The sequence below is a fragment of the Ambystoma mexicanum genome, chromosome 5q (assembly GCF_040938575.1).
Source record: "Ambystoma mexicanum isolate Mex_15411 chromosome 5q, UKY_AmexF1_1, whole genome shotgun sequence".
NCBI lineage: Eukaryota > Metazoa > Chordata > Amphibia > Caudata > Ambystomatidae > Ambystoma > Ambystoma mexicanum.
The window spans coordinates 1,246,366,840-1,246,511,018 of NC_090933.1; positions in this window are offsets into that span (position 1 = coordinate 1,246,366,840).

Below are 144,179 nucleotides of genomic sequence, written 5' to 3' on the forward strand. Positions count from 1 at the left end.
TTACCTAGGAGCTCCGGCATACCAACTCAACAAACTCCAAAGAGCCCAAAACGCTGCCGCAAAACTGCTTCTCGCACTGTGTCAAAGAGACCGCATCTCACCTGCTCTCCAAACCCTCCACTGGCTCCCAGTCAGACAAAGGGCCACCTTCAAGACCATATGCATCACTCACCGAGCAGTGCACAAGACCGGCCCAATGTACCTACAAGAAAAGATAAAACCCTGCCTCTCATCTCGCACTCTAAGAATCGGAGGATATGCCTTCCCAACCTTGGCCCCAACTCTGTGGAACTCACTGCCCCCACATATTTAACACACCCAAGACTATATGAACTTCCACACAGCTCTAAAAATGTGTCTCTTTCCGTAATGCCCACCACGACCATCTGAGGTGACTGAGTCCTTGCAACCCGATGACAAATGCTCAATGAGATCCCGAGCAATGACGCCTCTGAATACACGAATTAATTCACTATTAAGCAAACACACGCTTCAAATTTGGAATAGCGAACTACTTAGATCACAACTCTAGCCAAACACTTGCCTCCCATATCACTATACTTACTCTCTACTCTACACCAACACACAATTAGAGTGCAGCTACACCCCTCGATCAATTTTGGCCTAGCTGCTCACATACGAACATTACTCTGCAAACACCTCATCATTCTAATAAAACGCAACTACATCCCATGACAAACCGGCCTAGCTGCACACATAAGCACCCTACACAGGCCTAACACAGCCAGAACCCAGTCTTGGTGTCCACCTTCCCGTCTGCACACATTCAACTGATATCAATACCACTGCACCTAATGCTAGGACGCATCTACCATCAGGCATATGCATCAGCTGCACACATAACTGGTGCACCCAAGCACCCTATGACACCTTACTCTCTCAACTGACCTGGACTACGGTCCCCAAGGGCTTTCAACCTACCAGCGCTTTGAGGCTATACCATTGAAATATAGACCGCTATATAAATGCCAAATAACGTAACATAACATAGATGGTATCTCCAGCCATGAGCTGCAGGGGTGGTAAGCTTACATCGTTGTGCGCCATACCATCCGCTGAATCGTCTCTTTTTAGTGTATCTGTCAGGAGACAACTTTTAGGCATCTGGTTAATTGATGCAAATACCCTATAAACTCCTCCGCCAAAATACTCGCAGACCTGTGAGCATCAGATGTACTACCTGTAGGTGAAAGTGGCGTGTGCATTCTCCTCCCCATTACAATTTCAGGAGGCAAGAGGTGATGATCTTTGCAGGTTTGCATTCTTAAACTGTATAAAGCCAGAGGCAGTGGACCCAGTTAATGTTCAGATGTGTGTCCACAGGTTCAACAATCTCATTGGCTTGAGGATAAATGGAGCACATCTTATGCTGAATGCCTAACAATGCAGCTATCTCTTTAAATAGCTTATAGAAGAAGTGGGTGCTGTTATTAGATTTAAATACTTCGCACACTCCCCAGCAGGGAAACACTTCTTGAACTAGAAATGTAGCTGCTGATTTAGCATCCGGATGTGCACATGGCCCTGCCTCAACGCACCGGTAGAACGGGCACACAATGACAATAAGATATTGGTAGGTGTTGCATCTTTCCCCAATATCAGTTAAAGTTAAATGGAGCTCACGGAACCGTTCACTGGGGTGGGGTAATATGCCACGCAGTGTCCTCAACGTTTGCTCCATATTATACAAATGACATGTAGTACAGTTAGCTACAAAAACATTCAACAATTCCTGCCGGCTCAGGACAAACTAGCCCCCCTGAATGTCTGTGGAGACATGCTGCTTAGACACATGAACCAAGTGATGCAGCTGCTCAAAAGCAACCATTACCAACTCTTGGGGCATCACTACTTTACCTGTGAGGACCTGTGTCCAGATAAGATCGGTGGGCGATTGCATGCAGCCTCTTTTTTTGCCTCTTTTCTCTTCCTGGCGTGCCTGTCCCTGCAGTTCAATAATTTTTGTGACTGGTAAAGCGGTATATGAAACCTCTAATTGCACTTGCAAACTTGCTACTTCTGGATTTGCTGCAATGTCTGGCACCGAGCGATACACTGCTGCTTCGGCTGCCTAATCTGCAGCCTAGCTGTCGAGGGAAATGGGTCTGTGTTTTTAGTATGGGTGGCGCAGTTAATGACTGCAACAAGTGTGGGCAGCAAGAGGGCATAAATCAATCTGTCTAGTAATTCTGCATGTTGCACCCTCGCCTCGTCCATCGGGATAATCCGGAATGCACAGTGATAGTGACACCCACTGAATCAGAGTATATTGTCACCCGGCACCCTTGAGATACTTCCAGTGCTTCAATTAGGGCAAGGCGCTATGCAACTTGGGAAGAGAAATGTATAGGCAATATTTTCTGAACCAATAAATCGTTCTCTCCATCCACTAGACGACCACTGCCACGCCCGTGTGTCTTTTGCCCGTCTCCTGCTCTATGGTCGCTGATCCATCCACAAAGAATTCTTCCCCCTCCTCAAGAGCACAGTACTCGCCTTAGGTATATCATCCTCAGGGCCCTCATAGATAACACAGTCATGCACTTCGCCTCCCTCCTTAATCAGTTCAGTGAGAAAAGAAGCTGGATTGACAGTTCCATACCTAACAATGTGAATGCATGGGCTTGATAAAATCACTTTGTATGCTGAAGCTCTTTGTGTAGTCAGTCTGGATCTGGACCTCTCAAGAATTTTGAACATTGCCTGTTCCACATATACAGTTACTGAGCATCCCATAGAAATTGTGGCAGAATTTTCAATGGCAAAGGCTGCTGCCACCAAAGCTTGCTCACATGGGAACTGACCTTGCATCACTGAGTCTAACATCCCACTATAATAAGTCAGGGGCTTGTGACCCATAGTACTTTTCTGTGTCAATACTACTATCATAATGTGTCTGTTTCAATAGGAAAACAAATAAAATCCATGTGTGTTGTGAGGGGTTGCTAAAATGGGGGCATTACTAATAACATCTTTAAACTCTTGACCATCTCTTCTGTCCATGAAATGTGGCTTTTCACCTTTTGGGCCTCCTTCAGTCCTTGTAATAATGACCTAGTGTATGTGGTGTAGTCAAAGATTCATGCCCTACAGTAATTGCACAGCCCCAGGAACTTCTGCATGTCTTTAACTGTTAGTGGCTGTGGGATGCTGCGCACTACAGCTGCACACTCAGGTGTTACTCTCTTACCATCAACAGAAAAAAGTTGTCCTAAGTATAATACTTCCTGTTGATAGTATTGCATTTTGGCCCTGTCAACCTTGTACCCTTTGCTAATATTTTCAACAGTGTGATGGGGTCCTCTCTGCACTGCTGTTTGCTTGCACTGCATTCCAACAAATCATCAACATACTGGATTATGATACTGGGCATGTCTCTGTTCACTAAGTCAATGTGGAGTACTCTTTTAAAAATACTGGGGGACTCACAGTACCCCTGTGGGAGATGAGTTTGCTGGAATCTCAAGCTACGACAGGTGAACGCAGTAAGGTGTTGGGAATAGGGATGCAATGGGATGGAGAAAAATGCATTCTTTAAAACAATGCCAGTGAAATAAGTCACTGTTGTAGGTATTTTACAAAGGATAGTTGCTGAGTTCGGCACGACTGGTAATTCATCTTGAACCACACTGTTTAAGGAGTGCAAATCCTGAATCATTCTCCAACTAGAACCCTTTGATTTTTAACAGGTTATATAGCCGTTATACATGGAGATTCTGAGTGCACTATAATGCTCTATTGTAATAATACTGTGATTGTGTCATATATTCCCTTGTCTCCCTTCTTGAGCAATGGGTACTGCTTTACTCTTGGTAATATTGCTCCTGGTTTCAGTGTAATGTGTCCTGCCACCACACTTTTTAACAGTCCTATGTCATGGGGATTACTTGTCCATAAACCGTCTGGCACTTGGGTTAAGTCGACCTGTGCACATGATGGCATAATTCCAGCTACCTTCATGGGACATGGAACATTGTGATATTGAATCATTATTTCATAGGGGACACATATTTCTGATAATACTTCCCCGTCAGTGTCAATGTCCTCAAACAGGTGCTCGTCTGATACCCCCCAAATGGTTTGGATCAGCCAATGAACGAGGCTGTGCGCCACTCTCCTCCCTCCGCATCGGTCCCTATCAACACAATGTTGTCTCCTGTGGCCACCAGCCCTTCCAGATCTAATGTAAGTATAGTTCCTGCTTCATGGTCTTGTGGCATAGCTGGACAAAATAATAATTCAGATGGTACCCTCCACGGTCTACTGGTCCTAACTGGAACTGTGTTAAGCAAGACTATAGCCCAGCATGGGAACGTGTCTTGGTGTACAGGTACACCGCGGGTCCCTTCCTCACTTCCTAATGCATGTACAATAACCATGACCCTCACACAACATATTCTTGGGGTCGAACACACTACACTTTCCTCTGTGAATGAGATTGTAAATTGAGTTTGCTTAGCACATCTTTCCCTACACAAATTCACTAGGGATGCAGCAACAAAACAACAGAGCTCATACATCTCGGTTACCTACTTTTATGGGTAATTCATCTGTGAATGGAACTGATTTTATTTCCCAGAGCACCCTTGCGTGTCCATTACTTCACCTGATATGGGGAAATGCCCCTCCCTGACACATGACTTTGTGGCTCCGATGTACACCATGAAAACAAATTATCTGTTTCCTATCTCCATGTCCACCAGTGGATCCTCTTCTGTGTTGGCAGTGACTGACATGGGCATGCTAAATCTCTCTGTGGGATGTCTCAATCTGGGTAGGTATTTATGCCTAGAAATGTTTCCACCCACCACACTGGCCCCTTGGTAGTGAGTGACTGTGCCGTGGGGTACCGTATTGGTATTTTTCACAGGAGGGACCTGCAGCAGTGGCTGATGTAGGATATAAACTGGCATGCTGTTGTGCACTGGTATCAGCATTTTTGGATAGTGGGGCAGGGCATTAGGTGGGGGTGTTGGCCGAACACCATATGGAACATTCGGAGGCACGCTGGCATAGGACTGTGGATAGTGGGCGGTCCTCCTTGTGTATATGGGGGCATGCGTGGGTCACATGCAGCTGCTTGCCTGCTTCTACATTCCTGTGAGAAATAGCCCATCCTCCGGCATGTCTAACCCTGCCCTGCACTCCCAAACCATGGGACTATTCCTGTAAATCCTCATCTGTCCTCTCTGAATCCTACAAACCCTCCCTTCCTCTGGGATACCCCCCTTGGGGCCATCCTTGGTACTGTCCCTGATACATAACATTCCAGCCTTACCCTCCTCCCCAAATGGGGGTTGCTCCCACCTCTCCCGGAATCACCCTCTGCTCCATCTGTCCTCCTTGTTGCACAGTTACTACCGCTCCTTCCACCTACACCCACACCCGGGCCCTGCAGTCATTAAAATGGGCCTGTCATGACTGTCGTCCCCTGTCTGTACTCAGGGATAACCTGCCTTGACCCACATGTCATTTGCCTGGTCTCCTAATACTGTGGCGAACAAACTTTTCACATCACCCACAGCCAGTGTAATGCCAGCGGTCTGTTTTTCAAAAGCATATATCCATTTACCTGCACCTGCATTAAGGGATAGTAGCGTCTTAATCAATTTGTTGTTGTCCATGTGTGGCCAGGGGACATATTGTGCCCTCCCAGGACCTTTGTGCAATAACAGGAACTTAGCCCAAACCGGCCTCCCCGTCGCCTTCTTCCCCCATGTTTCCCTTCCACTTCTGCCATGCGCGCATGGCACAATTTCAATCTGGGTCCCCACAAATTCTCTACCCGCTGCAATATAATGAGCAGGGCTCATCCTCCCCCTGCTCCGACTCTGCGTCCCACTCTTCCTCTTCCGCAACTGCGGCAAGGTCAGCATCAGAGCCTTCCTCTTTGCTGCCCTTCAGAATACTGTCCTTTACCTTCTGTTTCCATGTGTACATCTCTAATCGTAGTACTATCAATTCTAAGGAAACTGTCCCCTTCTCGCCATTCATCCGTCCCAACAGGCGCTCTCTGCCCATCTCCTAACCTCGCTAACTCTTTTTCCGTCTTCCTTAAAGCCGTCTCTAAATCCTTCTGTGGCCTCCACTCTAGTTCCTTGTGCATTGTGGCTCAAGCAGCTGCAGATGCTTTAGGGTTTGGGATATTCTCGTACTGTGCGGGTGCTGAAGGAAGAGAGTCAGAGTCGAGCAGTAGTACGTATGATAATACACATGGGATAACATCCTACTGGGGGAGGAAGCACTGTGTGTACTGTGCTGTGAGGGACGAGCAACCCCTGGATGCTTGGGCAATACGAGTGGACATGGGCATCTCTACTTTCATGAGGCCTGGGGTTGCATCCTCCAAATCTTCCACCATCCTCCACAATTCTAGAACCCCCTTCCTGTTCTTCAATTTCTTTCGCTTGTACTTGACCGCCAAAAATGTGTACATATGGCCTAAAACCTCATTATTTGTTCCCTGCTCTGGCCATGGCTTATACATGCCTCCTCACACCCTGGCCACCCATTCCTTATGACATTTTATCATGTTCTCCCGATACAAAGGGAGAGCCGTACCCATATACTCCACTAGAGTCGACGGCTCGATTTTAGATGCCCCTACTCGCTCGCAATGTCTTTCATCAATCCAGGCCCGATCTAGCGGTGCCTTAACGCCCCTTCCAATGCCATGCACCTTCACTTTCTCATGGGCTAATAGATTTTCAGTATTCTGAATCGCTTGGCCGTGCATGGAAGCTACACATGCATCCCAGCAGTGTTAAAGAGGAGCCAATCCTTGAAGAGGAAGGCCTTGAGATGTAGACGTGATGGGGCAAGTCTGATGTTGACGGGGAGGAGGTTCCAGTGTCTTGGAGCGTAGAGAAATGATTGTGGTAGTGCTGTTTAGTTGTAGCTCTACTCACCCATCCTAGCTCCTTTGCTACCTCTGCACCCTTCATTGTAACCCCCGGTGTCACCGCTAAATTGAACTCTGTTGATTCCCAGCTAGGTCAACGCTTCATAAGTCTCAAGCATACGTACACGCCAGTACTTGATGAGCGTAGGCTGGCAATACAGCATAGTGCAGGTGAGCGCAGGCTGCCAGTACAGTACATCTCAGACACATTGCTAGCTGATTACCGAAGGTCAATCCACATGGGCAGGCGAATGCACAGGCCACCAGCACCCACTTCATATTGGAAGACATTTCCTTTTTTCACTGTGAGCTTGTACTCGGGAAGTATACTGGCAGCCTATAGTTGTGCGGAGGAGGGGGGGCAGTTGTGATGCTGTGCTTGGGCAGCACTGACAGCATGTTGTCTCCTGTGCTGGGTTCCTGCTAGGCAGCACGGCTGGATTTGGTTTTGTTCCGGAAGGGGGTGTGTTGTTACTTGGATGTATTCTGTGCTCAGAGTGCTGTGTCACATCCCTGGAGAGTTCCCTCTTCTAGCTGGTCTTTCAGGTCCCTCAGTGCCCTTCACCTGTGGCTGGCCTAGGGGCTGTATAAGCCCATCACTGCTTACGGTCCACCATCATGCTTGGCTGTGCCCCTGTTTGCCAGTGTGGAAAGCCTCATCTCCATTCACCAGGCTATGGGCCTGATTGCAAGTGTGGCTGTATTGCCACCAAACTGTATTACAATTACTACACAAGGTCAGCCTGCAGCAACCTGAATGGTACGCCTGATTTTGAGCCATGCGGACCCTTCAGCTATGACCCATTTTGCAGACTCATTGGACTCCATGGGCAAGTGCCACATTAACACATCTTCACAACCATGAATGCTTTTGTGTGGAGGTGGTATGGGGTGCAGGAGCCTAGTTATAGGTCTTTTGCCAGCCTGGCTTTGGCTTGGATCTTAGAGCAAAGCCAGGCCCCCATGCAGAGTTCTCTGACATTCACACCTCTCATTGATTGAAAAGTAAACATCAGATGAAAGCAGATGTAGGCTGTGTTAGGGTTCCCAAGGGACCAAGCGTCATGTCCCGGCAGTGGCACCCCAGCTGCACTAGGCACAGCCCGGCTCCCCCTTCAGGGTGCCTCTGATGGGTCCTTCTCCCTTCGCCTTTCTTTTTTTTCCCTCTCTCGGACCGCACCGGCAGTAGTGTGCAGGGCCGGAGCCCCTCGTTGCCAGATGTTAGGTGGCCGGGGTCTCCGGCGCCCACCGTGTGAGGATGCCCCATCGTGCGGGGCGGGCTGGTAGGCCCATTGGCATCACGTAGCGCGAGGGTTGAACAGACCACGCAGACACAGGTCTCCGCTCCAACTGGCGAGCGGAAGCCCGCTTGACACCTTTATTAGTGTGGGTCACATGTACAGGCATGTGGCCTCAGACATGTGACTCAGCATGATCCCTATGGCTTGTTGCTGACGTTACAACAGGCAGCTGCTGAACTGTAAATTGTGGAACTAGGAAATCCAGCTTTACATCCCACTTCCCCATTCCGCCAAATGTTATTAGCCTGGTCAAATCAGTTCACTACATTTGGAATGTGGGGTGCTCGCTAGGGCACCCTGTCCTCAGATCAATCAAGGAAAGAAATGTCAATCATGTCTACTCAAGGCTTTACAGGTATATAAATATATATATTTGATAATATGTGTGGGTTGGTATTGAGTTTATGTGCTCTGGCTATTTATATTTTGTGTCACACTGTTGCCGAAAGTGTGCATGTAGGTGTAATGCCAAAATCCCCAAATGCCAAAAATGTGTGCTCCTGGGCAAATCTCCTTATTCATTTAAAATGCTGGTTTGGGTCCGCTGACCATTGGCTTGGGCCGCTGTTGCACATAGGCTGTGGCCATTGAACGACTGTCCAATACATTGTACTTGCACTCCAAGCCAAAAGCTGACATTCCTTGCCTGGTCACCAGGCACTTGAATCCTATTTGATCAGTGGAAGTTAACCAAGACTACATCTCCCAGAAGGCATTCAAATATGATATCACATTTTAACACTGAAAAATTGGTGTCCTCGGGGAAAGGAGATATTCAGTCCTCAACATGCAGGCAATTCTTTGGCGACAGGTGGGTCACCGCGTCTAGCAGGCAGTACAAGAAAAATGCAGACATCTTATTTTCCTTCTGAGAAAAAAGTGCATCGCCCGCGCATTTGCAGCTCAGCAGAAAAAGGCGGTAGATAAAGGAGAAAGTGAGCTGAGAAGCAAGAAAAAAAACACACAACAACTCGGGGGGAGCATTGAATGAGATCTGAGCAGACGTCCTAGCCATGGGGCCTGCCACAGGCCAGGGTGAAAGCAAGGAGGGCCTCGGCCACCGTCAGCCAAAAGTAGCGCTTCCGGCTGGAACGTCGCCTCGCGTCTTGTACGTCAAGGCGGCGTCGTGCCCGACTGGGCGCCTAATGGGGTGGGTGTAGCCGGCCAGGGCTGCCCAGTTAAACGACTGCTGTCTCCGGCGGCCACAACAAGCGGCACGAGCCTGGCACACGGAGCTCAGCCTCTGGGGGCCAGGGAGAGGGGAAGCACGCAGCTTCCTGGGAGGCAAGTCGTTTCAGCGCAAATTGTGCTGAGCGCGGGGTTATGTCGCTCTAGGGGGGATCTTACTGGGAGAACTGTCAGGAAAGATAGCAAGCACATCTTGTTCACTCTGCAACCAGCCGGCATTCAGTCAGAGAGAAGGACGGAGCAGGGGAGCAATGGCTAGACAGCCTTTCTCGGTGCAAGCCATGGGACGCAAAGTGGCCCCATAGCACACATTTTCAGCAAGCCCAACTATTTCCCTATTGGGACCTTTTCGAAATACCACACAAAAGAGGCCCAGGGTGCAGAGGCCTACCGGGAAATCTCCACAGTACCCTATAGGCCAGTCCACTCCTGCCTAGGGTGCAAAGGCCTACCAGCAAATCTACAGAGTTCCCTATAGGCCAGTCGACCCCTGCCCAGGGTGCAGAGGCCTACCAGGAAATCTCCAGAGTTCTATATAGGCCAGTTCTCCCCTGCCCAGGGTCCAGAGGCCTACCGGGAAATCTCCACAGTACCCTATAGGCCAGTCCACCCCTGCCCAGGGTGCAGAGGCCTACCAGGAAATCTCCAGAGTTCTATATAGGCCAGTTCTCCCCTGCCCAGGGTCCAGAGGCCTACCGGGAAATCTCCACAGTACCCTATAGGCCAGTCCACCCCTGCCCAGGCTGCAGAGGCCTACCAGGAAATCTCCAGAGTTCTATATAGGCCAGTTCTCCCCTGCCCAGGGTCCAGAGGCCTACCGGGAAATCTCCACAGTACCCTATAGGCCAGTCCACCCCTGCCCAGGGTGCAGAGGCCTACCAGGAAATCTCCAGAGTTCTATATAGGCCAGTTCTCCCCTGCCCAGGGTCCAGAGGCCTACCGGGAAATCTACAGAGTTCCCTATAGGCCAGTCCACCCCTGCCCAGGCTGCAGAGGCCTACCAGGAAATCTCCAGAGTTCTATATAGGCCAGTTCTCCCCTGCCCAGGGTCCAGAGGCCTACCGGGAAATCTCCACAGTACCCTATAGGCCAGTCCACCCCTGCCCAGGGTGCAGAGGCCTACCGGGAAATCTCCAGAGTTCTATATAGGCCAGCCCTCCCCTGCACAGGGTGCAGAGGCCTACCGGGAAATCTCCAGAGTTCCCCATAGGTCAGTCCACCACTGCCCAGGGTACAGAGGGCTACTGGGAAATCTCCAGAGTTCCCTATAGGCCAGTCCACCCCGCCCGATGTAGGTGTGGCATAACATTGTGGACACCCAGCAAAGCCAATCTCTGTAAAGCAATAGTGCGTCTCACTGTCCAGCGAGTCCCAACAACCACCCCAGCTGCAACTGGAAGGGTTTCCACCACGTCTCACAGGAGCTGACAAGTGCCCCATCCTCCTCTTTACTTGCAAAATAAGATTCATCAATATACCCTTTCCCCCTCTTTGTAATCAAAACATTCATGTTTACTTGTGGTTCCCAAATCTAAGTTTAAATACAGGTGAGGTCGGAGATTCCCCATTGCTGCTCCCCGACTCTGGAATTACCTTCCTTTCCCTGTTAGGCAAAGGGTCGTTTTTTATGGAATTGGGAATAGCCCTGTAGATGTGGCTGTTCTCTTAAACATCACACGTAATGGGCCTGATTCACAGAAGAGTTTTATAATGGCGCAGTCCCATTGGAGAACGCTCTGCGAATCAGGCCCAGTGTGTTTTCTAGAACCGGTTGTGTGTTGCGTCCTGACACAGTCTAGCCTGTAATTGGCGCATTACAAATTTAATGCAAAAATCAAACATTCAAATGTCACGTGTGCACCTTGAGCCAGCCCTGATTTTGCTTTGCATGCCGGTACCACTATAAATATGGACTTACATGTCCCAGCATGCAAAGTGAAGAGTCGGGTCCTGCTCAATGTATCACGCTTGACCCCTTTTCAGCCGTGGTACTTTCCCAGTGAGTCAACATGTACACAGAAGAAAAAGACGCCGACAGCAGGGGGGACACCATCAGAGCTAGTTATTCAATTCTCCAGTTTCTGAAACCAAGAAACTGGAGCTCCAATGACCGCTGTGCTAATCTGAGTGATCTTGGACAAATCCAGATGTTCAAACAGACCCCCCTGCAGTAAGAGTGGGAATATGTCTGTAATGACATGTACACAAATAGAGCATTGCCATTTTAGAGATATGGTAAGAATTGGACTTCTACATTAAGGACTCCCTCCGAGACAAGTGCAATGATTCCTAAATAGCTAATGACTGTCAACCATATTTGATAACCTTCTCCTCACCTTTACTGATAGTCATAGGCAGAATAAGAAGCGCGCGCGCGCACTCAGCACGGGCGCCAACATCCACAGGAGTGGATACAAGAGGCCAACGTGGTAAATAACTATTGTGTACAGCGTGTGGCACACCAGGCAGCTGCACACACATCGCAGCAGCAGTTTAAATGGCAACAATATTTGTGTTGAAGAGTGAGCACAGGCGCCTTTTTCATTGGACCCCAGAGGTACCTTAATATCGTGGGAATTCAGAGTTGGATGAACCGCACACACTTTTTTAAAGCACAAGGGTTAGGTTTTAGCTATGCTCGTGACCGTTTCAGACTAACAAGGACGTCTATAAACAATTGGGTGAAAAGCTGAGTCTATTTTGACTTCAGGAAATGAAGGGCCAGCTTCCAGAGCTAGTAACCTGAAGGTGCCTTTGCAGTTTGATTCATAAAGGAAGCAACATTTTGTATTTATTTTAATTGCATTCAAATTGAAACAATGTTTTTAGCAATACAACAAGTTCCAATGTCAATACATCTAAAAGGATACACATACAAAAGATTCTTCCCTGGAAGGTTTAGGGCACGGCATCTTCCATGAATGACTTACAATATTTCGGATAAGAATTTAGTTACTACAATTCCAGAAGGTCTGACTCTCTTTTCTGTAGGCCTATTTTTAATTTACACATTTCCTGGTATAGGGCATCTTTTTCCTGATACAGGGTGCCAACCTGTTCACTCAGTTCATCTCTTTGTTGTTTTATAGCGTCTTGAGGTGGGAGGGGGAAGGTAGCAGGCATAGCAGAGCTGCTAGGAATCTTAAACCCTAGTGGGTCTTTCTCTAGTCCCCCAGCAGGCACACGTGGGAGCAGGACCCACTACCCACATGGGAAAGATGGTGGGCATGTGGGGAGAAAAGCAGGAGCAATCTGTGGCAGGTGGCAAGAATCAGATCTAGGCAATCATCCCCCAGACCCAGGACCAGTGACCCCACTGAAAAGCTAGCTCCCAGAATTCCTACCCAGACAAGGCAAGTGTCCCAGTAATGCCCTTGCTCAGAACAGTGTAGTGCATCATTTATTTCGCCTTTACCTTAGAAGAGAGCCATAGCTCAAAAGAAATGGTGCAATGAGTAAGAAGCTCAAATAAGACTCACATCTGTGGTGTGCACTATAAATATATAATACATGTTATAATATATATAGCAAATGCAGTATTCTAATAAACCATTTACTGTTATTGATGTCATCATGCATGAAACAAACATTGCAGTCTCTTCAACATGTGTGAGGTAGGCTTTTTGTGTAGCGCACACTTAGCCGAATCACTTCTAGGTGACTTCACTTTTGGCAGCCCAGGATCACAGAGTTTGGTCATGTGGGGAATATTGGCTGTGACACAGTTTGATATTTTGCATTTGTCAGACTACATATTCTCAGGTTGCATCTTTAGTTGTGCACCAACATACATTGTTGTCTGTATAGTAGCTTGGCAATGGTTAAACTAGTACTTTGAGAATTGGTGCTAACCTCTGCATTGGGACCTCAATATTAAGCTGCAACCTTTGACTGAAACAGTAGTGACATCACAGGAAGTGGTGAACTGCTCCTATAAAGTAGGGGTTAATGGGGAAGGGTGGCAAATTTAGTGCTTGTCTCTCGCATTGGGCAAGCCTGCACTTTGCACGTTCAAATCTCACAGCAAGACCCACTTACCCGTTCATCCTTCTGGGGTCAATGAATTGAGTACCGTTGTTATTGCGGTGCTTGGGAGCTGGAGGAATCCGGCATGAAGTGAAAATGGAGACACAAAACTTTCAAGCTATCCAATGTGAGGGGAGAGCTATTTCCCAAGTTCTGGCTTTTAGCTCACACCATTCTGTATTCGTGTACACCAGTTGTACTTTTTTTGACCGCTAAAAACAAAGACCTAAATGTACCAGAATGCACAGAGCTAACCATACATCCTCTAACACATATCCACAGCGCCTCTCTTCCTCTACGACTCAACTTCTCTACTCTTTCTTACCGCATCAACTGTGCATTGCACTTTGCTATCACTGAAACCCGAATTTCATCATCTGACACTGACACTCTGGTGGCCCTACACAACTCCAAACTATCCTTCATTCGCTCTACTCGACCGGCTGGCAGAGGTGGAGGCAGCAAACACCTACTCTCTTCTCGGCTTAATGCCTCACACATCTCCAATACCACGTCAATGTAGAGGAGCAGCTGTATACCTCTGCAGGAGACCCCGCCCCCTCCATCCCCTATATTGGAGACACGAGACTGTGTTGTGTTTGACAGCAGCCATTGTGCCAATCCCGCAGCGAGTGTTTGGAAGAAGATACCCATTATCAGAACCATATTGAATGTACCCCCGAAGTGAAGATAACCTACGGGAGGAACTCCCTGAAGGAATATGAAAAAGGAGCAAAAAAAGGCCAGTGACATCATAAGAAGGTGTGCGAGACGTCTCAAGACACTCGCTGAAGAATAATGTATGGATCCTAGAAGGCCAATTGTGAAGCAAGGATCAAGGGAACTCACAAATATAAAAAAAGATTACTTGCGCATGAAGTGCAGCATAAAACAACCGTTAAATAAATGTACAGACTCTGAAACACAAGGTTGATTAAGTCATCATAGAAGCTGGCTATACATAGTGAATAGAACACAGGTGAAGCCGCCATTGCACAAAACCTGGACATTGGTACCATGAATTAAGTGAGTTCGAACCCATGAAACGGGAATCGAAAAGCTGTTTCACTGCAAGAATAATAGGCTCATGGAGCTGCGTGGCAAGGCTGCCTGGCCTGGAGTCAAGATTCTAGAAATCGAGGTCAGCTATCTACTCTGAAGAAGAACGAGTATACATAGGATGAACCTTCTCACGTTAAGGTGCAAGAAAGAACACAAAGGATGCCATGCTTTAATTCATTTAGAGCATTTAAAAGATGCAAAATGGACCAAATCGTGGTCTCCTGTCACGTGAGTTAAGGATGGAAATAGCCGTTGAACTTGGAGTTCCAGACACGATAGCGAGTGCCTGTACTCCTGAGTATCTCAAAGACAAGGATACTCTGTAAGGCCAAATACAAAGACAATTTCATGGCAGAAGGCATGGGCGATGGGAGATGCTGGGCTAATTGAGTGGTGAGGGTAGTTTCATGCCCTATCTCGTTGCACCTGGGTCTAGGCTTACGTGCTGCTAAATGAACCGAATGTTCTAGCCATGGCACAAGCGTGCCAACCAATTGCATTAGTCCATATAACAAAGGACTTTATAGTTTGAAGACCAATGAGAAACTGTGTATCTAATGTTTCTGAAATGACATGTTATTTAGAAGGTAGAGGTAGGTATAAATTGTTCACCTGATAACAAACAACAAATAACAATCCTAGCTCCTATAGAAAAGTATACTTAGATGCCTCCCTTAACCAATCCCGACCCTCGTTAGGTTTTCTCACTATTGCCATGTAGTATGATGTCACTCGGAGGTATTTTTCATATAAAAACCATATTTTGTGTAAAGATCATTGAGAGACTGAGCGTACCTCTGTTGATGTTCGTTGTAACCTCCCGGTTTTAGATAATTGTTAATAAAACAGTACTTTGCCATCTTCTTGAGTTGGTTCCGTTATTTGGACTCAGAATTATTCTGGTGCGATCCCATCCATTCCATATGCACATTCCTAAAGGTCCTTATGCTCATCCTCTCCTACCGCTTTTGACTTCACCATCTCCACTGTTGCTCCACCTCATTTGGCTCACATTATCTCCATCTATCCTCCTCCTGGTCCCATGGACCAATCTTTGATGATCTTGGGCAACTCCTTGCTTCTCTTTGTACTAACCATTACTTCATTCTCTTAGGTGACTTGAACCTTCCCTCTCCAACCACTTCTCAGAAATCTGAACTTCAGTCTGTTCTTAGTGACCACACTCTGCACTCTATCCATAACCTAGCTAGCAGAAAGGGGGTAGCTTTTTGGATCTCGTAGTCTTTGCCACCTCTCTATCAGCCACTGTCACACCATCCATATCTGATCACTTAATTGTTTCCACCACCATCTCCTTTCCACCCTCTGACCTTTCCTCACTACTTGCTTCATTTATTACTAAAAGGCAATTTAAACCTTCTGCCATTCCCCACTTTCTCTCTGACCTACAATTCGCACTCTCCTCCTTCACGCCCGATGCCTCTTCCACCAACACTGCCTTCTCAATCTTCTAATCCCTACTATATGATTATCTTTCCTCTCACTTCCCACTTCTTACTTTCACCGCTAAATCGCGAGGCGTACCCACTCGCATGAGGACGTGCAACTCTACCTCTCTCCCTCAACTCTCTCAAGTCCACTCTTGATAGAGCGAAAAGGGAGTTCTACCTAACATCATTGACTCTCACACCAACCATCCTTATCAGCTACAGGGCACCATAAACCCACTCCTCACTCCTCGTAAGCCTCTGACTATTAACTCCACTCTCACAGCTAATGACCTAGCTCAATACTTCGCTGCAAACATATCCAAAATTAGACACTCTCTCCTGACCTTCCTGACACTCCCTCCTCCTACATTTTACACTCTACCCATTCTACCATCATACTCTGCCTTTCTCCAACTTTAGTCACACTAATACTGAAGAAGTCCTATCTTTACTGATGAAGGCTAATCCCTTTTGTGCCCCATCAGACCCTCTTGCGCCTCATCTAGTGAAGCCTATTGCCCTTTTGTGGCCTCTTATTACACTGAACTCTTCAACCTATCCTTAGTCCCTGCTTGCGTTCCCTCTATTTTCAAAACAACCACGGTCATCCCTCTCCTAAAAAAGAAAGGGGCTGACCGAATATACCACCAATGTTTTCCCTATGTCTCTCCTTCCACACTACTCTAAAGTACTCAAAAGGGTTGTGTTCAACCATCTTACCAATTTCTTAGACATCAACAACCTTCAAAACCCCCTAAATTAGGTTTCTGCTCCTTTTATTCCAGAGAAACTGCTCTCATGAATGTGTCCAACTTCATCGCCTCTGCTAAGCACTCCAACCTATCTTCGATCCTAATTCTCTTTGGCTTGTCTGCTGCCTTTGACACTGTTGATCACTGTGATATCCTTAATGCTCTCTTTCTTCTTGGGATTCACAATCAAGTCCTTGCCTGGCTTGAATCAAACCTTGCACTCTGCCAATTCTCTGTGTCCTGGAGCAACAACACCTCTCGACTGACGCCTCTAATTGTTGGTGTTCCACAAGGCCCTGTCTTGGCTCCGTTCCTCTTTACACTCTACACCTCTGCTCTTTGGGCACTTATCTCCTTCTTTGGGTTCTCGTACCAACTTTTCGCGGACGAGATCCACTTCTTCTCTTTTCCTGAACTCTCCTCTGATCTCTATATCAACATTTCCAACTGTCTCTCTGCTATTATATATTGGATGGCTTTGCACTCTCTAATGTTAAACTCTCCCAAAACAGATGTGCTCTTATTCCCAGCCACATGCTCTCTCTCATCTCTGCCTCTGCCTGTCCAGCTCCCACCTGACACTCTGCCTTTTCTTTTCTTCGTATAGAAACCTTAGCATCATCTATCACTCTTCTCACATCTTCTCTACCTTTGTCTCCAAACTGGAACAGCAGCTCACCTCAACCTCCTAAATATTGGAAACATCAGGCACCTCCTTCCGTTCAACGCCGCCAAGTATCACTTAACCACTCTTGTCTTCTCTAAACTGGACTACTGTGTCAACATCCTCTTTGGTCTCCCCAACTATGCTTTGTGTCCGCTTGACAAGATCATTAACTTTGCTACCAGAGCTCTCTTTGAACTCCCTCACTTCACACCTACTTCCTCGTACCTTCACCAGGCTGGATGGCTGAGGATGCAAAATTGGGCCACGTTTAAATCTTTTCTCCTGATTCACAAATCTATCCTTGGTAAGGCACCACCGTATCATCCTCTATCCAACTCTACAAGCCTTTTCGTAATCTTCACTCTGCCTCCGCGACTACCCTGTGGCTCCTCGCCCTTCCTTGTGCTTCCTCTTACTTCCGATCTTTCTCTCTTCTTGGTTCACGTGCATGGAATTCTCGTCCCCCTGACATCTGAAAAACAGTCCACACAGATTTGTTCAAAACCAAACTAAAAACCTACCTCCTCGCCTGTGAGTTACCCCCTAAACCTCCCTCTCATCTGCCTGCTACCTAACATTTTTCCCTTACCTCTAACCAGCCTCTGTCCCTCACTTCCTTGGCCATTACTCTAGCACTTCATCCATCATGGTTGTATCCCGAACACAGCTGGTCGTACCACCAAGCTGCACTTAAAAATGTCCAATGTTGCTTGTCCTCAATCTATGTATGTCCACTTATGTACTGTCCCCGGTGACTGTTCCATTTACTCCCCTCCACAACCTGGTCAGAATATCCCTCAACCTCACCCCATTGTAAGAAGCTCACTGCTTCCCGTCAAATCTGATTTCTTATCTATTGTACATTCTTTTTGTGATCAAAAGAGCATTGTTCGTCCCTGTAAATAAATAAATAAATAAATAAATAAATACGCACTGTGATGGCAGAATGAACGCCAGATCTGGCTGAGCACTTCACACTAGACATGACCCAACTCGGGATATCTGTCATGTCTCTGGGCTTTACATGTGCTGCACCTGCTCTTAGGCATCGCTTGAACACAATCATATTATTATCCATACCCAATGCGTCACGTGATGACAAGTTGTATTTCGACCAAAAACGAAACATATTAGTGGTTGGTTGTAGGTTTAAGGAAAGGGTTGTTTTATCTTGTCCCAAGCCTATGTTTTTAAAGGGGGCGTACATGTGTGCTAGCAAGGGGAACGCACAGGTGAAGGGGGCTTTGAGAAAATAATATTGGGTTCAGAAGGTGGCAATTTCTCACTATGGTATAAATGGACCTGCCTCCCACTCCCAACAACTTGAAAACACTGCCAAGAACATGGTAATGGGTTGCCGTCACTTGCCAGAATGGGCTCAGCCCCCTGTGGAAATTAACTTGGGATGGAAGCTTAAAACCGTAACTCCCACATAGTTGATGCCACTGAATTCAATGTACATGTGTACAGCGTTTATATGCCACGCCCATGCCATTCCATGGAATAGGCGCCCACTGAGCATTAGATGTAGGCATGGGCCGCTGGGCTTCCTGCAGATGGCACAGGACTGCTCTGGGATACATGATGGACATCACGCAGAAACTGGGTAGGACTATGGATACGGTATGAGTCCGTGCCACAATGCCTTTCTTGGTGGGCGCCTTCCCAGGCACCCAGGACTTGAACTCAAAGTTCACCAGGCTTGCCTTGGTTCTCGCTAAATGGGTGGTCGCAATGTTGTGTATGGTTAGGGGGAGGGGCCAACATGATCTGGTTGTTTGTGCGATTGTTGTTTATGACCATGAAGTTGAAACTGACTACTGTGCATTATGTGTTGCTAAGAATGAACCCAGGGGCATCAAGGCTGATTTTGGGACATATCTCTCTCCCTGAAGTTTGAGTAGATCTCTTTCTTATCCTCTCTCTCACCCACTTTGACCCTTTTTCTATACATTTCGGGTATTGTAATTTTTCCACTGTGAAGAAACGAATAAAGTTATTCAAAGATAAATTATTTGGAATGTTCTTGGTATAAGAAATCCCTCAGTACAAGTTTGGCAGTGTGGTAAAAAGTGTCAGGAATGGAATCCTGTCACTTTTACCGCACTGACAGATAACTAGATTGACGGTAATTTGGAGGGAAATGATTTACCCCGCAAGGAATAACTGATGTGGTAAATGCTCCAAAACCCCATCAAAGTTCTATTGGACTCCATGAATGGGGATTAACACCGCTTTACCACCACTCGTAATCGGGGGATTTACCACCAGGCCAAGTGGTGGTAATGGTAAACGAGGATGACAGTATGTCTGCCGGAAGTAGCACCCTACTTGTAATGAGCTCCCTTGTTTGCTGAAAGAGTGCCGGCATCTTGATGTGCAGCCCAATCCAACAGCACACATGGGGGATTTCTCTAGTGCCACGGACAGCGGTATAGCTGTTCGAAACAGCCACAGTGGAAGAGGCGCATTTCACCTCTGAAACTACCATTTTTAATTTTGCAACACGACCTGTGCTCATCCCGAACTTCGTGTGGGACCTTCAGGCTTTCTGATTAGCCGAAATGTTCATATGCGATGGCCACCTCCCACTTCTCTGACTGGGTAGATTCTGCCCAATCAGAGAAGTGGAATGGTCTTCAAGGAAGCAGGTGACAGCTTCTCTGGCCATCCAGGCACATCCCTAGCTTCCACTGTATACGCCCATCAACAGACACAATTACACAGACAGCACGAAGAGTGAAAAACACCTGAATTCCCCCTACAGGTGATAGGGGATAGTCCTGACCACTGGCCTACTGACCACAATACTCACTTAACAGATGTGTAGTGACCACGGTACGGCTATGAGACTGGTCAAGCTCACCATTCTATAAAATGTGTAAACTGCACAAATCAGCACTAATACATATTTATATTAACGCAAAGGTGACCCTTTTAAATATATCTCATACAGCTAGAACTTTAAATTCTCTATTGAGTCCCTAAATGTCCCTTTTTGTAAATTCCTGAAGCGCTCGTCATGTCTGCCAGGTTCCCCTATTGTATTGTGTGCCCCTCCTCCATGAAGATAGCCAAAGTGCTTCACCTTGGGGGTTGAGGAGGGATGGAAAGTGAATCCATTGGCTAAGCTCGTCCTTTCTGCCAGGTCGACCTATGTTATTAAGTGTCTGTCCCTCCTCCATGAAGATAGCCAAAGTGCTTCACCTTGCGGGTTGAGGAGGGATGGAAAGTGAATCCAGTGGCTCAGCTCGTCATTTCTGCCATGTCGACCTACGTTATTAAGTGTCTGTCCCTCCTCCATGAAGATAGCCAAAGTGCTTCACCTTGCGGGTTGAGGAGGGATGGAAAGTGAATCCAGTGGCTCAGGTCGTCATTTCTGCCAGGTCGACCTATGTTATTAAGTGTCTGTCCCTCCTCCATGAAGATAGCCAAAGTGCTTCACCTTGCGGGTTCAGGAGGGATGGAAAGTGAATCCAGTGGCTCAGCTCGTCATTTCTGCCAGGTCGACCTATGTTATTAAGTGTCTGTCCCTCCTCCATGAAGATAGCCAAAGTGCTTCACCTTGTAGGTTGAGGAGGGATGGAAAGTGAATCCAGTGGCTGAGCTCGTCCTTTCTGCCAGGTCGACCTATGTTATTAAGTGTCTGCCTCTCCTCTATGAAGATAGCCAAAGTGCTTCACCTTGGGGGTTGAGGAGGGATGGAAAGTGAATCCAGTGGAGTGCTTCACCTTGGGGGTTGAGGAGGGATGGAAGATGAATCCAGTGGAGTGCTTCACATTGGGGGTTGAGGAGGGATGGAAGTTGAATCCAGTGCAGTGCTTCACCTTGGGGGTTGAGGAGGGATGGAAGATGAATCCAGTGGCTGAGCGGCTAATCGGAGACCTCGATCAGACCCACTCGGGGGGAGGTGGTGGTGTGTGTCGTGGTGGCTCTGCAGAAAGTGGAGATGTTTCGCTCAGAGAACACAAATGCCCAGCCTACAGTCTGCAGAAGCCAATACACACCAGACTGCACTGGAGAAACCTAGCAATTAGGATATCACGCTCGGAAATCGGCACGTCTGGCCTAAATCCAGTTAGGGGACAATCCTACAGGAGCATCTTTTTAGGAGGCTACCCCTCAACCCTTTTCCTGCAGTCAGGGGAAGTGTGAATGCAGACCTACTGGAAGTTGTTGTCCAATCTTCCTGAGCTCATTAATAAATCCAAAGGATAAGTCTGTTGCGATGTCCACCTTACCGGCAAAATTGGCTTGTAATTGCTGGACAACACAATGCTGTTTTGTAGAGTTCAAAGCACTGTCCTCAATGTTTCCCACTGCGGAGATACCAGCCATGGGTTGCTCTCCAGCCCTGTCTCGCAGTCATTCCATGCTTAGAACCCGCCATTCTTCCCCAATCAATCCCTGAACGATCTGCCTGGCCACCAGTGTCTTTTTTCACCGGGTGATCCGGTCCCTCCCTGACTGGGTGTCTGGATTTGCACCATTGAATTCCCTCTGGATCTTGTGCTTTTTCTGAAATGACAATTTTATTGACCTGGAGTCATTACGAGTTGGGCGGTATCCCGGAGGTAAATCCACCAGAATACTGCCCAATGCAGTTACCGTTACCACTACTTGATCCGGCGGTATTAATGCCAGATTACAAGTGCCAGTGGCGGAGTCATCAGATTTACCTCCAGATCGGAGCTGGAGGTGAATCCTCCAACTTTCCCCCAAACTTGTAATTGGGCGGTGCAGTAATGCAGCGGTAACGGTATTACTGCCAAATTTTTACCACACTGCTGAACTTGTGATGAGGCCTGACGGTCTTTGCCTTTTTTCAAGATCATGCAAGGGCTCGGTTTTCCATTTTTTATACGCACTCTCACTGCGCATTGGGTGGTTTTGTGTCCTTATTTAAGTAAGGCACCTGTTACATTGAACAGATAAAGCACTTCTCTTGGCCACTGAAATTGATACGGGCGGCAGTCAGAGAACTATTAACCAGAAACAGCACAGATTGCTCTGTGGAAAACAGAGTTCTTAGAGGGCACAGATTTTAAATATCTCATGCACACTTTCGGAATCACCTGCAGATTTTCACAAAAGTTGGGACATTTCCGGCCAATTTCTCTCTGTTCTGCCTGGAATTTTAATCTCGCGCTGCCATCCCAGCGATCGGGAGGGCCCGCAGAATCATAAGGATAGGACGAATGAGTGGAACTGGTGAGGCTGGGCAGCAGCCGCATCTATTGACATGCACTGGCAGCTAGGAGTGGGCGAAACTGCCGCAGGCGAAGCAAAATCTGCGAAATTCTCCAGCAATTGCACTTCATCAGCACAGGTGATTTGTTTGCGCAATTTGCCACATTTTAGCACATTTCGTTTTTTGGCCAATATTTTGGCTAATTAGTGGCGCAAAATATTTCGCACCTCCCTAAAAGGTTGACATTTTGTGCACAAATCTGAAATTTCAACCAAAAAATTAAAAATGTGGGTGTGAAAATGCCCAAAATTGACAATTTTGCTCTACAGGTGAACTTGGCAAATCGGGCAGATTTTGCCCACAATTCGCCGGATTTCCTTGTAGTGACTTTTTGCCATTTCGCCCATCCTTATAAGCAACAGACCTCTGATTTCCGAATATTCAGCAAGGTTCACGATAAATACATGTTGTGAAGGCATTGTGATCGAGACTGTTTTATTATTTTTAGCAATAAACTGGGATAAAATAAGGAACATTGTCAGTCGTTTCCGCAGATCTTTTGGTTTCCGCTGCTGAACGAACCCATTTTTTCCATAGACATTTGGAAAGTATTTCTGCAGGTTCTCACATAATGCTCAGGAATGTGTCGACCAGATAAAGGGTTAAATTCTGATTGTGTTTTTGTTTCATTGTGGGAGAGGGCCGGGAGTGGGATCTACACCCCAACAACCCCTTGCAATGTCATATGGGGAGTGATTTTGCTTCTGCCATCACCAGTCACCTCTACCTGCACATAAGCGAGTTGATAAGCAAGTTGAACTTTATTTGCGTTAGCGTCCACCCGTCTGAGGGTATTATCGCCGGATCATGCGTTGGCCACTAAACGTTGCTCCCCATTCCCCGTTGTGACCATTGGACCCAATGGGGAATTGTCGCAATTACTGCACGGTATTACTGCCTGCGGTAATTGCACAAAAAGTTAGCATTTACTCAGCGTGTTTACCAGCAGCTCCTGAGCTCGAGGAGTCAGTGGTTCATATCTCAGCACGTCCACTCAGCCCATCATCCTTCTGTGGTCGAGAAAAGGAGTACCATTCAGTTAGGTAAAAACAAAGGTGTGCCATGGTGATGAGCATGTGCAAATAAACGTGTAATGTAGTTTAACCTCACCTGCTGCCACTCCCACCCCCTGCACCACCACACACCATAGCCCTCAACAACACAATCGGGTAATTGCACCAACCACACCTGCCGACATAGAACATCCACTCCTCGTCTTCACCAACAAAGTGAGAAGAGTGAGGGGACAGATAGCCGATTAATGTAACCATTTAAGCATAATGAATGATTGTGCACTTACATTAAAAATATAAATTCTTGTGGCACTTCCATGAAGCTCCATGTGCCCCAGTACCTGCTCCTACACAAATTCACTAAATTCCCACCTTCCCTGACAAACACCCTCAAAAAGTACTATATGCCATCAATCACTACAGAAATCCACCAAATTCCCACCACCACTGCAAACATCCTCAGAAAATACCACATGCCCTCGGTGCATACACACATTCCCCCCCACTGCCAAACAGCCCCAAAAAGTACTAAATTATCACATGTTCAGCACTTTACACTCCTCCCTTGCACCTTGCACTTTCCCCCTTCTCTCTCCCTTGCGCGCTCTCAATGTCACTGGACCTAGTAAGATCGCTGTTTTGTCCTCCTTTGTTCCCCTCCATTGCCTCATCGCGCTCTGAAACACTTTTGTATGAGCGCGATATTAATAAAATATCATATGATATCATATATCATATCAATCCTTACAAAAATTCACAATATTTCCACTACCACAGCCACACATACTCAGAAAATAACATATGCTCCCAACACCTACACACATTCACAATCTTCCCATGCCCACTGACAAACATCCTCAAAAGGTGCCATATGCCCTCAATCCTGTACACATTTACAATATTCCCACTCCCTGACAAACATCCTCAGAAAATACCACATGCCCCAAACAAATTCAGTTTTCCCAACCCCACTGACAAACATCCTCAAAAATGACCATACGTCCTCAATCTCTACACAAATTTACAATATTCCCATCACCATAGCCAAACATACCGAGTAAATATCATATGCCCTCAATCCCTACACAAATTCACAGTATTCCCACCCCACTGCCAAACATCCTCAAAAATTACCATATGCCTTCAATCCCTACACAAATTCACAGTATTCCCACACCACTGCCAAACATCCTCAAAAATTACCATATGCCCTCAATCCCTACACAAATTCACAATATTCCCACCACCATAGCCAAACATCCTCAGAATATATCATATGCCCTCAATCCCTACACAAAGTGACAATATTCCCATCACCATAGCCAAGCATCCTCAGAAAATATCATATGCCCTCAATCCCTACACAAATTGACAATATTCCCATCACCATAGCCAAGCATCCTCAGAAAATATCATATGCCCTCAATCCCTACACAAATTGACAATATTCCCATCACCATAGCCAAACATCCTGAGAAAATATCATATGCCCTCAATCCCTACACAAATTCACAGTATTCCCACCCCACTGCCAAACATCCTCAAAAATTACCATATGCCCTCAATCCTATACACATTCACAATATTTTTACCCCCGCTGCCAAACATCCTCAGAAAATACCATATGCCTCAAACCTTAAACAAATTCTAGGTATTCCCAACCCCACTGCCAAACATCATCTACAATTACTGCATGCCCTCAATCGCTAGACAAATTAACAATATTCCCACCACCACAGCCAAGCATCCTCAGAAAATATGATATGCCCCTAATCCCTACACAAATTCAAAATATTCCCACCCTCAATTTCCAAACATCCTCAAAAGTACCTTATTTCCTCATCCCCAGCTACAAAGATGCCCAAGCTTCCCCCATTCACAGAGCCACACAAAGCCCCAAATGCTGCCACCCGCACGCCCGTAAAGCGCAACTCAAAACTCCTTACTCTGCTAAATGTTATGTTTGAATTATTTCTAAAGCGCACATTCACCAATCAGCATCTTGGCGCTAAAAGAACCCCAACAGGCCTGGCAGAAAAAAACGGACTTACCTAAAACAGATATGTTTTTAAAGAGCGTCTAAAAAGAAAATGATCTTCAGTGGCCCGAAGTGGATGCACCAGTTGATTCCACAACCTAGCTGCGGCTCGGCTGCCTACCGGGGAAAACTAAAACGTGGAATCTGAATAAGACGTGGCTCCTGTGAACGAAGAGCTTGAGAAGGCATATAGCGGGGAAGCTCAATTGCAAATATCCAGCACCCTCGCTCTAGAAGGCATTTATTTCATTTATTTAATTATTCATTAATAACGTGCTTAATACCAGCGATGTGGTTTATAAGCGCTGGATCTGGATTCGAACCTGTGTGGCAATGCGTTGTCTTGTTTCCAAGACAAACTGGTTGCCCATGAGCGGTCTTTCCTGAAGCGATTTAAACTGAATTCACTTAGAAACCGGGTGCCAATCAGGAGACAGTAGAATTGGAGAGACATGATATGATATGGTAGGTTATTTATAACGCGCCTAATACCCAGAGGCTTCTAAGCGCGGACCCGGGGATCGAACCTGTATTGCTCTGTGTCGTCTTGCTTGCAAGATGAGCACGTTGCCCCTAAGGTATCCTCCCAAGACATGAACTCCATATGGCGATGGAGTGGCCACCCTCGTAGCCAAGTTCTGCAAAACAAGAAGACACTTAATAAGATAAGCCGGCAATACGATGTGCCAAAAAGAGAGAATTACTATAGTCCAAGGAACCGAGAACCAGCGCAGAACTATGAGCACAAATGAAGCCCACTCCTTCCAACAAACTATTAAGCGTGAATCACGCCTTTTACTCATCTTTGTAGCACCCTTCCCTGTATTTGGCCATCGTGTGGGGGCTGTCAATGGATACTGTGTGCCTGAATAGGGGCCAAAGCTTGCAGGTGTCATTGGCGGACCATCGCCATTGGTTTTTCAGAACTTGATCCTCACATGATTTGGAGATGACAACGAAAGGTGGGGACATAGGCCTCGTCCTTGACGTGAATGGCACTGACAGTGAAGCTCATGAGACTGAAAAGCCCACTGTCCTGCTATGATGTGATTATGACCGCCACACACTTGAATGCTCCACTGGCTGTGCTGCTGGGAAGGTTGGACAGGATCTGGCATTCTACAGACTATCTGCATCCAGCTGGCCCGCCACAGCATCAGAATCAGCTCAGGTTCACCCAGAATGCCGGCCACAAATTCAGAGATGGACTGAGGTAGCCATCCTGCTGTGATGTCAGCCTTTAGGTGGGCAAAGGGGGCATCCGCCTCCAGCATCGGCTGGGCATATCCTGCATGAGCCACAAGGCCCTACTCATGTGCCCCTCTCTTCCTGCCTGGCGTATCTCAGCATGTGGCCATTGCAGATCAGCAGGCAAAGATGGTGCTACCTCAGTCCATCTCTACTTGTGTGGACGGCCACTCTGGGGAGCGTAGCCAGTGGAGCATTCAAGTGTGTGGTGGGCAGAATCAGTGGCAGGCTGTTACAGTGGTGCATGCTGGGCTAGTGCAGCAGCAGGAGCCTTCAGTAACAGCCAGGTTGCCTGCCACAGTCAAGGTTGGTGCAAGCAAGAGCTGTGTGGCAGCCACTGTGGTAGTCATGGTTGCATTGCTGCATGCAAAAGGGGGGAATACTGTGTCTCACCATCAGTTGCCTTACCCCCATTCCCCAAAGACCCCTCACCCAGGTGATTCTCCTGCATTGGACCACCCCCAGGGTCTGGATCCAAAGGCGATGACGTGCCCTGGCCACCTGAGAGAGAGATCCCCTGGGACTAGTAGGTGAGACACCCTTTGGTTTCTCACATACCCTTCCCATATGCGATGTAGCCGCACCTGTTTCGCAGGGAAACCTGGAAAGGAAATCTACGTTCTCTTGTTCTTTTCAGTGTTCCACAGCGGAACAGTAGGGTTGCAGGTCTAAGAACCATTGCATGACTCGAGGGTTAGAGTTCATTATTTGACTTATCCATACCAAAGGTGAGTGGTCAGTGATGAGTATGAATCTTCTCCCTAGAAGGTAGTATCTAAGATGGACAATTGCCCATTTGATGGCAAGGGCTTCCAGTTCCAACACAGAGTAATTATTTTCTCGGGGGAAGAGTTTATGACTAATGAATAGGATGTGGTGTTCGAATCTATTGTGTATTTGCGATAATACTGCTCCTAACCCTGTGAGAGAGGCATTGGTCTGAAATACGAATTCCTTTGAGAAGTCTACTACTTTAATAGTGGATTTTGGCTTAAGGTTTGTTTCAGGTTATTGTAACAAGCATCGTCCTAATCAGTCGAACACATTTTCTGGGGTTCCATATTTCTTAGTTTGTCAGTCTGGCTGTTCTATCTGAAAAATGTGTGATAAACCTACGATAATATCCAATCAAACTTAGGAATGCCCTGAGATATCACTCGGTCTTGGGTGTGGGAGCATCTAGGACGGCTTTCACTTTTTCTTGCTGGGGCTGGACACTGCCATAACCTACAAAGAAGCCTAAGTATTTCACTGCTGACTGAGCCAGCTTACATTTTGTTGAGTTGGCAGTTAAGCCGGCCTCTCAGAGGGTTCTCATGGTGTGCAGTGAAAAGGTCGAAATGCCAAAAATGTCCCAAAAAAAAGCCATTTTTTTTTTCAGAATGTTCTATTTTTTTATTTACATGTTTTTTTTTGGGTTCCGCAAGTAAACAAAAGAGCTAAAACAAAAAAGAAATTACAAAAAAGGGGGTGGGGGGAACCCCCCAGTTTGAACAAAAAAGAAACAAAAATAGACATTAGAAATCTTTTTTTTCGACTTTTTTTTTCCAACATTATGACTTTTGACACAATGTAATTCGCAAATATCACTATAAACCGGTTCTCATAATAGTAGAAGGATGGAAAAGATGGTCTTCCCAATTTTTACTATAAATGCCTATAATAAGGCTGTAATATTCTGTCTATGAGTCATTGGAAAGTTGCTGGGGCCCAATTCAATCCAAATGGGAGGACCTTGAATTGGAATAGTCCTATTGGCACTGAGAAAGCTGTTTTTCCTTATCAGGTCCATGCACAGGGACCTGCTAATATCCTTTGGTTAAATCTAGGGTTGACAAGAATGTGGCATTTTCGAGTTTATCTAATGATACGTGGCATAGGATAGGCATCAAAGGCGGAGATGGCGTTGACCTGCCTAAAGTCTATGCAAAACCTCCAAGAGTGATCAGAATAATTCACCAACACAATAGGGGAGGACCATGGACTGGAAGAGAGCTTGATGATATTTGCCTTTAACATGTTTTTAACCTCCTCAATCACTACCTGCCTTCATGCTTCTGAGAGTCTGTATGGCTTCAAATGGACCACTTTCCATTTTGGAGTACCTATATAGTGGTAAGTACAACGTACGCTCCCTGGTTTCTCACAAAATTCATCAGTGTATACAGGAATAAAGTCGTTCAAATCCTTTTGCATATCTTTAGATAGTTCTTGGGGTATAAGTTCAGAGTTGTCTATCTCCTCGGTACCAAACAAGACAATATAAAGGAGGTAGTAGCAGAAGATTTTCTTTCCACTCTTTCAGGAGAGCTACGTAGTAGAGGTGGGTCTTTTTCTTCTATCAGGCTGGGCTACTTTATAGGTACAGGTTACTGTTTGCTCTAGTACCTCATACACGCTCTAGTACCTCATACACGCTGTATCCGTCCGTATTGCATACTCAACCTGCCTCACTATGTCTCACCCATTGCTATCCCGCCACTACACCTTTGCATAGACATCCCTCATCCATCCTTACATCATTTAGCAATCCTACGGGCACATCATGCATTTGCCAATGACCTACACTATCCTATTGAGGACCACCCTACACCTAATCAGCATTCCAAACCTTACTATGACAAACACTCTGCCATCAGCAATTCCTGCGACCCTCTACAACAAACCTCTGAGTCAGACTAATGTGATTACTAAACCATGAAGTCTCCTCCAGAGAAACCTTAAACTCTGTGCCAGACTCCCCAAAATCTTCAAACCCTTAGCTAAAACCTCTCCCATCCCCATAAACAACACTACTGGAACCTTGAGTGGCCCTCAGCCCATTTCTATAACGCCCACTCACAATGCCATCAACACCGAGCATCCTCTCCAGCTTAACAGCCGGATCACCCGAGACCTCAACATCCATCCAAAATACCTCCATAACACCCAGACACCGCCTTTGGAATCCACTCAGACCAGCATAAAAGTAGCACTAATAAATGCCCGCTCCATGGTGGCCAATGCCACAGAAATAGCAGACTTACTCCAGACAGAAATAATTGACTTCCTCGCCATCACCGAATCCTGGCTTCACGCAGCAGCAGGCCCAGCAATCATGCTAGCCACTTCAGAGGACTACATTCTCCTTGGACTAGATCACACTAAATCCCGAGGCGCAGGCCTTGATATACTTGCCAAATCTAGTCTAGCTCACCAGACTCACTAGAGACTCACCACACCACAAAATGTAGACTCCTGTGAATCCCTCACTGCCAAGTTGACTATCTCCGACACGCAGACCCTGTCCATCCACCTCATATACAGATCTCCTGGCCCCTTAGGCTCCTTCGAAGAAGACCTTATTAATATCGTATCTGACAACCTCAAGAACTCCTCACAATGCCTTCTTTTAGGAGATCTCAACTTAGGCTACAGTGACTCATTAGATCACAATGCCACGCCTATTAACGACTCCCTCAAGGAATTAGGGTTCACCCAAAAAGTGACAGGCGCAACCCACACTAAAGGCAGGACCCTCGATTGGATAGCAGAGTACAACTGCCAGACATCCATTATCTCCATAACACCACAGCCCTGGTCAGACCACCATTTGATCTCCTTCTCTGCAGAGGCTACACCTCCCCTAGCTGCTAATAATATAGCTTCTGTCATTCATACCAGAAATAAAAGAAGTATCACAGCTGAAAAACTCACTCCCCTGATTCTTCCCACTCTGAACTTGCTTCCTGACCACACAGATCCCTTTACCCTGGTAGATGAGTACAATAAAATAATGTTATCTTCCTCAGATGCCATTGCACCACTTAAAATCAGAAAGAGTAAACCTAAAAAGCATGTGAACACTTGGTTAACTCCCCTCCCCACTTGAAAGCAATTAGACTAGGGAAACGCAAAAGTGAGGACATCTGGAGACTAGATCCCTCTGACACTAACAAAAACAACCTTAGTAAAATAGCCACCCTCTACAAAAAAGAAATTATCCTCGCCAAACAATCATCATATAATCTGCGCATTACTCAAGCCAATTCAAGCACCAAAGAATTGTTCACTATCCTTAAAGAGATAGAAACGCCCATACAAGCCCCGGACACCTGTCTCAAGGACAAAAGATGGTGCACTAGAATTCAGAGTGCCCTATCCAATAAGGTAGCGACCCTCCAAGCTAAGATCAAAAACAAAAAAGAAACTCTCCTCCTTGCCCCTAAGCCTATTAAAACTTCAAAGCCTCTGCCCCAGCCTACTCCACTACCTAATCTACCTATGCCGTGCTTCAATAATGTTTCTATCCTAGAAGTAGAAAATGTTATCCTTACCCTCAAACCTTCCAATTGCCACGGTGACCCCTGCCCAGCCCAAATCATAAAAGATGCTGCACGTGACCTTTCCCCATTCATCTCCAAACTCATAAATGCCTCTTTCTCCACCAGCACCATACCCAACATCTGGAAACAATCCTGGGTCCTCCCACTACTTAAAAAACAAACACTTGACCCGTCCATTCCCGCAAACTACCGCCCGATCACCATAGTCCTGTTCCTGCTTAAAATTCTTGATAAAATGGCATACATCCAAATCCAACAATATCTGGAATCCAGCCACCTCTTAGGAGTACGTCAGTCAGGCTTCAGACCACAACACGGAACTGAAACCGCACTCATCGACCTTAAGGCACAAATAGATGCACTGAGAGATAACGGTAAAGCAACATTACTGCTGCTTCTTGATCTCTCTGTGGCGTTCGACCTAGTTGACCATAAGATCCTATGCAACTACTTAGACTCTGCCGCCCCACTTCTCACAAGAAGCGATAGGATAGATCCAATCATTCCTCGACAATAGAACAATGCGCGTCTTCTCACCCTCAGCAGCCGCTGACCCCATTCCCATCACTTGTGGTGTGCCCCAGGGCTCCTGTGTGTCACCTCCTCTGTACAACATCTTCACAAAGCCCCTTTTTGATGATCTAGATGGTCTGGGTATCACCTACACAGATTATGCTGATGATACACAGATCCTCATCCCGTTGACGGGCGATTACAACAAGGATTTGAGTTTTGTGAATAGAGTGTACCTCATCATCCAGGCATGGATGGCCTCTCACGGTCTATGCCTGAATGATGACAAAACGGAACTCCTCATCCTCGGCACCCCTGCGAACCTTAACAAACTATGACACAACTACTCTAATTTCAAAATAGATGGTAACAACATCACAGTAGCCAAGAAGGTCAAAACTTTAGGATTCTACCTTGACTCCATGTTAACTTTCAATAAACAAGTCAATTCCATGGCCTCATCTACTGCTCACACTGTAAGTTAATCAGAGCAGCCAAGCCCTTACTATACCCTAATAATTGTATCACCCTAGCAAGAGCCCTTGTCTTGACTTGTCCAAAGTGGATTATTGTAATGCCCTATACGTAGGGAGTAACAAATACATTACCAATAAGATTCAGATTTTACAAAACAATGCCTTGAGAGCAGCCCTAAGTATTCCCAAGAAATCCCATATCTCTGACCTCAGAAGATCTAACAACTGGCTATCCACGAAAGACAAAATCCTCCTCAAAACAGTTTCTCTGACACACAAATGTCTCCACTATGCTGCCCCACAATACCTCATAACCAGATTTACGAGACAACCCTCCAACCATCCCACGAGATCTGCCAACGCAAACCTTCTAATGGTGCCCAGGTTTAAACGTACGAAGACTGATGGAAGCAGCTTCCCGGTCAAAGCTGCCCAATACTGGAACTCCCTCCCACCGTGCCTGAGGGAAGACTTACCCTACCCACGCTTTAGGTCCAGCCCCATCCACTGGATTAAGGAAAACAACCTCTGACCTCCATACACACATTGCATCTCCTGAACCGCCTGTACATACTGTAAATATTGTCTTCGATGCCCACTGCAGCATGTATCTTGTCTGTCTCATGCTTGTATTCTGTACACATTATCTATAACTCTTTGTATATTATGTATGATCTTGTACAGCATTGTAACCTAAGCTGAACAACCCTCTTGATGCTTATTGCGCCCTGATACCCTCGGGTCTGGTGCGCATTACAAATATTAAACTAAACTAAACTAGACGTAGCTAGAAGGACTTACCCTTTCTGTCTTACTGAAAATTACCTCAGATTTACCCTCTTGTCATAGGTACATATTTGCTAGGCTTGAGATTTCTCCATACGAGTGTGGACTAGACTCTGGACGAGTTTCATGTTCTCTTGCAATCGGCTAGCTGTCTGTTAGAGGGGCATTTATTGGAGCCTCTTCTCTTTCTTCCCAGGTCTCCCGGAGCATGTCTAAGACATCTCTTGGTTCTCTAACATAGAGTAACTTGAAAGGGGAGAAACCGGTGGATGCCCGAGTTGTCTTTCTCACTGCAAACAAGGTCCACAGGATCGTATGATCCCATTCCTTCCCATCCTCGTCTACTAACTTTCTCAGAATCATTTTGAGGGTCTTATTAAATCTCTCTACCAATCCGTCCATTTGGGGTGGTAAGCAGAGTTTCTTAAGGCGGTAATGTGTAGTAACTCCTTAACTTCGCCCATGAGCTTACTCATGAAATTGGATCCCTGATCTGTTAGAATTTCCTTGGGGAAACAACCTAGAAACAAATGGCAACAGGTGTTTTAAAATTTGCTGGGTTGTGTTGTTCCGCATAGGAAAGTCTTCTGTGTACTGGGTAGCGTAATCAACAATGAAGAGAACATATTTATTTCCCAGTTTAGAAGTTTCCAATGGTCCAATAATATCCATCCCGATTCTAGAGAAAGGGACTTCTATTATCGGTAATGGGTTTAGAGGAGCAGGTAGGGGAATATGTGAGCTGGTTATTTGTCATATCTCACATGTCTGAACGAAGTTCTTTATGTCAGCATGGATACCCGGCCAATAGAATTTCCCACTGATTTGAGCTTGGGTTTTAGATTGCCCCAAGTGTCCCCCTGTCAAGTGAGAGTGTGCATTCTCTAGCACTTTCTTGCAATGAGTTTTAGGTATTACTCATTGAGTTTTACTTAGGCCTTCCCTGGAGGTTTCCCTTCTATATAGTAAATCCTGTTTCAAGAAGAAAAAGGAGCTTCCCTTTTCTTGTCCTTCTCCCTCAGGAATCACTTCTAAGAAAGCCTCTACAAGTACAGGATCATTTTGCTGGGCGAAGGCTAGGTCGGGAAGGTAGGTTCCTCTTCCCTTTTTGCTTTGGTGGTACGTATCTCATCGGCCTCTCCAAAGCCTAAGTTACCTCTCTCAGTTTCCTCTGGTTCAATTTCTTCCTCAAAATGGGAAAATAGAGATTTCTCAAGAATTCCCTGTGTAATTTTATCCCCAGGACATATTTCAAACGGGGTCTCGCCATGGTTCTGTAAGAGAACTTTTATGTCTCCCAGAAAGTCTGGATCTATAACGCCTGCTAGGACGTCTAGACCAAATTTCCAGGTTAGGCCAGATTTTGGGGCCAATCTTAGATAACAACCTGCAGGGGAAATTAGAACTAAGTCAGTGGGAATCATCCCTTTTTTCCCAGGAGGGATTGTGGCTTCTCTGCTGCTACAAGTATCAAGCCTATGGGTTCTTTTGTGGCGGTAGAGGGGTCTGAAGCTCTCGACTAAGTTTCTGGAATTTTAGGGTCCCCCAATTTGTCTCCATTGAGTCGTACCCCATTTCTGACACCATATGTAAGGGAGGCATAGTATCACAAGTATGACACGACACAAGAGTTACAAGTTTCAAAACTTTTATTATCTTTTTGGGGTTTGGAGAAACTCCTACTCGGCCCTATAGCTAAGATGGGAGTTGTCTCTACCATCAAATAATAGCGAACATACAGTCCTAGTCAGTCTGTGTCAAATGAAAATGGCCTATACTAACAAAACCTAATGCCTTCCCTATCTCTCATACAAAAAGTATGTAAAGGGGAATGTATATGCAAAGGAAAGTCAGTGTTATAACATAAAGAATCAATGTGGCTGAGTCAGCTTTCCTTCCCACGTTGGACAGCACAGAGTAAGGCAGAAACAGGATGGAACACTCTGGCTCAGGTTCTCAAAACAAAGGCAGTTCAAAGCGTGGATCGAGGCCTGCTTGGCCTTCCACGTTGAAGTGGGAAAATGGAAAAACAGGCTCCCATCTTCCCCCTCTCGCGCCTGGCCTAAAGGTTCACGGCCCAAGCACCCGCCACGAGAAGAGTTTGCCCATCTACCAGACGACCAGATACCCTGGTACAGGAACATAAGGATGTGTCCATCTGCCTGCCCAGCAGCCCGCTCTGCCCATGCCGATGCATGCGGCATGGATCAACTGGACTAAAACTATACGTCGTTAGAGATGCCATGACGACCTAGCCAACGGATAGCACACCTGTGCCAACATACACACTGGACACTCCCCCACCAATCTACACGAAGAATATACTCAGTACTATGACGTAGGCGACAGACATACTCACGGACGTGCATCTTTATTATTTTCCACATAGGCTCTCAAAATGCAGAAACGCAAGACGCACTATGAACTCATCTAAAGAGCTTGCTTAAGCTTCCTCTAAACCTAGGTGCTATAATGAGAATTATAACGAAGACACGATACTGGTCATAAAACAGTATGAGACCATAACCTAAAGCGCCTGTGCACCAAACGGTTCCACCTATACACCAGGCCTAAGTAGGCCGCAAGCAAGAGCTCCCGTGGACGTTAACAGAGCAAGAGTCGGGTTGCTGATCCTGCAGGATGAGCCTGGCGAAAGCAGACAGCCAAGGTCGTAATGTTGCAAACCCACATTCCAAAAGCAGACCATCAAGGGCACGATGTTGCAACCTCGCACGCCGTGCACCCACATCAAAGTCGCACCTGCAATTAAACCAGGCACACAGTGGAAAAACAATATTAATTGTGCAGAATTCTGCCTCAAACACGGTCCCACCTCACGTGACCAAGCCGAACCTGACGAGATGCCAAGCCCAGGAGGAAGGAGGCGTCTGGATCCCTCGTTACAAGACACAGGCAGATACACTTGAAAGGATCAATGGACATCTGCGACAGTGGGAGTAGTCGGCCGTCCAGCTCATGAATAAGTCTTCACATTGTCTGCATGTACCCATAGTGAAACATTGTTGCAAATTGCAGGTACACCGAGAGCTGGGAACAGCGATGGTCCCAGGCTGGGAAGCTCACAGGCGCACCAATCAGAACATGGGGCTCTTATCACTGACGCCAGTAACATTAACCAATCATTAGGAGTCTTCATGTAACAATTCTCATGTATCTAATTGTAGGGACAACCCAGATATATCACCTGACTAACCCTCGTCCACTCACATTATTCTCTATACGTATGCTATACTAACCCTACCACTCGAGCAACCAATTAAGAGTGGCGACAGGTTTTTTTGTTAACTTTCTAAAGTGACGCAGGTAGCGCGTCATATTACAGTAAAAAGGGCCTGCGAGCCACACGATTGTGTGTGTGTCAGGTCAGACGCGTATGATCCTTGACCCATCCCTGCCGTTTGTGTTTAATAAACAGCAGAGTCACCTTGCTTCTTGTGCGTGTCTCATACTCTATCTCTTTTGGGATATACGGGAGGAGTTGGGGCCTCCCTGCCCTGAGGTCTGCGGACGGCCCGGCCGACCCCGGCAGAATTTCCCCCCGACAAGTTGGAGGCACTGCTGAGATCTGTTTAAGATCGGCACTTTTATTTTTTTTTACTTTACTTTTTCCAAGCACTCCAGTTGCGAGGAGGCCCGGCGGCGCGGCCCCCTCTGCCGTCGCCCCCTTCTGAGGACTACAGGACCGTCGCGGAACTGCGAGAAGACCGGACAGCGCAATCCGGATATTGGCCCTCGGGAGCCGGTTGAGAAGTATCCCGCCCGCGGTTGGCGAGTGTCCAGACGTGGTCCAGACGAGGGGAGGTGGCGAGCCGCTTGGAGGGGTGCACGCAGTCGAGCGGCCCCGCATCAAGAGAACTTGGTGAGCATGCCACGCACAACAAACAATGTGAAATTGTGAGGGAGGGGGGAGGAATTAAATACGGGAGGCGGGAGGTGTTGCACAAGTGAACGGCGAAGGTTTGAGAATTTAGTGTTAGAAATAGAATGAATGGTAATTGAACAAGCGCGAGAGCAGTTGGCTACGTAACGCGAGAGAAGGGGGCGGAGCACGAAAACATCACGTGCGGCCGCTCGTAGAAACTGATTGGTCTAGGTCGCGACTACATGTAAGAGTGTGTGTGTGTGTGGTTTCCTACGATTTGGCATTTATTGATCAATGAGTAGATGAGGATCCCTATTGTTCGAGCAAGACACTCGATAGGTAGATGACGTTTCCCTGTAGGCGGTAGCTAGTTAGTTGCCCAATACGGAAGATAATTGGCTGGTTAAGCCCTCCTGTCGAGGGGCGTATCACACGCGAGGCGACGCAGCGTGCGCAGTCCGATTATATTGTTGATTTGATTACCTTGTTCTAGGAGTGACAGGAAGACAGCTGTGGGGTTAACGGGGGTAGATTGCAGGTGTATTTTGGATTTAAAGAATATACGAAGAACTTACCAGTAGCTCTACGAGATCGGTGACGTCACCAGTCGGGTTTTCATAGGATATCGCAAGCGCGAGGCATCTTCGTTTTTGAGAGTGGTGGGGAAGAGAACTGTGGTAAGGGAGTGGAAACGGAGATAAACGGTAAACGAGTTGATCGAGGAAAGGCGAAACGGGGAACGTGGCTGCGCACGGAGAACGCCGGCCACGGCAAGTGTAGAAGGGGGAGGAGCGCGTGAAAACAGGACGACTGTATAAGAACGTAATAAGGGGTACGCAGCCGCAGGGGGCTACGTACGCCTCGGCCGCAGGGGGCTGTAAGGGTGTTGTATAAAGGAAGAAAGGCAGAGGAAAATCTACAAATGTAACATACTATATTTTATAATTTTCCTTAAACGGACTATCGTAAGTCCCCAAACTTACGGGGCAGGTAACGATATAAGGCTGCATATTGTAAACTAATAGTGGGATAAACTGATACCAGATTAGGGAAGGGTAGCAAGTGGAGCGCTACTATGTCATATGGAACAGGATCGGGCGGGTGGGGGAACACCCTCACCATGCCACTACAATACATATGCACAACACTGCCACCCCATAGGGAGAAACTGATTAAGTATAGCATAGAATGGACCCAGGGGCCGGATAACAAAATGTTAACACCGTGGCCGCCTAACGGTAGCTTCGATCCATATGCCCAACATTCGCTATTAAATCATCTGCACAATACATATAAAGGGAAGAAGTTGGCACACCACGTGGAGGTGTTTAACTTATGGAGGATGTTCCAGGGGTCCCGACCAGGACCAAATGGAATATTCACTATGGGGAAAATACCAGAAGAAGCAGAGATTAAGGAGGAAGGAGAGGATGGGAAACAGGGGTATGAGGACCCAAAGAACACGGGAAACAGAGGTGAGGGAGGAGAAAAGAATAATAAGGCAGATGAAATAAAAAAGGAACCAAGCAATGACATACCCATAGCAACGGGAGAAAAAACAGAGGGAGGGGGGTTGTACCCTTTAAGAGAATTGGGAGAAATAGAAAGAGGACAGTTAAGGGTGGCTGAGGGATACTCGAACCCGGCATACAGCCCTCCACCATATGTGGCTCATAGGAAAATGGCAGCAGGGGAGGGGAGGACTGGAGAAGACCAGACTGTGGACATAGGAAATGATGAATGGGTAGCTGCACAGACATTAATAAAATTACGAGGTTCATTGACAGGAGAAGAGAAGGAGGTAGTAAAGAAAACAGACGAGGATAATGCCAGGGAGAGTGAATTGAGGGGGGGAAGAGCTGTTAAGACAAAAAGAAGAGATTTTGGAGGAACGATTAGCAAAATTAAGGGATGAACAGAATGAATTGATCAAGCAGCTTGAGAGGGAGGAGAGAGAGAGAGCGAGGAAAAGGAAAGAAGGTAAGAATGAATTGGAAAAAATAAGGGAACGAACTGAGGAACAAAGGAGAGAAGCTGACAGGGTAAAAGCAGCAGCAGGAATTGTATCAAGAGAAGTACTGCGGGAAAAGAAAAGGGAAGAAGAAGAAAAAGAAAAGGAAATGGCAATATGGAGGAGGAGGTTACTATCAGAATCAACTAAGAAATACGAAGAAGGGAGGGTGATGGAGAGTATAGTAGAAAAAGAAAGGGCGAAATGGGAAAGGAAGAAAGAGGATGAAAGAATATTAGAACAATTGAGAAGTGAAGTGATGGAGAAATTGAAAAGGAAAAGGGAGGAAAATAGTAAGGAGATAGAGGAAAGGTATGAAGGAGAAAGAGGAGATAGGGGAAGGGAGAGTGGAATATGGGGGGGATGTATATGATGACACAGAAGTAGCAACAACATCAGCACAAAGGGGAGAACTGGACCTAATAGATTTACAATCAGTAACGATCAAGGGGAAAAAGACCGAGTGGGGGGTGCCGTTTATGACTAGCTTTTGTAGTGAGGAAGAGGGAGTGGAAAATGAAGGAAGAAACAGTGAAAGGGAAAGCTTAGATAAACTATACATCACCCGGACCAACATAGACTCACCATGGATCAGTAGGAGAAAGGGTGAGATGGAGAGAAGTGAGGAGGGAAAGAAAGGAATAGAGGAAAGACAGACACATGAGGACGCAACATCCGCATCCCCCTCATCCCCATAACGCCCTCCCCTATCGCACCCTACATGCTCAACCACCTCACGTTCATTACGCAAAATAAAACTAGCGCCCTTCACCGACGAACGGACACCCTATACATGGCGGCTTAGAGACCTCCCTAGTCGCAGGCAGGAAAGAGGTATAGACATGCCCACATTAAATACAGAGAAAGATGGAAGAAGGGGAAAAGATGGAGAAGAAAGAGGTATGAGCAGGGGAAATACAAACGAAAGTGAAAATGTGGAAGAAAGGGAAGAGGAGGAAGGGTGTGAGGACTCAATATTATGGAATACAAAGGGTGAAACAAGACATAATTTAATGCCACTTTTGGAGAGAGGTGGGGTTAGACCACAGTATGTTCCTTGGAAGCATACCGATAAAGAAAATATAAAATGTAGGCTCCCATCATTAAGTGGAGGTGCGGGTAAATGGATATATGAAATGGAAAAACACACTGCAGGACAGAAGCTGGCAGTAGGAGATGTAAAGGGCCTTTTAATATCAATATTAGGGGATAGAGCGGATGACATCTGGAAGAGAGCGGGATTTCATGGGGTAACAATAAAAATACATCGCACGATGGGGCACCGTTCGCAAACTGCAGACATGCACTATGGCAGGCCCTGAGGGTACAGTACCCAGACACATCAGATATAGGAGCAATTACATCCCGCAAGATGCGTGAGAACGAAGATCCTGTTGATTATATCCAGGAAATCCAAGAGAAGTGGCGCATGGAAACTAGAGAACAATGGGATAAAACACCAGCAATATTTCACCATATACTGGTACAAGGGCTCCCAGAAGGAGTTCAGAAACAACTAAAGAAAGTAGTGGGAATGGAAGCAAAACCATGGCCCGAAATACAACTGACTATAGTGCATCATTGTAGGACATGGCAAGGAAAAATGAAACAAAAGGAAGAGGACAGGAAAACGGAAGAGGCTAAATTAGTACAGAAAAAGCTTACTAAATACACAATGGAAGGGGCACTAATAACTACACCTACAACAATGACCCAAAGCCCCACACAAGTAGTGGCTGCACAAGATTCCTCCCAAATACCACCTTCACAGACTACAACACAACAGGTGCCGCCACTCCAACCATACACGCCAAACATGGGAGGAGGATACCCAATGCAAGGAGCTGGATATTATAATTATAACAGGGGGAGAGGAGGAATTATGAGAGGGAGAGGGTACGGGTATGGTACCCAACCACAGGTGTGAGGATTTAGAAATTCCTACCCCACAGGGCAACCAGTATACCAGGACAACACAGGGAGTTTTCCATGGCAGAATAGGGAACCACCGGTGTGTTGGAGCTGTGGACTATTGGGGCACATGTCACGCACGTGTAGAGTTAGACAAGGAACACCATCATGGAGTGATCAGGGACAACCACGGCCCGCACAGGTACAGCAGAGCATACCACAACAGCAAATGTTACCACAAGGAAATGAACAACAACAACAATTAACACAACAACAGCCCCAAACACTGCCACAACAACAGGTAGCGATGACACAACAACCACAAATACAACAAACACAACTGGGTAGGGTGACGGTTTTGGGACACAACCCTTATACCGGAAATGGCCAGTCGTTGTACCCCCAATAGGACAGCCCACAGACGGCCTTGGTGTGTCCCATCCTGTCAGTAACACCTAATAGTGCGGAGGAACCACGCATAGAGGTAACGATAGGTGACAAAAAATTATCATTCCTTGTTGACACCGGGGCGACCCGGTCTTGCATAAGGGAAGGTAAATTTAAGATGTCAGGCGAGACCATGAACACCCAAGGATTCTCCGGGGCTAGAGGGTTGGTTCCCTTTACTGATAACATTCCCTTATCTATTGGAGATTACGATCTGTCAGTTCCACTTTTATATTATAGTGCCTCACCAGTAAATATACTGGGGAGAGATATAATGAACAGGTTGAATATGACGATCTCCTTTACTGAGGACGGCATAATTTGCTCTACTCCAGGGATTAACATGCTCACAGCACGACAAATTATACAGGCATACTGTGGACAGACAGCGATTAGGGCGGAGCCAGTAGATGGTGAACTCTTCCAGTATGGAACGGACATGGCAATTGCATGGATGCCAGGGATAGAAGGGAAAATATGGAAAAGGCCAGCAGCCTATCTGTTCAGACCAGAAACACCTGTTAATGAACCAGAAGGGAAGGTGGTTTCAATGGATATTGAGAGCATTATTGCTTGATTATATTGCTGTACATGCCCAAGAAGGAGAAGGAAGAGCATGGAGGGCAGTGATAGCATTAACAGAAGGATGTAGGCTCACCCAGGTGTCAGATGAGGAGCTGTTTTCAGATGAAAAGGAGGAAGGTGAAATGGTGTTTATGATGAGTGTGGAAATATGGCTAAGAGTGGCCTACAAACAAGTAGCACAGAAAATTGCAATGGCACTTGAGGCACCTGCATGCACCCCGGTCCCTTTCTTTAAGGACAATATGTCAAAGGTACCCAAATCATTGTGGACTACTGGCCCCTATGACGTGGGCTGCATAAAAAGTATAGGGGGAGTAAAAATAAAATTGAAAAAAGGTGCAATACTCCCCAGAGTAAAACAGTACCCACTATCAAAAGAAGCAGATGAGGGTATATATGAAACCATAACGGCCCTTATAAATAATGGTATATTGGTCCCCTCAGAATCACCATGTAATACGGCTGTGTACCCAGTGCGCAAGGCTAAAGGGGGGTCTTGGCGCTTTATACAGGATCTCAGGCCCTTGAACAACATAGTAGAAGCGGAATATCCAGTAGCTGCAAACCCGGCCACAATATTGTGTGGCATTCCGGCAGAAGCATCACGATTTACAGTGATCGACCTTAAAAATGCTTTTTTTCTCAATACCATTACACCCAGACTCACAAGATCTGACGAGCTTCACTTACAGAAACGCTAAGTGGAAACACACCAGATTACCACAAGGGTATTGTGAATCACCTTCAATTTTCAACAGAGTGATACAGATGGATTTGGGTAACATTGAAGTAGAAAGTACGGTGTTGCAGTATGTGGATGACATAATAATTTGCAGTAGAAATGAAAAAACATGCAGAGAGGACTCCTTAAAAATGTTGACAATATTGGCTGACAAAGGTTATAAGGTAGACATGGAAAAGATACAGTACTGTCAAGAACAGGTACTTTACATTGGTCAGCTTATATCCCAACATGGAAGAAAGATCGCACCACAAAGAGCCCAAGCTATTTCGACCACTCCAATGCCACAAACTGTAAGGGAACTGCAGCAGTTCCTGGGGCTCTGCAACTACTGTAGAGCTTGGGTATTTGATTACAGTTCATACATAGGACCCCTGCTTGAGGCGTTATGGGAAGCTAATAAAGGGGAGAAAAAACTGGGGTGGACGATGGAAATGAAAGAAGCTTTTGATGAATTAAAAGATGCGATATCAACTGCTCCGGTACTGGCATCCCCAGACTATGAGCGGCAATTTTTTATATTTTCACATTGCGACTCAGCAGTAATGAAAGCAGTGTTGGCTCAAAAAACAAGCATGGGCTACAAACCCGTAGCATTTTACAGTGGCCACTTAGATCCTGTAATGTTAGGCCACTTCCCCTGCGAACAAGATCTCGCCGCAGCTGCTTTTGCGGTGGAAAAAGCATCAGCAATAACCATGGGGTGCCCGACTACACTATTTGTGGAACATGCACTTTTTGCAATATTAAATAAACCTAAATCCACCCTAACCACGCAAAGAGCATCAGGTTATGAGATCATTCTATCCAGAGCCGAACTATCAATTGTTAGATGTAGCACGGTCAACCCTGCAAGGTTCCTAGCAGAAGTAATTGAGGAGGGAGATTATGCCCATGACTGTACACAAATAACTGAAATGTACTCCTGTACTAGAAAAGTTGAGGAAAACGCACTAGAGGGGGGTGAGCTCTTATTTATTGATGGGTCATCAACTATCGATCAGAGGGATGGTGTGAGGAGAACTGGGGCTGCGGTGGTAAAAATGATGGAGGTACCGGTGTGTGTGGCAGTGAAATGTGTACAATTACCACAGCATTACTCCACTCAAGCAGCTGAACTGGTCGCACTGATCTTGGCGTTGAAGGAAAGCTTTGACAAACGGGTGACCATATATTCCGACAGCGCATATGTTACATCCACTGTCCACTCAGGGTTGTCGAAATGGAGAAGAAGAGGGTTTAGGAGAGCTGAGGCACTCCAGTGCAACATGCCCTCTTATTGGCTGAACTAATTGAAGTAATTAATGACCCCCAAGAATTAGCTTTAGTGAAATGCACCGCACACACCAATGGTGAGGACCACGTCTCGAAGGGAAACGCAGCAGCGGACGCACATGCGAAGTATGCTGCATACTTTGGTGAGATATGGGACCTCCCAGAGTCACAGAGAGGGAGGGGAATGGCTAAGGAGATGTTGATAAGAGAAGGGTACACCCATCTCCCAGCCACACAGATTATGGAGTTACAAGCGGCTGCACCAATGGCCGAAAAAGAAATATGGGTAAAAAGAGGGTGAACAATGTCACCAACCGATGCACTATGGCGCCAGGGTGGCACTGGAAAGGTTGTAATACCATTGGCACTTTTGAACACCGCCCTGAACCAACTACATTATCCAGCCCACACAGGCAAGGAAGTAATTGCAGCACGAATTAGGGAAGACTGGTTCTGCCCCGAGTTAAATTCGCATGTGTCAAATTTTATCAGTAATTGTCTCACATGTCAACGGTTTACGGCCGGCCACACTCTAAAGGTGATAAGAGGTACTATACCCCGGCCAGAGGGACCTTTCCGGCATCTCCATATTGACTATGTTGATATGATCAATATATGTCAAGGAAATAGGTATATGATTGTAGTAGTATGCCCATTCTCTAGGTGGATTGAGGCAGGGCCCTGTTCACACCCAGATGCATTTAGAGCAGCCAATTTCCTAGTGAGGGAGGTCTTCCCCAGATGGGGAGTGTGCGAGGTGTTAAGGTCAGACAATGGCCCACATTTCGCAAACGAGATGTTTCAGCACATTACATCACTGCTGAACATTCAACATAAATTTGCATGTGCATACCACCCACAGGCCAACGGTATATGTGAACGCCTGAATGGCCTATTAAAGGAGGCAATTGCAAAGATACAGCAAACAACAAAGAGGAGTTGGTTATATTGTCTCCCATTAGCCTTATTTGAGCTACGGAATAGGCCAGGGACCGACCACCACCTCACTCCCCATGAGGTGGTTACCGGACGTCAAATGCGCCTTCCCCTAACGCCAACGTCAAGAGCATTTACCGACCACGAAAGTACTGCAAGTGTTTTGGGTGATGAAATGTACCAATATGTGTCTTCTTTGATTACTAGTGTAGTGTTTGTGTCTCAACAGCTCGAGCGCACACGGGGCGGGTCTAATAGAAGCCAACAAGAAGACGCGGATAAAGAACTGGAAAAGGAAGGACTGTGTAAGATTGCTAAAGGTGACTACGTACTACTTCGCAACTTCAATAGGAAATGGAATGACCCACGCTTTACTGGTCCCCATCTGGTAGAGGAGGTATCAACAAGAGCAGTAAAGCTACAGGACAAGCGTGCCTGGAACCACCTACACGACGTAAAGATCTACAAACAACAGACCCGCCCCAGCGCCACCGACAGGTCCATTGAGAGAACAGCAACAACATCGACAACGGAAGAAGAAAGTTCTACCACAGCCAGCGGCCCAAGTATTCCGTTACCTTGTCACTCCCCAGACTCCCCAGAGACAATAACTGAAGAAGAAAGGGGTGATCCCCATACAGCCTACCCCATGATCACACGCTCAAAGAGTAAAAGCCACGCCCACCAGTTGAACCCAAAAACCCCCTGCCCACCATCCACTGACCCCTGTCCCCATTACAGTAGTAACTGAACTGAAGGACATTGTCTTGCACAAATACACATGTAAACACGTGAATGCTCTCTTTTCTTTTCTCTCGCACATGCAGGAACCGCGTATTATTGTATTGCTAAGAAAGTAGATAACTAACAAATTCACTGCCCAGGAGTAGATGGTACCCTCAGATGATAATTACCCAGAAGAATTGTCACACCAATTTGTATATGAAATAAAGAGGCCAACGTACCTGAAAAGGAAAAGGGTACGTGTCTACTACACAGCGTTCCTTTTGGCCATAGAATATTCGATGCCCCACCTCCACCCATACTTGCCTGCCCTAAGAGATAGATCGCTTAGAGTAGCGTGGGAACAGCTCTTCGCCTGGGCACTGAATGACTATTTGATAGGGAGAGCTTAAAAAAACAACAACTAACATTTAATAACCAGCATATTGAGAATTTTCAGGCGGGCAACTGTAACGTCGCAAGAATACGCTGCCGGACTGCAGCAAGGTAAGAGCAAAATGCCGGTGAAATTAGCATATGTAATAAAAGTAATAGGGATTTTGGTAATCACTGGGTTTGTAGCTGCCTCTGTATGGCAGTACAGCTGTGCTATCAATATTATTGCTGTACCCAAACCTAACACACCCCCATCCCCAGCTGCAACAGGTGTTACGTCAGGTGATATTAGTAAAATTGCGCACAAGCAAAATAGAGTTCAACGCAGCACATACTCAGATAATAAAGGTATTGACAATTATATTCAAGATTCAGCACACGTCTCAAACAACATATGGTATCAACACATGACCCGCATTGGTAAGCAGACAACAGAAGACAGCTGCTACGTTTGCTCATTAATACCATACGCCATGAGTGCTTCTCGAACATTTGTTGCCACAGAAATAGACGACAAAACAGCACAATGCATAATATACTTGGCACTGTTCCAAACGAAAGGAAGATTTCAAGGGACAGTGGTGCATATGACGTGGAAAACACGAGACTCATACCCGTACGAAAACAACTTCCTCAAGACTTATTTGAGTTACCACAAGAGCAGTTTACATGCTGAAGCATTCAGATACATAACAAGTGGTCCTGCAAAAGGAGAAACAAAGAAAGTAACACTGCAGTATTTATCCTGTGATTGGTACGCCACTGAAGTTCCTGGTAAACTAGGATGCTGGGAGAGGCCACTGATGACGATAACGGGGAAAGTGTACTTGGACAACAAATGGGAAATAGGAGTGGTTGGCAGCAACATGGTAACAAAAGAAACTATTTCAACTATCGATGCACACAACCACAGATGTTGGACGACTTGGATCAAATACGTGCCTATGCTCACATGGATAGAAACGGATGAAGACCCGATAACAATACTGCCGCTGACTGCGCCTAAAGTATGCTACCAACATAAAGGAGAGGTGGACGTAGGATACAACACCAACTGTGGAAGCGTGATGGAGTTACCTGAGGGGGGAGCAGGAACAGCAGTGATAATGGGCCTGTGGAGAAAAGGCATATCACACACTGCCCCCTCTGTGGAATGGTGTATGTATGATGGTGCATGTCAATGTACCATCACTAGTGGTACTCCAGAAGCATGTGAATGTGGCGAACTTTCCCAAGATGGATGAAGGGGACAAGAGAAATAAGAGATCTGCACCACCTCAGGAGGAGCCAGGGAACAGGACCAGCGGCAATGATACAGTCCTAAATAGACGGAAAAGACAAGGAGAACCTCTGACAGGAAATTACCTATGGGGAAGGTCAGAAACGGCACTCACTTCAATCCCGCCAGAACACAGACTATTCAGCAGAGCAGCAATGTTCTTCTCCTCAATAATCCATCCGGGACTACAGGCTTACGCAAACGCAAAATGGCTCCAGATAACTAGATGGGAACTTATGATGACCATCAATTCTACAGTAAACGGATTCAACGCGATAAAAGAGGAGCTGCGAGCAATAAGGATGGTAGCACTGCAGAACAGATATGTATTGGACCTCCTCACTGCCATGGAAGGAGGAGTTTGCGCAAAGATAGGACAATCATGCTGCACATTCATTCCTGCCAACGATGCTGACAACGGTACACTGACAGAAGCAGTTTCACAATTGGCCCAGTTGCACTCCAAAATGGTGGATGAAAGTAAAGGTGTGAAAAAGGATGAGAGCTGGTTTTCGCTATTATGGTCATGGATGCCATCTTGGCTGTCAGATGGACTGAAAATTATAGTTGGTTGTATTATTTTGGCTGGAGCTACACTGATCATAATAAAATTTTGGAAAGCCCGGAAGGCACGCACCACTGACGAGTTGCTTGAAATGGTCGGCATGCACCCACTGATGCCAGCAGATGACGGCCAACACACAGGCATAATAATACAAGAGAGAGAGAAATTGCGCAACCAGATTATTACCAACCACCTGGACCCACCATCGGTGAAGGTCGAGAACCCAAGAAACCCCAGGAGTTACATAGGGAAATGGGTATACTGTACTCCTGGAGGAACCTGTGAATATATGTATTAGTCATTTGAAGATCATGTTAACCATTATGGACATTTAGGAGGAATAACTAAAATATGGAGAGTAAGAGGAGATAACGAAAAGGATATGTTTGTGGTCGACAAGTCGACCAGAGGGGGGACTGAAGTGGGAAAATGGAAAAACAGGCTCCCATCTTCCCCCTCTCGCGCCTGGCCTAAAGGTTCACGGCCCAAGCACCCGCCACGAGAAGAGTTTGCCCATCTACCAGACGACCAGATACCCTGGTACAGGAACATAAGGATGTGTCCATCTGCCTGCCCAGCAGCCCGCTCTGCCCATGCCGATGCCTGCGGCATGGATCAACTGGACTAAAACTATACGTCGTTAGAGATGCCATGACCACCTAGCCAACGGATAGCACACCTGTGCCAACATACACACTGGACACTCCCGCACCAATCTACACAAAGAATATACTCAGTACTATGACGTAGGCGACAGACATACTCACGGACGTGCATCTTTATTATTTTCCACATAGGCTCTCAAAATGCAGAAACGCAAGACGCACTATGAACTCATCTAAAGAGCTTGCTTACGCTTCCTCTAAACCTAGGTGCCATAATGAGAATTATAACGAAGACACGATACTGGTCATAAAACAGTATGAGACCATAACCTAAAGCGCCTGTGCACCAAACGGTTCCACCTATACACCAGGCCTAAGTAGGCCGCAAGCAAGTGCTCCCGTGGACGTTAACAGAGCAAGAGTCAGGTTGCTGATCCTGCAGGATGAGCCTGGCGAAAGCAGACAGCCAAGGTCGTAATGTTGCAAACCCACATTCCAAAAGCAGACCATCAAGGGCACGATGTTGCAACCTCGCACGCCGTGCACCCACATCAAAGTCGCACCTGCAATTAAACCAGGCACACAGTGGAAAAACAATATTAATTGTGCAGAATTCTGCCTCAAACACGGTCCCACCTCACGTGACCAAGCCGAACCTGACGAGATGCCAAGCCCAGGAGGAAGGAGACGTCTGGATCCCTCGTTACAAGACACAGGCAGATAAACTTGAAAGGATCAATGGACATCTGCGACAGTGGGAGTAGTCGGCCGTCCAGCTCATGAATAAGTCTTCACATTGTCTGCATGTACTCATAGTGAAACATTGTTGCAAATTGCAGGTACACCGAGAGCTGGGAACAGCGATGGTCCCAGGCTGGGAAGCTCACAGGCGCACCAATCAGAACATGGGGCTCTTATCACTGACGCCAGTAACATTAACCAATCATTAGGAGTCTTCATGTAACAATTCTCATGTATCTAATTGTAGGGACAACCCAGATATATCACCTGACTAACCCTCGTCCACTCACATTATTCTCTATACGTATGCTATACTAACCCTACCACTCGAGCAACCAATTAAGAGTGGCGATATGTTTTTTTGTTAACTTTCTAAAGTGACGCAGGTAGCGCGTCATATTACAGTAAAAAGGGCCTGCGAGCCCCACGATTGTGTGTGTGTCAGGTCAGACGCGTATGATCCTTGACCCATCCCTGCCGTTTGTGTTTAATAAACAGCAGAGTCACCTTGCTTCTTGTGTGTGTCTCATACTCTATCTCTTTTGGGATATACGGGAGGAGTTGGGGCCTCCCTGCCCGGAGGTCTGCGGACGGCCCGGCCGACCCCGGCAGAATTTCCCCCCGACAACGTTAAAGTAACTTATTCCAGTTTTCAAAAGTTCTTTCACAGTTTAACAAAAGTTCATGGAGGTCTCACTCGGTCGGGCTCTGACCTCTCAAAGCAAAATGTTCACATAGGTCTCCCTCAATCGGACTCAGACCTCTCACCATAAAGTACCTGATTCAACATAGATCTCCCTCAGCCAGTCTCTGACCTTGCAATCAAAACACTTGCAGGGGTTTCCTTCCCCAAGCTTTATTCACATTCATTAGGGATTCCCTTCCCCTAAATTATCACAGTACTGGCCTCCCTCAGTCGAGCTCAGACCTTTCATGGATGTCAAAGACTTTGGAATGTGCAAGGCTTTTACTATAGACCTCCACAGGACCACTTCAACTTTCTCTTCAGCTCACACTCTTGTGTTATTTGCCCCAGTGTCTCTTGGTCTTGGTAGTTTAGTATCATAAGAAAGAATGTTCATAGAAATCTTTCTGTTAAAGTAGTTTGTTTACTTTGCTGCTTTATAACACGATATCACATATTTCACGGAGACTTTCGAGTGGGTTATTTCCTGTTGCCAGACCACTCTGCTACTCTGTATCACTGGCTTCACAGTTATCAGTAATTTAAAGTTCAGCACAGGTCTGCCTATCTTCACATCTCATCAGCACTCGTGCAGCCTTGAATCATGAGATATACTGTTGCAACTTCAATCTTTCCTTAACACACACTAGTCTTTCATGTCGTTTGCTAAGTCACTGGCTGTGTGCATTCCTTTCTTGTCTTTGCAGCTTTAATTCAGGAGTCAAGGTTAATACCACAGGCCTCACCTCCCCAACTCTGTCGCTCACCCGGGCAGGTCGCTGGCATCCTTGAAACACAATGCAGTCTTCTTGTGTGGCATTTGGCCTTCTCTGTGTATCTTTCACGGCTCTTCGGAGGCAACTACCTCCTGCAGGGATCTCCTGAGTTTCCCTACCCTTTTCTCTCCTCCCTCGATCGGTCGTTCTGATCAGTGGGTTCGCCTTCACCCCGGAAGGTCTGCTCCTTTTCGTGTTTCATCTTGCTCAGAGTGTGTCTCTATGTTCCTCCTTTTATCCATTTTCGGAGGGCTAATGGGTATCAGATGGATGTTTTTAACGTGAAGTGCCTGACTTTGCCTGACCCGATTAGTGGGACATGTCCAATGAGCTATGTAAGGGTTAGCCTCTTTACTCTCAGCCGCCCTCTTCCTCTGCCCAGTGTTTGTGCAGAAACAGGTGGGGGAGTTGGGACACTGGAGAATCCTATAAAATTGGATAGGGCATGGGTACGGGAAAGAGCGGAATACTGCATCTCACCATCGGTTGCCTGACCCCACTCCCTGAAGACCCCTCACCCAGGTCATCCGCCCACACTGGACCCCCCAGGGTCTGGATCTAAATGTGATTGCCGTGCCCTGGACACCTGAGAGAGAGATCCCTGGGGACTAGCAGGTCAGACACCCTTTGGTTTCTCACATTACCCAATGATAAAAGGGACTGCCTATCCAGTCAAGGTTATATCCAAATATTTACTTTATTATTATCATAGCAGACAGTTCTAGCACACTACGAAATACCACCCAGCCTGTAAAGGAATGCAGAGGACAGACCGTTTCAAAGAAGGAAAAGGGATGCAGTCTGCATACTGACAGGAGGGTAGACAGTATGGTAAATAAACGCACCTGTTCAAGGATACTTGGCTTCAGCAAAAAGGGAGCAATGGGTCTTAAAACGTCTGTAGGGGCCTTCAGAGAAGGAGCAAGAGGACAGAACGACAATGTACCTTGTGCTGTTGGTGTTTGCCCCTTGACACTTGTTAAAGTTCAGGTTTATGGGTGTTTTTTTGGGGTCATACTCCCCGCTCACACATATAGTATAGTAGACATTATATGCATTTGAAGGCAATTGCAGTGGTCGGGGGCCCTTTGCTGTCCGCGAGGACCAAAACAATGCAGAGTTTTCAGGATGTCGACACAAAACGCACTGGAACATAGAATCTGAATGGCAATTATTTGCATAGACTGTGGTTACCATGAAAACCTGGTGTGGGAGATATGATATGATATTTTATTTGTATCGTGGGTGGAGCTTTCTCCAGTGGAGAAACTTTACTGAAAATGTAGAGGGGCATGACATCTAAAGCACAGGGGCCCCTGCTAAATGAGGGGAGACAAAATGGTCTGCCACAAAAGTTGGGGGGGGACCACCCCACTTGACTCCCTCTAAAATTACAATCATGGCTTTTGCGGACCGACTTGGAGACACTCGGCGTAAGATGTTTTGCTGTACCTGTGTATGTTGGATGGTCAGGCCTTTGCAAATCTCTGATTCCATTTGCTCGATAAGTACAGTACAGCACCAGGGCTACCAGAAGGCAATACTTAGCTGCCGCCTATGCCATCACCGGAAGGGGGCGCCAGATTTCCCCAACAGCCCCTTTTCAAGGCCGGCGGCAACCACAGTATAATTTCCCTTGAGCCAGCCCCAAATGATTTGCCTGTATTTTCTTATAAGAGTATTTGGGAACTGAAATGTAGGCCGCAAATTGCTCTGCCAAACCCAATGGCCAGTAATTCGCAGTGGCGCAGTTCTGAAAATCCTTCACGCTTTAGAGTAATTCAGGAAGTGCCACTTTATAATGTGTCCTCACTCCCTGCGATCTAGCCACGAGGGCGCGCGGCATTTATCTCAAGCTGTTATTGATCCCAGTGCCATAAAATTATTAGCCTGGACCCCAAACCTATTTGCTCCACTGTCTCTCCAATTGATAGAGACAAATTCTCTGGCACAGTTCCTTGGTGGGGGATAAAGCGGATGCTGCATGAAGAAGGGCAGCGGAGATTGATGATAAAAATAAGCGGATAATCACAGCGTTAGACCTTCCTCCGGCACAGTACAGCACCTAAGGGAAACCATTTCACAATGCACAGGGGCGGCTCGTCCATAATGGCTACGGCGCACCGACCCTCCCATACCATCGCCCATTAAGGAGGTGACGTGCCAGTCAAGTGTAAACACTGAGCACTCCCCCAGCTGCTTGCATGTTTCCCTTCCAGGTCAGAGGTCATTGGGCCTCATTATAAGTTGGGCAGTGTGGTAAAAATGCCGTGGTAATACTGTTACTGCCGCATTGCTGCACCGCTCAAATACAGGTTTGGTAGTGAGGTGGAGGAAAAATCCCCAGCAAAATGCTGGAGGTAATTCCACCGCCTTACCATCAAAATGTGCTCATTTAAGCGGTATTACCGCCAATGGTATTATGGCTGGTTGTAATAGCACCAAATCCCTCATGGACTCCATCAATGGGGACTAACACCATCAAACCACCACTTCTAATCCTGTGATAATATGGTTGGACCTAGTGCCAGTAACGGTATTTCCGTTTGGTGTTATCTCAGTGGATTTAGTGTCAAAATACCACCAAACTTGTGGTGAGGCCCATTATCTCAATTCCAATTGTATCCCTAAATCAGAGCAATGCTACAGACTCTTCCACTAGCTGTGTCAATGAGTCACAGTTTCTCCATGAGTAGGCCGATGCTTATAGCAAGGGGTGGAGCCATGATGGATCAGAGTCTGCTGAGACTTCCTTCGCTGCGCAAGACCTCTTAGCCGTCTTCAGGGCACCCTTCCACCAACACAGTGGAGGTGTCAAGAGCAAGGATTCCAATGGAAGAAACTCTTGATTCGCAGGAAGGAGGGATTATTTGTAAAGGCAAAACAACAATGTATTGAACAACACACATGTGAGGTACTGAGGAGCATTCCAGCCCCATGGTTAGCGTTTTGAAGAATACTCCAATTGCCACCTTTTGAAAGATGCCGGTCAGGTGTTGTCAGATGTATTGAACACTGCTAAAGTGAGGACATATTCTGAGCAGATGCTATGAGGCAGCCACACTGGGGACTAGATCACGGCTGCTGACAACTCAACTAAGGAGATACTGCAAACCTTGGAGAAGGCCCAACCCCAGAGGAAGCCACCTCCACCATTCGAGTTCAAGAGCTCAGCAGTGCAGTTCTTTCACATTGCATCTCAACATTTCTCTTGCAACCAGATACAGCGACCTCCCCACTTTCTGAAAGCTGTTTTATTGGCTTTGTGTGTTTTGGTCGAATGCCATCCCATTACATGTTTTGTAGCCTGTTTTGTACCATAAATCGGTAAGTGCTGGATTGGGGTGAGGTTATAGAAAGGTAGGAGTGGTGGGGGGATAGGTGTAGGGGTCTCCCCTTGTGTGGTAAACATTCTGTGAAAAAATGCAGCAAAACGGAATTGGGTGAGTTGAAATTCGGCCAATTTACCTAGCTCCATTTGAAGCTTGGCTAAACTTGGTGTCGCTGTAATTGCACCTCTGATGACTCACCTCATTCTCACGCACACATGGAGAAACCCTCCCACTCCCGTTCTCATCAACGGGATCACTATATCAAATGTTAAGCAGCTCGCCCTTGATCTGGGTAACCAAGCCAACTGCTGGCCTAGGTCTGGCTTCCCATGCGGGGCCTCCTAGGGGGCGACCAAATTAGCTTCCAACCCTGCCGAGGCACAAAACCTCATACAGGTCCGAAAAAATACATTTAACGCCACTGACCAACATGTTCCCTGATACAGCTCGATCACTCCAGGGCTTTGGAAACAGCAGATTTCTGTATCTGTCTATTCCGCGAGTCCTTCACAGTCTACATCAGGGGTGTTGCTAGGTCTGGAAAACATCAGGGGCTACGCTAATGTCGGGACTAGCCGGACTCGGGGCTAGCTAGCCTTTTGGTTGTAGCCCCGAGCTTCTATCCGGGGCTACAACCAAAAGACCCGGGGCTATAACCCCCTCAGCCCCGCCCCTAGCAACGCCTCTGGTCTACACGGCCAATATAAACTGGGTTCTATGTTTCATCTGTTCCTGGGCTCATTAGGTGAGATCGGACTATTGTTTTCCTTAATCAGCAGGATCACACATGCAGAGCCGAGAGGATGGACATGTTATTGTACTGGAGAGAGTGCACAGAGTGTGCTCCAACTCCCAACAGCCTCGTAGCTTATCTCTTGATGCCATCAGGGTCTTACGCATGTTCCCACGTTCGAAGAAGATGGATTCATCAAATCCGTTTTCACCAAACACAGGCCACCGAAACCAGGGAGCACCGACAAGCCAGGACAGAGAAAACAGATCTGGGTTAGCATTGTCCCCTTTCTATGTTTAGTGTTTGCTGCACTGAGCCAGGAAATGGAGAATGGTGTGGAGAGGTCAAAGAGGTAAGGAGTTCATGGGAGGGTGACGGGAGTTTGAGGGCATGAAGGTGTGGGGAAGCGGAGGGAGGAGGCATGGACCTGTCTGTTACTCAGGTTGGGCGGCATGGGGCAGGTTGGGTCGCGATGCTGAGGGACCGGGCAGAGTCCCCCATTTAGCGCACAGATTAGGGGGAGGAGGAAGAGGAGAATGTTACAGGGGGTATGTGGGGTTGTGCACAGAGAAGGAAGGGGGGGGCCAGTTGTGCAAAGAAATCCTGTGGTTGGACTGTGGTCGAGGGGTCCGGTGACGGGGCTCGAGCAGTGGTTTAGTCGAAGCAGGGAGTACCACCCTCACCCGAGGGCAGATATTCAGAGTAATAGATAAACATATGAACAAATTCAGAGAAAGGGGAAACATTTGTTTTCAGGCTTCTAATCGGTGCCCTTTTCCAGACTTGTGGCTGAGCAAGCCTCTACATCAAGTCCTGCTTCAGAGAGGAACCACTGACGCATGGAGCTTTGCAGTGGCAAACGATGCAAATGGGCTTATGATGGAAATAACCGGCAAATAATATGAATGCTTAGGAATTTCATGCCAACATCTGGAAAATGATGTGGTATGTGAACTGACTAACCAAGTAAACGGTTATAATATCTGCCAAATACTGTCAGTTACTGCCTGTTTGTTGGAAAAAATTGGCACATGGTCTGATTGCCTGGCTATATAATGGCAATAGTTAGCAAATGATGTGAGTACTTGGTAATAGTCGTAAATGATGCAGGCACAATTCTTTATGATAGCAATACCAGGTCAAAGATGACATAACCTGCCATATGGTGAGAGTACTTGAGAGTACCTGAGCATACCACAGCACTATCAGGCCCTGATGCTAGTAATTGATCATGGGTGACGTACCATTAACACAGGCATATCAACAACGCCAAAAAAAACACAAGCAGCTGAGAGTTATTATGGGGAAACAATGTCTATTAATAAGAAGAGGAACATCAACCTACACAATTGATTTCAATTTTCATGAAAACCGCTAAACTCTTTCTCCAATGTCGGCTGACAAATTAGTGAACCCTACAAATGGGGAGGTGGGACTGGGGATTAGCATGAGCCTATTAGATCTCCCACCCCCTGCCTTTGAGGCTACAGTTGGGGTGCATCACCCTCAGGAAAATAAATATTTCGAGCAATCATCTGGATCAGCAGCCACCTTCAGACCCATTATTTCCCAACTCTCCACATATCTTGTCCAGGAAGCCCCTTGGTGGCTTCAACATTAATAAAGGTTGAAGTCCACTCCCATTCCTTTATGGCATATTGTAGTGTGGATAAGGAATCTCCACTGTTTACTGGTCACCAACCTTATGTGCATAGCTCCCCTTTAGCACTGAGTCGAGAAAGAGGGACGGAGGAATTAAGATCACTAGAAGCGGCAAGCCAACGCTGTGTACTAATTGGAGGATGTTAACAAGTGCTGGGACTTATGTAAATCCCCTTCCCTATAATAATACTGAGACAACGTATGCACACCCCCAACCCTTCTTTTAACACTGAGATGAAGACAAGGTATGGAGTGATTTAGATCACCAGACGCAGCAAGCCAAGGCCGCATTCTGTTGGAGGATAATAGTTGCTGGACATTAAAACATGGAACACCTTAACAGAACGGGAGACTCAACCCTCCCGATGCTGGTTGGAACATGGGAAGAAAGCATGCTGTAGATAGGAGCAAGCAAACCGGCGAGAACAGCATTCAAGGAAGTCGGGCAGAAGAGTGTTTGCTGCGCTACCATCATAAGCAGTAGGAGCTGCTGAGCGAAGGAAAAGGCAAGGCGGGAACTGAGAAGCCAATGAGACTTGCTTTCAGACACCAGACGGACAGCGGAGGAAACAGTGAGACGCGTGGGACGCCAAAGCTGCCTGGTAAGCTCAGACAAGGACATTGGGATACTGGGCGCTTCAGGGCAGATACCACGTATGACTAGTGAAGAACAGAACCCCACAAAAGGAGCTGGGGCATTTAACACAGTTGGAGATGGATCGGTAGCCGGACATATGAAAAATATAATTACCTGAATACAGAAAAGAGTGAAAGCCAATGAAGAGTGTGAACATGGGAGTTGAACTCAAATACTGAGTGGACTTAAAAAGTCCTGGTAGGAGAGTAAACCAGAAACTCAGCAAGTCTGGGACTCACACGCAAGTGAAAAGACAAAAAGCCCTGGCAGGAGAGTAAACCAGACACACACCAAGTCTGAGACCCCCACCCAAGTAGGGAAATAAAACCCTGGCAGGAGAGTAAACCAGGGATTGGAGAAGCGGGGCATAGACTCCCAGTAATTATGGAAAAGCTGAGAAAACAGGGGAAGAGAACCCCCTTCCTTGAATTGTGGACCAAAAGGGAAGAACCACATCCCTTTCTGAAAAAGGCATCATAGGTCCAGAAAAATAATTGTAAAGTGTTGTGCAAATGGAGAAAAAATTCAAGAGAAGAGCCATTCTCCTTGGGATTGTGAAATATACAAAAGCGACATTGCAAATAACCAGAAGGACTCCTGGGGGAAAGCCCTTTCTCTGGTGGAAATGCATTTATTTTTCTTTTCTTCACTTTAAAGACTTTATGTTTGGAACTTTGGAAGGAAGCTGCAGGTGTTCAGCTAAAAGACATTCCCATTTCACGTTATATTGAGTTTAGCGTATGAGGGTCAGTTTAGGATTTTGGACACAGGACAGGTAACTCTTCTTGCTTTAGACATCCTGACACAGACGTGCCTTCGTTTTGTTGCGGCAGGGAGAACCCTGTTAGAGTTAGAGTTAGGTAGATGTCGCCAACCCCTCTTTTTTGTTGTTGTTAATAAGTCTTTATCCCACATACAACTTGTTACTGTGTCCGAGTCTCTTTCTCGTGATCCCTCACACAACGCATTCCCCGTCCAAGCAGCCAAGCTGTGTAACAGTATTCCGGAATCCACCCGCAATACCCAAGATCAGATGCTGTTACGCCGCAACATAAGAACATGTCAATATCTGGCGTCATTTTAGGCTTCTCTCGCCCAGACCTACACTCTGGCGCAAATGTTTGCTTCTCTTAAAGCCATCTCGCCCTTTTGGGCATAAGCTACGCTTGGCAAATACTTTTAATATAACATTATCCAGTTTTTGTATGTACCTTATCCCTGAAAGCTGTCAGGTCCCTAGACTTCTTGGCTATCCCCTCATGCTTGCCTTCAGGGGCACAGTCATTGCCCCACCATGTACCTGATCGCAGGCATGGGGTCTGAAACCTTCCTGCATATTCTCTTTTGGGAGACTAGCCAATCATTCTTGAGAGCAGTCCGCCTTAGCTTCATAGGTCTAGATGTTACATTTTACAGCACACATTTCACAGAACTTTGGAAAAAAGTCACAGAATTTAAAATCGGTTCCGAGGAGGAAGACATCAACTACTCCGAGAGATGCCAAGTCCCAACAGCACACAGGTTCATTTTTCAACATTTTCCCATGATGGCTGTGCCCAAGGAAAATACTAAATATGCCAGCATTGCCTTGCTTTCAATCTGGTAGTGTGCAAATCAGGTCATGAGGCTTGTCGCACAATATCCAATGCTGCCTCCATTTCATGCAGGCTATTCCTAAAGCAGATCATAAGACACATCTGCAATATATGCCAGCTCACTACTCCATTGATGCTGGATATGGCCAAGGAAAGTCATGACACTTTTTTAGGCTATATATGCCAGCATTGCCTTGTTTTCAATTTGGTAGTGTGCAAAGCAGGTCATGAGGCCTGTCGCACAATATCCAATGCTGCCCCCATTTCATGCAGGCTGTTCCTAAAGCGGATCATAACACACGTCTGCAATATATGCCAGCTCACCCCTCCATTAATGCTGGATATGGCCAAGGAAAGTCATGACACTTGTTGGGCTATATATGCCAGCATTGCCTTGCTTTCAATCTGGTAGTGTGCAAAGCAGGTCATGAAGGCTGCCACACAGTATCCAATGCAGCCCCCATTTCGCGCAGGCTGTTCCTAAAGCGGATCATAACACACGTCTGCAATATATGCCAGCTCACCCCTCCATTAATGCTGGATATGGCCAAGGAAAGTCATGACACTTGTTTGGGCTATATATGCCAGTGTTCAGGGCCACTTTAAGGATTTATGGGGCCCGGGGCACAGACAAATTTGCCCTTGCCCCGAAGAAACAAGAAATGAACAAATCCAAGAATCTCTGAGCCACCCTCAAACCCCTCCCTCCAAGTTCATCCCAGTCACGACCCATAGAATATGCCGCTCGGGCAGCAATGTAGATAAGCATGGGAGCTCCCTTGCATTCCCACGAACCCCTGCATCTCTGCTGCAATCAGAATGATAAACATGTGGCATTTCAAGGGCAAAATTAGCAGCCCGCAATGAGGGTGCTCTTACATTCTAGCCTAGGACCAGGGCGCATTTAATGCTACCAACCAGGAGGCTATACTGACTGTACTATGAATGCGGGACACAGAGCAGTAGCGAACGGTACGCATGCCCCAGCATAGATACAGAACTCAGATTAGTAGCCTCACAGAATGTGCAAGTGCTCAAGCCTGGATAGAGGAGACGGATAGGAAACACTGCAGATGTTACGCATGCCCCAGCATAGATACAGAACTCAGATTAGTAGCCTCACAGAATGTGCAAGTGCTCAAGCCTGGATAGAGGAGACGGATAGGAAACACTGCAGACATTACTCATTTCGTAGCATAGATACAGGATCTGGCTTGCAAGTTACCAGAAGGTGCTCATATATAGAACAGAGATTGAGATGAGAAAAGGTACATGATTTTCAAGTAGTGTAGCCATGAGTGAGACAAGAAACAAACGACATTGCAGTGTGGAACATATGACTACTCACTAAGATTATATACAAAGCAACAATAGACAGTTAACGCCTTGAGTGAAGAATTTTGGAAGAGCGTACTATGAGAACCAAGTCATTCTTAAATAATGTCAATTTGTAGATGTTTGCAGACTGATAACCTTTGCAGGTGAGGCACTGTGAGATTAAATGAATTGCTCAGGATCACACAAATTGGCTAGGTGGTGAAGGAAGGATTTGAGGCCAGTCTACAATTTCACAACTCCTCCACCTTCCAACATCAAAAAAATAGATCCTAACTATGCATCCCTCACAATCGATAACAACAACATAACTGTAGCCAAGGTAGTTAAAACACTTGGATTCTACATAGACTCCACGCTCACCTTTAGTAAACAATTTAATGCTATGGTCTCAGCCACATCCTATACCTGCAAGCTTAATTAGAGCAGCCAAGCCCTTCCTCTCAACAATCAACTGCATCACATAACATATCCAAAATTCACTGTTCAGAACAATGCCTTGAGAGCTGCCTTAAATTTCCCTAAAACTGCCCATATATCTGACCTTAGGAGAACCGTCAATTGGCTTTCCACAAAAGATAAAATTCTCCTTAAAACCGCATCCTTGACGCATAAATGCCTCAACCACGCAGCCCCACAATACCTCACAGATAGATTCACTAGACAAACAGCTTCTCGCCCACTAAGAAAAGCCAACTCTAACCTCTTTCTAGTACCGAGATTCAAGCTGACTAAGTCCGGTGGGAGCAGCTTCCCTGTTAAAGCAGCACAATATTGGAATTCCCTCTCACCTGCATTAAGGGAAGACCTACCTTATCCACAATTTAGATCTAGTCTCATCCATTGGCTAAAGGAACATGATGTCTGACCCCACCTTACCTGCATCCGCCCGCATACCTAGTGTATATATGAGCCCTCAATGCTTTGTTATTTTTATGTGCTCCACTTCTATATTCATCTGATTTACTGTATATATGTATTTGTCTTACTGTTGTTTCATGAATACAGCACTGTAACCCCAGCTGTACTTATTTCTGTCCACTGTGTAACTAAGCTTAACAACCCTCTTAATACTTTCGCGCCTGAATACCTCTGGGTCTGGTGCGCAATACAAATAAATAAACAAACAAACAAATAAACACCACGTATGTTCCCTGTTCTTGTCACACAGCAAGGTGCAAATGTTTGTGAATGTTTGACTTTCAAGGAATAATTTTGAAGGCCGGACTTGGAAGGTGCATGCATAACATTGCAAATGGTGTGATGTGCTTTGTATCTGTTCTGCAGAGGCCTAGACAGGGTCGGGCCTGAGCGGGCAAGGCACGCCCACATTCTGTAAATGCCCACTCAGCAGCGCTGTGTGGGCATTTCCAGATGTTAATGTCACTGCAGTGGGCCCAACTACATTAGCTTCAGGCACCGCTGGTTAGACAATCCTGGCTACACCTCTGCTGTTCTCTCTTCCCAGCCTGCATGCATGATGCCTTGAGAGTCCTGCGTGTGGAATGCAGTGTGAGTGGGCTGCTGAGTGTTCTATGTATGTCAGATGCAGGGAGGCTGCCTGAGAGAGAGGATGTGCATGTGGACACCCCTTTACCTCCTGTGTGTCCTGTGCTGCAACTTACATGCTAGGGCGTGTACTATAGCGACAACATGTAACTCGAAGAATAAAGAATGTTCTATTTGTACCTGTGGCTTCTAGCTTCCTTACCTTAACAATAAACCTACATGAAAATATGTTTTTTAAAGCAAACCTTATGAAAACGTTATGTAAATGAGGCATGGATGTAATTTCACCATCTTCCGCATAAATGGAAGTTTACAAGTACCAGAATCCTAAATGATGTTAGCCTAAACAATCTCATTATGTCCTCATGGTTTCACTATATTTGACAGATTGATATTCATGATGTGAAGAAGAACATTTGACATTCTAGAAAAAAGAAAATGGCAAATAAGCACACCTGAAAATAAGCTTGCCTGAGGCCTGTGGCGTTTGGCCGGCTCTCTCCTGTCTAGGGCCACTCCCACTCAAATGCCCTACAGGAAAAGAAAGAACAGGCAATCGGTTAAAGAATGCCACAAGAATGCGAGAGGGCAAACCTTTGAACAAATCGAAGCACAGTACTATACAGGGAGATAAGATGATGTGTCCAGGGTCACAGTCTTGTCCGGTAGCAAAAGCCGAAATATGAAGCCTCATGCCACTTTGGTTCTACTGTCCCCAGTTTGGAAAGCTGACCACCTCTCTTGACTAATGTATTACGCTTATCATTGTGGGTGGGGGGATATATTTCCATTGTAACACCTCATTTTTCCAAATCTCACTGGGCGGGCCCAAGCTCTAGACCTGCACCGTCCTGACGCTATGCTTCTTTTTATAACTAATTGCTTCCTAGTGCCGGTAGTGCACTTACGAACGCACCTTGTAAATTGGGGAACTCTTTCTTTTGTGCACGTGAGGCGATATGCCTTATTGTTTCCCATCACTTTCGTAAAAAAGAATTTTGACAAGTCAATAGTGTTTCAGACTCAAGGACTCAGGCTTCAAATCCCAGCAAAGCAGCCTCAGCTCCCAATCTTTCAGTGGTCAATCAATTTAGCACCATTAAATTGCGAAATAACACCTATTATTCCAGTGCTTAGGGGCTTTTAGGGTCCATCATGTAGCGCTATATAAAAATGTGATATTATGTTTCATTAGCACCCGGTGCGGGCGCCACAGCCAAACAGGTTACGCGGACCGTGCGCTGAATCTCACAATCAACTCCTGTGTTCAAGTAACTTGAAAGCTACTTGCACAGGTTTGCCAGCTGCTCCACTCCACCCTCTTCTGCCCCACCCCTCCCGAAAGTGCTTCGTGTCACCCTGCGCACATACCTTTTGTTTTTCTGGGCTGGAGCCCCATTCCTCCATCGTGCCGGGCTGCCATTAAAGCAGGGGTGCTAATAGCAATCATACCCATGGCTGCAGGCTGGATCAGCCAGGTAACGGCACCTAGGCCATTAACTGTCAGTACTGCCTGCCGCCGCAAACATCATAGCTATATTCAACAAATAGAATCGATCATTTAAATATTTAAATAGCTTTTAGCTCTGGCCAAATGCCACATAACGGTATTGCGATTGATCAAATCTGTTACTAAATCGATCAGTCGCATGAGTGTTTATGATCATTGGAAGGCTATGCGCGCATTTGCATTTTCCTTTCATAATGTCCAATGAGGCTATAAGTGGGCCGGGGTGAGCATGGAAATCACAGCAGCCTAATTATGAAGGCCCACCCCTACAAAGTCCCGGCTCATTAAGTTCTGCCTAATGACAGCCCCTCGCGCTTGATGCCGTCGTTTGAATTAGTGCTAACTAGGGCGGTCCTCAAGGAGCTGGGCAGAGCCAGCGTCTTCCCTTCAGAAATTAATAACACAAGCGCCATTTATTTACCCGGCTGTGGTCGAGCTTGAGAGCATTATCCCAGACGATGTGAACAAATGGCCGCTCTGCGGTTGGAGGCCGGGGAGGTGGTAGGGAAGGCCCTGCCCGGACTGGAAAGGTCTGGAACGTTGCTGTGATTAATATTGTTGCTCACTTAAATAGAACCCGGAGACCATATTAACCACGAGTGGGTGGGTAAGTACCGGATCAAACAAATACGTACATTTAATTAAAAAAAAAACATATTCCTGGTGGGTCTCTGAAATACCTCGCATACTAAGATGGCTGCAGCTTTAATAACACAGACACGTCAGAGAGACGAAAAACGAATATTCTGGAATTATGCTGCACTCTTTGATAGAAACATGATTTAAAAAGAGGCTGTAGAACTATCCGAGACATTCATGTTGCCCCACAGCGGTGGCACTCTCAGGCTACCCGCGCTAGCTGTGGTGTGTCACCCCTCCTGGGAGCATGGTATCTCCCAGGAGCTCGTGCTCATGTCTCGTGGCAGTGACCACGTGACTTCATTCAATAAAAAGAATGAGCGGCCTCCCGCTCATTAGTCTTGGAAGTAACAGAACCTGGTGTGGTGTGTCCTTAATGCCAGCGCCATGCTGGAGCTGCGTCGCTGGCTGAGGGCCTTCCACCAGGACAGCGACCTTGCCGGGCAACACTATCCATCATAGCTGTCATCCCAGTTGGTAGAGCCCCTGCCGGGCACCTCTATCTATCGACGCCGGTGCCCCTGCTGGGCAACGCAGCGCTGTCTTCAGAAGAGGCTTGGGTGCCCCCTGGCCATGGAGTAGCCCTTGTGCTCATGGGCTAACAGGGTGCCCCCTGTCCGAGATGTTGGCTGGGTGCCGCCAGCACTGTCAGCAATCCGGTGATCCGGATGTCATAGAGTGCCCCCTATGGTCCGCTTCGAGGCGTGATCGCAGCACAATCTGGCATCGGGGGATCCCGGTAACTCTGTGTCCTGCTCCGGTGCCCCGGGGCCAGGACATAACACAAACCCTCTTTTTTTTAAAGCGCCCTCTTTCCTTGGTTCTGGCATATCACCCACCGCTTGGAGGCTGTGACGTACATTACGTCACCCTTTTTATGAATATGCAGATTTCCCCACTTTCTCTCCAAGGAAGGCCAATCACAATCCCTGCAATTACCCCCCACTCCTCTACAGCCTGGCTTTGCTACAGTCTCCCCTTTCTTCTGTGCTCCAGCTATTCATCCTCAAAGGCTCTTTGGCAAACATGTCCACATGACCCCCATTGCATTCGGAGGATAGCAGTGTAGTTCTGTTGCCTTCATTGCCTTGTGGGAACTACAGTCCCGGATGTGCCAGATATAAATTTGTTACTACAAGTTCCAGAATGCCAAGAGAAACCCAACCACAAAATAAAATAAAGTCTAGCATGACATGACACAGAACAAATTCTTTATAATAACCTTTTTTGACATCAAGGTGCCAGGCCTTTGTAATTTTGCTCTACCAGTTTGACCACTCCATTCCTGTAACTTCTTTTACCAACAACATTTACTTTCATTCACATCCTATTCTTGACCACACCCCTCTTGGCTCAAGCTCGACATTCTCGGGTTAGACCGGGGGTTCAAAGCATAGAGACGCCCAAGCAAATGAGCCACCACACTGCCAGGATTCCGCACACCCTTGCGCCCCTCATTGCATCCAGCGTGTCATTGTGTACTAACTTCCAATTCTCCAAATCTGCCTTGGAAACACAACCCTATTATCACAGCAGTTTAGGAGAGCCATGAGGCATCTCTGAAGGATTCCCCGTTAAAGGCGAATGTTAACCTCTTTGCAGAGCCAGGGTCCACCCAACTGGACTGGCACGTGCCTCTACGTCCACAAATCATTCTTCCCCCACGGCGTCCCTCCCGGCCTGCGCCCATCTATTTCCTGCTTTCCATTCCCACCCTCTTATTGTCCCCCCGTTCACTTTCTTTCTTCCAACAGACTGGTCTGGGCACCCCGTCAAGGGCACAGTGTGGCACTCTATGGACAAGCCTGGGCGCTCTGATTCTACTACGCTGGTGATTTGGTACAGTATAAAAACACATTAACATAATATGAACTAGGACCGATGTGATGTTAACAAATGAAATTTCAGAGAATGCTTTTTTACCGAAACCTTTTTACTGAAAAAATATCAATTCTTTTTCTTTTTTATTTGGCGGGGACCCCCCAAACCCATTGTTTCCCTATGCTTGAAAACCCTCCTCAACCCCCTCCCCACTCCTTTTTAACCCTCTACCCCACCCAATATACATTTTAATAAATAATTTATTATTTTTTCGTTATTATGGTTTCGGTAAAAAAAGTAATTCTCCATTTTCTATCCGGTGACATTACTGGATACCTATAAACTACCCTCGCCAGAATGGAATGGGGCATCTTGACATGTATGTTTTTATCAGCAGCACGTTTCCTACTTTCCTCCACTGTGATCTGTATGTCTAAGGGGTTCTTCTCCGTCCCCTCTGCATTCTGTTGCCCATTCATGATTCCCCCTGCAGACATTTCCCCCACAGATATTTCCCTTGTAGACATTTCCCCTGCAGACATTTCCCCATGCAATCTATATGGCCAAAGCATTCTCTTCGCACACTTGTCACTTCTTCTTCAGCCTTCCCGCCTCTGCCAACTTGGCAACCCCCCTTGATGTCGCGGGCACCATGCACAGTCTACTCTCTACATTGCCTGCCCTCTCCGTGAGTCCCACAGCATGCTGTGCCCTGCTGTTCCCTTTCTGGGATCTCTCCCTTTGCCACAGCAGTCTCCCACTTCTGCTGTAGTCTCTCATTGTATGAGTCTCATTTGGACTCTTCTGATGCAGTTCCTCATTCTCCTTAGTGTTAGGGAGAATTCTCATTCTATGGATAATTCCCATTACCTATAGAGTCCCCCAGCAGATTTGCTGGATTTGAAGGGTTTGTTTTCTTCTCCTGCTAAAGAGTGTGACTCTTTTTCCCACTCTTAGGCATATTTGCTATGTGTGTTCTAGGCTATTTTTTGTGTGTAATGTCTATGGGGTTTATCTCACCACCATAGGAACCAGCTTTATCCACATGTGTTACACAGCACCCTCCGTGCAGTGACACAGGGGTGTCGTAGCGACCCCAAACATAGACTCCATACCCTTGGACTGACTACTGTCTCCCAGGGCATGTAAAGTCCCCATTGACTTTACTAGTTAATCTTTATGAACAACACCCGTACAACCCATCTTACTATGGAGGTACTGGCAAGGGTTAATAGTTTTTCCCTTATGTTCCATTTCGAGAGGGTACCGTACAGTCCCTCTCTCAAAGGTTTCTGGCTGGTGGCAGTGGTTACTACCAAAAATATTCGACCGCAAATATTTCCCTATGGGATTTTCCCATTGTTCGAGGCTACCTATTTACTGACAGCCTCTAACATACCGCCGGTTTATTTTTATATTAACTTTACTCCAGTAGGTTTTATTTGCCAGAACATTTATATACATTCTTTCTCGTGTCTTTCTCTAAACTCCTAACCCAGGTCGGGGATCCTTTGTGCGTCCTTTTGGCAGGCTTCTGCCAAGAAGACCTCCTTTCGGCGCCACTGATGCGCCATTGTGTGGGAGTGGGAGTAGGACCCCTGGACAGGGTTGCCTCAGCAACCCATGTTGCACTCTGCCCTGATAGGCTGGAGGGTCTCCACATAAAAGCAGGGTCCTGAGGACTGGAAGAGCAAGACGTCACCACTGGAACTAAGAAGCCGAAGAGGAGAGAAGCCAAAGACATCTGCAACAACTGAACCACCAGTGAAGCCCTGCTGCAGTGTCTCACCACTTTTCTCCACACGACGAGAGAAGATCTTCATCTGCAAGAGCCTTCTTCCCTTGAGCTGGTGGGGCCACCCAGTTAGCCAATCGCCTTCCTGGACCGGCCTTGGTCGAAGCACCAGTACCCTGAACTCGGAGACCGGATAGCCAGGCACCTGTCCACCCAGACCACGATTTAAAGGATCGTACCTTTTATTCATTGGGCAGCACCGCGGCTGGTTTCTTCCCTGGGCAGTGCAGTAACTCGAACCTTCCTCCACGACGATAGCCACTCCTCCTCTGCTGGATCTCCCGAACTGCAGGAACTGCCAGGAACAACCGCCACCGCAGGAGCCTCTTCTACATTTCAAGGTACTTTGTTCCGCCAGGCCTCCCTTTCCGCGTGGTAGTGCTAAAGGTGGTTTAAATCCTTTACCTACCTGTTGGGTTGGCCGCCCCTATCCTCTAACATTGTCTCTCACCTTTTGCACCCACCTTTTCGAATCGTTTAACAAAGACTTGACTGCAGCTACAAGAACATGTTGCTCCTGGGCTCTTTGCCCTGTACCACTGACTCTGGCACAGGCCTATTGACTCTGGCTGAATTTGTTAGAACTGCCTTCTCTAGATTGCTTCTCAACTAGAACTGTGTTGGTGCGCCCACTTCTTATAACCACCTTCTTCTTCCCACTTTTAAAACTTGTGAAGTGCCATTTTGCTCGGTTTTCATTTAAGTATTATACAAACTAAAGTGTTGCCTTGCCTAAACCTGTTCACAAACTTATGGGAAGTGTTGCTAGGGTGTGTAAGAAGATATTCCTGTATAACTTGTGTTTTCCTTCCCTTGTGAGAAATTGATAGAGTGCCATTTGTGTTTGGTTTTCACTGTGCCGATTTGCTCAGTTTTCACTCTTGCTCAAACTTCTCTACAATTTAACTAGGGAGTTGTGTATACTTTTCTTAACTGATTTTAACTTGCTTTAATAACTGTGATTAATGTGTTGAACTAGAAGTGTGTAATAAATATATATATATTCTTTTTTAATACAAAGCTTTGGCCAGTGTTTCCTTGTACCCTAGTATTGTAGTCCTATTGTGTAAACCCTGAATACTGCTCATCTCGCTCTTGAGATAAATCTGACTGCTTAGCCACAGCTACCAACTAAATATTTGTGGTGCAGACTGATACCAAAGGGGATTTATTGCTCTCACCTGTAGTCTTAATCTTCTGTAGTGCTCCCTAAGGGAACTGCACAGGATTCTGCCTAACACTCAGCAGTCTGTCTTTCCTCTGCACTCGACTCATCCAGTCTCCCGCCTTCCAAGACCGATTTGTTCGCTCTGCAGTCTCTTTTCCCCTTGCTGGTTTTCTCTTCCTCTGCAGCCCCGACCTCCACCTGCAGTCTCTCCCTTCCCTATATTGTCTCACCTTTTACCGCCCAGTGGTCTCGGCTCCTCTCCCGTGATCTGCCGGGGGAATCTGGAATGAGGGCAATACATTGGGAAATGGTCATTATCCCAACATAATGCCCCTTCCCGCGATCTGTAAGGATATTAGCATATAGTGGTACTAGCAATACAGGTTAAGTTGTGGTGGTGAAGTAAAACCTGTTGGTTTAACAATGAATAAACCACACAAAATGTGTTAGCAAATTAAAACCAGTTTCATTTTCTAATATTTAAATAACTAGGTTGCCTTTATAAAATAATGATTTCAATTTTGAATTTGCTTGAACTTAAACAGTTTGAGCATGAACTTGAAATAGTTGCAATGTTAAAGTGAACAGTTTTTCTTGACAAAAGTGACAGCATTGGTCCATGTTTCAGCTTTCATTTTGTTGTTTTAAGTTAGGTTGAAGAACCTTCTTGAAAGACATCTTGCTAGGAAATTGCACAGCTGTATGTTGAATGCACAGAAATACCTTGTTGTTTCCCTGGCTGCCTCTGAAGATTGTATGTCTGGAATGCAGTAAATATCAGTAGTTATTGACTGCATTCCAAACCTTCTCATTGGCTGAGTGCGGCCGTTCTCACCCCCTTCAGCTTTTCGCTGTCTTCAACCCTGTCTGCCAACTTCTACATTTTCTGGTGGAGATACAATCTTATGGTGGAACCTTTCACCCACCTGGGGGAAGCTATAGGAAGTGCACACGGGCCTGGACACCAACTTGTCCCTTTTTATGCTGGACAAAAAATACTCTCTTGTCCTCTCACGTCCTACTGCTGAGCATCCCAAGAGTCTAACGAAAACTCTTCAAGTCCTCATCTCATTAAGTATGCTTCGACATCACTTGAAGCTTTATTTTCCCTTCAATAAATGCAGGACTTCAAGAACCAGAATGCAAAGTGATCGGAGGCAAAAAGCTGCAAACCTGGACTGACAGATCTCAGACCTAACAATGGAAAATTGGGAGATGTCTGTAATCTTTCCTTGATTTTTACATGTGCTATAAAGACTCTGGGAGTTATTGTTTGATGTAGGCGTGAAGTTGGCGGTTCTGCAGGATAAATGTGCCGGCATCATGGCAATGGGCTCAATCTGTGGGTGGTAGAGGGTTTATTTGAGGGGCAAGTTTTCCAGCTGCCCAACTAATTACACTAAAATATATACCAATAGGTAAAGGAAGAAGTTTCCAGTTCAGGTCCCTATTGTGGAAGCATGCGCTGCTCGACAGTGAGTTGCGATGGCAGTGCAGAGGTAGCCTTATTGCTGCAGAGACATCCCCCCATTGCACTGTCAATGATGATAGAGCCACGGCAGCATAGCACAAGCGTCTCCGAAACTGTGCTGGAGAGCCTGGCGAAGAGTTGTTATTGTGATATTATTATTATTATTGTATTTATTGAGCACAGACCTAGCTCCGAGAAGCAACTGATCTGTTTACAGAGGTTGGCAAGCGCGCCTCAACCATTTGGAAAATTGGTCCATCAAATACCTTGGGTGACCCTGAGTATACGTGGAAAACCCCTTGGTGGGGCAAGGTACATGGGTGGCTAGGGGGCAGGCATCCTTGGGCACTACTGGATGGTCCTATGTACCCATTGGGCATTCAAGTGATACAGGATATTGAATGTGGTTGTTTTGCTGCTTTGGTAAGTCCACAGGTGTCTATGGAAAATATATTCTACCATGGACGAACCAAGGCCTTCATGAGTGCACATCTGTGGTGAGGCTACCCACGGGGTACCGCTGGGCTGCCCAGGTGAATGACTGGAAGCTCCAGGGTAACCAGGGACACCATTGATGGTCCTGGGTAGCCATGGGACTCCCCTTAGTTCCTATTGGGACACCATTGGGAGGCCCTTGGTACCCAAATCAAAAACACACCATTTTGTACGTCAAATGCCATTAGCCGCAGCATCATCGAAACCAATAGGCATGGCTAATGCCATCAGCAACCAATCAGATTAGCCGGTACATGTTTAGCTCTTTCAACAATACCTGCCGGACGAATAAAAACCCCTCTTCACCAAAAGGGCTGTGCTATTGTATACACCGCCGAGTCCAGTGGTGGCACCATGCCGTTGAAAAGCACTCCTCTGCCGTCAAGCTATGTCCACACTCTAAGCAAAAAAATACAAATAGCATGAAGAGAGAACAACAGTGAAATGCGAATGGTTTCTATAACCAATACCATATGGTTGGCAACTCAAGTCTCATCTGGCTCCTTTGACAGCAGGAGGAAGAATGCAGTCTTCTCACTGCCCCAATCGTGGAAGGAAGAGGCGGTCATTCTGACCATCAAGAATGACCCTCTGCATGTACTGGTAAAGGGAACCGCAGTGTGAAAGGTACGCAAAAAGTGTGACTGTTCAGGTAACACCAAAACTGAGCTGTAATGGCACGGCTGTGATCTCACCCAGTATGACTGTGCCTGCCATTGGGTTGGCCATCAATGTTGTTATTGAACCAACCCGAGGGGCTGATGCAACAAACACAATACTTATTGTGTATACTAGAAAACCCCTATTGTTCTTCAGAACGGAAATAACAAATGTTATATTTTGAAGTTAGATATATTAACAATTTCTTTCCAAAATCTTTACTGTAGGAATGAGAGCTCTTTTGCTTTGGTGTGTGCAATAGATACTCCTTAATGGGCCAAAGCACCTTCCCAGCTTATTGGGCTACTTTGACTTTTATTTAACTTCTGTGTCATTGAAAGGTCTATCTACTTCTCCTTGAACGTACTCCCCTACCTGCTGTCAATGGGTACTTTAGCTGCAACTTCCACCCTTACCCAATGTAGCACTGTAGGGTAAAAAAAGCTCGTTGTATATGTTTTCAAGAAAAACAGTCCAAACAATCAGTGTCAATGGTATAAGAAAAGAATAATAACAAACTGTGGCTGTCAAGCATACCCTGGACCACCCAGAGTTGACCCATGGGTACCCATATCGCCCAATGGTGGGCATGCATATGCTGGACTACCCTAGGGTGATTAGGGGTATCCTGGACCACCAATGGGTGCCCTGTGAGTACCCAGGACCTACCAGGGATATATCAGGAGTATATTGTAGGATACCATTGGTACCTCATGGGCAGGCTAAACCATCTGAGGTGCCCTATGGGTATGATGGACCCCTTATGTGGACTCCCAGGTGGTCAGAGGTACACTGGACCACCCACTGACGGCCGGTGGGAGACCTTGATGACCCAGGAGTGCTCATGAACACCACGCCTTATCCAAGGGTCAATATATGTTTGACAGACACCTTCCGAGTTGCCAAAGCAGCTCAAGACCACCCTGGTTGACAAGAGTGTCTATTGGTACACTGGACCAACCATGTGTTCCCCATGGTAACCCAAGCACACTCCCTGGGACTAATGGCATTCTAGGGGTGACCATGTATGGCCATGACCACCAAAGGGTACCCAATGGGTTCACTGGACTACCTAGGGTAACCCTGAACACACAGGTGTGCCCCATGGGTACCCAGGTCCATTCAAGTGTACCCCTTGGGTGTCTAGAACCATCCAAGTGTGGCCAGAGCATCCCTGGATCATCTGAAGGTGCCTTGTGAATACCCTGGAACATCCATGTATGTGCCATGGGTAACCACAACCACCCATGGGTGACCCATCGATACTCGGGACCACTCAAGGGTACCAATGGATTCCCAGGACTACCAAAGTGTTCCACATGCATAGCCAGAACTGCCAATTGGTATTCGTGGATGCCCAAAATCACGTAAGGGTAGCCGGTTCATACTATTGACAACACAGGGTGCCCTGTGGATACCCTTGACCAATTAAGGTGCACTGTGTTCACCCTAGACAGCCCAATGCTGATCAAGGGTGCCCAGCACCAACCCATGTGTCTATGGGATCCTTGGTTGGCGTACCCCTAACTACCCGTACCTACCCTGTGGCTTCCCAGGACAATGATTACCCGGTGGGTAACCAAGAGCAGCAACAAGGTTCCGTTTAGGCTTCCTGGACCACCCTATAGGCGCCCTGTTGTTGCCCAGAATTACTCATCTGTGCCCCTGGGTTCCCTGAGCCACAAAATGACTGGCCCCCACAAATACCCCAGACCATTCACAGAAGTCCACCAAGCGTGCCTAATTGGTACCCAAAACCAACGATGCTCTATTAGCAACCAAGACCACCCAGTGTGGCATTGGAAACCCTGGACCATCTGAGGGTATCCATTGGAACACCAAGATCCACCAGGTTTTCTCATCAATGTGAAGACCCTTTCACAGGAGAATATGTGTTCTGCAAACACATAAACAATTAACAAAGCAGTTAAAGACTACATTCGGTTGAAAAGGGTGCCCAGGACCGGACATGGGTTCCCCAAGGGTACTCAGGATGTCCCAAGAGTGAGAAGTGGGTAGCGAATATCCAAGGGGCCACACATGAACCTGGAGAAACCACAGATTGGTCAGAGGTGGCGCTCAGTGGATACCTATGACCACCCAAGGGGACTCCGATACACACCAACTGAACCTCTATGGTGCTCCTCAGGTAGACAGGATAAGCCAAGGGTTCGATATGGGTCTACAGAAACACAGAAAGGTGTCACAGAGGTACCCAGGACCACTGAAGGGTGAACCTTAGGTATACCTTACCAAAGGGGATCAGTACTAACCTGGACTGCCCATATGTGCCCTGCGGGTACCATAGACCATCCAAGCATGGTTATGGATACCCAGGCCCGCCCACGGATCGTCTCTGCACCGTACACTTTTTCATCCAATGGTGTCCACTGGGTACCAATCTCCACTGAGTGGAGTGCCATGTGTAGAGTGTACTACACAAGGATGACTGGCTCATGAGAACCCTGGACCACCACAGGAATGCTCATGAATGTCAAGGCTCATCCGCTGCAGAATATATGTTCAACATGCACCCACACATGAGAGCTGCGGACCCTCATTCATTGGTCCACCCAGGGATGCCCTATTATTAATCAGGTGGGCTATGTGTGCCCTGGCTCCCCAGGATGAATAGGGTGGCCTATGTGTGCCCTGGAGCTAATTGGCACTAGGCCTGGATGAATAGGTTTGCTAGAAGAATACGCCACCTGAATTTCTACTGTATTCAGGTGTCGCAGAATTATTTGAATGTTTAGGTGATTCGGGTAATCGGGTTCAGGCAGCCCGATTCACCTTTCTATTGATGAACTTTAACCTGAAGCTCTTCCACAGTCACTGGGAATCTTTCAGAGAGGGAGGAGGGTGATATCTGCTGCTGTTTGAGAGCTGGAGCATTTTACTTTAAGCAGGGCTTTTAGACAATCATTTTAGGGTGGATTGTAGGCATTGCTGACCAGAAAGAAATTGTGTTAAATTACTTTTGCAAACAACTTTTAAATGATGTTTCTATATTTCATATAAAAAGGCAAGTATGCAAGACTTGCTGGGCTTTGGCACTTTGGTTGTGACAGATTTTACTTCCTCAGGTGCACCATCCACTAGCTTGCATATTTCCTGCCGGAGTGGCTTGATTGAACACACAGCACGCTCACACATGACTTGGTTTAGCACAATAACTGACACACGCCAGGAAGTTTATCTTAAAATGGATTAGCAAACTTTGAGAAAAGGGGAAAGGTCTTTGGATGTGGTGGAAAAATATTCTTCGCAGGGTCTGGCAGATCACGCAGGCGGTGGCATTGGTGGCATGGTGATTGGGTGCAAGGGGTGTTGCGCGACCTCACAAAAGGATCAAAAGTGAGGCAACTTCCACTGGCTATGGTCCTGCTGGGTGTAAAGGAGACAGCCAACCAAGGGGGAATGCACACAACCTGTCCTTGGCTGGCTTGGGCTCACAGTGTTGACATATGCATTGTACAGACCAGATCTGTTTTTAATAATTATGTGAATTACCAGCCACCATACTCCAATTCAGGGATGGCTTACATTTATAGATGAAACCAGTGTGGTAGTTCATCATAATTATGTGGTTTTGGAACAGAGGACCAGACTTAAATTCGACCTCTTTGCTGAAGTGACTTTGCTGTCACCCGAGCTGTGAAGAGGGCAGCTGTGAACTTTTAACCTGCTCTATGCCACTGGAGAGCAGCTGCTGCAGATCAGGATATTAATGCAGCAGGGCACTGGTGTACACTCTACTTTTGGCATGCAGTTTGAGGAAATAGGGGTCTAGTTAGCAAACCAGCCTTTCTGAGATGAAATTGCGTTATACATAGAAATCACATAAATCTAGGGCTTTGCCAGATGGCAATCCTTCACAGCATCACACTGCCACTGTGGGAACCAAAATCACTTAGTGGACGACACACTTTCACTTCTGATGGTGATGTAGTCTCCCAGTGTCTTGTGAGTGGTCATCCTCTTCCTCCTCAATTGTTTCTGGTTGTGGGGCTGGTCAGTGTCCCGGTTTCAGCATCGCAGGTTGGTCAGAGGGGTCATTGTACCCAGTGAATGGATGGGCAAGCTCTTACCCATCCTGATTGACAATTACCATATAGTGCCCTAACTAGTTTTAGCCTCTGCTGGTAACACCCCCGAGGCACCTTAATCCTAATACCTAGTGGATTATGACAAAGGTGTCATTCCCCCTGGCCCCCCACTTGAAAATACTGCTGCCAAACCTCCCGTTACCATGGTAATGCGCATTTCAATGCTAAATAAAGACTAGAACCCAAGTATTTGTTTAGTATTCTATTTGTAATGGATGAGTATTCAGAATGTTGAATAGTCTTCATACACGTGTCCTTACTATAGATTTTGAATGCTATAAAAAGACAAGTTAATTACGAAGGGGCAGATTCATGGAATAATTTGCATGGAAATTTGGGGATTAGAGCGCCATTCTGCACCCAAATCGACGTTCGTTGGTTCATGGAATCGAGTGCCCAGGACTTGTGCGGGACTTATGTGGAGTTCACGCAGGCACGGCACGTCTCTGCGGGCGTTTGAGTGTTTTGCGCGAGACACAGCGCAGAGCATGGGCGAGGAACGCATAAAGGGTAGAGTCGGGGCGGAACACAGAAAATGAGGAAGAACAAGGGGAAAATTGGGCGTGAAGAGCGATGGCCCTCAGCCAGTCCATGGCATGCCCACAAATGTGCATGACAAAGCGTATTTATGGATGTGACCGTGCAACCTCTCACCTGCAAAATGCCTACGCAAGTCTCTCCATCTTTCCACCAGCCGGAGGCAGGCGTAAGTTCACTTGCGCATAGGAATTGCAGCACATAGGTGGCTTTGGATGTCGGATTTACAGGTGCGTGTACACAACCGGGGATCTGATTGGACTTAGGGGTGCATGTATGCAGTGTAGTGTGGTGCAGGAACGGTTTATGGGGGTTCACAGATTTTCCGGGTTTTATCTGAGCTACAATACATTGTATGCATGTTGTCGGGGTGCTCGTAACAGTTATGGGGGACATTACGCAGGGTCACCGAGATGCAGGTCCGCTTGCGGGGGACCCCATGCACTGTTTGAAGGGTGCGTGTATTCGAACCAGGGGGAGCAGGCAAAGGTAGCTGTTCTGGTTGTTTTTGCTTTGCGTAGGGGAGTATCGGGGCGTTCCGGCCGCGACTTGCGTATACGGTAACTTTGTGCAGAAAATGCCATGAATACGCAGGGCGCGCATTTTTTATTCTGCGCACAGGCTCACGCAGTGTCGTGTTTGGCGCACAGCCTTTGCTGAAAAATGCACAGTTTTCCATGAATCAGCCCCTAAATGTGGTATTCAACTTTAGTAAGGTTCCATGCATGCACCATCTGGGACAAAGTGAGAGGGGCAGTGTGATGTGCGATCCAGTGTGTGTGCGGTCCTCAACCTTTCAAAGCTGTATTGAGGGGCTTTTAAATGAGAGTTAGATATTCAAATTCTGTTCCAAGTTTACCTTTCGATTGAAAGGCTTAGAGCTATAGTGTTATTCTGGAGGCTCACAGCAGGAAGAGTTGTCATTTTGAAATAGAAGATTAGTGTGAAATGCACACCAGACCTGTCAATGAGGGTCACTCAGCACCTTCTTCTATATTAGTTAAAGAAATACTCTACACCTCATCTCCAACCACTTACTATGTCATCCCTACCCTCCAATTTCAAGTACCGGGATCTATAACTCTCTCCCTCTTCTTCAATCCACCCTCACAGGAGGTGCAGAGTCCTGGGGCAACACTGGCCTGTCTGTTAGCACCATGTGGCAGGGTGGCCTCCAACCAGGCCTGATGACCGGCCCTCCCAGAAAGTTTAGAATATCGGCACTTACCCTCTGCAGAAACATGCCCACTTGTGTTTTTGTCACAGGACTTTCTGCCCTGACCTGCACTTTCCTCCTCCCCAATCCCCTGCACTTCTTGTTACTGCACTTGCATGATCCAAATGTCACAGGGCCTGGTAGGACTTTTTTTATTTTAGTCATTCCTGTCCCCCCCTTTTTTCTTGTTGCGCCTAGAAACACATTGTGTATAGGCGCATTATAAATACAGAATATTATATAAATAAATAAATAACCACACTTTGTTTTGAGTTTCAATTATTATTTTAATGATCTAATGTCATACAGATTGAAAACAAATCAGCTATTTCGAAGTCCATTATTTCATAAAACGCTGCCCATGCCACAATATGTGTCGGTTGTTTAGGCCATCTTCGCGTGACCCTTTAGATTGATTCAGTATTCTGGCCAATTACGGTGTCCTCGTGTTGGCAGATCCTCCCAGATGCCCCATCTGCCTACAGAAATGTAAGGGATGTGCACCCAGCAGTGCTTTCAGCACTCTTCCCTCTTACTCACTTTAGTTTTGGGTCCCAGGTAAATGTATCCATTGGGGAGAATGGGGAATGTCTTCTGAAACCTTTGGGGAGGAGGTGGAGGACTCTTTGTCTGGAATCTCTCAGTACTTCTCGCCCCCTCACAGTGATCCCTAACCTAGTTCGAACTCACTGTCAGACCGTATTACCTGTCACTGTCACCCATTGGCTTGTCTTCCAACCTCACCCATCCTCTTCCCCCTTCCTGTTCCCCTCTCCGTCTGCAGTGTATGACGCAGCATGAATGATAGTGATAAACATGAAACCTATATACAGTCCCTAGGCCGCTTCGGCACAACACAGGTATAACAAATTCCAGTCCAATCCCTCGAAGACTTCAGGGCACCAAGGGCCGCTGCCTGCATCACAGGACAGGCCCTGCCAAGTCTGGCTTTTCATTAACAGGATTATGGAAGGGGGAGGGGATGAGTGGTGAATGGACAGTAGGGGTGATGATACACGGGACACTGTAGGTGATTGTCAATTCTCATTGCCATCGCAGCTATTAGCCAATACTTTGGAGAACCGTGCCCTCTCCCACAGTAGAAGAACAAAAGCAAAGCCAAGGGAGCAGCCTCAGAAGGTAGCGTCCCACCTCGACACCTCCACGACAGCAGATCTCTAAACAATATTTATGCCCCCAATTAAGTCAACCTCTCCCAGTTTACTCAACGCACATTAGAGTTGAGATGGGGAGCAAGAAGACACCCTGTGATGTCTAGGAGGGCTTGAATAATTAGGTGGGCGGAACCTGTAGGAGAAGAAGCAGAAGATGAGAAACAGTTATCTGCACTGGTGGGGGCAAAAGATAGAAATGGCGAACAGAGGGCAGAGATCAACATTAAAAAGTGGCAAATGAGGTGTAAGAAAGCAACGCAAAGATGAGGAGGAGGCAAGGACGGAACCACTTGGGTTATTTCCCCAAAATCCTAGGGTTGGAAGAAATGTCCCTTTGACCAACCGATGACATCACAGGAAGTCATCAAAGTAGGCAACATTAATTGACCATTGACTTTCATAACATCACACTCCTTTTTACCCTAGTGGCATCACAGGACATGGCATCTATTGATACTAGGTCCTGGTAATCACCCTCCCTTTTCCATGATAAAACCACAGGAAGTGGATACAAAACCTATCATATGTGAAAAGCTACTAATTAATTTAAAAATCTCAGAAGCAGAGAAAGGTATGCAAATGATTTGCAACGGGGAGACCACTGAAAGATACCCTGCCCTGCCGTCTACCCGGTTACCAGGTGCTTGCTGTGGCCCTTGGGGCCGAGGAGAAATCTCCTGCACTGGTGAACTAGTTTCTCCACCTGTGAGGCTGCCACAGACTCAGGAGGCAGAACGCCAATACATATACCACTTGGGAATTATGGGGTAGACAGATACTAGGATATACCACTGGTGCATACATGGGGACTGAACTAATTTTACACATATAACACATCAAACACTCTATACCTATTCAGCAGGATACAGTTGGGGTTGGCGAACTGCTGACGGTGTGTTGGCAGTCCTACCGCATTACACAAAACCCTTTATTAACCTGGGATGTGGAACTGCAACCACTGAACAACGCCATTGTGGGCTGCTGGCACCATATAGAGCACAACTACAAACTGTGGGATCACTGCTTCAATTAACTGTTCTTTACCGAGACCTCTTTAAGCATGTAGCTAATATGCAGGCTCACAGCATCAAAACGCGTGTTTACTGAGTCCTCTTTAAGCAATTGCAGGACTGCAGTAGACCAGTTCACTCTCCATGCACTGACATGGGGTGGGGGTGGGCCACACACTCTTTTCACGGGCAGGATCTGTTTCTTGCAAAAGCGGTCTGCCGCCCTCTTCACTGATGCGGCATGTGGAACATTTTTATCCACACCAATGCGTCACACTGCACCCCTTTGCCAATGGGGAAAGAAAACTGTCAAAAATGGAGAAAATAACCCTGTACGAGCCAAATCTGAAAAATTGTGCATGGTGCATAAACCACAAAAGAGCTGCACACCCGGCCACATACAGAGGCAAAGTTGGTGTAAAAACAGGAATCACTGCTGTCACCTGTCACATGAATCAATGCCACAGAAGTGGGCTAAAATCCGAAAATGCCCTTAAATACAGCTTCCTTATAAATGGCAATCTTCAAGCTGCTGTTTGGGCACTAAATTCAGTCATTTTCCCAGTGAATTATTGAAAGGAAAGTGTGCTGAAATCATGGATTCTCCACTGCAGTCAGAGGAATCCAGGCCTCCCTGGCTGACAGCTGCAGCAGAAAATTAGCTGTCAAACCGAGTTTAAAAGTGTTTCTGTTTCCTGATTAAAATGGCAAAAAGTGCCTATGTTTGTGAAGGGCTAATTCTTTTAAAATGTGCAAATCCCTTATAAAATGTGCTTGTATTTTATATGTGAACTGAAAAGACTTTAATGTATAGGAACCCAGTCTGGAGCGAATCAACGATTTAATCCAGACCAGCCTTGGAAGGTTCACATTTCATCTTCACACTCAGTTGCTACAGGAAGGCTTAATGGCTGCTTAATGGTTCCCGCATAATGAAACAAAGAGAGCCTCAGACATTTGTCTACGGGCTGACTGAAGGACAAAGGAAGGCTTGGACAGCCTTCCTCCTAAAGGAGGGGCAGGATGTGGAGGAGGTTTCTCAGGGAACTTTAAAGGACTGGCCATTTGCTCACTTTGGAAGTAAGAAAAAAAAAACGGCCTGGATTTTGAATAGAAATTACTTATTTTTGCCTCAGAACTTTATGACATTTAACATGGCAGCCAAAATAAGTAGACAAGTGAAAAATACAAACTTATAAATCTGAACTCATGCTAGACAGTTAAAGATTTGGTAGAAGTTCTTACTACATAAGGAACCAAAGATACACTAAAACACTGATTGTGGCAAAACTATTAATGTTGCAAGCTTAAAATTGAATGTATGTGATCCACTGATCAGCACTCAGAGATGTATCAAATTAGAAATGATTAATCCTAACTGTTATGGGTAAAATTGATAAAAATCCGTAAAATGAAAAAGACAGTTCGCACAAGGATGGGGATTGAATGTGGATGTAGACCATGGGTGCACAACATACGGCCCGCGGGCCAGTTGCGGCCTGCCATGCTGTTTTTTCTGGCCCCAGAGGCACAAAGACATTCGTAATGGAGGGCGGCCAATGCTGCTTGCGGGCCGCCCTCCATTAGGAAAGTCTTTGTTGTCTTCCGAGCCGAACAAAACACTGGCCGTCATTGGCTCAGCACACACGCACCACGTCACTCCTACGAGCCACGTAGTGCGTGTGTGCTGCACCAATGGAGTGCCAGCACTACGGCTGGCGTGGCCAGTAAGGCTTGATGCCGGAAGGCATTTCAGCCTTGCTGGCCACGCCAGCCTTATTACGATTCCACTTACCTCGCCAGCGTTCCAGCTTACCTGCCTTCCAGCGCGTCTCCGGTAAGTGGTATGTGTGTTTGTATGTCGGGTCTGTTCTGCTGTATGTTTGTGTTGTGTATGTTGAGATGGGTGGGGTGGGGGGTGTGTCGGATGTGTATGAATGTTTGTTTTTGAGTGTTTGTGTTGTGTATGTTGAGATGGGGGTGGGGGCGTGTCGGATGTGTATGAATGTGTTTTTGAGTGTTTGTGTTGTGTATGTTGAGATGGGGGGTGGGGGGGTGTCGGATGTGTATGAATGTTTGTTTTTGAGTGTTTGTGTTGTATATGTTGAGATGGGGGTGGAGGGGCGCGTCGGATGTGTATGAATGTTTGTTTTTGAGTGTTTGTGTTGTGTATGTTGAGATGGGGGTGGGGGGCCATGTCGGATGTGTATGAATGTGTTTTTGAGTGTTTGTGTTGTGTATGTTGAGATGGGGGTGGGGGGGTGTCGGATGTGTATGAATGTTTGTTTTTGAGTGTTTGTGTTGTGTATGTTGGATGGGGGGTGGGGGGGCTTGTCGGATGTTTATGAATGTTTGTTTTTGAGTGTTTGTGTTGTATATGTTGAGATGGGGGTGGAGGGGCGCGTCGGATGTGTATGAATGTTTGTTTTTGAATGTTTGTGTTAGGTATGTTGAGATGCATGTATGGGTGCATGCTTCAGAGTTTGTGTGCTGAGTTGGGGGGTTGGGGGTTCGGGTCAGTATGGGTTTATGGTGTATGCTTGAGAGTGTGCTGAGTGGGGGTGTGGGGGGCTCGGGTCTGTACGGGTGCATGTTTGAGAGAGTGTGCTGAGTTGGGGGTGGGTGGTTCGGGTCTGTATGGGTGCATGCTTGAGAGTGTGTGTGCTGAGTTGGGGGGTGGGGGGTTCAGGTCTGTATGGGTTCATGGTGTATGCTTGAGAGTGTGCTGAGTTGGGGGGTGGGGGGTTCGGGTCTGTATGGGTGCATGTTTGAGAGTGTGTGTGCTGAGTTGGGGGGTGGGGGTTCGGGTCTGTATGGGTTCATGGTGTATGCTTGAGAGTGTGCTGAGTTGGGGGGTGGGGGTTCGGGTCTGTATGGGTGCATGTTTGAGAGTGTGCTGATTTGGGGGGTGGGGGGTTTGGGTCTGTATGGGTGCATGTTTGAGAGTGTGTGTGCTGAGTTGGGGGGTGGGGGGTTCAGGTCTGTATGGGTCATGTTTGAGAGTGTGCTGATTTGGGGGGTGGGGGGTTCGGGTCTGTATGGGTGCATGCTTGAGTGTGTTTGGGGCATATTGTTTGGTTGGGGGTGGGAGCCATGGGGCATAGTGTTTGGTTGGGGGTTAGGGACAGGGGGCATAGTGTTTGCTTGAGGCGTGGGGGCCATGGGGCATAGTGTTTGGTTGGGGGTGGGAGCCATGGGGCATAGTGTTTGGTTGGGGGTGAGGGGGCCATGGGGCATAGTGTTTGGTTGGGGGTGAGGGGGCCATGGGGCATAGTGTTTTCTTGGGAGGTGAGGGAGAGGGGGCATAGTGTTTGGTTGGGGGTGGGAGCCATGGGGCATAGTGTTTGGTTGGGGGTGAGGGACAGGGGGCATAGTGTTTGCTTGAGGTGTGGGGGCCATGGGGCATAGTGTTTGGTTGGGGGTGGGGGACAGGGGGCATGGGGCATAGTGTTTGCTTGGGGGTGAGGGACAGGGGGCATAGTGTTTGGTTGGGGGTGGGAACCATGGGGCATAGTGTTTGATTGGGGGTGAGGGGCCCTTGGGGCATAGTGTTTGGGGGTGAGGGGGCCATGGGGCATAGTGTTTGGTTGGGGGTGAGGGGGCCATGGGGGATAGTGTTTGCTTGGGGGGGGTGAGGGACAGGGGGGCATAGTGTTTGGTTGGGGGTGGGAGCCATGCGGCATAGTGTTTGGTTGGGGGTGAGGAGCCATTGGGCATAGTGTTTGGTTGGGGTTGAGGGGGCCATGGGGCATAGTGTTTGGTTGGGGGTGAGGGACAGGGGGCATAGTGTTTGCTTGGGGGTAAGGGACAGGGGGCATAGTGTTTAGTTGGGGGTGGGAGCCATGGGGCATAGTGTTTGGTTGGGGGTGAGGGGGCCATGGGGCATAGTGTTTGGTTGGGGGTGAGGGGCCATGGGGCATAGTGTTTGGTTGGGGTGGGAGCCATGGGGCATAGTGTTTGGTTGGGGGTGAGGGGTCCATGGGGCATAGTGTTTGGTTGGGGGTGAGGGGCCCATGGGGCATAGTGTTTGGTTGGGGGTGAGGGACAGGGGGCATAGTGTTTGGTTGGGGGTGGGAGCCATGGGCCATAGTGTTTGGTTGGGGGTGAGGGGGCCATGGGGCATAGTGTTTGGTTGGGTGTGAGGGGACCATGGGGCATAGTGTTTGGTTGGGGGTGAGGGACAGGGGGCATAGTGTTTGGTTGAGGCGTGGGGGCCATGGGGCATAGTGTTTGGTTGGGGGTGGGAGCCATGGGGCATAGTGTTTGGTTGGGGGTGAGGGGGCCGTGGGGCATAGTGTTTGGTTGGGGGTGAGGGGGCCATGGGGTATAGTGTTTGGTTGGGGGTGAGGGGGCCATGGGGCATAGTGTTTGGTTGGGGGTGGGAGCCATGGGGCATAGTGTTTGGTTAGGGGTGAGGGACAGGGGGCATAATGTTTGGTTGAGGCGTGGGGGCCATGGGGCATAGTGTTTGGTTGGGGTGGGAGCCATGGGGCATAGTGTTTGGTTGGGGGTGAGGGGGCCATGGGGTATAGTGTTTGGTTGGGGGTGAGGGGGCCATGGGGTATAGTGTTTAGTTGGCGGTGGGGGGCCATGGGGCATAGTGTTTGGTTGGGGTGAGGGGGCCTTGGGGCATAGTGTTTGGTTGGGGGTGAGAGGTCCATGGGGCATAGTGTTTGGTTGGGGGTAAGGGGGCCATGGGGTATAGTGTTTGGTTGGGGGTGAGGGGGCCATGGGGCATAGTGTTTGTTTTGGGGTGGGAGCCATAGGGCATAGTGTTTGGTTGGGGGTGAGGGACAGGGGGCATAGTGTTTGGTTGAGGCGTGGGGGCCATGGGGCATAGTGTTTGGTTGGGGGTGGGAGCCATGGGGCATAGTGTTTGGTTGGGGGTGAGGGGGCCATGGGGCATAGTGTTTGGTTGGGGGTGAGGGGGCCATGGGGTATAGTGTTTAGTTGGGGGTAGGGGCCATGGGGCTTAGCGTTTGGTTGGGGGTGGGAGCCATGGAGCATATTGTTTCACTCCATGAGTGAACTCAATAATAAAGCTAAAACAGGCACAGTTAGGAGATGTACATCCTTTGCTTTTTTGAGGAAACCTGACTCAACGAAGGCCATACTCCTCTTGGGCAACCCAAACAGCAAACTATAGCAGTCCAAAATAACGGAATGTCCAATCAAGGGTCAATAAAATATATATAATTTAATTAAAAAGACGATATACAATAACTAAATCGAAATAAATGATAACAATGGAAAATGTGTAGTACAAAATGTAAGTTTGAAATGCAATAGAACTCGTTACCCCTCAAAAACATATTCTTTTTCCATGTGTTTAATACAAATTGGGGGTTGAAAAAGCCTCCTGACATGTCCCACCTACCGCCCTGCCCACTTTTACTTTCCGGCCCACTATAGCCCTCATGTAAGGTACTTTCGGCCCTCTGTCAAAATCAGTTGTGCACCCCTGATGTAGACAATCAAATATGAAATATATGTGTCCAATTTTAGAAGGGTACATAATGTTAGAAATGTACATGTGTGCAAGTGTTATGTTTTGGTAAAAATCAAGGTGGGAGTTCCTAAATCCTGTCATAAAAAATGATAGCTCTGTTCAGACCGCCAACCAAGACAAAGCACATGCCTGTAGCCACTCACAGACATGGGGGTGTGTTTTTGAAGTTCTGCCCACGCCATAAACTTTGTAATGGATAAATATAGGAGTTTCACTGCACATAGACACACTGCTTCCAGAACCCATCCAGATGTCTGCGCAGCACCTTATTCCAGAACTCTTCATCTTGTAGCTGACTCCAGAATTCTTTGAAGATCCAGATTTCTTTGCAGAATCCAGATTTAGCATTGCAGAACTCTTGCTAGCTTGACCCAATTTCAAACATACAGAACTTAAAAGAATAATTCTGATTCAGCTTGGCTTGCTACCATTAAGGCTTGCCTGCTGACACTTGCATCCTCCTATCTACTGTGTCCAGTAACCAGAAGGGGCCCTTCCAAATCCAGTCTGAGGTGCAGTCTAAAATGGACCAGAACGGCGCCGCTGATCCAAATTCCTCCAGAGGTGCCCTGCTGCTGGTAGACCTGATCCACCCAATGACCCGAACTGACGGTCCAATTTGATTATAAAGGACTGTAAGTATAATAGGAAGAACAGTGACCCATAGTATATCTTTATTGTATTATCCCTATCTCAACCCATCCCATCTTTAATTCAGAACCCTAGTATTGTTGGGATCCTTCTTGCGCTGATTTTCTCATCTGTGTTACAAATCCATAACTCCTTAGTGATTTCAAGTAACTAAAGTAAATCCCAGAAGAAATAAAGGATCCATCATGTGAATGGTTGTGCTGGCCACGTAGCCGTGAAGATTCATGTGTGCTCTCTTCTTTTTCATAGTCATTAATCTAGCATAAGAAAACCTATCTGTCACTTTTAAAACCGAATTCCTGTTTGAATGTATGCGCCTAATTTGCAAAAACGCCTCTCATTAAAACTCCTATAACTTCTTCAGTTTTAAAGATAGAAACAGAATTTCAACTCTCACTGATGCCTACGATCCTTAGCTACATCCCCAACTTGTGGAACAGTGTATTTGACCCGTTTCTCTCCAATATCGCATACTAAAAGTTTGCCGTGAATTTGCAAAGTTCAAAAGTTCACATGTGTCTTTTGCCCATTTCAAAGTGCTTTTTCTATCCCATCCTGATCTGAAGTGTGTATTGTTGTTTATATTATAGCTCATGGTGTTAGGACTTGTTTAGAGTTGCTTTCTTTAGAATGTTCTTCATTTAAGCATTTTTACACCATTTTGTAGCATTTCACAGAGCCAATTTTCACCTGTCATTTTAAAAGAGTTCAATTGCCAAAACGGTTGTTCTCTCTTGTTTGGGGAGGGAAGCTGGCATCTAACTCTAGATCTTGTCTTTCATTCCGGAATACCTGCTGGTTACTCACATTGGTGTAGGATTGCTCATTTGTATTTAAACAAAAAATTTGCAGGGGGAATCTTAACCTAAACTCTATCTGTGCACACAACAAAACTGTTCTTTTTCCTGTGTTTTCTATTTTTCATCATTATAAGTGAATTCAATTGCTTTGCTTAGTTTCTGAATTGTATTGTCACCTTTAGGGTGATTGCTGCCCCATATATATATATATATAAATATATATATATATATATATATATATATATATATTCTCATTGAGGCTGCTAAATGCATGTTGCACTTTACTAATTAGGAGTTGCACTCCGTGGCTGCTGATTGCACATAGCACTTTAACAACATTTTGTTGTATATGGCATATTTTGCACAGTTAGTCTAAACAGACATTTGTACTAGAACAATTAATTGAAATACACATGAGTCTTAAAATGAAAAGTCTATAGTGCACTTTGCACTAAATTTGAAATATTGTATTGTTCATATCAATAGACACCTGATATGGAGTCATTTTTACTTTGTAATATCTCTTTGCCTACCACTCAGAATGTTCGATTTCACAGCATGCTTAGTTTGGCTTTGTTATGCTATTACGTGTAGGTCAGCTCTTGAGCCCACTCAAAGATGGCAGACTTGTGTTACAGACTCATAGGAAATGTGCGCGACTCTCTATACTAAAATCATAGAGTTTAAATCTGTATAAATAGTCCTTCCTTTGTGTCTTTCGCCCTTAACGTGAGCAAGCAGTTTGTTACTGTGAAACGCGTCATTTTTGTGCTGTTTTCCTTTTCTGTCCTGGACATTTAATGAATGAAAGAACATTTTTTGGCTGACTAGCATGGTTTGCTGCCTCAGTGTTTTGCCGTGATTCCTGTATGCAAGACCGCTTCCTGGAGTGCCTTCCACTTTTGTACAGGGTCTATCACATATATATATATATATATATATATATATATATATATATATATATATATATATATATATATATATATATATATATATAACTTATGTATGATTTGAATATTAAATAAATAAATAAATATTTACCTTTACAAACTAGCCTGATTCCTGGTTCAGTGTGACCTGGGGGGTATTCTGAGAAGGGTGTGATATGAGTGGTATATCATTCAGAATATTGAACTTATAGACAAAAATAAATAAAGGTTTCATTGCGCGCTACATGCTAGGTGAGACCTGGGTGAGTGCCTGATTGAAATCCCTTACAGGCAGACAGTCCCAACTGCCGCAGAGGTTGCTCTTCTCTTTTTGCTTGTGTCTGGAGCACTTTACCCTTCAATGCCGGTGGGGGCCAGGGATCACTCTGGGTCAGCCGACGCAGCAAACAAGCACTTTCCTTTGCTTGGTGGGCCGGCGCAGACTCACCCCCATTTCGCTCTCCTTTTCCCAGCGGATGCCGCAGCGGGGCTGCGTTCAGACCCCCGCCCTGGCCACACGAGCTCCCTCCTCTCAGAGGGCCGCGGCCAGGGAGATCCTCCGGCAGGGCGCCAGGTATGGCATCCACCCCTCTCTTGCTGGGTGGTGGATACCGCTCCTCTTCCTTTCTCCCTCCTCCTTCTTCCCTCTGATGAAAAGAAATGTGGGACAGCAGGGGAACGGGGCACACTGCGGGAGCTCCACTCACAATTATTGTGGGGGCCGGCCATTGGCATTAAGCCAACCCCCTGTGGGTGTTATGGGACACCAGCACCACGGAGGCCCAGTGCCTCAGAGGGTTGCTGGTGACACCCGGTCTGAGATGGGGCCAGGGAGGACCTTGCCCAGCCAGCACATGCAGACCCGGGCCACCTTGCTGGTAAGAGGGCCCTATCGCAACTTGGCCTGCAGGCCCGTGCTCACACAGTGTGGGCCTGCAGCCCTGAAATGAGACACGGACTCAAATCATTGCATCTTGGAGTCTGCAGCCGGCCTACTGCACGTGCCTCCAGGGGCTCCCACAGTCATGGCCCATCTTAAAAGGGCAATACACGTAGAAGGGACATATCCCCTTAAAAGGGTAATACACATGGGAGGGTCACAAATTACACCCTGCTCCAATAGCCGATACAACATTTAGTTAAGGGGCAACTGTTAACCAGAGTGTTATGTGAACGCTGTTAAGATTTACATTGGAAAACAAGGCAAGTTGTTTATTTAGGTTTTTTTTTAAGTAAGAAACAACACAGGATGTTTCAAAGGTGATACCTTTATAAGGCTAACTCCATATTTTTGTTTGCAAGCTTACAAGACCACATGGGTCTATTGCCCACTGCCTGAGGGAAAGGCCCAGGTGGTCTTGAAAGCTAGCAGACACAAATATGGAGAGAGTCGAACAAAAGTTTCATCTCAGCAGAATCAGTGTTGTTTTTGTTTTACCTTTTTCTTTAATGAAACAATAACCTGCTCATGTAAACACAGTATTCCAGCCGCACTAATGGAAAACAAAACATCAGCCAAACATGTCCGGGGTGGAAAGGGGAGATGGTCTTCCAGTAGCAACTTTTAGCTCAGTGGCAAAGCGTTCGTTTTAGAAGCAATACGAAGCAGAGCAGCACAGGTTCGAATCCCGGATCTGCGCTTTGAAACCTCTTTGGGGTGAAGTGCGTTATAAAAAAAAACTGTTTTATATATATTAAAAAAAAGGATTCGTTTAAAAACAAGGCAGAGATCATTTTAAAGCGTGGGGAGACGAGGGGGACCAGGCCGCTTTAGGAGAGGTGGTGGAAAAAAAGCACCCTCCAAGAGCTCATTTTTTAAATTCACTTTTATCATACCAAAACAAACAGAGGCGCCCATTCTCAAGTCCTCGCTATCACGTTATGTTACTATTCAAGTGCATACATTCGTAAAAATACCCCCAGGCATTGCAAGCTGGCAGGCCTTAAGCCCCTCCTTGTCTACATCTTGACTCCATCACACAGCCACACACTACTTTTACTAGTACTGTTTTTTCTCTCTGAAACAGCCGTCACGTAAATAGTCATTTTTTCCTTCAGTCACCTCAGAATTTACCCTCCTAATTTCCAATCCTCTTCCCTCAGCTACTTTACCTGAATCTACATGCCCCTCAGTGGTGGAAATGGAAAAGATGTAAAGGGGTATCCCAAAAGGGCCGTGGTGGGGGTGGAGTATGAAGGAGGGGGCCGAGTTAGCAGGGGGTGGAGTTCCGAGGAGGCGGAGCTGGATGTTGGACTCTGATCAAAGGAAATGTTCAAAATAATATTTTTAAAATGGTGCAATTATTTTGATGCTGCTTCTCTGCAAACTCCAGACTGTACATCAACTCCACTTTAAATAACTTCCATGGCAGTGGTGCACCCAGTGCAGTGATTTTTAGTACTTTAAGGGATCCATAGATACGCTCTACATTAGGAGGCCACCAGGGTAGCTCAGCAGGTTGAGAGGCCGTTGCTGAGATGTTGTATATTCAAATCTGGTTGTTAATCATATGACGTTTTTGGGCTGGTCGCTTGCTTATATTGAAGGCAGAGAAGTGGGTATTTATGGCCCTTTAGGGAAAATCAAAAGTTGTCCTCTATGAACCCACAGCTTGATTTCCCAATAACTGCTGTCAGCATAACATAAGCATTTGTGATTAACCAGTTTAACAAGCATATAACATGTTTATAATCATAACCTGTGATAAAACACAAAGGATGGGGCACACACATGACTGAATATTTGTGTGGTAGTCGGACAAAAACACACATTTCAAAGAAAACTAGTAAAGGGAATGCAAGCAGCATTTTTTAGTTTGGAAATGACTTTTTTTCTTTGAAAGTGTAAAATGCCCATTTCGAAAACAATAGTGTGCCCAGCGTGTAGAAAGCCTGCTCCAACATTGATGCCCCCCAACCCAGTGATATTCATGGTCCATTAATTCCTGTGGTGTTCCTTTCAGGTGCCAGAAGAAAGAAAACAGGCTGAGCAAATAGAATTTGCAGACGTGTGAATGATGTCCGGGCAACAGAGCACATATCACCGAGCCCCAGTTTCCCCCTGTGAAGCTGGGGCTCGTCAAATCCTCGTCAGGGCTGAGGCAGGCCGGCTCCTGAGATCCAGCCAGACATCTGATGCCGGATCTTGGACAGGCAAGAGCCGGCCCATTGACCAGCGCTGCTGCCCCTAGCCTATCACAAACACAATCCTTTTTTTATTTTACTTGCCCCCTCTTTGTTTTATCTGTGCCATCTCCTCCCTTTCCATTTTCCTTTGCTCTGCAGAGTACGGTCTAAACGTACTGCACCGAGGGATAGCATGGCAACTTCTAGGCAAGACCTGGAACTCTGACACCACAGTGGGAGTGATGTAGGGCCATATAAAATATTTCCAACGTAACATAACATAAAGTGAGTCAAGTATTATGCCTCACTAAAACAAGCGATGCTGGCAATTGGTTTTCTGCCTCAATAAACGAGCCTTAGAAAATGTCCAGACGTTAGGACCGTTCCCCGCTAACTAACTGCCTGTTGAAGCAATGGCCGAGAAGTAACAGGAATAAATAGTATTGTCTACATGATCAGAGGCTAGGTTTAAGAGAGTCATTAGAAATGGAATGTGGCTCGGCAGGCAAGGACGTAGCTCTCGCGAGAATATCGTCTCGTCTCCAGGAAGGTTCAGCACAACGAAGACAATATAACCGCACAGCAATGGAGAATACGCTCGTCTGTGAGACGGAACCGGTCAACGGGCCTCATTACAAGTTTGGTGGTATTTTGAGGTAAATCCACTGAAATACCACCAAATGGATTTACCGTTACCCCAGTTGGTCTGGTGGAATTACTGCCAGATTACAAGTGGTGGCAGGCGGTGTTACTCCACATTTACTGTAGTCCAGAGGAGCCCATGGGGATTTCGGTGGAATTATGTCCGGCGGTAATTCCACCGATTTAGCCGTTTTTTTCTGCTGGAAGTTTTTCCTCTGCCTTAGCTGCAAAGCTGTTGTTTGTCAGTGAGGTAATGCGATGGTAAAGCAATTGTAACTCAGTTACCACTAAATCACCACCAGTTTTAGCCACACCACCAAATTCTTAATGAGGCCCAGTGTCATGAAGTGACGATCAGGGCAAACATAGATTCGTGGGCACCAACAGCAAAAAAAAGAACACTAGACTGAAGGACGCCTTTTAATTTCGCGAATACTGCCTAACATGTGGATTCTAAATTCACTTCTCATACCCGTTTGTTACCTGCAGCACTTCCGATGTTTTGGAATACATCTTCCATGAATCCTCACCATTGGATATACTAGCTGGGGCTGATGGGACTGGTAGTACAAGATAACGTGAGAGACAAAGGTTCCAGTCCCCCAGCTTATAAATACAAATGTGGCCAGAATGCAAGACTTTAGACCTCAGGCACGATTTCCATGTCAGATTTTAAGTTGTACTATTTTACAAATATGTTGTGAAATGGCTTAGCACCAGTTTCTTATTTTCTGGGTGATGTTTAGTGGCAATTGTTGTGGTTTGTTATCACACCCTTTTCGGTCATTTCAATTGCATTTCTGACTGCACCTGCTTGGTAATGGGAGACAGAATGACTGCAGACCCGAGGCAATGATTACAGACACCAGGGACACTGGTCAAAACGAAGGGCCTGATTCACAGAACGTTTTCCTATGGCACTGCACCATTATAAAAACACTTCCATAAATCAGGCCCTAAGTGTCCATAATGATTAAGAGGAGTACAATACCAGGTAAATGAAAATAATATACAATGTGGCAGAATACCATGCAAGGTAATGGCAAATGGTGCGCAATATGCAGAATACCATGCCAGGTAATGGCAAATGGTGCGCAATATGCAGAATACCATGCAAGGTAATGGCAAATGGTGCGCAATATGCAGAATACCATGCAAGGTAATGGCAAATGGTGCGCAATATGCAGAATACCATGCAAGGTAATGGCAAATGGTGCGCAATATGCAGAATACCATGCAAGGTAATGGCAAATGGTGCGCAATATGCAGAATACCATGCAAGGTAATGGCAAATGGTGCGCAATATGCAGAATACCATGCAAGGTAATGGCAAATGGTGCGCAATATGCAGAATACCATGCAAGGCAATATGCAGAATACCATGCAAGGTAATGGCAAATGATATACTCTGATAAACATATAATAATGATGTGTTATTTATATAGCGCCTTAATCCAAAGCGCTTTACAGAGCACATATTTGCATACAATATCACCCAACCGAAATTGGTACTCATTTATTGACTTCGGAGGGATGAAAGGCTGAGTTGGCCATGCTGGGATTCAAACCTGCGACCTACAGGTCATGCTCAGATCGCAGCAGCAGGCACTCAACCCGCTGAGCTATCTTACCGGCTTAAATTCATACTGGGAGCCCAGAGCTGCTAGTGGTAAGTAGGGCAATATAAACTAGAAATAACGATGAGGCGCCTACCACTTGTAAGTAGAGATATTTACCGGATCAAAATTTCTTTGAAAAATGGTTTTACTTTGCTCACCCGGGTCATATTTTTACTATGACCGTCAGATGAACTAACCCATTCATAACTAATAAAAATATTTATACATTTTGTGCACAGTGTATAGAGTGCTTCTGAGACATAATGATGGTTTACGTAACTTAGAATGTACATCACCAATTATTATTGAACTTGATCTAAATTATGACCCAGTAAATACCTCTACTTGCAAGTGGTAGGCCCCTCATTGCTAGTTATAGCAGTTTACTCTGACATGGATGAGATGATATGAAAGGAGTATTTACACAGTTCTGTGGGGAACACCTGAAAAACTGTTGAATATGACACACGTGGAATGAGTTCAAAATAGACCAGGCGTATTCTGGGTACAGAGGCAACTGCAACTGTTCAACTACTGTGCATACACACATCATTCTGAAACTACACACTATACTTCATCACAACTGTCACAAGGTGTCACTTAACTAGCAACTGATAGCTAGAACTCATCTTCGTACCTTCCTCATGATGCCTTTCTCGCATCGGCACATGCCGGGCCTCTGGCATCTTCTACTGGCGTTCTCTGCCTCATTGAAAGTCGGGGGCTCCGCGACTTGTCTTTGCTCCACCTCCACAAGGTGTAATGATGTCAGAAGACTTCCCCAGGGACATCATTTAGGGATCGCCAGAGGTCGCAACTGTGACCTGTGATGTCCCCTTTGCAACCGTTGTGGTCTCACTTGCGACCTCTAAAAAAAGAAATCTAAAAAAAAACGTTTTTTTTTTTTTTTGTAATGCAAGCACCTGTCCTGTGGCTCTTTACTTCTGGGGTGGCTGGCTTTCTTGTTCAGGCCCCTTAAAAAAAGAAGTAAAATAACAACAGGAGTGCCACAAGTCTAACGCTTTCAGCACTGACCCTAAATAAGAAAGAATAGGAACACCAAATAATGTGTCTTTCTGGAATTCTATACAATAATTGCTAGACTCATTAAAGGCTTATTTCAGGCACACTTCAGGGGGTGAGTCACTGATTTAGTCTGTTCTTAAACGCCTCCACTCAGCCTTTCATCCTTCTGCAGTCAATAAATGAGTACCAACACAGGTTAGGTGATATTGGGTGTATATTTTTTCTATATAAAGCACTATATAACACATCATTATCATTTGGTCATGGACGTCTGCTTGCATTCACAGCCATTTGGTAATATGGGCCTATACACACTGATCTCAAGGATACATATGGCGATCTATACTTGTATGAAATGTACATCACATTATAGTGATATCGTAACCATATTTTACGTAGTGTACAATGCTATGTGATGCCACTTCCTGTTTTGTCAATGGGTCAAAGGTCGTGTTCCATCCCTTCCCGCGATATCACTTCGGGGTGGGGTCAAATGACATTACTTCCTGTGCTGTCATCAGGGGGTGAAGGGTCGCGTGATGTCCCTTCCACATCCCCTGGCATTTAGGTGAAATGACGTCCCTGGACTTCCCCTGTACACATGGCTCTCCTCCTTCTCTCCTCTCGTCCCAGTTAAATATATGTCTCTTGTTAAAGAGACATCTTCCTTTTCTTTTAGAAATGGGTTTCTTTTTGCATTGCCTCCAGCCAATGGTAAAGGTGCCACAATATTCGTTCTTACAGGTAGGCTCATGTATGGGGCTATGGTAGCTGGTCTAGGGCTTTCCTCACTGGAATGATAGTCCTTGTCCCCAATGGGAGAGTCTCTCCCTCAATCAGAGAGCCTCAACACCTAGGGAGGGTCTTGAGGAGCAGGCTCAACCCTCTGGCCCAGAGGGGAGGCTACCCTTGGGGAGAAGGGATGAATATCTGCGATTCGTCTGTGTAGCAGTTATCGTTCATTCCACCCATGTTTCGTGGGTGGCTGCACATCTATGAGAAATGGATTTTGCTTTCACTTTGCAACTTTTTGGAGTAATACAACATCACTGCTCCAAATCTCACGCTTGAGCCGGCAGTGTTAACCGTTGTATTATGTTTCATTACTGGGTGTTACTATAGCGCGGCTACTTCCATTTGAAATCCTGCAATAAAAAAAGTTGGGTTTGTGGATTAGTTAGTGGGAACAACAGGAGCAGAGCTGCGCTTGGTATGCTGAGTGTTAAAGCCAAATGGTTACCCTCACACAATAAGTACTGCGCCACACAAGTGGTTGCTTTTTACAAGTAATATATCCACATTGTTAGTAATACTCGTTGTGTAACAGTAGGTTTGCCCTATTGGATAACACGTGTTTCGACACAACAAGTGTCTTTTTCAAATCAGGGACAATTTCAAACTAATAAAATTAAATAAGAAACCATATAACAAAGTTTTGACAGGATATCACCCATGTATGATACATAATCCATTAGTCATTTATAGATTCAACATCACATATAAAGTTCACAAAGAAATCACACAAAAAATATATAAATATGAAATTAATGGTGTAAAGTAAATGACAGAGAAAAACCGGAGGGGCTTAGGGGAGGGGCAGCAAGGGTTACACAACGAGTTACACTGTTACACAACGAGTATTATTAACAATGTGGATATATTACAAGTAAAAATTGAAACTTGTACAAAGCAACCCTTTTTGTGGCGCAGTACTTATTGTGTGAGGGTAACCTTTAGCTTTTTCATTCAGTTATTTTTATTATTTTTGCATTACAACATAGAAAAACTTGTAACTTTCCCTTCCCTCTCCCTCTCCCTTTCCCTATGGTGACTGTGGGGAAACAGGCATTTATCGAGGCATGGTATTGAAGATTCAAAGAATGTTCAGGATACGGATCTTGTGTGGGCACCATTGGAGCATGTAATCGCTCTGGAGATATTGCAGAACATCCCCCCAATTCGCCTGAAAGTCCTCTCGGGAGCCTTGTATCTTGCATGTCATCCATTCCAATGCTAGGAAGTTCCATACTTTCTGGATCCATTGAACCTGCGTGGGGGGGTCCCTCTTTTTCCAACTTTGAGCTATTGTTAACCATGCCGCTATGATGAGGGCCATTACCCCTTTCCGTCGATGCTTGGTGAATGTTCGCCGCACCTGGTCCCATATGCCCGCCATCCAGATGCCCTCTTCTAAATCTTCTGCTCCTTAGACCATTTTCCCTGCTTGCGTTATAATGTCCATCCAGAAGGCTGTGAGTGTCGGGCACCCCCACCAGACATGTTTCCAGTCTCCCCGTTGCTGACACCCTCGCCAGTATATTCCGTCAGGGTCAGGTGCCATTGCAAGAGAACTTTTTGCCACATTTCCCGCAACTGGATTGATCGAGTGAGTTTTGGCATTTCTCACCAGACTTCCTGCCACAGTGATCTTGGTATTGTTCTCCCTAATGTTTGCTCCCACTTCTTCATATATGCCCAGCTAATGCCCTCTCCTTGTTCGTTCAAAAGGGTATACAAGTTTGAAATTAGTTTGTTGGAGCCTGAGTCGGTTGTCAAGAACGTCTCAAATTTTGTCAGTGGTCTTGATCCTGCTTCCTTGTACGGAGGAGTTGATAGCCAGTGTACCAGCTGCATGTGTTGAAATTTCTCTTTCAAAGGTATGCCAAAGACGCACGTGCATTCTTCAAATGTTCTTATAGTTTGGCCTTCAAACATGTCCTTGATCTTGGAGAAGCCTGCTTTCTTCCAGGCAGAGTATGCGTTGGGATTCATTCCTGGGGGGAAGTCCGGGTTTCCAAACAGTGGAGTGAACGGAGATGGGATTGTGGTTATGTTTCCTCTCCTGACAGCAGAGTCCCAGGCCTCTAGGCCGGCTCTCATCACTATGCTGATTTTGGTGTTTGGGTGCCTGAGACTCTTTTTGTTCCACAGGAGGTTGGAAAGAGGGTCGCCCGCCACTGAGACATCTTGCCTGGTCCATATTTGTTGAGGGGAGTTTGCCACTCATTCCTTCAGCACCCTCAGTTGTGACGCTTCATGGTATCTCCGGAAGTGCGGGAAAGCCAACCCTCCCTCCTGTGTGTGTGCTGTCATCGTTGTCCTAGCCACTCTTGGTTTCTTACGTTGCCAGACGTATTATGTTGTCATTTTGTTCAGAGCTCTGAAATAGGAGTTAGGTGGTGTTGACGGGAGGGCTTGCAAAAAGTAGAGAACCTTTGGTAGAATGGTCATATTGACCGCGGTAATCCTGCCCCACCACAAGGTGTTGAGTGGGTTCATTTTTCCAAGAGGTGTTGAAGATGAGTGAGCAGGGCCGGAAAATTGGCTGCATAAAGACTGGATGCAGAGGGAGTTAATTTGATGCCCAGGTAAGGAATGCAATCTTGTGCTATCTTCATCCCGAGAGTCCGGGCCAGCGTGGAGATTACCCCCACTCCATCAGACGAGAGGTTTAAAATTTCTGATTTGTTCTTATTTATTTTGAGGCCCGAGACATTTCCAAATTCATCAAGCTCCTGGATTAGTGCTGGAAGGGATTGTTCTGGTTTAGTGAGGGCAATCAACATGTCATCTGCGAAGGCCATGGCTTTATGTTTTTTGTCGCCCATCGGGATCTCATTAATGAGATTTTGCATCTGTATTTTAGCTAAAAAGGGTTCCACAAAAAGGGCATAGAGGAGGGGCGATAGGGGGCAGCCATGTTTTGTGCTTCTGGATAGTGTCACTTTATATATAAGTGAGCCGTTTACTAAAATTGGAATCGTGGGACACCTATAGTTTGCTTTAACCATTTGTATAAACCCTCCCCTGAATCCCATGCGTTCCATCGTGAGGAAGAGTTGCATCCACTCGACCCTATCGAACGCTTTCTCAGCGTCCAAAGCGACAAGTGTTGGTTGTAGCTGTGAGTGTTCGACCTTCTTGTTCAGGTGGCACACCCGTCTTGTATTATCTGCTGCCTAACACGTCGGGATGAACCCCGTTTGATCAGGATCCACCAGAGCTGTAAGGTGCTTAGAGAGCCTGTTTGTCAGAACCGTGGTATATAGTTTAGCGTCCAAGTTGATCAGGGCAATCAGGCGGTAGGAGCCCGGCTGAGAGGGATCTTTACCCGGCTTGGGGAAGAGTACTAATTTTGCTTCGTTCACGGAGGGTGTTATGTCACCCCCTGATTCCTGAATGTGTTATACAGGGTGATGAGTCTGGGGATTAGGAATGTCTGGAATTTCATATAAAATGCTTCCGTGTAGCCATCTGGTCCCGGCGCTTTATTTTTGGGGAGTTTCTTCATGGCCTCTGCCACTTCTTCTGATTCTATTTCCCTATCCAGTAAATTTCTGGTTTCCTCCGACAGTTGGGGTTGGGCTATCTGATCTAGGTATGCCAACTGCTCCTCCCTGTTTGGGTTCGCTGTGCTATATAACCTCTGATAATAGCCCCTCATTACTTCTCCCATTTCTTCATTCGACATTATAATTTCTCTGTGTATCTTTTTTAAGGCTAAGATTGTCCCGTTGCGAGTCTTTTCTCGGAGCTGCTGAGCTAGGAGCTTGTCGGCCTTGTTGGCGTACATGTAGTATTTTTGTTTCGTTCGGAGCAGGGCCATCTTGGCCTTTCTTGTTTGCAGCATGTTTAACTGACCCTGAATATGTTTCATCGCTCTTTTCGAAGGTCTGCTTGGATTATTCGCCACCTCCCTCCTTGCATCTTCTAATTTCTGCTCCAAGTCTTCTTCCCATTGTGTAAGTTTTTTGTCTCGCCTTGCTTTGAGTGCTATCAGCTGCCCCGGTAGGACTGCCTTGAAGGCATCCCATATCAATCCCTGCGGCATCTCCACTGTGTCGTTCTCACTGAAGTAATTTCTTATTTTCTCTTCAATCCCCTCCACCACCGTTTCGTCTCGGAGGAGGTCTTGGGGAATCTCCAGGACCACAGCCGCGCCCTGTGGGCCCCCATGGCCATTGTCACTATCAGCGGGGCATGGTCTGAAAAGGAAATCTGGCCGTGGCGGATCTCTTTGGTTTTCCCCACTAGCCCCGTAGATGCCCAGATATAGTCTATTCTAGATTGTGAATTATGAACATGAGAAAAATACGTATAGCCCCGTTCATTTCCTTTTTTGGCTCGCCAAAGGTCTTGTAGAGACAACACCTCAAATGCCCTTCTCAATGATTTCGATGGGGCCCTGGTATCCTAGCAGGTTGTGGCCCTCCTGTCCAGGCTGGGGCTTCATGCCAGGTTCATGTCGCCGCCGAGAATGATGTCTCCCGTCACAAAATCTTCCAGGGCTGCCAATGTTTCCTTAAGAAAACTTTCCTATCTCACTTTGGGAGCATATACTGACGTTAGTGTAATCTGCCTTCCCTCCAGTAATGTGATCATGAAGATATATTATCCTTCTTTGTCTGTCCTTTGCTCCTGGATCTTCATGGCAATTGTGTTGCGTATCGCTATAAGGACTCCTGCTCTCTTCCCCTCCGCAGTAGAATGAAATATTTTTGCGTACCCCTTGATTTTGGTCTTTGCTCTCTCACTTTTCTTTATATGAGTCTCTTGATACAGAAGGATGTCCGCTCTCTATCTCTTATCCTGTTGGTCCAGCTAAGCTCTTTTCGCTGGCGTATTCATGCCTCTGATGTTTTGAGATAGGATTGGCACTTGATCCATGGGGTTCCTGTTACAAAACATTCTGTTGTCCCTGGCCCATGTGTCGGCTCCCTCTTGTTGATTTAAGTCCCTTACCCTGTTCCCCCCCTGCCACCAAAACACCCCATTTGTCCCTTTCCATGTCATAACTGTTCTTCGAGGGAGGGGCCGATTTGCTATATGCCCCGGGACGACTTGTCCGGGGGTCCCGGTCCCTGTTCCTCCTCGGATAAAAACGTCGTGGGGGATCCTAAACCCCACTAGAAATTCCAAGCATGGTATTCTGCCCGTCGTCCAGGCCTGCTGATGTCATGTCGGTCGAGTCCCTTATATTGTGGTTGCTGGATTGTTTTAGTATTTTGCCTTATCGCTGTCTTCTATTCCGCATGGCGAGATCTTGGTGGGCTTTCCCCTGATTTGTGGTTTCTCCCTTTGCCTTTCTTCTGCACCGTTGTCCAGCTTTCTTGTCTATTTAAGCCGCTCACTCTTCTTTGTGTGAGAGGTTGCGCGCTACTTGGTCTGCTTTTTATTCCCAGGAGCCTTTCTCCCTCTTCACACGTGGTCACTCTGTGTTGTGAGCCCTCCCAAATAAACAGAAGGGCAAACGGGAACGTCCATCTGTATTTTACTTTGTTGTTTATTAAATGTTGGACCACCGGGCCCATCTTCCGTCTCTTGAGCAAGGTGGATTGAGCAAGATCATGGTATAGACCTCGTGCCCATTTATTCTTGTAGGGGCTGCGAGCCTTGCTTTGCAGAGTATCTGTTCCTTTTGGGTATAGGATGTTATTGCCACAATGACGTCCTGTGGTCTTGTAACCTGCTCAGTTGACCTTTTCAGTTGACCTGTGAAGTCTGTCAATTCCCATTTGCTGCTCCGACTCATCTGCCAAGATCTCAGTGACCGTCACCCGGAGGTCATAGTCCGCTATTGACTCTGGTATGTTCTTGATACTTATGTTGGACCTTCTCAATCTATTTTCCAGATCCTCACACTGGGCTTCGAGGTAAGTGGTGGACTGGGCTATTTGTTCTAACGTCTCATCTGACTTGTGCGTGTCTTGTTCCACCTGCTGAACTTGCCTTTCTAAGATGTCAGTCCGTTCTTCCAGCTTTGCTATCTCTTTCTTGATTACCTGGATGGACTGTTTCAAATCTTCCTATTGCATTTTGAACTGGCTTTGTACTGAGTTAATGAGTTGCGCCTGGAGCTCCTTGAAGCATTCTTGCATTTCCGCTCTGTTCATTAAATTCCCAGCCATGGCTTCTTGAATGGGATCGGGAGACCAGGGCTGCACTTCTTCGGATGCAATGTTTGAAGTGTCCTGTGTGGACCAGAGCTGCTTAAGGTTTCTGTTTTGTTTCCTTGGGGTGGGGAATGCGCCGGGGTCTTCGTCCTAGACTTGGACATCTATGCCTGACTCGTTTTCGTATCTGAGAGGCAGCTGATGGTAAATTGAGGGTTCCCCCGTGCAGGCGCCGGGTCGGTTCATCGCTGGGGTGTAGGGCCGGCCCTCTAATACTGCTGGAGTGGAGTGGCCGCCAATGTCCCGTTCGTGGGGTTGTGGATTCCCACCCCGGGCCCGGGGGACCCACGCCAGATGTAATCCGCCAAGTTTTTAATGACCCGGCCCCTCCCTGGCCTTCCGTGTATGCCACTTGGTCTCAGATGCAAATGTCTGATTCTTGTTTCCCCGGAGGGGAGCAGGGGTAAGTAAACGCCTGGCCGGGGGCCGCTAGAGCTATGCCTCAGGTGGTGGTCCACCCCCTCCTCGTTACCTCCTGTGCCCAGCTGTGAGGAACTTTACTCCCACTGCCCCTGCAGGGTCCTCGTTTGACGGCTGTATCTCTGCTTTCACTCCTGCTGGCAGAGGGCCCCTCTCACGCTCCTCCACTGCCTTGCTTGCCTACTGGTGGGGGGTGCCGCTCCTGCCCCTCTTTTCACCGCGCCCCTGGTGAGACTCTCTGCTTTTACCTGCTCCGGATAGGGGCCGCCACTCCCACTCCTTTCTTTGCCCCTCCACGCGTGGTGTGCTGTGGTGGAGGGACGGTGCAGATGTCTCCTGGTGTTGTGGCTGAGAAGGGAGAAGGGGCCGCCGGACCCCTGGACCCTGCTGCTGAAGCTGCTGCTCTTCAAGGGCTTAACTCCTGTCGGCCCTGCCCACGAGGCCCGACCTGCCCTCTGTGTACCTGGGACGCCTGGGCATCTTTTGAGAGTCCTCCAGAGCCGCGGGCTCTGGCACGATGTGGCCAGTCTCGCCTGTTTCCTCTTTCTGGAGCTGAGTGGGGGACGGGTAGTCTCCGCTGCCACCGGCCTAACCGTTGGGCCGCCGGCGCCTCCCGAGGTCCGCGAGGTCGGTGCGGCCGCTCGAGGATTTCTTTATGGTGCGACGTGGACCCCCGCCTGGGCTGGAGAGCCCGCTGTGGTCCGATCCCCTCTGGGCGCACTCTTTCCCTGGTCGGGCCGCTCTTTCCTGGAGCACTGCCCCCAGGCTCCTCAGTCTTCTCCCCCGTGCGGTGCTTCAGCTCCGTAGACTGCCTGCCACCCCGCTCCTTCTCGGCTCATGCAACCCCTGGATCCCCGACTTTTGCCCCAGGCCCCGTGCGGCACAAAGTGCGGCACGATAGAGGGCCTGGGGGGTTAGGCGCAGAGTGGGGGAACCAAACGGCGTGAATTGCAAGGGGAGGGGCAGCCAAGCGGCGCCCCCACCCGCGGCGTTGACAAGGCAACTCAAACACACACAGAGAAAGTTGTGAGGAAAAGCTACGGGGGGGCAGGAAGAAGTCCTGCCCCCCAGTAGTACAACAATGGGCCAAGGGGGTATAAATACCCCAACGAAAAGAAGGATGAGCACAACCAGGTAAGGAGCTCACCTCTGACGGGTAAGCTCCCAGGGCCTGTAAAAGGGGGAGAAGGAAACGTTTTGCCTCTGCGGGCTTTTCGTGACTCTTTTTTCTCCACAACACACAGCATTCAGCTAGGCGAACAGCAGTGTCGGGACGTGTGGAGAAGATTGCAAGAGCGGCGGGAAGTGCCGGCCTACCTCGACGCCGGGGCCGTGTGGTGAAGATTGCAGGAGCCGCGGACGCCGAGAGGAAGTAGCCACGGGAGACGGTGATTGCAGCAGAAGAACGCTGCAAGGAAGTCTGCAAGTAAACAAATCCTCCATGGAAAGGGTCGACGGCCGCAGCCGGGGAGACAGCCTACAGCGAAGAAGTGAGGGGCGGCGGCCACGCAGAAGGACGCTGCAAGGAAGTCTCGGCAAACAACGAAGTCCTGCGGGGAAGGGGCCGGCGGCAGTAGTCGGGGTGAGATCGACGGCAAAGAAGCGAGGAGCAGTGGCAGCGCAAGTTGAAGGAGGCAAGCTGCAAAGGAGCACCGCCCACAAAGGAGCAACGCGTGAAGAGGCCCGGCAGGGCAGGGAAAGGCGCCGGGCGAAGCCCGCGAGAGCCGATTAAAAGAACGAGGAGGCGTAGCCAGTCCAGGCGCACGCAAACAACAGGAGCGGACGCACTGGGAAGTCTTTCTTAAAGGTGCAGGCGCCCGCATATGCTACAAAGACGATCGTCATCAAGACTTTTACGATAAAATCACTGGGTGATGCGCGGGGGGCCTCAGTGCTAATCCAATGACCTCGAACTCCAGCAACAGGGCATAAACATTAAATCTACTGGGTGTGAATACGCAGGGGGCCAGGTTCTTATACTAACCCTGAGAAATGGCGGAAGAAAGGGCAAGAAGAGCGCAAGAATTTAGCGCATGGGCAAAAAAAAGCAGAAAAGGAATACGGAGCGCAGTGGGTAATGGAGCTGATGCAGAAGGAGGAGAAGGCAAGGGCAATGTCGCCTTTGCTATTAGAGGAGTCCAGCAGCAGCGATGAGTAGGTTGTATTACCACAAGGCCAGAAGAGGGCAAGAGAAGTGGCAGGAGGGCCACAGGAGCAGCCGTAGGAGCCCAGGAAGAGGCAAAAGAAAACCAACAAAAAAGGTAAAGAAAAAATTAATAATAACATTGGGGACAAAATTGTTAAAATGTTGAAAGAATGCATCACGGTTCAGGGTAAGTCGCCCAGAACCCAGGAAGAGAAAGAAAAAAGGCACAACAAACACACAATTGACACTGACGTCTGATGAGGAAGAAAGTAGCGAGGACGAAGAGAGGGAGCACTTGAAGGCATGGGTGAAATGGAAGGGGGTAATACATAAAGAGAAACAGAGAAAAGCTAGGACAGAGGGGGCAGGTGATGGCCAGGGGTCAGGTGGGCCAGGGGGGTCAGGTGGCCCAGTTGACAATGGGGGACCCATTCCACAAGGAGGGGGACAAGGGGTTACGCCAGGGTCCACTCCCCAGGGGGCGACCACCAGCCTACCAGCAACACCGGACGGGCTTACAAAGATAGCAGTACAAGTACCAGCCACAGTTATGACAAAATATGGCAGGCTCACGGTCGGCAAAGATGCCCAAGGGCGTTCTATGAAGGCTCAGGCATGGTACATTAATGAGAAAGTGAAGGAAAAAATATGGAGAAAAGAATGTATAGATATCTTTTTGTTACTAGGCGTCCGAAAGAGAGGGCAGAATGTATCACTAGAGGACATAAAGGAGGACGAGAAGGGACTACTAAAAAGGGCACCAGTACCTAGGAATTTCGATAATTGGACGGCAGCTTTCCAGATAATGTCCACGATCATACTGCAAAAATATCCAGAAGACGGGTTATCACTGGTAACATACCAGCAGAGGGTCTTAAAGGTTTACAAAGCATTTGGGGGGGATACATGGAAGGAATATGACCATGAATTTAGAAAAGAAATGGATTGCTTCCCAGACATAGGTTGGGATGAGGAGAACTTCAACCTGTACATAATCAATGTGCTAAAAGAAAAATGGGATGCCAGGGAACAGAGTAGTGCGGGAGGCTATCAAAGGAGGCAATATTGGCAAAACGATTTTAGAAACGATTATAGATATAATAGAAGATATGAGAGCAATTATGACAGAGCAAGGGATCAGAGTTTTCGGAGCAGGCAATACAGCTCACAGAGAAGTTGGCAGAACAGCATACTACCAACAGCACAACGGGGTGGTAAGGGAAGCAATGGGCCAACAAGGTCAGAGACAGCGCAATGTCGAAACTTCGAGAATGGGGTACCATGTAGCTGGGGCAAGAAATGCAAATTCAGTCACAGATGCAAAAACTGTAGGGGCGAACATAGCACCACAAAATGTACCAGAGCAGCATCCAGCACGCACAGGGTACTGGACAAACGGAGTTAAGAAAAGCAATGAGAAAGGGGCCACGCCAGTTAAGATTGAAAGAATGGAGAGGTGGCTACAGGTTTTTCCAGACAAGAAAGTTGCAGAGACGATCAGGAGAGGCTTCCAGGAGGGTTTCAATATCCCATTTGAAGGACAAGGGTCCCAGAATACACCAAAAACCTGAAATCCGCCTTGGCGAACAAAGCGTTAGTGGGCCAGAAAATCAAGAAAGAAATAGAACTGGGGAGGATAGGGGGCCCATACAGATCGCCCCCATTTTTGGAATACATATGCTCGCCATTGGGGCTGGTCCCGAAGAAGGAGACAGGTGAATTCAGGCTGATTCACCACTTATCATACCCCCCAGGGGCACCGGTGAACGATGGCATACCACAGGACTCAGTGTCAGTGTCTTATACAGATTTCCAGGAAGAAGTACAGGTGGTCAGGCAAGCAGGGAAGGGGGCATGCATGGCGAAGGCCGATATTAAGTCAGCTTTTCGCCTGCTTCCAGTCAATAGGGAATCACAGAGGTGGCTATGCATGCATTGGGAGGGCGAATACTTTGTTGATAAATGCTTACCAATGGGTTGCACCACCTCATGTGCATATTTGGAAAAAGTGAGTTTGTTCTTACAATGGCCACACACAAAGGAGATGGAAGAGGCACAATTAGTCCATTACCTGGACGATTTTTTATTTGTGGGACCACAGTGTTCCGAACTGTGTAGGGCCACCTTGGACAAATTCATGGCATTAACAGAAGACTGGGGCTTCCCGCTGGCTGAAGAAAAAACAATGGGCCCAACACAAAGAATACAATTTCTAGGTATAGAAATAGACTCACAAAGGGGAGTGTGCAGGATTCCAGAGGTTAAAGTGGCAGACCTATTGGGAACAATCAAAAGCCTGAAAGGGAGAAACAAGGCCACGGTGAAGGAATTGCAATCATTAGCAGGTAAACTAAACTTTGCTGGTAGGGTTATACCAAAAGTCAAGATATTCCAAAGAAGGATTGAACAGAGAACAAGAGGGGCAAAAGAGGGGCACCACAGAGTCAGAATTGGCGGGGGAATCAAGAAGGATTTGGGGGTATGGGATGCATTCCTTAAATCATTCAACGGAGCAGTGATCTGGCGCTCACCAATAAACGAGGAGAGCAAGAGGATGTTATTTACAGATGCAGCCGGGGGATTTGGTTTTGGCACAATTCTGGGGACAGAGTGGTGCGCAGACAAATGGCCAAAAGCATGGCAGGAGGCAGCTTGGACGAGTAATATCACATTACTGGAGCTGTTCCCTATCTGGGTAGCACTGTGTGCATGGGAGGCAGAGCTAAATAGCAAAGAGCTGAACGTTTGGTCAGACAACATGGCAGTAGTGCATGTAATAAATAACGGAAGCGAATCATGCCCGCTGGTCTTGTAATTAATGAGGGCAATAACATTGGGTTGTCTGAACAATAATGTGGTCTTAAAGGCGAGGCATATCGCCTGAGAAGCAAATGTGGTCGCTGACGCCTTGTCTTGTTTCCAGTAGGACAAGTTCCGAGAGCTGCGGCCGGATGCAAACAGGATAAAAACACCCATGCCACAGAAGGCATGGATCCCATTAAAAGCAATGGAGGAAAGACGGTCAGCTACAAGGTAGGACTCAGAAGAGGAGGTGCAAGGTCAGGTGATAGAAAGATTGGCCAGGAACGCCATAACATACAAAACTGGTAAGCAATACAAGAAGCATGTAAATAACGTGTTAAAGGAAACTGGTTTACAAGAAGTGGGGGAGATTACAATCTCCAAAATGTGTGACTTCCTGGAAAAAGCATTTGCACAAGGGAAAAGAAAAAGCTGGGTGGCATCACATTTGGCTGCAGTCGCATATACCTCTAAGGTGGCCCGGGGTGACAGACCCAACAGTTAGCCCAGGGATAAAATATGCAATGAAGGGCAGGGCAAAATTAGAGGGAAAGAAACCAGACAGCAGGAGACCCCTGAATTTTGGTAAATTGGTTAAACTGTTACATTTGTTGCATAGTACATGTAGCAACAGTTATGAGGCAAGGCTGTTCAGGGTGGCATTTGCATTAGCGTATTACGGGGCTTTTAGGATTGGGGAGCTGGTAGCGCGCAACACAGTCGCAGGGGACGGGCTGGCAAGTGACAACGTCACCATAGGATCAAAAGGCATCTCGATAATACTGAGGAAATCGAAAACAGACCAGATGGGGAAAGGTAGAACAATAGAGCTAAATTGCATTAAGGATAGGGAGCATTGTCCCAGGTGCATCACCCAGGAATTTATCGAGGTACGGCCAAAAGTCGGGGGGCAGCTACAAATACACAGGGACGGCAGGGCGCTCAGCAGGTACCAGTTCCAAGCAGTGCTAAAGAAAACCATAGTCGAAGCGGGGTGGGATGCAGCAGAGTATGGGACCCACTCTTTTAGAATAGGGGCAGCTACGTCGGCATGGGCAGAAGGTTTTGGAGCGAAAGGAGTAAAGAAAATCGGAGGGTGGAGGTCATAATGCTTCAAAAGATATGTAAGAGAAAACTTGTTATGATTTCTCTCCTACCCACCCATGTAGATACGAGCCCCTACAAGTCGGCATGGATAGTCGGCCATTCATTTGTGACACGGGCAGGCAGGTGGATCGAAGACTTCAAAGAGGGCCTGCATTTTAAAAAGACGATAACATCCTGGTGGGGCCTCCCGGGAATGCATTGGGAGGACATTCACGATCGGCTATCGGACCTGATCGGGTTCAGGGACCCCACGGAGTATCTGGTAATCCACCTTGGCGGAAATGACCTGGTCAAGACAAATAAGGGCGAACTAATGCGCAACATGTGCGAGTCCCTAAGGGCTATAGCACACTGCTGGTGGAAAACCGAAATTTTCATGTCTGAGATAGTTACCCGCAGGGTCTGGTACAGTGCACACAGGAGGCATGCAATTGAAGTTGCAAGGAAAAAGCTCAACAAGGCAGTAGAAAAGTACTGTAGGAGTATGGGGCTTCAGTTTATAAAACATGGCTGGTCACAGAACAACCCAGAGATGTTCCACCGGGACGGGGTACACCTATCCAACAAGGGGATGGGAATTTTTACAGATAACATTTTTAGAGCATTAGCTGAGCGAGGTTGCAGGTAGGGACGCTTTTTGGGGGGACCTGAGCGGCCGAGGCGGCACCCACTCAGGTGTGGCGGCACGTGTCCAGGAACGGATGCCCCGGGTAACTAAGACTAGCCAAGGAGAGGGCTGGGCATCTATACCCCCTGGACACGAAGTGCCCAAAAGCGAGTTGGTGTCATTGTTGGTTGTTATGATTACTGTTCAGTGGTATTTTCTGAAGAAAATAAACAAGCCTACGGCCATAATTTTTACACAAACAAAAACCTCTGTCTGTATTATTATTGCTGTATCAGGGATACCAGTGTTAAAGAATTAGAGCGAAGGGGAGCCCACACTACTCAGCCTATGCCCCAGGCCCCGTGCGGCACAAAGTGCGGCACGATAGAGGGCCTGGGGGGTTAGGCGCAGGGTGGGGGAACCAAACGGCGTGAATTGCAAGGGGAGGGGAGCCAAGCGGCGCCCCCACCCGCGGCGTTGACAATGCAACTCAAACACACACAGAGAAAGGTGTGAGGAAAAGCAACAGGGGGGGCAGGAGGAAGTCCTGCCCCCCAGTAGTACAACAATGGGCCAAGGTGGTATAAATACCCCAACGAAAAGAAGGATGAGCACAACCAGGTAAGGAGCTCACCTCTGACGGGTAAGCTCCCAGGGCCTGGAAAAGGGGGAGAAGGAAACGTTTTTGACACCCAACCCACCCAGCGAAAACGCGAGGAGTAAGAACAAGGAACAGGAACGCCGAGTACTTCCTTCGGTACACGGTTGCAGAAAGTCGTAGGCAGCGGCACGTGTCCAGGAACGAATGCCCCGGTTAACTAAGACTAGCCAAGGAGAGGGCTGGGCATCTATACCCCCTGGACACGAAGTGCCCAAAAGCGAGTTGGTGTCATTGTTGGTTGTTATGATTATTGTTTAGTGCTATTTTCAGAAAAAAATAAACAAGCCTACGGCCATCATTTTTCCACAAACAAAAACCTCTGTCTGTATTATTATTGCTGTATCAGGGATCCCAGGGTTAAAGAATTAGAGCGAAGGGGAGCCCACACTACTCAGCCTAACAGACAGCTTACAGGCTTGCGCTCGACCGACCAGCTTCTTTACATATGCATTTGTTATGCGGCTCGGCCGGGAGAGACACTTAAGTACGTCCTCCTGTGCCGACCGGCATCTTGGAATCCCCATTTGGCTTTTTCAATACAAGAGGTAGGGGTCTGACCTCTTTTTTCTTGCTTCACACATCTGCGACACTTGAGAAATCAGAACCCCACATCATAGGGCACAGAGCCCACTTCAGTTGGCACAAAAAAAACACCACTTCATTGACATGCTGAGTGTTACCCTCTCTTGCGAGGGCCGTGTGCTTTTGTTGTGTGTGTGGTTTGTCTTTGAGTTTTTATTAGGCGTTGGGCAGGACAAAGCCTGCTGAGTGCATGCAAGTGACTGTAGGGCATGCCATTACACTGTCTTTGCGTGCTGGTGTTCAGCAGACAGGAACCTGTTGCCCATGTGCAGGTTAGTGTAAGCATGATCGCGAGATAGTAGGAGTTGGTGGTGGTATATGTTGGGAGATGTCATTTCTGAGTGAGCACTTGATTTGTCTTGGTGCATGTTGCATGAAGATGAGAAGGCAGGTGACGAGGGCTAGCGTAGAAGTGCATGGGAGTCGGTTAAGATCGGAGTCTGGGAGCGGAACCATACCGAGGACTTCTTTTATTTATTTATGTATTGAACATTTGTATGGCGCCTATACAGCAAAAGCGTTTCCGAGTGACAAAACCTCAGTAAACACCTCTCCTTAAAAAGAATTTGCTCCCGAAATTCAGACTTTTCAGTCGCTCGTAAGGGAATTTGCTAGGAAATAACAGTTATTCCACAAATCAATTTCCCCATAAAATTGACGTGACCTGTGCGACCGAGGCATAAACGCAAAGCGACGCATGCGGAACGGTCACGCAGTGCACGTGCCTGAGAGGCATCAGAGTAGGCACTCCGTCGCTTCCCCAAGCTATGTCCGTGCTCAATAAATACTTTAATAATAACAGAGTACAGCCGGAGTACAGCAAGAGGGTAAGGATCTCGAAATTGCGGCATAGTACATTTCAAATGAAGCCATGTGGGTGAGAGCGTGGAGGCTTGACAGCCAATCGGAGCTTACAAAGAGCATCCGGCCGCCATCAGCTCCGCAGAGACCGCAGCGGCTTAAGATGTCGGCGAAGCGGGATTGACATGGCGGCGAAGGGTTGACCGGCTCCCGTTCAGCGGCGAAACTGCAGATTTAGCAAAACGAAACAATCAGGAGTAATGATGTCCTTGCTGCAAATGGAGCGTGAGTTCCAGGGAGCCAGCAGACAGATGGAGGGAGGTGAGTGGGGTTAATAGGCGAGTCTAGATGAGTTCCAGAGGAAGGGGCACTTGCAGATGAAGGGGTGCTAATTGGAATACATAATATACAGGCAGTGTGAAGGGGTTGAGTAAGCAGGGCAGTTCCCAGAAGTAGGCCTTGCTTCATTCTGCTTGAAGGCACTGCCTCCAGCTGTCCTGAGGGTAGAGGAGACGGCATCCAGTGGTCCCGTGCTATGTTTGGTCGAGTTATTTGGACCATGCATGTAGGGGCAAGGTATGCAGCGGTGGGATAAAAGGATGGGGTTGGTGTTACATGGTGTGAAAGGGGGGCATGTGGGTAATGGCATTACAACACAAGAATACAAAAACAAATGGTTGACTACGTCACAATCTGCAATAAACTCACCACTATTAAAGGTAAATTGGTGGAACCACGCAGAAGCACCGGGCATGGATGAGGGCGCATGAAAAACAATGACTGCCCTTGCATTAGATGCCCATTTTGAATGGCACGAAGCTGAGAACTGCCCTGTGGGGAGGACTATCCATCGCACTACGTGCTGTGTGTGCAACAGCACTATATATCCACGACGTTAGGTAGGAGGCCTTGATTACCGTAGGATGGCACCGGCATCCGAGCTGGGGGGAATACCCACCAGGGCGACGCGGTCGGTGGCGACAGAACATGTACAATGGCTGGTCCATATAGTTTGGTCCTGGCACGCTCATCCCCTTGAAGCATGGGTTGGGGCTGCAGTGTTGACTTGACATCACGGGGCATGCGCCATGGTGTTGGCAGCACATGAGCCATAGTGGTGGCAGCGCAGAAACCCTGCAAGATGGGTGAATCGGGCAAGGAAGGGATCCTTGAAACACCATTTGCTGTACAGGCGCTTTATAAATACTTAATGACTAAAATAAATAAATAAATAAATAAATGAGAGGGTGGCTGTGAAGAGTCAGGGTCTGCAATGGGGAGAAGGGGAATGCCCTGAGTGACAGTCTCCTGAACACACACACACAGGTATACACAATCGTGTAGCTCTGCTGGGACGTGCCTATGCCGCGTTCTTGGGGACTGGCGGGGACAGACGGGAGGGGGCGTGTCATGCCAGAAACCTGCAGCCATCTTAGAAGTACTAGTAATAGGAAAGGATGGAGCGGAGAAGGCAGAAATCTGAAGCATTGATAGTGTTAGAGTGAAACGAGCTCCAGCCGTCAAGCAAAGATCCCTCTGGAGTCGAAGGCCACCCAATGAGAATAGTGCAGGCAGGTCCGGCCTTAGAGGCAGCAGCGCCCTGGGAGAATTGGCACCTACCCCGTCCCCGCGCACCCCTGGTCAACAGGAGGCGTGGCCAAGGAGAGGACATTTTTTTTTAGGAGTTAATTCTATGAATAGGGCGCATTAGCAACCTACTGTTCCTAAATGCGCCCCACTGCCTCGGGCGCATTGACAAACAATGAGGCGCCTGCCGCCACTATGCCGGATCAGGGGAGCCCATGAGGGACTCTCCCGAGCTGGCGTGGGGCTAACGGTGCCTTTTGTCGGTTAAGGCGCCTGCGGCAGGGGGGCGCATTCAGTGACAATGGGGTGCTGAGCACCTGATTCACATTGAATGCGCCAGCCTGCTGTGCATTCTCCCTCTACGCCAGCTCGGGGGAGCCCTTGAAAGACTCCCCCGAGCTGCCGTGGCGGGGGCTAATGGCGCCCAGGGCGGCGCGGCGCCCCGGGCGGTCGCCCGGCTCACCCCCCTAAGGCCGGGCCTGAGTGCAGGGAAGGCCTCCGGCTGAATGAATGGGCTTATGAAAGTCCATGATGATGCCGCTTTGAAGTCAGACACTGAGTTCGAACACCCCACTCATTATTGATGTGGGCAACATATTTAGGGCCGTATCCATGGAATGTTTAGCCCGGTGCAAACTGCCAACAAACACCGTGATTCACAGAGCGGTGCAAAGTGTTTTTCTGCAGTGCACTGTGACTTCGCACTGACGTTGCACTGGTGCAAAGCCACTTTGCACTGCTCCGTGAATCAGGGTGTTGGCAGAGCAAAGGTACTTTGCAGCAGTGCAAAGTCACTTTGCACCGCACTAAAAATCCTTGATTTAGGACCATAGATGTATCACAAGAGAGGGCTGTCATACAGCACGGACATCCTTGGAGAACAAACCAAACAAAACATCTTAATGAATTCACCACCAGGGGTCGTGTACTGTATCTTTAAAAAACAGCTTTCCAGGAAAGCAGGGTCTCCATTGAGAAACAAGAGGTTGTCTCAGAAGAGAAGTTACTGCAGTGAGGCCCAGGAAGGGACTCCAGTGAGAAACAAGAGGTTGTCACAGAGGAGAAGGAACTGCAGTGATGCCCAGGAAGGGGCTCCACTGAGAAACAAGAGGTTGTCACAGAGGAGAAGGAACTGCAGTCATGCCCAGGAAGGGGCTCCACTGAGAAACAAGAGGTTGTCACAGAGGAGAAGGAACTGCAGTCATGCCCAGGAAGGGGCTCCACTGAGAAACAAGAGGTTGTCACAGAGGAGAAGGAACTGCAGTGATGCACAGCCCAGGAAGAGGCTCCATTGAAAAACAACAGGTTTTCTCCGAGGAGAAGGAACTGCAGTGATGCCCAGGAAGAGGCCCTACTGAGAAAGTAGAGGTTGTCTCCGCGCAGAAGGATCTGCAGTGATGCCCAGGAAGGGGCTCCACTGAGAAACTAGAGGTTGTCTCCGAGGAGAAGGAACTGTAGTGATGCCCAGGAAGGGGCTCCATTGAGAAACAAGAGGTTGTCACAGAGGAGAAGGAACTGCAATGATGCCCAGGAAGAGGCTCCATTGAGAAACAACAGGTTTTCTCTGAGGAGAAGGAACTGCAGTGATGCCCAGGAAGAGGCCCCACTGAGAAACTAGAGGTTGTCTCCGAGGAGAAGGAACTGCAGTGATGCCCAGGAAGGGGCTCCACTGAGAAACTAGAGGTTGTCTCCGAGGAGAAGGAACTGCAGTGATGCCCATGAAGGGGCTCCATTGAGAAACAAGAGGTTGTCTCAGAGGAGAAGGAACTGCAGTGATGCTTAGGAAAGGGCTCCACTGAGAAACAAGAGGTTGTCTCCGAGGAGAAGAAACTGCAGTGATGCATAGGGAAGGGCTCCACTGAGAAACAAGAGGTTGTCTCAGAAGAGAAGGAACGGCAGTGATGCTTAGGAAAGGTCTCCACTGAGAAACAAGAGGTTGTCTCTGAGGAGAAGGAACTGCAGTGATGCGTAGGAAAGGGCTCCACTGAGAAACAAGAGGTTGTCTCAGAAGGGAAGGAACTGCAGTGATGCAGAGGAAGGGACTTCACTGAGAAACAAGAGGTTGTCTCAGAAGAGAAGGAACTGCAGTGATGCCCAGGAAGGGGCTCCACTGAGAAACTAGAGGTTGTCTCTGAGGAGAAGGAACTGCAGTGATGCCCAGGAAGGGGCTCCATTGAGAAACAAGAGGTTGTCTGCGAGGAGAAGGAACAGCAGTGATGCATAGGAAAGGGCTCTACTGAAAAACAAGAGGTTGTCTCAGAGGAGAAGGAACTGCAGTGATGCTTAGGAAAGGGCTCCACTGAGAAACAAGAGGTTGTCTCTGAGGAGAAGGAACTGCAGTGATGCTTAGGAAAGGGCTCCACTGAGAAACAAGAGGTTGTCTTAGAAGAGAAGGAACTGCAGTGATGCTTAGGAAAGGGCTCCACTGAGAAACAAGAGGTTGTCTCCGAGGAGAAGGAACTGCAGTGATGCTTAGGAAAGGGCTCCACTGAGAAACAAGAGGTTGTCTCCGAGGAGAAGGAACTGCAGTGATGCTTAGGAAAGGGCTCCACTGAGAGACAAGAGGTTGTCTCTGAGGAGAAGGAACTGCAGTGATGCATAGGAAAGGGCTCCACTGAGAAACTAGAGGTTGTCTAAGAAGAGAAGGAACTGCAGTGATGCTAAGGAAAGGGCTCCACTGAGAAACAAGAGGTTGTCTCTGAGGAGAAGGAACTGCAGTGATGATTAGGAAAGGGCTCCACTGAGAAACAAGAGGTTGTCTCCGAGGAGAAGGAACTGCAGTGATGCTTAGGAAAGGGCTCCACTGAGAAACAAGAGGTTGTCTCCGAGGAGAAGGAACTGCAGTGATGCCCAGGAAGGGGCTCCATTGAGAAACAGGTTGTCTCAGAGGAGAAGGAACTGCAGTGACGCATAGGAAAGGGCTCCACTGAGAAACAAGAGGTTGTCTCAGAAGAGAAGGAACTGCAGTGATGCTTAGGAAAGGGCTCCACTGAGAAACAAGAGGTTGTCTCCGAGGAGAAGGAACTGCAGTGATGCTTAGGAAAGGGCTCCACTGAGAAACAAGAGGTTGTCTCAGAGGAGAAGGAACTGCAGTGATGCTTAGGAAAAGAGGTTGTTGTCTCCAAGGAGAAGGAACTGCAGTGATGCCCAGGAAGGGGCTCCACTGAGAAACTAGAGGTTGTCTCCGAGGAGAAGGAACTGCAGTGATGCCCAGGAACGGGCTCCATTGAGAAACAAGAGGTTGTCTCCGAGGAGAAGGAACTGCTGTGATGCATAGGAAAGGACTCCTCTGAGAAACAAGAGGTTGTCTCAGAAGAGAAAGAACTGCAGTGATGCCTAGGAAAGGGCTCCACTGAGAAACAAGAGGTTGTCTCCGAGGAGAAGGAACTGCAGTGATGCATAGGAAAGGGCTCCACTGAGAAACAAGAGGTTGTCTCAGAAGAGAAGGAACTGCAGTGATGCTTAGGAAAGGGCTCCACTTTGAAACAAGAGGTTGTCTCCGAGGAGAAGGAACTGCAGTGATGCTTAGGAAAGGGCTCCACTGAGAAACAAGAGGTTGTCTCCGAGGAGAAGGAACTGCAGTGATGCTAAGGAAAGGGCTGCACTGAGAAACAAGAGGTTGTCTTAGAAGAGAAGGAACTGCAGTGATGCTTAGGAAAGGGCTCCACTGAGAAACAAGAGGTTGTCTCAGAGGAGAAGGAACTGCAGTGATGCTTAGGAAAGGGCTCCACTGAGAAACAAGAGGTTGTCTTAGAAGAGAAGGAACTGCAGTGATGCTTAGGAAAGGGCTCCACTGAGAAACAAGAGGTTGTCTCCGAGGAGAAGGAACTGCAGTGATGCTTAGGAAAGGGCTCCACTGAGAAACAATAGGTTGTCTCCAGGGAGAAGGAACTGCAGTGATGCTTAGGAAAGGGCTCCATTGAGAAACAAGAGGTTGTCTCTGAGGAGAAGGAACTGCAGTGATGCATAGGAAAGGGCTCCACTGAGAAACAACAGGTTGTCTCAGAAAAGAAGGAACTGCAGTGATGCTTAGGAAAGGGCTCCACTGAGAAACAAGAGGTTGTCTCCGAGGAGAAGGAACTGCAGTGATGCTTAGGAAAGGGCTCCACTGAGAAACAAGAGGTTGTCACCGAGGAGAAGGAACTGCAGTGATGCCCAGGAAGGGGCTCCATTGAGAAACAGGTTGTCTCAGAGGAGAAGGAACTGCAGTGATGCATAGGAAAGGGCTCCACTGAGAAACAAGTGGTTGTCTCAGAAGAGAAGGAACTGCAGTGATGCTTAGGAAAGGGCTCCACTGCGAAACAAGGGGTTGTCTCAGAGGAGAAGGAACTGCAGTGATGCTTAGGAAAGGGCTCCACTGAGAAACAAGAAGTTGTTGTCTCCGAGGAGAAGGAACTGCAGTGATGCCCAGGAAGAGGCTCCACTGAGAAACTAGAGGTTGTCTCCGAGGAGAAGGAACTGTGGTGATGCCCAGGAACGGGCTCCATTGAGAAACAAGAGGTTGTCTCTGAGGAGAAGGAACTGCAGTGATGCATAGGAAAGGGCTCCACTGAGAAACAAGAGGTTGTCTCAGAAGAGAAGGAACTGCAGTGATGCTAAGGAAAGGGCTCCACTGAGAAACAAGAGGTTGTCTCTGAGAAGAAGGAACTGCAGTGATGCTTAGGAAAGGGCTCCACTGAGAAACAAGAGGTTGTCTCCGAGGAGAAGGAACTGCAGTGATGCTTAGGAAAGGGCTCCACTGAGAAACAAGAGGTTGTCTCCGAGGAGAAGGAACTGCAGTGATGCCAAGGAAGGGGCTCCATTGAGAAACAGGTTGTCTCAGAGGAGAAGGAACTGCAGTGACGCATAGGAAAGGGCTCCACTGAGAAACAAGAGGTTGTCTCAGAAGAGAAGGAACTGCAGTGATGCTTAGGAAAGGCCTCCACTGAGAAACAAGAGGTTGTCTCCGAGGAGAAGGAGCTGCAGTGATGCTTAGGAAAGGGCTCCACTGAGAAACAAGAGGTTGTCTCAGAGGAGAAGGAACTGCAGTGATGCTTAGGAAAAGAGGTTGTTGTCTCCAAGGAGAAGGAACTGCAGTGATGCCCAGGAAGGGGCTCCACTGAGAAACTAGAGGTTGTCTCCGAGGAGAAGGAACTGCAGTGATGCCCAGGAACGGGCTCCATTGAGAAACAAGAGGTTGTCTCCGAGGAGAAGGAACTGCAGTGATGCATAGGAAAGGGCTCCACGGAGAAACAAGAGGTTGTCTCAGAAGAGAAGGAACTGCAGTGATGTTTAGGAAAGGGCTCCACTTCGAAACAAGAGGTTGTCTCCGAGGAGAAGGAACTGCAGTGATGCTTAGGAAAGGGCTCCACTGAGAAACAAGAGGTTGTCTCCGAGGAGAAGGAGCTGCAGTGATGCTTAGGAAAGGGCTCCACTGAGAAACAAGAGGTTGTCTCAGAGGAGAAGGAACTGCAGTGATGCTTAGGAAAAGAGGTTGTTGTCTCCAAGGAGAAGGAACTGCAGTGATGCCCAGGAAGGGGCTCCAGTGAGAAACAAGAGGTTGTCTCAGAAGAGAAAGAACTGCAGTGATGCCTAGGAAAGGGCTCCACTGAGAAACAAGAGGTTGTCTCGGAGGAGAAGGAACTGCAGTGATGCATAGGAAAGGGCTCCACGGAGAAACAAGAGGTTGTCTCAGAAGAGAAGGAACTGCAGTGATGTTTAGGAAAGGGCTCCACTTCGAAACAAGAGGTTGTCTCCGAGGAGAAGGAACTGCAGTGATGCTTAAGAAAGGGCTCCACTGAGAAACAAGAGGTTGTCTCCGAGGAGAAGGAACTGCAGTGATGCTTAGGAAAGGGCTGCACTGAGAAACAAGAGGTTGTCTTAGAAGAGAAGGAACTGCAGTGATGCTTAGGAAAGGGCTCCACTGAGAAACAAGAGGTTGTCTCAGAGGAGAAGGAACTGCAGTGATGCTTAGGAAAGGGCTCCACTGAGAAACAAGAGGTTGTCTTAGAAGAGAAGGAACTGCAGTGATGCTTAGGAAAGGGCTCCACTGAGAAACAATAGGTTTTTTCCAGGGAGAAGGAACTGCAGTGATGCTTAGGAAAGGGCTCCACTGAGAAACAAGAGGTTGTCTCTGAGGAGAAGGAACTGCAGTGATGCATAGGAAAGGGCTCCACTGAGAAACAAGAGGTTGTCTCAGAAAAGAAGGAACTGCAGTGATGCTTAGGAAAGGGCTCCACTGAGAAACAAGAGGTTGTCTCCGAGGAGAAGGAACTGCAGTGATGCTTAGGAAAGGGCTCCACTGAGAAACAAGAGGTTGTCACCGAGGAGAAGGAACTGCAGTGATGCCCAGGAAGGGGCTCCATTGAGAAACAGGTTGTCTCAGAGGAGAAGGAACTGCAGTGATGCATAGGAAAGGGCTCCACTGAGAAACAAGAGGTTGTCTCAGAAGAGAAGGAACTGCAGTGATGCTTAGAAAAGGGCTCCACTGCGAAACAAGGGGTTGTCTCAGAGGAGAAGGAACTGCAGTGATGCTTAGGAAAGGGCTCCACTGAGAAACAAGAAGTTGTTGTCTCCGAGGAAAAGGAACTGCAGTGATGCCCAGGAAGAGGCTCCACTGAGAAACTAGAGGTTGTCTCCGAGGAGAAGGAACTGCAGTGATGCATAGGAAAGGGCTCCACTGAGAAACAAGAGGTTGTCTCAGAAGAGAAGGAACTGCAGTGATGCCTAGGAAAGGGCTCCACTGAGAAACAAGAGGTTGTCTCCGAGGAGAAGGAACTGCAGTGATGCATAGGAAAGGGCTCCACTGAGAAACAAGAGGTTGTCTCAGAAGAGAAGGAACTGCAGTGATGCTTAGGAAAGGGCTCCACTTCGAAACAAGAGGTTGTCTCCGAGGAGAAGGAACTGCAGCGATGCTTAGGGAAGGGCTCCACTGAGAAACAAGAGGTTGTCTCAGAGGAGAAGGAACTGCAGTGATGCCCAGGAAGGGGCTCCATTGAGAAACAGGTTGTCTCAGAGGAGAAGGAACTGCAGTGATGCATAGGAAAGGGCTCCACTGAGAAACAAGAGGTTGTCTCAGAAGAGAAGGAACTGCAGTGATGCTTAGGAAAGGGCTCCACTGCGAAACAAGGGGTTGTCTCAGAGGAGAAGGAACTGCAGTGATGCTTAGGAAAGGGCTCCACTGAGAAACAAGAAGTTGTTGTCTCCGAGGAGAAGGAACTGCAGTGATGCCCAGGAAGAGGCTCCACTGAGAAACTAGAGGTTGTCTCCGAGGAGAAGGAACTGTGGTGATGCCCAGGATCGGGCTCCATTGAGAAACAAGAGGTTGTCTCCGAGGAGAAGGAACTGCAGTGATGCATAGGAAAGGGCTCCACTGAGAAACAAGAGGTTGTCTCAGGAGAGAAGGAACTGCAGTGATGCCTAGGAAAGGGCTCCACTGAGAAACAAGAGGTTGTCTCCGAGGAGAAGGAACTGCAGTGATGCATAGGAAAGGGCTCCACTGAGAAACAAGAGGTTGTCTCAGAAGAGAAGGAACTGCAGTGATGCTTAGGAAAGGGCTCCACTTCGAAACAAGAGGTTGTCTCCGAGGAGAAGGAACTGCAGCGATGCTTAGGAAAGGGCTCCACTGAGAAACAAGAGGTTGTCTCAGAGGAGAAGGAACTGCAGTGATGCTTAGGAAAGCGCTCCACTGAGAAACAAGAGGTTGTCTCCGAGGAGAAGGAACTGCAGTGATGCATAGGAAAGGGCTCCACTGAGAAACAAGAGGTTGTCTCAGAAGAGAAGGAACTGCAGTGATGCTTAGGAAAGGGCTCCACTGAGAAACAAGAGGTTGTCGCCGAGGAGAAGGAACTGCAGTGATGCATAGGAAAGGGCTTCACTGAGAAACAAGAGGTTGTCTCAGAAGAGAAGGAACTGCAGTGATGCAGAGGAAGGGACTTCACTGAGAAACAAGATGCATAGGCAGGGTCCCCAATGAGAAACAAGAGGCTGTCTCAGAGGAGAAGTAACCGCAGTGATGCCCAGGAAGGGGAAACACTCCTAAACTACACGATGTTCCAGAGGAGAATGAACTTCAGTGATGCCCAGGAAGAGGCTCCACTGAGAAAAAAGAGGTTGTTTCAGAGGAGAAGGAAATGCAGTGATTCAGAGAAAGGGGTTCCACTGAGAATCAAGAGGCTGTCTCAGAGGAGAAGGAACTCTAGTGATGCATAGGAAGGGACTCCACTTAGAAACAAGGGGTTGTCTCAGAGGAGAAGGAACTGCAGTGATGCATAGTGGGGGGGTCCACTGAGAAACAAAATTCATAGGCAGGGGCTCCACTGAGAAACAATAGGGTTTCTAAGAGGACAAGAGGTTGTCTCAGAGGAGTAGGAACTGCAGTGATGCATAGGAAGGGGTCCACTGAGAAACACGATGCATAGACAGGGTCTCCACTGAAAAACAAGAGGCTGTCTCATGGGAGAATGAACTGTTGTGATGCATGGGAAGGGGCACCACTCAGAAATAAGGGGTTGTCCCAGAGGAGAAGCAACTGCAGTGATGCATAGGAAGGGGCACCACTCAGAAATAAGGGGTTGTCCCAGAGGAGAAGCAACTGCAGTGATGCATAGGAAGGGGCACCACTGAGAAGAGGCATTCTAAGAGGAGAAGGAACTGCTGTGATGCATAGGCAGGGGCTCAACTGAGAAACAAGAGGTTGTCTCAGAGTAGAGGTAACTGCAGTGATGCCCAGGAAGAGGCTCCACTGAGAAACAAGAGGTTGCCTCAGAGGAAAAGTATTTGCAGTGATGCCCAGTAAGAGGCTCCACTGAGAAACAAGAGGTTGTCTCAGAGGTGAAGTAACTGCAGTGATGCCCACGAAGAGGCTCCACTGAGAAACTAGAGGATGTCTCACAGGAGGAGGAACTGCTGTGATGCCCAGGAAGAGGCTCCACTGAGAAACTAGAGGATGTCTCACAGGAAGAGGAACTGCAGTGATGCCCAGGAAGAGGCCACCCTGAGAGTTAGGCGGCTGTCTCAGAGGAGAAGTAACTGCAGTGATTCCCAGGAAGAGGCTCTACAGTCCCTTTGGTGGTTGTGATTGTTGGTATGAAATGTTGTCAATGGTTGGCAAGGTTGTGCTTGGGCGTGGCAGTCCCGAGACTCTGGCGTGGGAGGACAGGATAGGAGGAGTTTTGGTTTATTTTAGATTGTTTGTCCTGGCATGTTGAAGGCTGGCATTTGGCCGAGCCTTCACAACTGTTTTGTTTTTAGGGAAGAAGATATGTTGAGTGCATGTGTCTGTTTGATTGCATTGAGAGGCCTTGTGGAATGTGGTGAGGTGTGTGGAGCCTGGGGGATCTGGAGGTTCCAAGAAAGGTGGCTGGGAATTTGGAGTGAAGATAGGAACCAGAGTGGATGCATAGATTTTGCTCTACCACCTGTGACCTGTAACCAAGAATAAAGAAGAATTTCCTTATGCCCCTACCAGAGTCAGACTGGTTCCTGCCCCTTGTCTTACCTACCTAGCCCAGGGTACATCACATACCCTTTTGGGAACTCTTTCTTCCCATTTTATGGCCAGTTGTCACCCTTATCGCAGTGCCTATAATATTCCTATCCCATGCCTACTCAAAGGCCCAGACTGTTGACTTTGCCAATGCATGTTGGTTCAGTTTGTCTCCCTAAGTGACCGTGTATATGTCCAGATGTGGGTGCCTTGTAATTGTAATGGGTTATTTATAATGAGCTTAATAGCTAGAGGTTTCTTGCTTGCTAAACATATGGAATCAAGCTGTTCTTCAATGATTTTGACCCAAAAGGCCCTACCTGAAAATGTCAAGGCTGGGATGGTGAGAATGGGCCAGTCTCTGCTCGTCTTCTTGTTTGTGCTTACCAGTAAGGTTCTGATCTAAATAGAATGTATTTGGAAGTGTGTGGAAGCCTAGCCTGCTATGCCAGAACTTTGTATGATTCGAACTGAGAAGTTTAGACTTCATGCTGTTTGAGCAACAATCTAAACCAGCAATTTCACAAGCATCCTTATCATACGTTCAAGTCGTCATCCGTGGGCGTGTCTCACCGCTGGGCCGAACAAACTGAGTTTGTAACCATTCCTTTGCATCTTTAGAAGCAGCACAACAGACTATATTCGCGGGTGCTGTAGAGGAGCAGCCAAATGCCTCTACCGGAGGTCCGGCCCCCCTGCTACCTGTGTGCTGGACGCTGGAAATTGTGACATGCGCAAAACCAGTGATGGTGCCTATTGCACGAAGAGCCTTTGAGGCGATGTATCCATTAAGAAGACCCTATATGATGCATCCTCGGAGAACGGACAATCTCCTGGAAGTGATCCCCGAAGGAATATGAAAATGAGAGAAAGAGAAGCTGGCGACGTCACAAGAAGCAAGCGTGACGCACTGAGAAGAGGGGCTGAAGAAAAGAATGTATAGTCCTTATAGAATCTGATGATGAAATAGAGAATCAAGTACGCTTTAATGTGCGGAATGAAGATTGCACGCGTGAAGAACACTGCAGAAAATGCAACCAGTTTTATATCTGTACAGATGCAGCAACGCAAGTAGACTAAGTAATCATAAGGCTGGCTATACGTAGTGAATAGATTGCCGGTGGTGCCGCCATTATAAAGAATCTGGATATTCGATGTCACAATTTTAGAAAGCGCAAACCGACGGAGAAGGAAGTATTAATAGCTGTGTATGTGTCACAGCAAAGAAGTAACTGAAACTCGACGAAAGACTGAGGAGAGCTGTCTGGCCTGGTGTCAAAGGCTGAAGCAGCCAAAACCAGTTTTCAGTCCTTGAAGTACAGTGAACACGAGAAGCCGAATCAGCCCTTGTTAAAGTGTGAGGAAATAACACCATGAGTACCAAGTCTATTAATTCAAGCAATTAAATACTGCAAAACAGGCCAAAGTACGGTCTTCCGTCACGTGAGCTAAGGATGAAAGTAGGAGTTAGATGTGCAGACCTGAACTGTGATAAGAATGTCCCTATACTCCCTTTTATTCTCAGGAGCAATGATACTTTGCAAGGCCAAGTTCAAAGACAATCCGAATAGCAGACGGCATGAGTGATGAGAGATGTTCGGTTAATTGGGTGGGGAGACATGGTGAAGTCCACCCACTGACACCTGGAGTACCAGCTTACGTGCTGCTAGTGAATCAAATAGACTAGAAGGGTACAAGCATGCCAACCAATTGTAGAAGGCCACATAACGAAGGGCCTTATAGTTTGAGAGCCACTCATGTACCGTGTACTTAATACGGTTGAAGATGACTTGCACTAGGGGTGGGCATAAGTTGTCCACCTTGCTGTAGAGATCCAATCACAATCCCAACCCTTATAGAAAGTATACTTAGATATTCCCTTTAAGCCAACCACAATCTCCAATAGGTTTTATTAGTTTGCCACGTAGTATGACGTCACAAATGACGAGTTCTTGCTATATGAATGTAATTTTTTATGAAATACGCTGAGCGAGCTTGTGCGACGTCCATTGATGTCCGTTGTAACTCCCTGTTTTAGACAAATGAAAATAAAACAATCCGATGAGACATTTTGCCAACTTCCTGAGTCGGTCTTATCATTTGGTATAAGAGTTATTCTGCATCCCCTCCATCATACGATGTGTTACCTCAATTAAAGGACCATAAGGGTTCATTGCAAATGGATTTTTCTGCATATGGAGAAACATATTTTGCTGGATCACGAATCTGGCCCTTTGTCAGTGTCAAGACCGGTGGGGGGGTCTGTACTTCCGCTCTCTATATGGTAGAGGAGAGGCACAGAGGACCCCAGCCAAGATTCTCTAATACGGTAGCTATGGACGAGCAATCAAGGCCTAGCTTCTCAGGAGGTGATGCAGGCTGGTTCTTAAGTACAGTGTATCCCCAAGCCCCCACAAAGGAATGTCCACACACTGTTTTACTGAAAACACAGTCTTTATATAATTAATATTCAAGGGTTATGTACACTTATCACAACAACGCACTTTGTGCTCAGGAAAACCAATAATGATAAATATCTACAATTCTAAAGTGGTACCACTAATATTAGACCTCATAACAGTGCATTCACAATACTGTAGCAATGGCACGCGGATCAATAAGAAGGAAACCAGCAATAGAGAGAGGAGAGATACCAGAGGGTTGAAACAATAGGCAGAAGACTGGCCCTTGCTACTGGACACAGTTCTGTGTGGAGATCCCCCCACCTGGGCAACCTGTAAAATAAAGAGATATAACACAAGCCCAGTCCATATATTGTTCAACAGTCTTATTCTCTCCTACAATGTTTTTACCCCCCCAATGTACCTGGTGGAGTCGAGTTCTTCGAAGAGGCGTCGACAGATCCTTCTTGAATGACCCCCTTTAAAGCAGGAGTCACGGATCGTCGAGAGGCGTCGAGAACCGTCGAAGACCTCGGGGTTCGGCGACGGGGAATCGACGGCCCGTCTTGAATGCCTTCCCTTTCAAGCGGGAGACACGGGGCGTCGAACGTCCGTCGACAAACGAGGTAGAACGATGTCGAGGAGGCGGCAGCTTCGTCCGAGCGGTGCTCGTCGGCGTCGGGGCGTCGGCGTCCTGCAAGGCGGAGGTGTGCGGGGCACCTCGATGACAATAGTTCTGGACCGCAAAGATTGTAGAGACGGGAGCCCAGCAAGGGCGTCGAGTCGCTCGAGTCTTTGGGATCGTGAGGTGGCGGGAAACCCACCGGCGGATTCTCCTCGGCGCGTTGGTCGTCCTTGACTTTCTCCGGCAGGGCAAAAGCGGTCGACGGTGCGGACGAGGGAGTCCTTCGAGTCAAATGTTCTTAGGCAAGGAGCGGACGGCTCCGGTCGTCGGCGGCTCGGCGTCAAGTGGTTCCCACGGCTGGGCAACACAACTTCGACGGGCCTCCAGCGGTTGCACAGACCTGCGAACCCTGGTCGACGGCAATGGACTTCGACAGCGTCGATGTCCGGGTGCTTTACTTCGGTCTCCTCGGCAGTCCCCTTCTCCGGTCGGCAGCCTTTAGATGGTCTGGCGTCCAGGGAGCTTCGGCGAAGATTCAGCGGTGCTCGATGGTCCCTCGGAGCACGGGAAGAGGGCGCCTTACCAGGTCCTCTCTCGGGTCAGTCCTCGACGATTTCGACAACCTTCAGTTCCGTCGAAGCAAATGCCACAGCAAGTCTTCTTCTTCCAGCTGGACGTCGAGGATCAGCAAATCCAGTTACTCTTGAGTGGAGACTCAGCTTCTGAATGCTTCTGAACAATTTCCAGTGGTGAGAGGTCCCCAGATATACTATTCTGTCTCTCATCCACACTGCTGGCACACACACAGCAGCCAATCACACAGAAGGGCATTCATGCAGTCAGTCAGCCAATCAGGCACACAGTGCATTCAGGCCACACTCCTCCCTTTCAGACACTCACAACAAGGAATGTGGATTGGGACAAGTACCCAGCCATTCAACACTACACACTGCATTCAGGCCAGTTTCGGGCAGGGCTGTCTCAGTCTTTGTCTCTCATGCCAGAAACCAGACAACCACAACAAGGAGTGTATATTGGTCACACACTCCATTCACCCAGGTCCCACCCACAGGAGGTACCCATAACATACAGTCACTGGGAAGGCTCCAGTCAGTCTAGCTGGGCCTTCACAACAACACCATATATGGAACTTCCACCCAACAGCCAGCCAGGGGGAAGGGACAGAGCCAGGGCTTCCCAGGACTTTGGGAAAAACAAGACAACAGGCAATAGAAAGCAAGAGGCCACAGGGGCCATCTTGTTTCTATCAGGAATCAACTGATCCCAATGGCAGGGCCTGGGTATCCCAAAATGGAGGACACCCAGAGCACCTGTCAAGTTTAGCATGGAGCTGCCACCAGCCCATACCCTGCTCTGTGGGCCACCCACAGGTGCCCAAAAACATACACTAGGGGCACAGGGTTGTACCCCTACCCATGGGTGCCATAAGGGTATCCCATGGGTCTGTTCACCAAACCAAAAGAGAGCTGCACTGCCAGGAGTCCCTCATGGACTCCTGGGCAGAAAACATGACAGAACACACGGTAAAAACAGAAAAAGGACAAGGATTCAGAGGCCCTGTCCCTCAGATGCATTTCCGGCATCACAGTCGCCCCCCCCAGACTGAGGTGGAGGGTGCCTAATCTCCCACGGGATAGACACCCTCATCCAGACGGTCAACATACCTTCTGGAAAGGCCATCTGCATTATCGTGACTCTTCCCTGGTCTGTGCTCTATGGTGAAGTCTAGCCCTTGTAGGCTAATCGACCACCTGAGCAATTTCGGATTCTCACCCTTCATCTGCATAAGCCACTTCAGGGGCTTATGATCTGTTTGGACCTTGAAGGTGGACCCCGTAAGGTAGGGCCTAAAACGCCTAAGGCTCCAAACTATACTAAAACATTCCTTTTCAACAGTAGCCCACCTAAGTTCTCTACCCTTGAGTTGTCTACTGATGAATATGATAGGATGTTCTCTCCCTTTGTCATCTAACTGGGACAAGACAGCTCCAATTCCGGTGTCGCAGGCATCCGTCTGGACGATAAAGGGTCGGCTGTAGTCAGGCGCACTCAACACAGGTGCCCTACACAGACTTTCTTTCAAGCCATCAAAGGCCCTCTGACAGTCTTCAGTCCAATTAACCTTCCTAGGCTGTTTGGGTGAAGTTAGAGCTGTCAGGGGGGCAGCTATGGTTCCATAGTCTGCCATGAAATTGCGATAGTACCCAGTGAGGCCCAAAAAGGCTCTCACCTGGGTTTGAGTAGTGGGAGTCTCCCAGTTCTGTACGTCCTGTACTTTACTGGAGAGAGGTTGGATTTGACCCCCTCCTACCTCATGACCAAGATAGGTAACTTTCCCCTGAGCTATCTGGCACTTGGTGGCCTTGATAGTGAGGTTAGCCCTTTTCAAGGCCTGCAACACCTTATCCAGATGTGTCAAATGCTCTTCCCAGGTGGAACTGTAGACGGCAATGTCGTCTAAGTAAGCCACACAAAAGGCTTCCAGCCCACTGAGCGCATGGTTGACCAATCTCTGGAAGGTGGCAGGGGCATTCTTCAACCCAAAGGGCATGACCCTAAACTGGTAGAGTCCCTCAGGTGTGGAGAATGCCGTCTTTTCCTTGGCATGGTCCGTCAGAGCTATTTGCCAATAGCCTGAGGTAAGGTCAAAGGTGCTCACAAATTTGGCAGCACCTATAGTGTCCACGAGCTCATCAGCTCTGGGCAATGGGTGCGCGTCAGTTTTGGTGACGGCATTGACTCCTCGGTAGTCCACACAGAACCTCCAATCCTTGGTACCCGCCGGGGAACTTGCCTTGGGGACAAGGACCACTGGACTGGACCAGGGACTGGTGGAGGGTTCAATAACACCCAGATCCAACATCTTGGCGACCTCAGCCTGGATGTGGTTTTTGACGGTATCTGACATACGATAGCTCCTGCTTTTGACAGGCACACTGTCACCAGTGTCAATTTCGTGCTTACACCACGGTGTAAGGCCCGGTGTCAGTGAAAACAGAGGGGCATACTGCTGGAGCAAAGCCCGGCAGGCCCTCTGCTGCTCTGTTGTCAAATCTGGAGAGAGTTGTACTCCCTCCACTGAGCCATCCTGAGGGTTGCTATGCAGCAAATCAGGAAGGGGCTCACTCTCATCCTCTTCTTGCCCTGAAGCTAGCAAGAGACATGAGACCTCTGCTCGCCTGTGGAAAGGCTTGAGCCTGTTGACATGGAATACCTGGGGGGCTACCCCAGAGGCTCCCATGTCCACCAGATAATTGACTTCGCCCATCTTGGAGATGATCCTGAAGGGTCCAGTCCACTTGTCTGCCAAAGCTCTAGGCTTGGTAGGCTCCATCACAAGGATTTCCTGTCCCGGAGTCCAATCCACTTGCGAAGCTTTCAGGTCATGCCAGTACTTATTCAATTCCTGGCTGGCCTTGAGATTTGCTGTTGCCTGACCCATCATTTGTGTCATCCTCCGCCTGAGGCCTAACACATAGTCCCCCACTTGCTTGGCGGGACCTGGAGGGGTGGCTTCCAAGCCTTCTCGGATCAAGGCGAGGGGCCCCCTCAGGGGATGTCCAAAGAGTAACTCAAAGGGGCTGAAACCAACACCCTCTTGAGGTACCTCTCTGTAAGCAAACAGCAGGCATGGCAGGAGGAGATCCCATTTCCTCCTTAGGGGCTCTTCCAAAGCACCTAGCATGCCCTTGAGAGTTTTGTTAAATCTCTCAACCAGACCATTGGTCTGGGGGTGGTAAGAGGTGGAGAACTTGTAGGTTACCCCGCACTCTTTCCACATGGTTTTCATGTAACTAGACATGAAGTTGGATCCTCGGTCAGAGACAACCTCCTTGGGGAATCCAGCACGGGTGAAAATGCCCAGGAGAGCCCTGGCAACCACCTTGGCAGTAACAGTCCGAAGGGGTATTGCCTCAGGGTACCTGGTGGCATGATCTACCAAGACCAGGATGAACCGATGTCCACCTGAAGTGGGAGGGTCAAGGGGACCGACGATGTCGATGCCCACCCTCTCAAATGGTGTGCCAACCACTGGTAATGGCTGCAGTGGGGCAATGACCCTGCCTCCAGTCTTGCCAGACAACTGACAAGTTGGGCAGGTCCTGCAGTGGGACTCCACCTCTACTCCCATCCGTGGCCAGTAGAAATGGGCAGAGAGCCTCTGCTTAGTCTTCTTGGTCCCAAGATGACCAGCCAAGGGCACCTCATGCGCCAACTGCAGTAGGAAGGGCCTGTAAACCTGGGGTACCACCAACCCCTTGCGGGCACCAGGTTCGGGCTTAGTGGGCTCACTAACAAGGAGCTCACCCTCCCAATAAATCTTGAATGTCCTAGGCACTTCACCTTGTGCCTGGGACAGGGCCTGTTTCCTCAGGCCCTCGAGAGAGTGGCACTCTCTCTGTCCCTTACAGAAGTCTGCCCGGGAGGGTCCCCCTTCAGCTAACAAGCATTGAAGGTCGGGATGATCCTCCGGGTTGAGAACCTCTCCCACAGGAGAGTCTTCTGTCTCTTCTCCCACAGGAGTTGAGTTTGGGTTTTCCACTGGACCCAGCCCGTCCGGAGCATGGATCCCAATGGGTGCTGTCGGAACAGCAGGAAGAGAAGGTGTTCCCTCCACAGAGGTGGCCTTCTTGGTCTTCCTTCTTCTTGCCTTAGGCCTCGCCTTTGGCTCGGGTACCTGACTCACAGCCAGACCCGGTGTCACCTGTGACCTAGTGACTGCAGCAGCAGTCATGGGAAGACCATCCGAGATCAACCCCAACTCTACTAGATCATTTCCTAACAGAATGTTAGCAGGGACATTGTCCTGAACCAGGACAGGAAGCTTTGCTGTCTTGTCTCCAATCATGAGTGTGACTAGGGCTACAGGCGATAATTTGGGAGGCCCACCAGCTAACCTGGTGGTTCTCAGAGGAGCACCTACATAGTCCTCTGGCTTGAGCAGGGTCCTGTCCACCACTGTCATGCTTGCCCCAGTGTCTCTCAAACCAGTAGAAGGCTGGCCATTCAAGAGGACACTTCTCAAAAACCTACGGGTGTTCTGCGGGATAGTTGCCAGTACTTCTGCGTACTGGTCCCAGGCCCCAAGGGACACTAAGGAAATCTCTACCGGAGCACCAAATGTGATTCCTGTAGAGGAGGGGAGTACAGTGGCCTCCACCTCAGCCACGGGGTAAGGGTAGGTCAGGCTGACAGCCTGTACTCCAAGTGCCTTACCTTTACACTTGGGGTCACCCCTTTTGTGATCCAGAGCCCCACAATCCCAACAAGTGCCAGGAGTGCGGGGTACGGTACTGGAACCACTGGGAACCTGCTTTGCAGCAGGTGGACCACTACTCTTATTCCCACCCACAGAGGACTTATCCCCACTAGATTTTTGGGTCTTAGGAGAGGAAGGTTTTGGTTTACCCGACTGTGATTGCTTTTGGGACTCCTCAGCTTTCTGAGAGGTCCCCTTTTCTTTGTCCTTGTCCTTCCCACTGGAGTCCTTAGGGGACACCCGGTGGGAGACCCACTTGTCAGCCAACCTAGCCAGCTTAAAGGGGTCCAAAATGTTCTGGTCAGCCACATACTGACGCAGCTCTGGTGAACAGGCTTCAGAAAAATGCTCAAAAAACAAGAGGTGGGACAACTCAACAAAAGTTTTCACCTTGTAACCGTCAATCTACCCCATCATGTTCATGTGCGCAGTACTCACCCAGTCAACCCAAGACACATTCTCTCTTTTCTTAAAATCCCTGAACCTTTTAAGGTATTGGGTAGGTGTCTTGCCAAACTTGGCAATCAAAGCAGACTTCATACACTCATACTGACCCCTTTCCTCCACACTCAGCTTCAGAATACAGTCATATCCAGTTTGAGGCACTCTGCTTAACAAACACTTAGCCCAATCTCTTTTATCTACATCATGAATTGCACAAGCCATTTCAAACGCTTCAATCCATTGGAGGATATCTGAACCCTCCACAAACACACCAACCAAATCTTTCATAAACTTGGTGGCTGGGGACCTGCCACTCTCAATTGGTCTAGCTGAAGTCTCCACTCTAGCTCTCTCTAGCTGGATTCTCTGACATTCAGTGTCCTTGTCTTTGAGCGCAAGATCCCTATTCTTGAGTTCCACTTGCTGTGCCAGCTCCTCTTTCTTAAGCTCAGCTTCTATTTCCAACTTGCGATATTCAAAGGCCAATTTCATCCTTAATAACTCAAGTTCCATGGAATTGCTGGGGTTTGGAACAGAGGCAGCAGGAATGGTGGCATTCCCAGAAACAGATTCAGCGACAACCCCAGGGGCAGAGTCCTCACTGGTTGCATCCCCCCCTTCATCAAGGGTTTCACCATCAGTCTGGTAGTCCACCAGGGCAGCTATCAGCTCAGCCCTAGACTTATCCACAAAGTCTAACTCCCTGGCTTCACAAGCACTCTGGAGAGCCTCTAAGCTCATCCGAGTCAATTTACCATTTGCAATGGGCTCCATTGCCTGTAATGCAGTTATTTGGTACACACCCAAACCTTAATCTAATAAAGTGCGGATATTTTGTAAGTGGCACGGTTATACACTGAGTCTTAAAACCATAAGCATCCCACCGCTGCCACCAGCTTGTCAAGACCGGTGGGGGGGTCTGTACTTCCGCTCTCTATATGGTAGAGGAGAGGCACAGAGGACCCCAGCCAAGATTCTCTAATACGGTAGCTATGGACGAGCAATCAAGGCCTAGCTTCTCAGGAGGTGATGCAGGCTGGTTCTTAAGTACAGTGTATCCCCAAGCCCCCACAAAGGAATGTCCACACACTGTATTACTGAAAACACAGTCTTTATATAATTAATATTCAAGGGTTATGTACACTTATCACAACAACGCACTTTGTGCTCAGGAAAACCAATAATGATAAATATCTACAATTCTAAAGTGGTACCACTAATATTAGACCTCATAACAGTGCATTCACAATACTGTAGCAATGGCACGCGGATCAATAAGAAGGAAACCAGCAATAGAGAGAGGAGAGATACCAGAGGGTTGAAACAATAGGCAGAAGACTGGCCCTTGCTACTGGACACAGTTCTGTGTGGAGATCCCCCCACCTGGGCAACCTGTAAAATAAAGAGATATAACACAAGCCCAGTCCATATATTGTTCAACAGTCTTATTCTCTCCTACAATGTTTTTACCCCCCCAATGTACCTGGTGGAGTCGAGTTCTTCGAAGAGGCGTCGACAGATCCTTCTTGAATGACCCCCTTTAAAGCAGGAGTCACGGATCGTCGAGAGGCGTCGAGAACCGTCGAAGACCTCGGGGTTCGGCGACGGGGAATCGACGGCCCGTCTTGAATGCCTTCCCTTTCAAGTGGGAGACACGGGGCGTCGAACGTCCGTCGACAAACGAGGTAGAACGATGTCGAGGAGGCGGCAGCTTCGTCCGAGCGGTGCTCGTCGGCGTCGGGGCGTCGGCGTCCTGCAAGGCGGAGGTGTGCGGGGCACCTCGATGACAATAGTTCTGGACCGCAAAGATTGTAGAGACGGGAGCCCAGCAAGGGCGTCGAGTCGCTCGAGTCTTTGGGATCGTGAGGTGGCGGGAAACCCACCGGCGGATTCTCCTCGGCGCGTTGGTCGTCCTTGACTTTCTCCGGCAGGGCAAAAGCGGTCGACGGTGCGGACGAGGGAGTCCTTCGAGTCAAATGTTCTTAGGCAAGGAGCGGACGGCTCCGGTCGTCGGCGGCTCGGCGTCAAGTGGTTCCCACGGCTGGGCAACACAACTTCGACGGGCCTCCAGCGGTTGCACAGACCTGCGAACCCTGGTCGACGGCAATGGACTTCGACAGCGTCGATGTCCGGGTGCTTTACTTCGGTCTCCTCGGCAGTCCCCTTCTCCGGTCGGCAGCCTTTCGATGGTCGGGCGTCCAGGGAGCTTCGGCGAAGATTCAGCGGTGCTCGATGGTCCCTCGGAGCACGGGAAGAGGGCGCCTTACCAGGTCCTCTCTCGGGTCAGTCCTCGACGATTTCGACAACCTTCAGTTCCGTCGAAGCAAATGCCACAGCAAGTCTTCTTCTTCCAGCTGGACGTCGAGGATCAGCAAATCCAGTTACTCTTGAGTGGAGACTCAGCTTCTGAATGCTTCTGAACAATTTCCAGTGGTGAGAGGTCCCCAGATATACTATTCTGTCTCTCATCCACACTGCTGGCACACACACAGCAGCCAATCACACAGAAGGGCATTCATGCAGTCAGTCAGCCAATCAGGCACACAGTGCATTCAGGCCACACTCCTCCCTTTCAGACACTCACAACAAGGAATGTGGATTGGGACAAGTACCCAGCCATTCAACACTACACACTGCATTCAGGCCAGTTTCGGGCAGGGCTGTCTCAGTCTTTGTCTCTCATGCCAGAAACCAGACAACCACAACAAGGAGTGTATATTGGTCACACACTCCATTCACCCAGGTCCCACCCACAGGAGGTACCCATAACATACAGTCACTGGGAAGGCTCCAGTCAGTCTAGCTGGGCCTTCACAACAACACCATATATGGAACTTCCACCCAACAGCCAGCCAGGGGGAAGGGACAGAGCCAGGGCTTCCCAGGACTTTGGGAAAAACAAGACAACAGGCAATAGAAAGCAAGAGGCCACAGGGGCCATCTTGTTTCTATCAGGAATCAACTGATCCCAATGGCAGGGCCTGGGTATCCCAAAATGGAGGACACCCAGAGCACCTGTCAAGTTTAGCATGGAGCTGCCACCAGCCCATACCCTGCTCTGTGGGCCACCCACAGGTGCCCAAAAACATACACTAGGGGCACAGGGTTGTACCCCTACCCATGGGTGCCATAAGGGTATCCCATGGGTCTGTTCACCAAACCAAAAGAGAGCTGCACTGCCAGGAGTCCCTCATGGACTCCTGGGCAGAAAACATGACAGAACACACGGTAAAAACAGAAAAAGGACAAGGATTCAGAGGCCCTGTCCCTCAGATGCATTTCCGGCATCACAGTCAGCACTCTGTGTAAGCGTACTCCGATGCTCACACTCAATGGAAATTGGGCCCTTATTATTTCAAACCTCTCCCACCCAGATGAAAATTCCTGGACTTAGAAAAAAAGGTTCTATTTCCCAAGAAGTCTCCAAGGACAGTTTGGAGGTTGCATACCAGACCCCCTCTTCTCCCTAAAAGCACCCAAAAACCTCAGCGCTCTTATCCCAAAAATAATTGAATTTGTTTCTGCACTGAAAACAGAAAAAAAGTTTAACATGACCAACTGCTCTGCATGAGACTGGCAGGACCCACTAGGGCAGTCGGGCATATTAGAGGGCTCTTTGGTGTATGGCAGCAGCCTGCTTTCCCTTGCAGGTCCCTAATTCCTATTACTCAGGGACCTCAAACATTTCTGGGCGAAGCTCTGGAAAAGCGCGACATGTTTTGCAGCAACAAAACCCTGCAGAATTCAGCTGATTATCATGTGAACAAACAAACAAGTTCTCCTTCCCTCCTAGCTTCACGAGCAGAGCCGGCCTTAGGGCAGGGCGGGCCGGTCGGCCGGTGGTGCACCCTACTCTTAGACCCCGCAATGCCAGCTCAGTGGAGTCTTTCAAGGTCTCCCCCAAACTGACGTGATGGGAGAAGGCGCGGCAGGCGCCCAATTCAAATGAAATGCGCTCCGCTCTCACGAGCGGGCGCATTAATTAACAATAGTGAGCCTTCGTACCTATTGAAAAATGTGGTGCTCCTCCTACCCCGGGCCGCACGGCATGGGTCATGCGGGGGGGAGGGGCGCCACATTTTTCATTTGCTGGCCGGGGCGCTACGGGTTCTCAGGCCGGCCCTGTTCACGACGGTTGTGCAAGGTAATATTTTCAGCTGCTTGCTCTGCTATTTTCCTCGAGGACCAGGGGTGTTGCTAGGTCTGGAAAAGATCAGGGGCTAGGCTAATGTCGGAACTGACAGGATTCGGGGCTAGCTATAGCCTTTTGGTTGTAGCCGCTGAGCTTCTATCTGGGGCTACAACCAAAAGACCTGAGGCTACGCCCCCCCTAGCAACGCCTCTGTATACAGACTATTATCCACTTCCAGGTGGTCCCTCTTCCTTGTCAGAGTCCTTTCAATACGAGGGTAAGCCAAGGTGCAGAAAGCCGGCTCCCGTGCTTGCCTTTTATTTAAAGAAATAATGTTGGGAATTCTTTAGTCTTCATTGTATCCATAACCAACCCTTGGTCCCTTGGTTGACTGTGTCCCAATGATACAGACAAAGACAGCTGATTTTTCTTCATTTTGCATTCCAAAAATCATAATAATAATATCACCTTATTATACATCCTGCCAGATTCCTCCTGCTTCTAAGCGCTGTAATAATAGATGTCATCACTACCTAATTTAATGGTACTCATTTCACCAACCTCCACAGGATGAATGGTTGAGTCAGCCTAGCAGGTAGCGGAACTTGTGAAGTGCGCCCAGCTTCCATCATGTCTGATGAGAGTGCTTGAGCTATCCAGCTCATAGGTCTGATTTCTGTGGCATGGGGACAGGTTTGACCATTGCTTATGGTTTGTTTTTGGAAGCCAGCGCTCTAAGACACACCGTTATTTCTCCACCTCCTGGTGACCGTTACCCTCATTCCCGATCTTCCGGGGAAATAGCCTCTGGTTCTCACATCAATGCTGAGGGTGGTTTCAGAGATTGCGTTTTCGGGCACAGACGTCATGGGAGGAGGGGTATGATTTCGACTTTCCCCACTACATCAGGTTAGTCCTCACCTTACTGCTTGGGGGCGCGCAGAGTTTTCTGCGCCCCTGCTCATTTCTTTTCTGGAGGCATGGCTCTGCGGCATTCCAAATGCCCCCAATAACCCTGCCCCTGTTGCTTCTCTGTGTTGTACTGAGTTTGGGGGTTGTTTCCTGAGACTGTATTTGATTGCAGCTGGTCAGTGACCTTCTATAGCACACTATATAGCTGACCAGTTCCTCTCCCAGTCTTGCTGGGGGCGGAAGAGGGGGCGGGACTTGCACCATGCATGGCGTGATTTTGTATCTGTGTTAGTTTCATGGTCATGTATTGTGTTCCCTTTTTGGAGAAAACAATTAACACGCACTGCCCTCTCCTTCGGTTTTTGATTTGATTTCAAATAGTGGCCTCGTAGCAATTACAGCTTCTCAATATTTTATAGCTGCAGATTGAACACTCCATACTGTTTTTTAGAAAAATATACACACTGTTTTAATATTCATTCTTATTTCAACACATTTCCAAATTCATTATAAAAGTAGTATAATGCCTTCAGTCATACAAAAATGTGTGCAAATAAAGGGGGTTGGTAAAGTTCTTTTTCATACAGTGCAAAAATAATGTTGCTCGCTATCGCAAGCTGTTACAGGGAGCATGATATATTGTAGATATTCCACTTTTCATCTTTTTATACATGAGAAATCCTAATTTATTCCAGTTTATACATTTCTTATTGAAAAAATATCCTCATGATTCAGTCTCTTTCTGTAATGTTATATATTTTAACTTAGAGATTTGTTACTCCATCATATCTCTATGTTTTGTCCGATCAATTTCAAAAATTCATTGGATAAAAAACATGTCGACACCCAAAGCGTTTCGGCCCTTCATTACAAAATCCATTCATCCACTACGGTTTCTGTTAGTTGATACTTTGGCCTTCATCAGGACAGTGATTCCTTGTATCTTGAACCAATCACTCAGCCCCTAGGCTGCTTCATAAAGTCTTATTCTCTTTTCAGGGGAGATCTGTTGTTGATTAGTAACTGCATCTTGTCTCTAAATCTCACAGCAGTTTCTTATCGCTAATGTTGTCTGATCTTTCACGGCAGGAATTCATCACTCAAAGCACCATCTTGTTTTGTAAACTTGCTTACGTAACAAGATGCCCTGATATATCATAGTGGCACTGTGATAAATACAAGGAGAGTAAGAGGCTCCTCCTTGACATATCATAGCGGCGCTGTGATAAATACAAGAACTCAGCTTTTTATATTTGTCAATAGTATTTGGTTGCATAAATGTTACACTTACGATATTAATTCTCCTTCCGTAGAGTCCTTTTGTAGATGTTATCAGTGTCAAAGGTCAGTGTCCTTTTGTAGATGTTATCAGTGTCAAAGGTCATGTGACATAACTTCCGGTGATGTCACTTCCACTACTAGCATTTTGTAGATGTATGAACCCTGGACTCTATCATGTATTGTGCCTCCCACTGAGACCCAAGAGACATGCGCCACACAACTGCAGAAAGTAGACCCGCAATAAATAAACCTTGAATCTATGATTAAACCAAAGAATGTCATAAAAACAACATGAGGGTGTTGCACTAATGGTGCATGGGCTTGACTCGCAAGGTTTGGCACTGATGTCCGTGAGCCCCCAGGTGTGCCCCTTCTCCCTGATACCGGATTCACAGAGACTAAACGGGGCAAAGTTGGGGACGCCTGGAGCTTCTCCGAGATGCTCAGGGAAAAGGACATTCACAAGACTTGCTCAAGTGCATAGGTTTGTGACTGAGGCCCTCTGAGTCCAAATGATGGCTGACCGGCGTCTCTGACTGACTGTGTGATTAAGAATAGGCCGGCTACTTCCTGAGACCTGGCACCTGCCACCACGCCTTCATAACTCCCACAAGGCAGAGTCTAGGCACCTGCGTGTCCTGGTTCTTCATTCCAGGCCCTTTCCCCTGGCTCTCTCTCCCGTTACTTCCCAGTGGGCTCTTCACCTTGAAGGTAGCAGGAGAAGTCCAGGGGTCAGTGCGCAGCTCACGTGAAGCACCGGAGCAGGCCCCCACCTCTCCCTAAAAAGCCCCTTCAGCATAAAAAGGTATTTACCAACAAGAAAGTCAAACGCATGAAGTCAGCAACCTCCGACCCGTCATAAATCACGACGCCCAAAGTCCCAGGGTTCCACATGATAAAAAAAAAAAAAAAAACACCAATTTGGTGAGGCAGGAAATGGCTCCGAGGTAAACAGTGTGATTACTGCGGGCGAAACGCTGAGCGGGCGCCACTCTATGCAAAAACTAGTGGTCTGTAAAGCGGCCTTCCTCAGCAGCCTGGGTCCTGAGGGAGCGAACGAGCCTCTCAGCGGTTTCCAGGGTTACGCACGCGTGCGCTCAGGACCACCTGCTTGGTGTTCAAGATGGCACCCAGACGACAGCGCCATATGGGTCCGGCGGCTACTGACTTCAGGAGTTTGGAGTTCCTCCTGCTAACGACTGGGAAGATTGGCAGAGACCACTTCAAGTGTTTCCTTTTGCTTCAACGTATTCCAAACACATTGAGTGATCTGCTTAGAACAGCTTACTGATTGATTATATGGCTAATTTTCATTTTTTTACCCATGAGATAATCTTAGTAAATGCTTAAATAAGGCATTTTGAAAGCAGTTTGCTTGCTTAGTCAATGCTTAAGAAATTAATTTATTGTTGGCTAGAGTTACGCCCTTCACTGCTTTTTAGGCTACACCACACTGTGTTGGAGGATGCCCGATAGGAAGCCGAGACCCCGAGTGCGAGCGGTGTGAGCCACACTGCAGTGGAGGGCGCCCAATATCAAGTCGAGACCCTGAGTATGAGAGGTGTGAGCCACACCACACTGTGGTGGAGGATGCTCGACAGCAGGTCGAGACCCTAAGTGCGAGTAGTATGAGCCACACTGCCGTGGAGGACACCCGATATCAAGTCGAGACCCTGAGTATGAGCGGTGTGCGCCACACCACACTGTGGTGGAGGATGCTCAACAGCAAGTCGAGGCCCCGAGTGCGAGTGATATGAGCCACACTGCAGTGTGTGTGGAGGACACCCGATATCAAGTCAAGACTCCGAGTGGTGTGATCCATACCGCACTGTGGTGGAGAATGCTTGACAGTCGAGACCCCAAGTACGAGCAGTGGGAGCCATACCACACTGCAGGTGGAGGATCCTCGACAGCAAGTCGAGGCCCCGAAAGCAAGCATCAGTATTAAGTCTGATTTTATTCTGCCATTCCCGGGCCCCTCGGCCTAGGCTGCCAACACAGGGGCATATGTATGAACTAGCCAATGCGCTGATACATTGTTGTGTGGTGCGGAAGGCGAGGAATAGTGCAAAGTGTAGGAATTGTGATGCAAAATCAATGTGCATAAGTGGGCGCCATACTGGGGCAAGCCTGGAGTAGATAGAGGGTGGCATGTTTACAGAACTGCACCTTTTCATGGAGCACTTTCCCAAAGATGCCAGGAACCTTTCTGGGAAATGTTTATAGTGAGTCCCAGAGATCGATGCAAAGGGCATACATCGAGCATAAAATCCATACTTTGAGAGTAACAAAACTCAGCATTGAACGGCAACCCACCTAACACTCTGCACAGGGGAGCCCAGATCTACCAATACATAATAGGTGGCATACAGTCCACCTAAGCTCTGCACTGGGGAGCCCAGGCCTATCAATATATTACATGTGGCAGACAACCAGCCTAATGCTCTGCACAGGGGAGCCCATATCTACCCATCTATAATAGGTCGCACACAACCCGCCCATCGCTCTGCTCTGCAGAGATCAGATCTACCCATCCAAATGTTGTCTTCCATAACCCACCTAACGCTCGGCACTGGGGAGCCCAGGTCTTCTCATTGTGATGAATCTGGACATTTTGTCCCTTCCCCTGTCAAGTGTCAGTGCTGCAATACCACAACGTACCAACATGCAGAAAAGGGAAAAAAACAACCTGAAGCAGGCACAACAACCGGCAGAAAGGAGAATCCAATTGGCCAGCCTCCTCCTCCCCAGTGAAACCTATGAGGGGGAGCAGGGCTTCCAGGGAAACCCTCTGTGGGAAGAAAACCCTGACCCAGGAGCAAGAACCACTTGGAGGACAGTGTGGGAGTTCTCTTTCCTGATGTGTAGCCGTGCAAGGCAGTGCTGTTACCCTGTAATGCAAAGGGAACAGATTAATTCAGGAAAGGAGAGGGAATCCGGGGGTGTCTTATAGTAGGCAAATTTCCCAGAGCCGGGTGGAAGCAAGGACTGTTGAAACATTGTGGAAGGCTTTCTGTTGTTGGCATGGGAAGGAACGTGAGTACCCTGATGTCTGTTGACAAAGGGAAGAGAGGTTTAGTAGAGAGAGCTATGGGAGAGTGATGGTGACAGCGGAAGGAGGGTTTCCTACCAAGGTTTCTGAGCTGGGAGGCAGGGCACGTAATCCGAACAGCCGTGAGAATGTGATTCAGTGGTTGTGAGCTTCGGGAAAGAATCTTAGGCATTCGTGGGTACGGAGCTCGTAAATTGAATCCTCGGGGTCTGGAGCAGAAAACACAGGTAAGTGTCTGCCATAGGAAATCGGAGGGCGATACAGAATACAAAATGAGAAACTGTACCGCAATGAGAGAGACGTCTCAGGAAGCCGCAAGTAGCACTGTGGGGCATGCAAGTCGCCGAAAGCCTTGGAAAAGATCCAGGAGGAAACGCGGCCAGTATAGAAGTAGCAATGCGAGGATGCACATCCCGAGGCACCACACGTATTCTCTTCAAAGTCGTGGGCAGAGTCGGCTCGGCTGAACCAACGAGGATGCCTAGAATGGTACTCTTGCTAGGAACATAACGAACTGCAGCGATATGCCGCCAACGGCACCACACAGACCAACCCTGCCTATGAGATATCACATCTCCGTAGAGGGGAGATACCCCCATGGAGGCTAGGGAGTTGAGCCCACTACGCAAGATGCTCCCAGGGGGTCTGGCCAAGTGGGACCTCACCGAAATTGAACTCCCCATTCAAACCACCTTGTCTGCATATATGAAGAAATACCGGTGGACGGTGCCACTGAAGTTGACTTCCAGGTGGGGAAACATAGACTGAGACAAGAAGTGGTGTTCACGTCCTTTGAAGAGACACAATTTCTATTAGGAACAAAGTCTGAAGAGACTGTCACGCATTATTGATGGGGTAAATGGGGTACTGTGGTTTTTGGCCAAAAAGCCCTTGAAACCTAAAAAAGTGATGAGCAAGGTTAGCACTGTAAATGAATGCCACACCATTGCTAGGTCAGAGAGAGCTGTGGAGGTGTATAATGGCTGTGTACCCAGTGTCACTGTCATTCTCATGTGCCAGGATGAAATGCAAGGAGAAAAACAAAAGCAGTCATTAGAGATTCACTTGGATCCCAGGAAGAACTGGCAAACACATATGAAAACACATTGCGGTTCTATTTAAGTGATGAAGACTGTGAACAAAGTGAGGTTTCAGAGTCGGATCAGGAAAAGCATATTTCAACAATTGCAGAAAGACACATGAAGGAAGGTCAGGCCTGGATACCTGTACATGTGAATGGGCATCCAGAAACGATCGAGGCAGTGTTGGCCCTGGGACAGGAAAGGAGTTTCATTTATCCGGTCAAGTGACACAGCGAGTAGAGCGCTCGCTTTGACATCCGTGCAGAGCCTGCTAACCCAGATTCGAATCCTGGTGGAGCCAAACTCAGCCTTCCATCCTTCCGAGGTCGATAAATGAGCATGACACACCGTGGGTAATAATAAGCAGCGCTCAGATACCTGAGGGTTCGTAGCGCTATATAAGTGCCAAATTATTATTAGTGAGAACATGTTCAAACAAATGCTCAACCATGAAGTAATACCACGTTTTAAAATGAAAAATCAACAAATATTCGGTTTAGATGGCCCTGATTTGGGACAAAGAATTGTGCAGAGATGCATGTTGAAAATCATCCTAGGGTCTGAATGCATTCATCACAATATATGGATTGTAAGTGGAACCAAATCCAAATTATATTTGGGAATGACATCATACACAGAATGAGTATGGGTTTTAGATTAATTTAACCAAAAGCTTTGGTCTAGACTGGGAGGAGCAGCACCTGCATTTGAGGATAGAAGGCACGTCTGCCATTTTGTTCAAATAATGCCATATGCAGTTGAGCTTCAAGTGAAGAAGGATGTTACCATTCCTGCATTCACAAAGCAATTCACAACGGCATTGACATAGAGGAAGGGACACACACTGAAGAAACCTGATACATTTGTGTGTCTCAATGAAGCCATGAGACAACTGGAGCTAGAATTCGAATACACACCTTTATTGGAAGTTGGGGATGGTCCCATTCAAATACTGGTAAATAACAAGGGATGTCCGGACATTTACTTGGAAGATGGTACACCTGTAGGGGTGGCAATGCAGGAATCATATTACACAGAAGATTTAAACAACCCAGTCATTGCGAATATTCCTGAAAGCTATGTCACCTCACAGGGTGAACTGCCTGAGGTTTTAGACTCTAAACCAAATGGGATTTTCAGAATTCAGTCAGTATACCATTAAGAACCACAAGATGTGATCTGTGATCATCAGGACGATTGCATCTTATTTCAAGTGGATGGAAAGGAGACAGAGCAAAAGCATCACATTGAGGTGGAGGCTGAAGTGCCAAGGTTCTTGAGGGTGGCGTCTCTCCAACGAGATACTGCCATGCAGTTAGAAGAACAAGCAGGAATTCTTCCGTTGGATGATTTTCCAGATTTTTCTAAAATGGTTGAGGAGCACATCCATGCTGCAGGTGCGTGTACCAATGAAGAAGTGAAAGACCAATTGAGAAAAATATTCATAGAATTCAAGGAGGTATTTGCTAAAGATGCCCATGATTGTGGGCGTGCTGATTTGCATGTTGCTACTTTACGAGAAGGATATGGTAGGGAACCTGCATTTGAGTGACAATATAGGCTACTCTAGGCCTGAATAGAGTCCTTGGCAGAAAAAAAAAAATTGGAGTGCAGAGGAATCATTAGACCCATTCACAGTACCTCAAACACACCCATATTAGGAGTGCTGAAGCTCAATGGTCAATGGAGGTTGTGTGCAGACTTGAGAGAACTAAATAAGAGGGTGCCTGTTTCAAGGTGTATTGATCAAGGCCTTGCATAGATCAAAGGGTCAAAGGTTTTCACTACCTTAGATCTAACAGAAAAGCAGGGTATTGGTGTGTGCTCCTAGCCAAAGATATACAAAATCTATTTGCCTTTTTGTTTAAAGGGACTCAATATGCATAGAAGCATACCCCATTCAGGGTTTCTCAATAGTGGAAGTGAGTTTGGGATCTTCTTGAACAAAGCACTCCTGGATGCAGCCGAGAGAGGAACTGTGGTCTGTGTGGATGATGTCCTGATCAAAAATGAAGATATAAAAAAACATTTCTGAGAGAATTGTAGCTTTGGGCACTAAAGAATGGCTGTATTGATAAATACCAATCTGGCGTTAGACCTGGCCTAAGTACATCCCGTAGCTGTTTTGCAATTCACTTACTACAATCAAAGGCAATCCAAGAAAAGAGGGTTATCTATTGTGCCTTTCAAGATATATCTCAGGCCTTTGATCTAGTACATCTTTCTATACTATGGCAAAAATTGCACGATTTGGGGTGCCCACCTGGATTGATTGGTAAATTAATTGCCTTACATTCAGATACCAAAGTGAAGGTCCGATTGGATAAAAATGGCAACTACTCCAGATGGAAAACTACCCTCTGCGGTTTACGTCAGGGTTGCATGTTAGCCCCATTATGAGTTGGGAAAGGCCCTAGGCAAATAGATAACTGTCCACCAAAGTTGGGAAATCTAATAACAATCTATTTCACCTATGCAGACGATATAGTCCTGTTCGGCCTGACCCCTATTGGTCTTCAGAGATCATTGACAGCAATTAACTACTATCTTACATCTTTGAATCTACAATGAAATGTGCCTAAGTCAAAAATAGTAATGTTAAACTATACAAGAAAAAAGGTACAGAACCTAAAACGGTCCATAAACCACACTTGTTTAAATGTGGTTTTTAATTTTAAATATTTAGGAGTTGAAATCTTTGAAAGAGGCTCAGACCGAACTGACTTAATTTAGATAAAAATAAAATTAGATTACATTCTTTTGAACTATCAGCCTTTCACAAAAAGTATGGAAGATTCTCGGCTCTTCCTATTTGGAAATACTACCATCAAAAGTCAATTCCACGTCTGCTTTATGGGGTGGATACAGGTCTTTAAACAAACAAATGGGACAGACTAGAATCAATGATACTGAAGAGGCTGCTCTTACTCCCTAGGGGAATTCCTATTGCAGTTCTGTGACATGAGATGGGCCTGATTTCTCTCCAGGCCTGTGCTGATTGGAGGAGACTGCAATTATTGAAAGTTATCATGCAGCTCCCCGAAAATTCCCTGATGTTTGAATTGCGCACAGTACTGTTTACAAGTTCCGGTAAAGTTCTGCTAAAAAGGCTACAGGACTCCTTGGAAATAATGAGAGGATATCATTTAGATCCACTTGCACTGATGGTTGCCTCAATCAATACTAAAAGGCTTCTTTTTTAATCTGACTGGATTAGGAACCGAGATATAACTTTGAATTGTTGACTTCTTTTAAATCTTAAATATTCAATAAGAGCTTTTAATGCTCTGCCTTCCTATTTTATACAACATCCATCCAAAAAACACAGATTTGAGATGTTACATTTTAAATCAAATTTACCCATGGCAAAAGAGGTTGTTTGTGTGAGACAGGGCATTTCTCACTCACAGGGAATCTGCAGGTATTGTGCAATGAGTGTCGAAACTCTCTTTCACTTGATTATACTATGCGCTGTCTTCAAAGATTTATGCTATCACCTTTTCAGCTGCTTTTTCCATGATGATGGTTTTTTAAATACTGAGTGGTTTTAGGCCAGAATCTTAAATAGTAATGAACTTTCACTGGACATCTCTATTAAAAAATGTATTACATTTGGAATGCACTAACCAATTTACAGTATCTGTTTTCTATAACCTGCTTTAACCTGCTTTGTCTCTTTTTAACATCATGTGCTGAGAATTTTAAAAATAATTGTATTGCATTGTTTTATTGTATTGTCTTTATCTCTATTTAAAAAAAACAATTTTGTCATTTGTTGTTTTTATGATTGTTTTTATTGCAAATGTTTTGTACAACCATAGGCAATTAATAAAATACAAATATTAAAAATAAAATAAAAAGCCATTTCAATGAAATTAGACATGTGCCCAGCCAGTTGCAAAAGGTTGGGGCAAAAGGGTCATTGCAGAAGGCAGAGTAGTGGTGGAAAAGGGTACATTTCTTCGGACATGAAGTGACAGAACAAGGGTTAAACCCACAGAAAAAAAGGTGGAAGCCATCCAAAAGTTAAAACATTTCACAAATCTTGAATAGTTTGTTAGGGATGACACGTTAGAATAGGAAATTAATTGACGAGTATGCAGAAATGACTGAAGCAGGGAGTGCCCTGGAAATGGGGGCAGGTGCAATGTGATGCTGTATCCAAATTGAAATATTGTCTGATAAAGCCCCTATGCTTGGCTTATCCAAAGAAGAACCAAGATGTCTTTCTGGAGATAGGGTTCACAGATCAATGAATGTCAGCGCTATTAGCATGATTTTAAATAACAAAACCATTGCATATGCTAGAAAAGCATTGTCACAGGTGGAAAGAAAATGTAATACATGTAAAAAAAGCACTTTTAATCATTGTGTGGGCATTACAACACTTCCGCTTCATTATTCAAGGGGAGTGGGTGATTGTTGCACCTAACCATTAGCCCCTGCAATTTCTGCAGAGTAAAAGAATCAGATCAGGGAACTTAGCCCAGTAAAGACTTACATCATGGACAATGGTGTTACAGGGATTCCCAGTGGAAGTGAGATA